The sequence below is a fragment of the Metopolophium dirhodum genome, chromosome 1, assembly GCF_019925205.1.
Source record: "Metopolophium dirhodum isolate CAU chromosome 1, ASM1992520v1, whole genome shotgun sequence".
NCBI classification, from domain to species: Eukaryota; Metazoa; Arthropoda; class Insecta; order Hemiptera; family Aphididae; genus Metopolophium; species Metopolophium dirhodum.
The window spans coordinates 64,458,295-64,588,422 of record NC_083560.1 but is presented as its reverse complement, the minus strand read 5'-3'; the positions used below and the strand labels follow the sequence as shown (position 1 = coordinate 64,588,422).

Genomic DNA, 130,128 nt, shown 5'->3' with positions numbered 1-130,128 from the left:
CACAACGATTAAAAAGGCCGTTCTCACGGCCACCAGATAGTACTCGTATGACAAGCCAAGACAACTTATGTCTTGCACATAGTTCACACAAACAATCAGATCTTATACGAGTACTATACATAACATTGCCGAGTGAAAACGACATCTAGGATACCTGGCGATCTATAGGTCGATGTCGTTTTCACTTGCCAAACACTAGATACGCCCACCAATCACAACAACGCTAGGGTCGGTCGATGCGTATATATACGGGTGCATTCGACCGATCGTCACGATCACACGGCAAACTTTCGTGGCTGCCCCCAATTCATGGCTCAGAAACAGCAGGTAACTCCAACTCCAACCCAAGACTTCGTTGAAAATAAATCCTCACACCCAACCTCAACTCCCCCTCTGCCTCCACCTCACCCTAAACAAAACACTACATTGACATACTCCGCAGCAACATCAAAATCAGCGCTCACTTCTTCAAACTCTCCAGTCCCACAACTAAACTTGTCGCTGATACTAAACCTGCTCACTAACCTACTAACTGCGATATCCAATAATCATGATCCGAAAACTCTCATAGAATCAACGATCAAAACATTCCTGTCCATTCTCTCACCCCCAAATGAATAACTTAAAAATCCTATTTTGGAACTCCAACGGCATCAAAAACAAACTCAACGAACTACGCTCCCTCGCTCTCCTACTGAAAACTGACATAATCCTACTAAATGAAACCCGTCTATCTCCTTCTACCCAACTTCAAATTCCAAATTTCTTCACATACAGGAATGACCTGCCGCCCGTCCGCGGCTCGCCTGCTCACGGCGGCACGGTTGTTCTAATCCACCGACGCATCATTCATCAACCTATAACTCTTAACACACTCATTCAAACCTCTTCTGTCCTCATCCAACTAAACGGCCACGAAGTCCTTGTATCAGCGGTATACAAACCACCAGGTGCAACACTCACGTCTCACGACTTGGACTTGTTGACCCAAAGTGCCGAATGGCAAATCTCTGCAGGTGACTTCAACGCCAAACACCCTCTCTGGTATAGCCACTCGACAAACGCTGCCGGTCGCGTACTTTTCGACCACGTTCAACAATCGGACTATACCATTACTGCTCCCTCATCCCCCACACACTTCCCGACAAACGCTAGATACAGACCTGACATACTTGACATCGCACTCGTTCGACTACCTTATCCTACTCAAATCGACAACCTCAACGAGCTATCTTCTGACCACAACCCTATCCTTCTGGAGACCTTGTGTACTCCGGTATCATCGTCCCCTCCAACGACTAACCACTTCATTGACTGGACAAAATACAAGACAATCCTATCCAACTTACCGAGCCCAACTGAACGACCGACCATCAACAGTGAGTCAATCGACTTGGCAATTGATACTCTCACCAAAAACATACAACACGCGATCGAAGCTAGCGTATTTACCCCTAAACACAAAAACTCTTCCTTTTTACTACCTGACTACATAAAACTTGAAATAACTGAAAAAAACCAATTACGCCGTCAATGGCAAAGAAACCGTGACCCGACTACCAAACGTCAACTTAACGCCAAAATCTCACTAATCAGAACTTTACTCGAAACTCACAAAACTGACCAGTGGGACATTTTTCTTAATTCTCTTGACCATCAGGACGGCTCTATATACAAACTAAACAAATGTCTCCTCCACAAACGTCCTGAATCCCACCCTCTCACCGGCCCCAACGGTCTAGTTTTTCCGGCCATCGATCGAGCCGAGCTGATAGCTGACTCTCTCGAACTCCAATTCCAACCAAACCCTGGTCCCGACCTTCCAGAAGTTTCTGCCCACTCCAACTTACTTCGAAACATAAGTATCACCAAATCTAATTTATTCACCACCCCTGGCACAATCCAAAAAATCATAAATAACCTCCGCAAAAAGAAAGCCCCTGGTGTCGATCTCATCACCAACACTGCTCTTAAATTTCTACCGAATAACATTCTACTTTCCTTAACACAAGTTATAAATTGCTCCCTCAGAATTTGCTACTTTCCACGTGCTTGGAAAAAAGCAGTAATAATTTCCATCCCTAAGCCGGGTAAAGATCACAAACTTCCCGAAAATTACCGACCCATCGCTCTACTCTCCTCAATATCAAAAATTTACGAACGAATCATCCTCTCTCACCTTCAAACCAATCTTCGAGACAAAATCCGCCCAGAACAATTTGCTTTCAGACCTGAACACTCTACCACTCTACAACTGACCAAACTTACTCACCAACTTAGTCAGAACTTTAACAAAAACGTTAACACCGCCTCCATTTTCCTTGACGTGGAAAAAGCCTTCGACCGGGTCTGGCACGTCGGCCTCCTCTACAAACTGTCCCAACTCAACATCTCGACTGAAATCGTTAAAATCATCGAATCCTTTCTCACCGACCGCACTTTTGTCACAAAAATCGAAGACTCATTCTCGTCCACCAGACACATACTCGCAGGCGTCCCTCAAGGATCCTGCCTTTCACCTACTCTCTACTTGACTTACATTAACGACATACCAACAACTCCTAAAGCTCACCTCTCACTATTCGCTGACGACACTATGTTCTTTACTTTCGACAAAAACCCGAAACGCGCAGCCATACAATTACAACACCAACTCAACCTAGCTACCACATGGTTTCATCGCTGGAAAATCAAAATAAACCCTACCAAAACAATAGGTATTCTTTTCGGACGTTCCAATACTACTCACATCCCACCACTACTACTCGACAACCATCCAGTGACTTGGTCCAATCATGCCAAATACCTCGGCGTTACAATAGGACGCAAACTCACCTTCGACAAACACGTTCAAGACATCACCAAAAAAGCCACTCGCGTCCGCGGAATTCTTTACCCCATTCTCAACCGTTCTAGCCCTGTCCCAAAATCTTCAAAGCTCAATATTCTAAAACTCTACGTCTCTCCAATTCTTTCATATGCTGGCCCCTCTTGGGCTCCTTTCATCGGTCCCTCACATTGGAGACGTATCGAATCTGTTCAAAACATCGGCATTCGCACGATAACGGGTTTACCCACTATCGTTAAAAATTCGGTCCTTCTAAAATCGACAAATTTCAAATCTATTCAAAACTCCATTCGTTCCCAAACCAAATCAATGTTCTACAAAAATTCTTTCTCGAATCATACTTACATCTGACTTCTAGGTAAAACACACCCTCCCCCAAATACTAAACGTAAATTGAAACCCTACCCACTCTCTTGGGCAGACCAATAAATCTAACCATTTCTTCTTAATTTCCATCCACTAGTAGAGGCATAAGCCTGGAATAGTAAACGGCATAGCCATCCCTTTCAAAGCAAAGCAAAGCAAGATCGTCACCAGTTGGGCACCCTTTATAGGACCCTCTCAATGGAACCAAATCGAATCCGTCCAAAACATCGGCATACGCACCATAACGCGTATGCCCACTATCGTTAAAAATTCGGTCCTTCTAAAATCAGCGAATTTCAAGTCAATCAAAAATTCTATTCATAGCCAATCTAAATCGATGTTCTATAAAAACTCTTTCTCTACCCATGCCCACATCCGACTCTTAGGGAAATCTCACACCCCACCAACCACAAAGCGTAGAATCAAACCCTACCCTTTGACATGGGTTGACCAACAAATTTAACACCACCTTCCTAAAACATCCATCCACTAGTAGAGGCAAAAGCCTGGTATAGTTTCACGGCTTAGCCATCCCCCCAAAGCAAAGCAAAGCGATCGTCACCAGTAATTCTCCAATCTTCCAGACATCAAGCTCAACCAAAATTCATAGCTGCTGTCACTGGAAAAACGGAGGACACCCACTGCCACGCCGGAGCGACTAACCTGAGGAAGGAGACGACGACGAGACCAGCGAGATCCAAGAAGCCCCCCGACCAACCGAGGACTAGATACGGATAATACGGACGCGCATAATCGATCCACGGTGCCGCTCACATTCTGTACGAGGACCGAGGACTAGATACAACGACCGAAACGAATAATACGAACGCGCATAATCGACCCACGCTGCCGCTCACATTCCGTACGGGGACCGAGGACTACGAAGATTCGCCGGACACACGGAGGATTCAGCCACGCCAAGTGATCCGAGTCACGGGATTCCATAAACCCGGACCCGTGTTCAACACTCGTAGAACTCACGGATAAATCCCCCCGAGCGCGCCTGCATAGGCCACGCTGCCCGTCCGGGTATACGAGCCAACGCCACTTATTTGAGCGGGCCGGACGTATCTACCCGGATCTTCCCTGATTGTAACCGACTCATTCCCTTATTGTCAAGGTGGTCACAACCCCGTGAACCATTCCATGCGGTCACGCGGACGTGAACCATCATCTCCAAACCTTATATAACATTATTTATATATGTAAAATAATAAAGACACTGATTACTCGAAATCAACCGAGTATAATTTCTTTAGCGTGACGGAGTTTCACCACCGGTGGCTCCGTTACAATTGGCGCCCAACCAGTGGTAAGAAGACCACGATACCGGGAGCTACACAGACGACTTCGCCAAGATGGGAAAAAACAATACAGAGCGGATCCAGGAGTTGGAAGAAAAGGTACAACAACTTCAATCGATTGTGGACGATCAAAAGGCAGCTCACGACAGTCTAGTCGCAGTCTAGTCGCAGCTACATGAAGCAACAAATGCTATTAAACAACTAATCAATGACACAGATACAAAAATAACGATTGAAGCAGCAAAACGTAAAAAGACATCCAATTGGTGAAGACAGCAAGTCGAGACAACACTAGTACGAGAATTAGCAATATTGAACTAACAATGCCGACTTTCAGTGGCGAAACGAACGAGCACCCAAAACAATTCCTGACAAACCTGAACTCGTACTTGTTGCACAAACACATCACCCAGGCTGATCGAATGATTACAATTGAAAATTGCATGAGAGGAAAAGCTGAAAATTGGTTTACCATGATAAAAGATGTGGCACCAAACGAAGATATATTTAAGGCACTTTTTCTGAAACATTTTTTCTCTGAGGACCGTCAATGGGACATCTTTACAAAGTGCACGGAAGCAGGGAAAAAACCAATAAACAGTAACTTCCAGGAACATTTTCATTATTGGATGACAGAGCTGAAGTTCCTGGACTCTCCAAAAATGGATGAAACACAGGCTATTAACCTAATAACGAAACATTTCCCTATAGCCATTCAGGCGTACATACAGACAGCGCAAGAAAAAAAATTCCTCATCATATGGGAAAAATTGGGCGAATTAGAAAATAGTTACAACAAACAGAATAGCTCCGTTCAGCAAGTGATAACTAATAAACAACCATTTACTAGTCGGTATGGTCGTACATACGACAACCAAACACAGCCGTTTACTAGTCGACACGGTGACACGAATAGTGCTCAGCCGCAACAAGTCACAGGCCGATATGCACAAGCAAAATCTACACAACAAAATAATGCTCAACAACCAGGTTCACGACAACCAATGGGTGGGACAAGTGGACAGACACAGTTTGCGTCAAAGATAGGTACAAAAACAATCAGATGTCTTGTATCACGCGATGACACGAATAACGAGTCAGCTATTGAAGAGGGAGATGTAGATATCGATGACGATAAAAAAAACATATACGGGGAGGCTATGGTGACGGAAGACCAATAGCTACTGATCCCATCAATTCCGAAAAACACATACAACGAATCTCATACAGCAAACAAAACATAAGGCTACAACCTCACAGGGAAAAAATTAACGAAACGTCTATAATAACTGCAAATGAACTAACGAAGGACGAAGAGTATGAAATCCAACTAAACAATGAAAAAAACGGTTGCCCATACATACACGTGAATATTCAGGGTAAAAAATTCGAAATGTTGGTCGACTCGGGGGCTGAAATTAGCGCAATATCCACCGAATACGAAAAGGCAATACTAATGTCGGACAATTCAACACCAATACTACCATTAACGGGTATGGTCATACATAACGCGGCTGGAGATAAGTCAATCAAGGTCAACAGGCGATTGCTAATTCCAATATCGACTGAAGAAACAGTAGTACAAACCCCATTTATCGTTGTTCCGACATTAAACGAGGGAGGAATAATAGGCAACGATTTTCTCGAAACACACAAAGCAATAGTTGATTTTGGAGACAAAACAGTAACAATTACTGTCGAACAAAACGAATTGAAAATCCCATTCATTAACAAAAATAATGGAGCACCTATGCACCTAAAAACAGTGCAAACGGGAATATCGAAAGAACCTATTCAACCAAGAGAAATCAACATACACTCACATTTGGAACAAAAATATTTGGACAAAATTCTAAAGAAATTTTCAACTGTGTTCAGAAACGAACCTGGTAAAATTAAGAATTACAAATGTAAAATTAGATTAAAAAACGACACGCCAATATGTGTGAAACCTTACCCGATACCCGTCGCCAAACAAGAGGTGGTAAACAAAGAAGTGGAAAGAATGTTAAGCATGGGAATAATCGAACGGTCACGATCACCGTACTCCATCCCAATAGTTCCAGTGTTTAAAAAAAACGGAGAGGTGAGACTATGCTTGGACGCGAGAAGAATCAATGAGCAAATCGTTATGGATTGCGAACGACCACTGACAATCGACATGATCATGGCAAAATTTAAAAATATTAAATACATTAGTACATTAGATTTACGGTCAGGATATTGGCAGGTGCCGTTAGCTGAAGAGAGTAGAGCTCCTTGTTCATTTTTAATCAATGGTAGAAATTTCTCGTACACTCGTCTACCATTTGGACTGTGTATAAGTGGAGCAGAATTTCAAAAGGCCATGGACAGAGTGCTAGGACACTTAACACATGTGTTTGTAACAATATATGTCGATGACATACTTATAACATCATCATCACTAGAAGAACACTACGAACATATCCACAAGGTGTTAGTAAAGTTTATGGAACATAATGTAACGGTTAACCTGGATAAGTGTCAATTTTTTAAAAGTGAAGCCATGTTCCTTGGTCATATAATTTCCAATCAAGGAATCAAAATGGACGAGAGCAAGATCAAAACAGTAAAAGATTTCAAAGTCCCTAGCAGTAAGAAAGAATTACAGAGCTTTCTGGGATTTATAAATTTTTATAGAAGATTTATCGACAAATTCGCACATATTATAGAACCAATGATAGAATTGGTACGAAAGGATAAAAACTGGGTCTGGAACGACCACCATCAAAAGGCGTTCGAAGATACAAAATCGGCTTTCTTACAAGAGGTGACAATTGCATTCCCTGATTTTTCACAACCGTTTTACCTGAACACCGACGCTTCGACAGTAGCGATTGGTGGGGAATTATTTCAAGACATTAAAGGAGAAAGACACACGTTAGGGTACGCTAGCAGAACCCTCAAACCGGCTGAAACACGCTACACTACTACCGAGCAGGAGGCTCTGGCAATTGTGTATTGTTGCGCAAAGTTCAGGCAATATATAATCGGACACAAAATCATCGCACAAACTGACCACCACGCATTGTCATTTCTAAGAAAATGCAGACTCACTAGTGGAAGATTAACCAGGTGGGCGTTGGCACTACAGGAATATGATTTAGTTATTGAATACATTCCCGGCAAATTAAACATAGCAGCCGACACACTAACAAGATATCCGAGAATAAGTGACACACGAAAAAACAAGAAAATATCAATCAATACCATTAAAGAAATGACATACAGCAAACAGTTAGTGGACAAACTAAAAATAATTGGCAAACTACAAGAAACAGACACATACACACAAAAAATAAGGAACAAACAATCAATGTATACAACAACAAAAAATGGAATAACATTCACTAGAACCAAATTGACGGACCAATGGAGAGTAATAATGCCAGAACAAATTCAGGACCAAGTTATACGGGAAACACATACAACGATGGGTCACCCAGGAAGATTCAAAACTTACCATATATTGAACAACGTATGTACATTCAAAAACAGAACGATAGCACACATTGTAAAAACTTGCAACGAATGTCAGAAGAACAAACCACTTAATTTCAAAGCGACAGGCAATATCATGGCCCACAAACCAACGAAACTGCTGGAAAGGATATCGGTGGATCTGATGGGTCCGTGACCAACAGGAAGGAGCGGGGTACACTATATTTTAGCAGTTTTGGACACATTCTCAAAATATATACGACTATACGCGTTAAAAAGAGCAACGACAAGAGCAATCATAAATAAAATTGAACTTGACTACATTAAGGTCATAGGAAAGCCCGAATCAATTTTAACAGACAACGGCACACAATTCGCAAACAAAAGGTGGCGGGACAAAATGAAAGAACTTGGTATAGCAGTATCATTTTCAACAATATACCACCCCCAGTCGAATCCGGTTGAACGATATAACAGGGAAATAGGGAGGATTCTACGAACGTACTGCAGCAATCAACACACAAAATGGCCTAACATGTTGGGAATGGTGGAAAATTGGATGAATAAGATGAAGTCCGAAATTACTGAAGAAACTCCGTACGAAGTTATGTTCAGAAAAAAGGTAACCCATCAAATACATAATATTATATCATACCCCGTTCAACCAGACACGGACACGGATATTATTTGCTTGGTCGCGGACCGAATCAAAACAAAGGCAGAAAAAAGGGAAAATAAGAAAAGAAATCTCCAGCCACACAAATACGAAGTCGGACAACAGATTCTCATAAAAAACCACCAACTATCAAATGCAGAGCATGGGGAAATAAAGAAACTATTTAACCTGTTTAACGGCCCGTACGAGGTAGTAAAAATAATAAGCCATAATACACTAGTAATACGAAACCCGACAACGGACAAACAACAGCTGACAAACATCGCTGAAATTCGTCCATATTACAGACCAAACAATTGCCAATAATAAATGTCAAGCATAGGATTGGTCAGTCGGATAGGCCAATCTAAACGCATACACCATCACGAAACAAAGTATATATATCAGCAAAATCACAACCAAGTCATCATTCATCTATCATCATCATTAGTCAACGTTCAGTTCACATCCGAGCAAGACGTCCTCTGCCAACTACTCTACAGCCAGCCGTTCTCAACGCTTCAACAGGGCAACAGCGCCCACGGTTCACACCACGAACCTTCAACCACAAAACAGCCGTTCTCACTGCTTCAACAGGGCAACAGCGCCCACCTAAGCCGCCGCGGAAGCGACGTCGTAGTCCAAATCAACAGCCGTTTTCACCGCTACTCCGACAGGGCACCAGCGCCCAAGGTAAGCCGTCGCGAAAGCGACGGGTATCCACCTCCCACCGTTTATCTGTCGAGGGGCCGCGCCCTCTCATTGCCGCAGAATCCCATCCCTGACCAAACCAAACCCCCCTAAACCCACCCGTCACACCACCAAAAAATCGCTCTTTTCAGAGCTACAGTGTTAAACCCTGAGTTTGTTACGGTCTTGCCATGGGCAAAACAGCTAACAAGCGGAAGGGCCCCGCGCATACACCAGGGAGTTCCAAGAAGAGACGTCCACGTGCCTCACCATCCCCACCGTCCACCTTCCTAAAAGGTCCACAGAGGGATTCCCCCCCCTCTCCAACTCCGTCGACCGACTCATCAATAACAATGTCGTCAAACTGCTCGTCTTCCGACACCGAGTCAAACAAATCCGCCCAACACTCCGCCCCGACTACTAAACCTCCACCAGCCAAAACATCCGAACAACAAATCCCGATATCAGCCAAACCCAAGCAAATCAGGCCACCCCCCTTAATCTTAAACTCTGCGTCCTGGCGAAAAATCGCACCAACCATCTACAAACTTCCGAACTTCACTCCATCGGCAATTACAGCCAAAACCACATCCAATGGACAAATAACTGTCCAAACTACCGACCCCACCCACTTCCGACAAATTCAGAAAGTCCTAGTTGACAGCAAAACTGAATTCCATACCTTCAGCCTCCCTGAAGATCGTTCCCTTAAGGTCGTTCTAAAGGGCATACCGATCGACATCACCACTGACGATCTAAAATCCGAACTAGAAACCCTAAACTTCCAAACAAAATACATTCGCCGTTTCGGTACTCCCGAAAAACCGATGCCCATGTGCCTCGTACACATTGCGGCAACCCCGAACGCCAAGGATATCTTCCTTCTCAACTCCCTATTTTATCTTACAATTTCGGTAGAAGCCCTTAAACCTTCCGGCCCGGCACAATGTTTTTCGTGCCAACGTTATGGACACGGTTCCCGTAACTGTGGCCACCTACCCAGATGCGTCAAGTGCGCAGGAAATCACTTGGCATCTGAATGCCAAAAAACTCCCGAGCAAACCCCGACATGCTGCAATTGCGGCGGGCCTCATACGGCTAATTTCCACGGATGCCCACATCTCTTGACGATAAAACCCAAAATCGCACCACCAACAACCAAACCTCAAACCCTGCCGCCGACAACTCAATCTTTTACACCACCCCCGCCCCCACCAACAACTACAATAAAACCCCAAACCCGCTCGTACGCTGCAGCCACCACCGGCCAAGCGCCCCCACCACCACCACCACCAAAACTGACCAGTCCCGAAGCCCCACAAATTAACCTGTCCCTCATTTTAAACCTCCTGACCAACCTCTTAACAGCCATAGTAAACAACCAGGACCCCAAAACCCTGATACAAACAGCAATACAATCATTCTTAACCATACTATCCCCCCAAAATGGATAACTTAAAAATTCTATTTTGGAACTCAAACGGCATTAACCACAAACTTGACGAACTGCGCTCTTTAGCACTAAAACTGAAAACCGACATAATCCTACTTAACGAAACCCACCTAAAACCCTCTGCCAGACTTCACATTCCTAACTTTTTTACGTACAGGAACGACCTGCCACCCGTGCGGGGCTCGCCCGCCCACGGAGGCACGGCCGTTCTCGTCAACCGACGTATCGTCCACCAACCAGTTACCCTAAACACAACCATCCAAACCTCTTCCATCCTCGTACAACTCAACGGCCACGAAGTACTTATTTCAGCCGTATACAAACCACCCGGAACCCTACTAACGACAAACGACCTCGACCTTTTGACAAAGAGTGCCGAATGGCAAATTTCGGCAGGCGACTTCAACGCCAAACATCCGCTGTGGTATAGCCACACGACTAACGCTGCCGGCTGTGTCCTCTTTGACCACGCACAACAATCGGACTACTCTGTAACTGCTCCCTCTTCTCCCACACATTTCCCGACATGCACACGATACAGACCTGACATACTCGACATCGCCCTCGTACGACTACCCTATCAAACCCAAATCATTAACCTCAACGAACTATCTTCCGACCACAAACCCATTCTTCTAGATACACTCTGCACTCCGATCTCTTCTTCTCCACCGGTTACGAATCGGTTTATTAACTGGAAAAATACACGACAACTCTCGCGAACTTACCGAACTCAACCACTCAACCGACCAACGACCGTGAGTTTATCGACCTGGCAATCGAAAACCTCACAAAACATATCCAACAAGCGGTTGAATCCAGCGTATACGTACCGACACGCAAACACCCTTCCACTATAGTACCAGACTACATTAAACTGGAAATACAAGACAAAAACCGTATACAACGCGAATGGCAAATAAACCGCGACCCGACAATTAAACGACAACTAAACGCCAAAATATCTCTCATACGTACCTTACTCGCAACGCACAATACTGACCAATGGGACATCTTTCTTAACTCACTAGACCACCAAGACGGTTCAATATACAAACTCAACAAATGTCTCTTACACAAACGTCCAGCATCTCACCCACTAACCGGCCCCGACGGCCTAGTTTTTCCGGCCAACGAACGAGCAGAGCTGATAGCCGACTCGCTCGAACGTCAATTTCAAACAAACCCCGGCCCCGACTTACCAGACGTAACCGCTCACTCCCAGTACCTACAAGGCCTTGACATCACCCGATCTAACCTCTTTACCACTCCCGGCCAGATACAAGACATAATTTGCAACCTTCGCAAAAAGAAAGCCCCAGGTGGCGACCTCATCACCAACACGGCTCTTAAATTCCTACCGAACAACGTTATACTGTCCCTTACTCGAATCATCAACAGCGCCTTCAGAATCTGCTACTTTCCCCTTGCCTGGAAAAAAGCAGTCATCATCTCCATTCCCAAACCTGGCAAAGACCATAAACAACCCGAAAACTATAGACCAATCGCCCTCCTCTCCTCCCTGTCCAAAATTTACGAACGACTCATCCTCACCCACCTACAAGACAAACTCAAAAACAAAATCCGTCCCGAACAGTTCGCCTTCAGACCCGAACACTCGACCACACTACAACTGACCAAATTCACCCACCAACTGAGCGAAAACTTTAACAACGACTTAAACACTGCTTCCGTCTTCCTCGACGTGGAGAAAGCCTTCGACCGCGTCTGGCACGAAGGCCTACTCTACAAACTCTCCAAACTCAACATCTCGTTAGAAATCGTAAAAATCATCCAATCCTTTCTCACCGACCGTACTTTTACCACTAAAATCGAACACTCCTTCTCTACTACCAGACACGTACTCGCAGGAGTCCCTCAGGGCTCCTGTCTTTCACCGACGCTATACTTGACGTACATTAACGACATTCCAACGACTCCTAAAGCCAACCTCTCACTCTTCGCTGACGACACGATGTTCTTTACTAGTAATAAAAACCCCAAACGTGCAACCATACAACTACAACACCAACTCAACCTCGCGTCCAACTGGTTCCACAGGTGGCGAATCAAAATAAACCCGACCAAAACAGTAGGCGTCCTCTTCGGGCGTTCTAATACAACCCACATTCCACCTCTAACCATCGATAACCAACCCGTTAACTGGTCAAAACAGGCCAAATACTTAGGCGTCACGATTGGACGTAAACTTACATTCAACCAACACATTCAAGACGTAACCAAAAAAGCTACCCGCGTCCGTGGTATGCTTTACCCCTTACTTAACCGTACTAGTCCCGTTCCGCTGAAAACAAAACTTAACATACTTAAACTCTACGTGACCCCTATACTTACATATGCTGGCTCTTCCTGGGCACCCTTTATCGCCCCCCCCCCCCATTGGAGACGTATTGAATCCGTCCAAAACATCGGCATACGCACGATAACCGGTATGCCCACTATCGTTAGAAACTCGGCCCTTTTAAAATCAGCCGACTTCAAATCTATCCAAAATTCCATTTGCTCTCAATCAAAAACAATGTTCTACAAAAACTCTTTTTCCGAATACGATCATATCCGCCTCTTAGGTAAAACCCACTCCCCTCCAACCACCAAACGTTTACTCAAACCATACCCATTAAATTGGACTGACTAACATAACTGAACCTACCAATCAACCCCAAAATCCATCCACTAGTAGAGGCACAAGCCTGGAATAGTAAACGGCATAGCCACCCCTCCCAAAGCAAAGCAAAGCACCAAGTCATCATTCATCAAAAAACAGTCAACATGAAGACTACAGGAAAATACGAGCATTTGAGAAAAGCCGCGGCAGAAGCAAGACAGCGAACGCTCAAAGTCGACAAGATCGATAACTACGGACTAGCATCAATCCGCCTGGTAAAAGTAAGGTCACCAGCCGAGGAAGCTGAACGAAAAAGAAATAAAGAAAAACACATGACCATGATCAAATGGGTAACGGAAGTAAACGAAGCCAGACAGACACGCAACCACGATTGGAACACATCGATCGATTGGAGAATGGTAACTGAAAAAACAGTACACAAATACGTACCGTTTGAACAAAAGGATATTCAACTATCAGAAGCAGTCAAGTACGTCACCGAATGCCTAGCAAAACACGAACGCCCAAAGAATGGTAGAGCAAACATAGGAGAAGACACGCCACTGTGATATCTATCACGAAATAAGTTACGCAAGGCTTTATACAGGGCTTCTATCAACCGCACTCGTGCTTTGACAAATTAGTGCCCAATTACTTCGCCACCCGGTCACTAATCCGGGGGGGGGGGGGGGGAATTGATACGGTACAAAATACACACAACGATTAAAAAGGCCGTTCTCACGGCCACCAGATAGTACTCGTATGACAAGCCAAGACAACTTATGTCTTGCACATAGTTCACACAAACAATCAGATCTTATACGAGTACTATACATAACATTGCCGAGTGAAAACGACATCTAGGATACCTGGCGATCTATAGGTCGATGTCGTTTTCACTTGCCAAACACTAGATACGCCCACCAATCACAACAACGCTAGGGTCGGTCGATGCGTATATATACGGGTGCATTCGACCGATCGTCACCACTAGCACTCGTTCGACTACCTTATCCTACTCAAATCGACAACCTCAACGAGCTATCATCTGACCACAACCCTATCCTTCTGGAGACCTTGTGTACTCCGGTATCATCGTCCCCTCCAACGACTAACCGCTTCATTAACTGGACAAAATACAAGACAATCCTATCCAACTTACCAAACCCAACTGAACGACCGACCATCAACAGTGAGTCAATCGACTTGGCAATTGATACTCTCACCAAAAACATACAACACGCGATCGAAGCTAGCGTATTTACCCCTAAACACAAAAACTCTTCCTTTTTACTACCTGACTACATAAAACTTGAAATAACGGAAAAAAACCAATTACGCCGTCAATGGCAAAGAAACCGTGACCCGACTACCAAACGTCAACTTAACGCCAAAATCTCACTAATCAGAACTTTACTCGAAACTCACAAAACTGACCAGTGGGACATTTTTCTTAATTCTCTTGACCATCAGGACGGCTCTATATACAAACTAAACAAATGTCTCCTCCACAAACGTCCTGCATCCCACCCTCTCACCGGCCCCAACGGTCTAGTTTTTCCGGCCATCGATCGAGCCGAGCTGATAGCTGACTCTCTCGAACTCCAATTCCAACCAAACCCTGGTCCCGACCTTCCAGAAGTTTCTGCCCACTCCAACTTACTTCGAAACATAAGTATCACCAAATCTAATTTATTCACCACCCCTGGCACAATCCAAAAAATCATAAACAACCTCCGCAAAAAGAAAGCCCCTGGTGTCGATCTCATCACCAACACTGCTCTTAAATTTCTACCGAATAACATTCTACTTTCCTTAACACAAGTTATAAATTGCTCCCTCAGAATTTGCTACTTTCCACGTGCTTGGAAAAAAGCAGTAATAATTTCCATCCCTAAGCCGGGTAAAGATCACAAACTTCCCGATAATTACCGACCCATCGCTCTACTCTCCTCAATATCAAAAATTTACGAACGAATCATCCTCTCTCACCTTCAAACCAATCTTCGAGACAAAATCCGCCCAGAACAATTTGCTTTCAGACCTGAACACTCTACCACTCTACAACTGACCAAACTTACTCACCAACTTAGTCAGAACTTTAACAAAAACGTTAACACCGCCTCCATTTTCCTTGACGTGGAAAAAGCCTTCGACCGGGTCTGGCACGGTCTGGCCTCCTCTACAAACTGTCCCAACTCAACATCTCGACTGAAATCGTTAAAATCATCGAATCCTTTCTCACTGACCGCACTTTTGTCACAAAAATCGAAGACTCATTCTCGTCCACCAGACACATACTCGCAGGCGTCCCTCAAGGATCCTGCCTTTCACCTACTCTCTACTTGACTTACATTAACGACATACCAACAACTTCTAAAGCTCACCTCTCACTATTCGCTGACGACACTATGTTCTTTACTTTCGACAAAAACCCGAAACGCGCAGCCATACAATTACAACACCAACTCAACCTAGCTACCACATGGTTTCATCGCTGGAAAATCAAAATAAACCCTACCAAAACAATAGGTATTCTTTTCGGACGTTCCAATACTACTCACATCCCACCACTACTACTCGACAACCATCCAGTGACTTGGTCCAATCATGCCAAATACCTCGGCGTTACAATAGGACGCAAACTCACCTTCGACAAACACGTTCAAGACATCACCAAAAAAGCCACTCGCGTCCGCGGAATTCTTTACCCCATTCTCAACCGTTCTAGCCCTGTCCCAAAATCTTCAAAGCTCAATATTCTAAAACTCTACGTCTCTCCAATTCTTTCATATGCTGGCCCCTCTTGGGCTCCTTTCATCGGTCCCTCACATTGGAGACGTATCGAATCTGTTCAAAACATCGGCATTCGCACGATAACGGGTTTACCCACTATCGTTAAAAATTCGGTCCTTCTAAAATCGACAAATTTCAAATCTATTCAAAACTCCATTCGTTCCCAAACCAAATCAATGTTCTACAAAAATTCTTTCTCGAATCATACTTACATCCGACTTCTAGGTAAAACACACCCTCCCCCAAATACTAAACGTAAATTGAAACCCTACCCACTCTCTTGGGCAGACCAATAAATCTAACCATTTCTTCTTAATTTCCATCCACTAGTAGAGGCATAAGCCTGGAATAGTAAACGGCATAGCCATCCCTTTCAAAGCAAAGCAAAGCAAAGCGATCGTCACCAGTTGGGCACCCTTTATAGGACCCTCTCAATGGAACCAAATCGAATCCGTCCAAAACATCGGCATACGCACCATAACGCGTATGCCCACTATCGTTAAAAATTCGGTCCTTCTAAAATCAGCGAATTTCAAGTCAATCAAAAATTCTATTCATAGCCAATCTAAATCGATGTTCTATAAAAACTCTTTCTCTACCCATGCCCACATCCGACTCTTAGGGAAATCTCACACCCCACCAACCACAAAGCGTAGAATCAAACCCTACCCTTTGACATGGGTTGACCAACAAATTTAACACCACCTTCCTAAAACATCCATCCACTAGTAGAGGCAAAAGCCTGGTATAGTTTCACGGCTTAGCCATCCCCCCAAAGCAAAGCAAAGCGATCGTCACCAGTAATTCTCCAATCTTCCAGACATCAAGCTCAACCAAAATTCATAGCTGCTGTCACTGGAAAAACGGAGGACACCCACTGCCACGCCGGAGCGACTAACCTGAGGAAGGAGACGACGACGAGACCAGCGAGATCCAAGAAGCCCCCCGACCAACCGAGGACTAGATACGGATAATACGGACGCGCATAATCGATCCACGGTGCCGCTCACATTCTGTACGAGGACCGAGGACTAGATACAACGACCGAAACGAATAATACGAACGCGCATAATCGACCCACGCTGCCGCTCACATTCCGTACGGGGACCGAGGACTACGAAGATTCGCCGGACACACGGAGGATTCAGCCACGCCAAGTGATCCGAGTCACGGGATTCCATAAACCCGGACCCGTGTTCAACACTCGTAGAACTCACGGATAAATCCCCCCGAGCGCGCCTGCATAGGCCACGCTGCCCGTCCGGGTATACGAGCCAACGCCACTTATTTGAGCGGGCCGGACGTATCTACCCGGATCTTCCCTGATTGTAACCGACTCATTCCCTTATTGTCAAGGTGGTCACAACCCCGTGAACCATTCCATGCGGTCACGCGGACGTGAACCATCATCTCCAAACCTTATATAACATTATTTATATATGTAAAATAATAAAGACACTGATTACTCGAAATCAACCGAGTATAATTTCTTTAGCGTGACGGAGTTTCACCACCGGTGGCTCTGTTACATAGGTTACATATTATAAACATACCTTATAATTTAATATTTATTCAATTAAATATATGTTTTAGTGATGAGGTAAATAAAATAAATTTAAGTACTAATAAACAATAATTTTATGTTAAATTCAATTTTTTAGCATGTACATCCAAATGAATTAAATACATTTATGAAAATAGTAAAAGGAAGTTAAATAACAGTATTTCTGTGCAACCATATAAACAGTTAAAGTTATCTGAAGTTGGCCAAGTTTCTAAAAAACTTACTCAAAAAGAATTTGACCGAGAAAATTTAAAGCTTATTATAAACACTGTATCACCGTTTTCTACGATTGAACATCCTGCGTTCATTAACTATTGTAAATTGACTTCTAATAAAATACCAATGTGTAGGAGAAATTTAATGAGAGATATAAATTGTTTATATAATGGTATGATTGAAGAATTAAAAACTGAATTGTTCAAAATAGATTATATTTGCATTACTGCTGATTGCTGGAGAATTGTTCACAGGTAATACAATACATTAGTAAATAATACCTGCTAAAATAGACATTTTATTTTATTTTTTTTCGGGTCTTTTATAGGATTTACTGTGCATTGGCTTAATCCTACTACACTAGGGCGTAACTCAGAAGCACTTGCTTGCAGGCGTATGTTGGGAGGACATACATATCTATGATGCAATTGCAGAACTTATTGATAAAGTACTCACTGAATTTGACTTACAAAGTAAAACCACACTGCCTGTAACATACAATGCAGCACATTTTGTAAAAGCATTCAAGTAAGTAGTATCTATTATAGATGTATTTGTTTTGAATTAAATAAATATTTAAATTATTTTAGAGTATATAACACTAATGAAAGTGATAGAAGTGGGTTGAGTGGATGTAGTACTGGAAGGAATAAGGTCATTGAAAAACCTGAAAATGATGAAGCATTGAGAACCATAAGCATAGCGGATATTCTTGATAATGGTGATGATTTTGATGATTCATCAGAAATAAAATTACCTAAACACCAAAGGTGTGCAGCACATACATTAAATTTAATAGCTACGGTAGATATCCTAGAAGCTGAAAAAGATAATACATATAAAGTTCACAGTCGACGTGTATTTAGTAAATGTCAAGCAATTTTCAATAAACAAAATCAGTCTTCACAGTGCGCTGATTAAATCAAAGAAATTCTTGGACGATATCTCATAACACCAAATGCCACAAGGCAAGTTATATTATTATTCATAAATGAATAATTTTAAAAATATAGTTATGTTTTATATTGAAACAATTTATTTTAAATTAATTTTTAGATGGAATTCTTTTTACGATGCTATTAAATGTATTGTGGGCAATTTAACCAAAGTGGAAAAAGTGTTTGAAGTAGTTCAACTACCTCCTTTTGTAGTTCAAAGAGACGTGTCATTCTTACTTGAGTATTGCAAGGTATTATAATTTATGCTTATACATAATTCAAAACAAAAAGTATTTCTGTTGAATAATGAAATGTTGTTTTATAAGTTTATTAATATTTAGGTAATGTATTTTATTTGCATTGACTTTTTCATATTTTTTAAATACCACCAAGTACTTACTACAATAATGAATAAATTCATATTTGTAAAAAGGTATCTAGTATATTTTCAACTTTTTTCTCAGAATCTTAAAATAAAAAAAGTAAATTTTACAATAATATGTTGATAATTTTAAATTAAAATGTTTAAAATTATTAGTTCAACAATTGTAATTTATTGTTACCAAGATTCTAGGTACCTATACCAAAATCATTAATTTTATGTGTGTTTTGAATTTTGATCCATAAATATAAATGTTGTCTATTATTTTTTAGGTAATGAAACCTATTTCCATAGCATTGGATGTGTTACAAGGGGAAAAGCATGTGTGTATTGGGTATCTTTTACCAACTATAACAGCCGTAACAAAAGAATTGAATGAATTAAACAATTTAAATTACTGTAGACCATTAGTTAATGCTCTCAAAAATGGATTAAAAAAAAGGTAAAATTAATGTATTAAATATATAATTTAAAAAAAAATAGATATTAATACACATATAATTTATTATAATACAATTTTTTGGTTTTAATTATAAACTGTTGAGCATTACTACATAAGTATCAAGCCCTCGCGGTGGGAGTACTGGCTTTCAAAAATGCAAATTAAATTATATATATAAAATCAGTACATTAAAGTCTACATAGTTTTAATAAAATAAAATTCTGAGCAAATATCAATGGTACATTAAATTTAAATTTGATTTCAGATTCAATAGTTACATGCAGTCCAAACCTCTTAAAGTTTCTTCAGCATTAGTCCCAAAATTTAAATTGACTTGGGTAAGCTCAGAAGATAGAATTGAAACTAAAGATGATATCATTGATTTTGTGAGTTCTGAATTTATTCAAGAACACAACATTACTGCTTCTCAAACTTCTCAAACTTCTACTGAGCCTTCAGCTCATAACACTGATATTAGCGATGAAGAAGATAATTTCTTTACTTTTTCCTATACTGAAAATGTTATTGATAATTCTGATATACATACTTTGATTTCTGACTACAATTCTAACTCTAGTATAAAGTTTCCAATTGATTTACTAATTCAACTAAAAAAGGTCTACATTAAGTATAACACTGCAATACCATCATCGGCACCTGTAGAAACGGCTGTTTAGTGCTGGAGGTCAACTTTTTGAAAAAAGAAGAGGTTCAATGTGTGACAACAATTTTGAAATGACATAGTTGTTAAAATATAATAAGTATTTATAATATTAAAAAGTGATGTTTTGGTTAATGCAAAAATGTTTTTTTATTTAGGGTTAAAGAATTAAAATAAATGTACTTCTTAGTTGTAAGTTTCTATATTTATTTTTATTTTTTATAATCCATAACCATGAAATAACTTAACTATAATGATTATGTTATATGTAATTAAAGTAAATACTAAAGTCTATAAGTACCTATTGGCTATCTTCGACCACAGACAATATTATATATTATACTTATATAGTTATACTTTACTTACTACTTAGACTATAATATATGGTAAGTATAAAATCTATTAAATGTATATTTTTTTTTTATGTTTATCAAGTACCCATTACTTATTAGAATTTAATTATAATTTAGAATTTACTATTTAGTATTTGATAAGGTTTTATTAACATATTAAAGAAAATTGACCTTAAATTATTCATAAAAAAAACAACAATCAATATAAATAAAAATATTATTTTATGTATTCAAACGTAATATTATTATGTTATGTGTTTATGTATGTTATATACTCTTGTCTCTTATTATGCTGATTGTATTTATACTTTATAAATAATACAGTAAATACTAAATACTGCTAAGCATACTACATGGTTGGCCACATGGGCACAGAAATCTGAGCTTGATATAAATTCCATATTTGTTATTCATTTTGTAGGTAGGTAATCTATTTTGAATTTTCCTTATAGATTCGAAAATAATTAAATTTTTAATTAAGTTAAATTTTGCATCAATTAATTTTCAACTTAACGAAGTTATAAAAAAACATGAGTTAACTTAACTTACTTTTTCTTATATTAACTTAACTTAACGAGTTAAAAAAAATCGTTAACTTGCCCAGCCTTGAATATTATAACCAAGGCTGGGCATTAACGAGTAAAAAATTAAAATTAAGTTAAAACATTAAGTTAATATTAACTAAGTTAAGTAAATCGTTACTTATTTTGGAAACTTAATTTTAATTTAATAACTTAAATTTTTAACATATTTAACGTGTTAACTTCGAGTTAATTTTATACAGATTTCTTAAAATAAAGTTACATTTTAAATTTGACCCATTGATTTATAATTTTGTTGGCTTGAGAATTATTAGAGATATCATAGAAAATAAATGGGAAAATGACGTATAGACATAATATAGGTATTTTCAATTTTGTAGATAGCCTGTATCCAGTGTATACTAGTAATGACTAATGCCCACCCGCATGTAATAATAATTAATATTTATTATTTAATAGTTATAAATTTGTGATTATTGTCTATTGATGTATAAACAAATACAATATACATACAATATATACTTTATACCATATACATTATACATATTACGAATACGAGCCATATTGGATATAAATATATAATCATATATTATGTATATCATTGTCATAATATTATACAATGAAAAAGAACATTGAACTATTATTATATATTTAAATAATATTTATATTTATAATATATTATAATATGTACCTACTCATATAATTGTATACAGGTCTCGACGTTCATGTACCTACTTAATTAGTTTTCTTGTAAACCATAACTCATTACCTAGTGACATTTTAACGCATACGCCACACATCGCGTCTGATCCCGAGAAATACGTTATTACTTGAAATTATTAAAATAACTCTTGGGAAAAAATTTTTTTTGAACATCTGATTCAAAATTGAAAATATTTATACTCCACGATTTGTAGTTTTAATTGCGGTATTGTTATTTTGCTTTGAATATTATAGCCAAGGCTGGGCATTATCGAGTAAAAAATTAAAATTAAGTTAATATTAACTAAGTTAAGTAACTCGTTACTTTTTTTTGGAAACTTAATTTTAATTTAATAACTTAAATTGTTAACATATTTAACTTGTTAACTTGAGTTAATTTTATACAGATATGTTATAACCTCCGCATGCAAGACGCTTAATATAATATAAAAACGTTTCTTTCATGAAATTGTTTTCGTGAAATAGTCTGGTTGTTGCAAAGATCCCTGCATTATCTTTGCCATTATGGCGTGATCGATGAACGCCGAGGCGAGACAAAAAATAGTATGTGTGGTTTGTGCGGGAAGGCAATTTTAGTCTTGGGGGTCGCGACTGAAATAGCTCACTTCCCATCATTGCCACACAATATACTATTATTAATTGTTTTTAGCAAAACATCGTATTTTTTAGGCCCAAGTTAATCAAGTCTGGAAACTTAGGGGTTTTACAATAATATTTCAATTAGGTACGTAAACTAAAAATACCATACAGGTATCCAAATTTATAATACTTGACAACTGTACGCTTAGCGGACAGGAGCACTAGAAAATTGTAATTTTTTTGGTAGGCTACCGCTGCCGTGCATATTATTATGTATAGGGCATCATAAGTTATAATTTTTTAATTTTTTGCAATTGTTAATTTTTAATTATTACAGGTCTACAGGTATACTTTTATTTTCTATAGGTAGTTTAATAAGGTCGCCAATAAGGCCATCCAATCAAGCCCGTATCGAGGATCAATTGGGCCCGGGACAAAAAAAATGCTACATTTTTACGACTGTACTTATAATATGTCTTCGGTAATTGTAGAATTTTGTACTGTTCATACTTACCTTATGCGAATAGTTTAAAAATACCTAATATCAATATTATCAAGGCTGGGCATATTTATTTTTTTTCATCAATTAATTTTCAACTTAACCAAGTTATAATAAAAACATGAGTTTACTTAACTTGACTTACTTTTTCTTATATTAACTAATTAACTTAACCTGACGAGTTAAAAAAATCGTTAATTTGCCCAGCCTTGATTATAACTACGTACAATCATAGATAATTAAAATTATCATCTATACGTACAATGTAGGTAGTTGTAATTTTTTAAGAGATAATACACTAAATTATAGTGGTTATTTTGTATTCTGCGTACCATTGACTGGTTGTTTGTGCGACACCTCACAACTTCTCATTATAGTAAATAAAAAAACATTGTTTCCATTTCCTAGGAGTTTGGGATTCGCAAGTAATATTTGAACGTGTTTATTATTTATCATAATGTTTTTAACTGTGTTCGTACGTAAATCTATAATAATTTGTACTCTGTGATTCTTCGTTCAAATTGTTTTGGTAAAATCCATTCATTTTAAACACAATTTCAAACAATGAATAGAACATCCAACACGGATGATACTGTTTTAACTGTCACTATAGTGCAATTTATTATTCCACTATGCAAATGTATCATTTCATTCATAAAAATATTATTTAGGGTGTTTTTCCCAATATAGAATTTCCGAATGATTGTGATTTCATTGTAATAAAAACTTCATACCTAATTGCAAGACTGGGCATTAACGAATTAAAAAGTTAAAGTTAAGTTAAAAAGTTAATTTTATTTTAACTTTTTAACTTAAATAGTTACTTTTGGCTTTTCGTTAACTTAACTGTTAACTTACTAAATTTCTTTCTTAATTAACGTGAAATTATCGAGTTAATTTTTCATTTTATGAAGTAAGTTAAGTTAATTTATTTTGTTTTTAATTTTATAATATTTCACTATTTCAGTCTATTTCGTTTTCATGTCAAAAAATATGTATCGTAAATTGTTTAAAGTTAAAAATGTACATCATTCGAATCTAACTTATATGGAAATATACTGTATGAAGTATTAACACTATATCCTATAATTTAGTTTTGGGTTGGAAAAAAATTAAGTACGCTAGCGTTGTATTATCAAATTAACTTTTTTTAATTTAATAAAAAGTGTGTATAACTTTTAACTTAACTGAGTTAACCTATAGTTAAATTAACTTTTAACTTTTTGATATTGGTGCATATTAACTTAACTTAGTTTAAAAAAATCATTTACTTGCCCAGCCTTGCCTAATTGTACTACTATTATTTTACAATGTTAACTAAATTAAAATATTGCATTTATGGAGACGACACTAATACCCAGATCAGCTATAATTGTCATTAAAAGCTAAATATAGTTTTAGAAGTTAGTATTTCAAAATTAGAAAACGATATACCACCAACTGGTTAAGATTAACAAACTTAAAAAGTTGATTATTTTATAGCGTCCACACCATTAATCTTACACACCATATCCTTAAAAGTGTCGGTGTCGGTTTTTTTAATTTTCCAAAATGCTACAAAATTTGAAAACTATAATATATAATATAGTTACTACCTTAATTATAATACTTTTCTACTAATCTACAGCTCGATACCTATTTAGGGGGAGAGGTTGATACGGTGTAATATATCAACGAAAATAACTTCACAGGAAGAACTCTCACGCACTTAGTCGGATTTCGTTAATTTTTTTAAGAACATTTTCCTGGTTGGGTCAAATGCTGATTTTTTATTTTACTTTAAATAGTGGTAGAAAAATACATCTGAAAAAGAACAAATATTGTGCATTATTCAAATGCATATTTAAGTGTACATTTAGCTTCCATAATTATAATTTTGAAAATCGGGCTTTGATCCTACCTGCGAAGCATTGTCTTCTTTTAAATAAAAAAAGAATCAACGAAATCCGATTCTACAGGGATTGAGTTTTTTCAGTGAGACATGTTTTTGTATTAAAAAACGCAGTGGCTCCGACGCCCTAATGGCCAATATTTTTTCTTCTATGGAATTCAATTTGCTGGAGCAATGAATTACAAGTTGAATACCATTTTTGTCATCATCGCATCGGAGGGCCAATAATAAATTCCACTAATTTACAAACATTATCCTGCTCCCTGAGAAGTACCACAGGGAGCAATTATTGCTAACCCGAGTCCCCTTAAATATGGGACCAGGGTTACATCATTAACTTACTACCTACTTACTATTACCTGACGGCTGACCTAGCTGTCATCCTCATAAATAATTTGTAATGAAGTTCGTCGGTGTTATCATCGCAATACGATTATTGTTTTCAGTCAGCACATTTAATGGCTTTACGTTTACTTGACTTTTACTGCAGTAAAATTGCATGCACGTGACCACTCTGTACTACGTTTTTATTCAATCTTGATCATATAGATCACTTCCTGAAGACACGGAGTTAGACATATTTATTCACTGATTTAAATAGTCACCAATGTATTAATTTAAATTGAGCCAAATTTAAATTAATATATAAGTAAAATTAATTATATTTTATTTTATTTACAAATAATAAATTCACAAATAGTATCTATACAAATTATAAAGAATACCAAACAGAAAAATCGAAAACTTTAAAACATTTTCAAGTTTTTAAAGTTAAATATTTCAATTTGTAAAAAAATGTAGATTTTATTTTTGATGCTAAAATGTAATTTGACTTAGGTACTACAATATTTTTTCTACTTTTCATAATATAATAATAAAACAATTTGTATTAAAACTAACTACCAGGTTATTATATTCTTAGGTGAGGCGCCGCCCTCACTTACCTCATCACAGCCCAAACTTCCACATGCTACCATAGTATACCATCATCTACTCGAATGGCATAACGGCATTATTGACATATTATTAAATAATATATATTACAACTTACAATTTATTATAATGTCTATAGTATTATATGAATGTACTTTTTTTCGTAAACATTTGAAATAATGAAACTTTATTACATATTATTATAAATACAATGCAATAATAATATTTTTAATTTTTTTTTATGGTATTTGTACAGAATTAAAAAATTAACGAACATATTGTGAATACAATTGTATTAATAAAAATCTTTTTTTGTAATTAAATATCAATAATAATTATTGTATAATAATAATAATAATAATAATAATAATAATAATAATAATAATAATAGTAATAATAATAATTTTATCATTACTACTATTTATAGTATACGACTGTATTTTATATTTGTATAATATATAATATATAAAAAAAACATGTTCTGCTTACTGTGTTGAAATTTTTTTGGGTGGAGGGGGAAATTATAAATTTGGTGCAAACAAGTGAACAACGTATGTGTGTGAGTGGACATGGGTATGGGTGTGTATATGGGTGCGTGTATAATATATGCGTGTACGATTTTACACACGTCAGGTATAGTATGGTACAAGAAGTCGTAAACAATTAATTATAATAATAATAATAATTTACATGCCGAAATAAAAATTCCAACAATAACGAAAACGAAATAATAACGACAAAAGTAATACAAACAAAATGAACGAAATTGAATAATAATTTTATATTATACTTACAACTATTTTCTATTCGATAACAGTAAAATAATAATAATTTTATATTTTATAATATATCGTTCAAACATCCGTGCTCCGATGTCGTCATACTGCGCTCTCTCGTTTGTTGACCGCTTGAGGTTTGTCCGGCGCGGGAACGATGACCGCGGCGGCCGGCGTCGACTGCTGTACCGGTGGTGAGGGCAACGGCGGTGACGGGACGACGATCACAGTCGCCGGGTAAGCGCCGGTGAGATTGTGCGGTGGCCAGGGCGGCGGCGGCGGTTCGACCACGTCCACTTCCAGGTTAGCGGGAAGTTGGTGCTGCTGCTGCTGCGGGTGATGCGCCTGTTGTTGTTGCTGCTGCTGCTGCTGCTGCTGCCAGTGTTGCTGTTGCTGTTGATGATGATGTTGGTGGTTGTGCAGGTTGTGGTTTTGGTGGTGTTGGTGGTGGTGGTGGTAAGAGGAACGTGGGAGGGTGCAGTAAGCCGCGGCCGAAGACGCCGTCGCCGGATAATTGACAGCTCCCACTGAGACGCCTTTGACCATGACGATCGGCTGCTTGACAGCGTAAACACGTGATATTATTATGCACGATGTAATTAATAATATATTTTATAAGTTATGAACTTATGACACGGGCTTACGGGAATTTACATATTTTTCATTAATAATTTAAAATACAACTAACTACTAAGTGTCTAAGTTGTATAGAAATGTGTTTCATAATATACCGGAACATTTTAGTAAACATTTTTGCATATTTTATTTTATTAATTTTTTTATAAACACATGGCATTGCATGTTTGTTGTTGAAATTGGTTTAAAAAATCATCGTTTAGGATGAGTAATGAGTATAATATATACTATATTATATTACCTAATACCTATAATCCGATGATATTTTAAGATATGGTAAATATTAGGTCATGTTGTACTCATACAAAGTAAATTGTAAGTATTTGTTTAGATCGTTACCGTTCGGGTCATCCGGGCCGTTGTTACACCACAATAACATGGTTGTTAAATGGGATTCGATCTCGGCTGTGTTTTCTAACAAAATAGACCATACTATAAGCATACAATTGTACCCGCTATACCTAGGTACTGTTAATAGGATAGAACCTTAGAAGACATCAGTGCGTGCACGGGGGGAGGGCGTAGGGTTTATGCCCCCCTAACCATTGTCCCATAAATCCCCTTATTCGTGTCTTTACACCACAATTCATTTAAATGTATTATTACCAGGGTAGGGATTTTGTAGCATTTGCATATTTCTTATAAGAGATAGCAGAGTACGCTTAAAATGTGTTTCGTAATTCAGGGAACTGAAATTGAACATTTTATTTTGCATATTAAGAGATTTTTTAGATTTTAGTGTTATTTTTGTGCTTTTTAAGATATTATTGCATTTTGACCAATTTTTTTAAAGAAAATTGATCATATATTATGAAATAACATTTTAATAAACGTATTTTTGATTATTGTCTAATTTTAAAAGTAAATATAGGTTAAGCACAAATGTACAATAGACTCACTACACGGACGCTCTGACGCATAATTTTGAATTTGGTATTTAGTTTTAATTTTAAACTTTTGTTATTATCTAATATTTTGATGGACCTATTGTCATTTGTGATTATCAACGAACGAGTATTGAAGGTGTTAGGTGTATACTATAATATTAATACAGTCGACTATTGTGTAATCGTACCTACTTACTATACTAGATGTGTTTTCGGTTGAACGTGTAGTGGTTATTCTTTGTCGCGTCTTAACTTGTGCTTAACGTTACTTTTAACTTTTAAAATTCCAATTTTTAAATATTTTGTTGTTTTATTGAATATTTTTAGCACATATTTAGTGATATTTAAACATTAAACTTTAAAGTAATATTATAGTGCATATATTTTTGCAACTTCAACTGCTATAAAATCCCAACATTGATTTTTACTTATACATCCCCCTCCCCATTGAAATTTCCTGGGCAAGAAATATTTGAAATCATCACGAAGTTTCTTGAAAACTACTTTTCTTTTACGTATTTAAAATTAAACTTCTAGGCACTAAACCCTTCAAAATTAGATATTTACATTTGAAATAATATGAATTTTTAAATATATGTGTATAATATGAATGTATAAATATTAAAAATATTGAACAAAAAAAATGAAGTTAAAAATGTAAGCAAGTCGATTTCAAGTAAACTTTATGACAAATTCAAATATGTTTTTAGAAATGTTTTCGGATAAATATGTTGGTTGAAACAGTTTTTAAGAAATTGATAGTTTTGACAACAAGCCACAAGGGGATTCGATACTGACCGTTTATAAGAAGTTCTATGTAGGGAATTTTCTAAGTGCGTGCGTGTGGGTCCTGTAAATGTGTGCTAAGTAAATCATCATTAGTGTGTGTGATTGTGTGTAAAATAAAATATATTATAATTTATAGCTAAGCCCTCCCGCACATGTCAATATAACGCGCTACATGAATATTAATTATTATTATTATTATTTTTTTTTGGTCAATCCGGACCATTGTTACACCGCAATAACATGGTTATTTAATAGAAGATAATCCACAATAAGTAATAAAAAGTTCGTTGTGCAAGATTAACGATTATATATCTCGTATTTTACGAGAATACTTTCATTAGTTTTATAAATATATTTTTTTTAGCATACACGGTGATATTTCAGGAAACACTTAAATGTATGCATGTCTTAAGGTTTTTAGGACATTTAGTCCCTATAGTTACCCTACCTAGCTATAACTCATACCTCATATGAATATTACCCGACAGGCTACTCTGGTGTAGTAAAAAAGTTTTTTTTACGAAAATATATCACCACTATAATATTACATAATATATTATTATGTTACTAATAGTTATAATTGTTATGATATTATAGATGTATGCAATACTCAACTTCATTTTCTATATAATTACGAATTTATGTTTCAAATAATATTATATAAAGTGTAGTCGTTTTAAAACTGTCAATAATTTTATGTCGAATACGATTAATGATTATTTTCTTTCTTTTTCACAACAAAGTAAAGTGTGATTAAAATCAAAAATGGAAATCAGAATTAGTTCAAACCAATTTATTCTTTTATAAAGACGTAAGTATTAATAATTATTGCATGGCTTAGAAGGGGCGAGTGGACCATCTCAATTTAGTGATAAATTAAAAACGTTTTGATCACCGAAATCCGACAGAGTTGTTGTAAGTACTTACCACTTAATATTATTTTAATTTCAGTATCGAAATAGATGTTAACATATTGTGTTAATATTTCAAGCTATACACCAGCGGTTCCCAAACTTTGTAGCCAATGGTACACTTTTTTGTTCCGTGTGCTGCTGTGAAAATTATGGGCAGCGTAAATAAAAAAAACAACACTAGTTCTCATTGACAACCCATTTAAGGCTCGTTCATCTTGGTAACAATTATATTTGTTTTATTTTCATATGAGCCGTGGCCAATGCGGTGTCATTAGTTTGGGAACCACTTCTATAAACTAAACTACAGTTTGTAAGCGTTCATGGTAATTATGACGATATACCAATGAGAAATATAGTAGTTTCATTTATAAGAGGGAGAATAAGTCGTTTTCTGTGTGTTAGAAGTAATTATATAATATAATAATTACTTCGAAATCAACTTATTATTTTCTAACAGATCAACATGTACCAGATAAAATATTAGGTATACGCGTATTGTTAAGTTAATTGTATTTTGTATATTGATTTTTGTCACTCACGTCGGGTTGTTGTAGGTTGTTTCTCTGCAGAGTGCTACCACCGCCGCCACCGCCTCCGCCATAATATTGTGTGTTAATAACGACGGGCCGACGAAGTGTCATGACGCCCGGGTGGTATTGTCCCGGCGGGTTGTTGTAACGGTTGTGCTGGTGGTGGACTTGCTGTTGACGGTGGTTATGTATTGGAGATGATGACGTGGACGAAGCCATGATGAGAGTCATGGAGTCAGCTGGGTCGCCAAGATCTGTAGAAAACCGCGGTTCAGTTGTAAATATATTGGCAATTTAATATTATATTATGAGAAAAATATTAATAAGTAGTGATTAACTAACAATATAAATACCTAATACTATTTCGAATAAATGTTATGAACAGGGTAATTCACAACAATTCTGAGAAAATTTTTTAAAAAAATAATATTTAAAACCCCACATTTTTATAGAAAATTTAATTTTTATAATTTTTGCCACGGTGGTTGTTTTATTTTCTATTATTTTGTCGAACGAAGAAGTCGACCACAACACTCGTGCGGTGTATCCCGTCATTTTACTCCATTTCTCCAAACTTTAAATGTTTATTAATAAAAATAACTATTTGTTAGATACTTCAACATTTGTAAAAATGTAATATTCTACTTTCGTCTGTGGAATGAAAAATATAGGTTAGCGTCTTAACAACTACAACAATAAAAATATTAAACACTGCAGTGTTATAAATCATAAGCGAAATTCGATCCCAAATGGTAGTTTTAATATTATTATCTATACCAACATAATATCAATAAAGTCAAATTTGTATACAAATGTCAAATAGTATCTACTAATTTATATATTAAAAAAATTAAATAAGACTTTGAATTACACGACAAGGCTACTCAGGTATCTGGTATACGAATAATCAAAGCACGTATTCGACACGAATAAATTATCCGTTTTTTCGTTCAGTGATTGGAATCAACATTAGCCATTAGGTCATGTTCGGTTATCTTATATAATTACCATATTATACTATTATTATTATGATGAAAAGTATTTTGCTTTTAAACTTTTCGATAATAAATTATGAACACGTACGCGGCGTTTAAGAAGGCTATTTGGCTAAATGGATTCATTTTTCGGTATCTATTTCAAAGAACGTGCAGTGTACCGTAAACTTCCGACTATTAATACACGATAACCGATAACTGCATAACGATAACAATGATAACATACATTTATAAATGTACCTAGGATAGAAGATGGGATTTTTGGTGTGCTCAAAGGCCATCACTATCACCGTTTTCATACTAGTTGAAACTCCCACCCATTAGAAAAACTCAAAAACCAGGCCAATTGATCATAGTTAAATAGATGCCAGCTGGTAAAATACACGAGTAAAAGTATTTAAATACTTTTCAAGTACTCAAATGTGCATTTTAAATAATTTTGAAAAAAGTAACTTGGACAAAGTATTTTAAATATTTCTCAAAGTAGGTATCTGTATTTTAAATCAAATAATAGTTCATGAACGTAAAATAATTCCTATTTATAACCTATTTATTTAACAATGATTTATACCCTATCAACAATTTAAATAACTTGTCTAAAACAGATGATTAAATTGTAGTTTCCTACACTAAATGATACGGTATAAACAATAAAATTATTTATACAATTAATATAAGACGTAAAAATACTAAAAAAGACTTTGGTTCAGTTGATTTATAGGTCGATTTTAAGGTGGAGACGGGGGAAAAAGCAATGCCAACAGCAGTTCCTCCTCCCATCTACGATAAAGTCAATTTTAAAGTAACATTTTTGTTCATAAAAAAATTGAAAGTATTATTGGTATGTGTAAATTCTTTTTTGAAGTCCCTATCTGTATTTGTACTCTAATATTTAGTTTCACCAAATATTCAAATAGGTACGTGTTTTAAATATAGATTCTTTTCAAATTAAGTATTTGTGTCTGTACTTGGAAACGTTTAAAATGTATTCTATACAAGACAGCAAATATTTATTTTATTTTTTAAATTTTTATTTATTCTTAAAGTAGATAATGGATAATAGATCGTTACCGCTGTTGTAGTTATTGTAAACGGTGCCAGGCGACATCAGCGGCGCCGGTATGATGTCCGGATTTCTGCTGTGGTACGACTGTGGTATCCGGCCCTGTACCGGTTGGTCGACGGAGGCGGTGGCCGACAATGACATTTTCTGCTGTAATGATGGCTTGCACGTAGCGCCGTACGACGACTGCTGCGCGTTGTTGTTGATGGACGACGCACCGCGCAAAAGGGTCGTCGGAGACGCACGTGAAGGCGGCACGAGCGCGATCGGCGTGCCAGAGACGATTTCCTGCTGCGATCCACCGCTGTCTGCGCAAGATGCACCGATCGGGACTGCACCGCCCCTGCCGATCGTGTTGCTGCAGATCCTCTGCAGGCCGCCTACCACTCGGCCGCCAACGACGTTACCGCAGTGATATTCCTTGCTGTTGTCGGTCGAAGTCATGTTTTTGCCACTGTTGTTGTTGCCATTGCCGAAGTTCACACCGATGTTGTTGTTGTTGTTCGGCATCGCGACGTTCGGCGGAACCGCGCAACCGTCTGCATTGGCCGGTTGACAGTGCACCGGTCCTTCCGGCTTGTTCCCTGCACCTGCGATGCACACCGTGCCTGCGTCCACCACAGTCCGTTCGGGTCCACGGCCGTTGTCCCGGTCGTCGTCATCGTTGTCGTCGTCGTCGTCGTCGTCTCGACGGTACCGCAGAAATGTAGCCGCTCCGCAAGCGACCACTACCAACGACCCGGCTACGAGCAGCACAATAGCCATGGCACGCGTCATCCGAAAATCTCCCACGCCACCACCATTCTCTTGCAGCCTTCGATCTGCAAACCAACCCACATTAACGATTAAAAATATCGGTACACATACTTTATATACTTATGTGACGCTTATATATATAGTAATATACCTAGTAATAATAATAATAATAATAATAATATAATTCATCTGCAGATACTATTATTTATTATTTTTATTTTTACATAATATAAACGACGAGTAGCTACATATTTATATTATTAATAATTACAAAAAGAAACAAAAACACAAACAAGAGTTATCTGCGTACTAAAAATAAACATTCCTAATCATCATTGTCAGTATACTGACAAAGTGACAACTATAGTTGTCGGGGTTGTATACTCGCAAAGTAAGTCTGACCTGAACGCAAATAAAAAGTGTTTTGTATATAAGCCTGGTGTTATTAGGTACCCGGGTACTGAGTGGTTCTAGAAGACGTCGAGCATTAATCGACCATTTAATATTCCCTATAAATAAAACTCTTACGCCTATTTCTACTAAGGAGTTTAGATTTAGAATCTGGACAACAGGTCCATTATAGTCATGGAGGAGGGATTCCTAAGATATACCATACAAAGCTGAGAAATCTATTTCGAACCTGATTAATCCTCCAAGTGTTCTGGTATTGAAATTAACTGTTTATACTTAAAGAAAAATGGTTTACAGAGGGTTGGTAAATTTAACTTTAAATCTAAATAATACGTGAATAACACATTTAAATCAAACACAAATAAATAATACACCTTTTTGAATTTTTGTCTTGCCCTGAGTGGTGTTTTAATATGTACTTTGTACACTCATGCAACTAATAACTATACGCGTAATTGCATTTTTAATTAATTCTGTAGTACAATTTGACATATTTACAGCATGTAATTATAACCTTCCCCTATAAATGTATTCTCTAGGGTGGGTAAAGGGGATAAAAATCGCAAGAGGTAATAATCACCTATACTGTAACAGGCGCTTATTGCCCCTCTAGATATTATAAACTTGGTTGAAGCGAGGGAGTACTCATTTGTAGGGAGACGAAATCGACTGCAGTTACTCAAGGGAATTACTACAAGCCTTTGTAAATATATTATATGAAGGAAAATTGTTAAAGTATAAATATTCAATGACACTGCAGGTACGATTCGCACTATAAATGAAAACTTTTTGATTAGGCTTAAAATTTGTAATTAATGGTAGGGAATGCCATTAAATTTAATTGATTATTTGTTTAATGTTTTAACTTTCTATGAAATTTTCGAATAGTTGCTTGTCAAATAATTGTTACGCTAAATTACTTCGATTTTTAGTTTAAATGTAATACGGTTAAAATAACTGTTATTTTAACCATAATATTTAAAAAAAAAACTTAATAATCGTCTTTTTTTATTAGATTCGACACTAATGTGCATAAATATATATGTATAAATGTATAATATATAATACTTTTTATTGTACTCCCACTGTTTTTAAAAATATTGAAATCTTGTTAAAATATACTCTTGTAAATACTAGCTTACATGGTTTATCAAATTTTGTATATATTTTTTTCATATAAGGTGAAGGTGCATATTAAAATTCAGCTTTCTTTTTAACTATTTATATCAATAATAAAATTTTACTTACCACGTTCCTGTTCTCGTTGTTGTTCCAATAGTAAATTCCGGGCTCGGTCGGGATCTTGACCTTCTATTGTGGTCATTGTATTTGAAATTCCGTTCTGGTTTTGTTCATCAGAATCAACTCCCGTCATCCCCATTGGTATTGATACCATTAATGTTAATGGTTCTGACCTTCCTTTGGCATTGCTAGCCATCACATCAACTCTATAAACAGCTCCTAGTTTCAAACCTCTTGCTACAAATACTTTTACCGGCGGAGAAGCTGCATTTTCTGATTTTTTATTTTCATCTGGATTTAAATCTGAGAAACCGGGTTGGTCTTGTTCATCAATACCTGTTACATTAAGTACTAAATCTCCACTTAAATCGTCACCACCTAAGTCCGAATGTTGGACTTTAGAATCCTCTCTGATTTCGGCCCATAAACGTTGAGGTAAGCCACCGTCATATCCTTCGGTGCATCTTATAAAAATGTGTGATCCTGAGTTTTTGGAACTCCTTAATCTTCTTGTTCCATTTAGATTCATGGCAGCTCTAGAGTTCACTACCGTACAATTAGTTACACGATCTGGTCGACCTGTAAAACATATGTATCTAATAGTTAATAGATAGGTACTTACTTGAAACATTTATTTATAAACATAATATAATTTTTATATATAATATACAAGCAATTCCGCTTACTGACCTGCAGCAATGACATGATAGACGCAGGGATGCGCTTGCATACCCACTCGGTTTCGAGCCCAACATTCAACCGTTCCATAGTCAAAATCTGTTCTCGGAGCATAAGTTAACACTCTCGATGAGTTCAAAGAAGAACCGGCTAAATTTCCAATACTACTGAACCGTTGTTTGATCAAGGATCCCGCCGAGGTAGACCCAGCTCCACCACCAGTAGCAATTGAAGAAATTGTATTGTTGAACGACCAACGATATTCTGTCGGTGCAGGATTAGCCTGTACATGGCAAGCAATTGTTACGGTTTCTTTTTTTGCCACACCGTAAACCACTCGTTGAACAGCTTTCCCAGCACTGTTACTTGGTGTACACGTCGGAGCGTCTATATAAATTCGTATATTTTGTCAAAATATAATTGTTCTCACATTTTAAACAACACTTAATATATTATTTATCATTGATATATGTAAACTTACAGAGAACATCGAGGTGAATTGATTTGCTATGAGGTCCAGGACCTTCAGCATTTTCAGCACCACATGTATAATGACCGGCCTCACGGCGGCTGACTCCTTGTAACACCAATGACTGATTACTGATAATAATTGTCGTAGTTGATCCGCTTCCAGATATTGAACCACCTCCACCAGCATTGTGATGTAGTTCTATGCCCTAAAATATTGTAAACAAACAAATTTACTATAAATAACGCTTAAATTCAAATACCAAAATAAACACTAATAATCTATCATTGGCTGAAAATACTTATGAAGATGATTATAAATTATAATTGGAAATATTTAAAAACATACCTAAACATTTTGTAAACAATATTGCATACTTAATCTAATTTCCAATAGAAATAATTGTTTTCATATTATATTATATTTTTTTTATGTTTTACGAATGGATTGAATTTAAAATTTATAAAAAACATTATAAGTATAATCCTAAATAATAAATGTTAATACCAATAAGTAATATTATATAATAATTAATAACGTACATCTCGTTTCCATTGGACTTTATACGCAGGTGGCACCGCATCCACCGTACAATCGAAATACACGTCTGTACCCTCACGTATGTCATCTGCTCGTAAGTTAGTACCCAATGTGATTTGAGTCTCAGGAACATCTGGAAAATTATATATATCAGGTATGCATTATTTTAAATTAATAATTATATTTGAAGCACCAAGCCCTGAAAAAGATACGATGCATACCATATAATGTGTCGTAATATTGTTGCCAAGGAATTTCGTACGCAATTTATAATAATATTATGATCTGTTCAATAATATATTTTTTTTCAATCCCCAGCAGTTACTATAGTATCAGCTCCGGTAACTTATTAACTGGGTGACTTAACTTTTTGGCGGGTAGGGTGTCGTTTGTATAACGAGACGATGCGAGGGGTGGAAGAGCAATTTCACGACCGATTGACCACGACGCGGATGGGACCCCTACCCGTCCCGTATATATACAATAAAAAATGCCCTTGCTATTTATGCCACCGACTCGTATAGTTTTTATCATAATAAACGACGAGACATTGTGAGTTAACTTATTTTTTATGTACGCAGGGCACACTTTTTCTTTTATACGAAATTGGCACGGCGACAGAGTTCAACGAGAAATGGTCCGGACATAACGACAATGACGAGCAGCGCAGCGTTGCGGGATGACAGAATGACAGTTTTACGTAGTAAAGCCAACCAACAGTAGCTAGTGTATACGTAAAGTGTATATATATAAATACGATAACTTATAACGTATAGTGTGTATTTTATAATACAACATTTTTTAAAAAGGTGAATAGATGGAACGTACGTTTTAAAAATACGTTACCTTCGCCGTAATATATATTGATTTATACTTGCATAGGTACTGGATTTATATTGTATGGTTATGGACTATGGTAATAAACCCAAAAAAGCAAAGTTTGTCTATTGTATGCGTTCAATATTATAAATTGTTTTCAGAATATTGTTTCCATGTTTATATTTTCCATTATATTTAAATTCTCAGGTTTAATTAAAATATCTAATTTTAATTTTTAAAAAACGTTACATTTTCATGTATTTTAGATTACTTGTACCATAAGATCTTGTGAACATAATGTTATATTTTAAATTAAAGAATCCAAGTCCCAAAAATCTTACCTTAGTTTTAATTTTTTAGATTATTTAACAACGAAAATAAAATGTAATTTACATATATTATAATTCATGAAAAATATGCGTCAATTTTATTGTATGGTATTTACTATTTAATAGAAGAACGAAAATGTTTTATATTTTAAATACAAATTGATAAACGAATAATAGTTTTAGTTAAATCAATAGGGTAGAATTATTGTCTTATTCTATTAGTTTTGATTTAAAACATTTAAATCTATGATATTATTATTAGTAGTTGTGAACTGTATAAATTGACAATTGTAAGCTTTTGCAATTGAAGCTTACGTTGGGAATTATAATATTTCTTTTATAAATAATTAAAATTAAGTAAGTTAAATCACACAATTCATCATATCACCGTTTAATCAAAATATTTATTATAGTTTCAAAAATTCTAATAATAGGAATACATACACTATACATTTTAAATTTTTAAATATTACCGTATATAATATAGAGTATTATACTTAAGTGAACATAAAAATAGCAGTAGGACCGGACTTTACCCGAGAAAAAAATGAACAAAATATATCAAATACAGTGCTATATGTATAGATAAATCTGGGTTTTAGTAGGTATCGCAGTTATAGTGTACATACCTTAGTCCTCAGTTAACGGGCTTATTGACGTCGGTGTACCTAGCTTTGTGAAATAATTTGAGTTGGATGGGTAACCGCTAGTTTCGGATTGGATTTAACACTTGCTATATATTGTAACGTGTTTTTAACTATTATTTAAGCTTTTCTGATATTTCTAAAAACAATCTCTGAGATTTTCATCAAAACCAATTGAGTAGTTTTTGAGAATATAAGCTAGAAACACTTCATACATTTGGTTATAATATATAGTCTCTTTAATCGAGGCAATGTAAACACGACGATTTGATGCTGGTTTTACCTCATCTGCCCAAGTAACCAATATAAACTAATTATATACAAATAATTAATATTAATGTCTACTAATACTATTATAATCTACAACTAACGGCAACCATTTATAAACACAAACATTTTTTTATTTCCACCGTGAATTTCAAAATCCTTGTGTAGGGCCTCTTTAAAATGCGAATTTTGGAAAATCTTTTATATTGGGTATTTGCATACGAAACTACTGACCAAATTTCATACTCGTAGCTTCAGCGATTCCGGCTAGGTGATGATAAATTAGCCAGGACAAGTTCTTTTATATGTATAGATATGACTCATAGAAGAATTTTTTATTGGATCGACCGGTGTGCCTACCATTATCAGTATTTTATATTTTTAACAAAACTATGGTGCATCAGAGAAAAGAATCCAAATGTTAATATTAAATAGTCAGAATATTCCATATAACAAGTTGCGTTACCTACCAAATAATGTGATATAAAGTTTTGATATACATATTAGTATATTACCACATATACTACTTGACTACCTACCTCAAAACGACTCTTAATTAAATTGATTGGAAATAATTATTTTTTTAATTAATAGAGTTTAGAGTAGTAGAAAACATCAATATTATTATCAAACCTACCTACTCTCCACTCTCAAATTTACAAAACTTAATTGATGGCGATGTTTGTTATGTGAAACGTATTATTTAAATTAAATATAAATTTTCAAATTAATCGATTAAACAATCACTTTTTACGGGTTCTTTAATGTTGATGTTATTAATTTTGTATTTGTGTAAATACTGAAATAGCTTAAGAATGATTAAAGTTAATATTATACATTTGTAAGTACATAGAAAAATGTATAGTTAATTATTATAATTACAATAATCAAATAATGAGTTAAATACTTAAATATAACGAAAAATAAAACTGGCACTACGTAATGAGAACAATTTATATTGTCATTCGGGTAGTTGAATAATCTACATTAATTACCAAGATTTAAAGTTACAACATTTTTTTAGAAAATAAAATACACACAATCAATCCAAACATTAAGGAAAAGACGTGATTAGAGTAAGTGAGAATATAATCTCTAGAATAATCATAAAAACTGCGAGTATACCTTTACCATTGCACCTCTAAGTTCTAACGATCTGTTGGAAGTAATAATTTATAGGAAAAGACTAGATATGTCGTAAATAACCGTACATAAGTTTCTTGGTAGGTAAAATTTACTGAGAACTGTCTATAGATACTAAAACAAAATCCGAATACCACTCCTCCAAAACTTACAAGTTTGCGGCATTATTCTACCATATACCAAGTATTATTGTTTAATACAAGTCTATTTCGTACTTCAATTTTAGCTTTAATGATTTGGATAGAATTCATAATTTCACAATAAACTAAATATTTGTTTAACAACTAACATGTTAATAGCTGTTTATTTGTAAATAGCAGAACTGCATGGTTAGACGTAACTTATGTTAACTATGTATTTTAAATATTTTTAAATTATATAGAACACACCATTAAATGTAGTATGTTATGAATTTATTATAATTAAGGCATTTAACATCCGACCTTTCAAACTCAGTATGTCATTAAAATATTCGTGTAATATACTCACAGTAATAAGCAAATTATAATTTTATAATTGAGTATTTTAAAATAATTGTGAAACATTATTTTACTAGTACCTGTATGATATTGAATAAAATATCTAGTACTATATCTATCCTATTTCGAATTACAATTAATTATGTATTGCGAGCATATTCAAATTAATTATTTTAATATTATAAATTGAGTAAAGTTATTAATTGCAATAAAATAGACTAATAGAACCACACACAGACACAATAATTGGTAATTACGTATAATTTTGATTAAAAAAAAATTATATGAACATAGGTACCTATTTCATTGAATGACCTATTCATTAAGTAATAAATAATAAAGCAATCTCATATCTAACCAAATTATTTGTGATTATAAAACAAAAATACCTGCTCTTTTATTAATCAAAATATGCTATTATATATGTTTATCAATATAATATCACCAGGATTTTATTATTAAAAATTGTATTCATTTTTACACCGTAATATGATAAGGTATGTTACAACCATTGTGAACAAAAAAAACAACTATCTATCAGAAAATAATATTTTCTTACCATTTCAGTAATATATAAGTAAGAATTGTTACAACAACAAACAATTTCTAAACTCGAATAAAATAGTAATAAAAACATATAACATTTACAACCAAAAATTGTATTATTCAAAGTTTTTTTTAGTTATCTGCCTCATCTAGTCATCTCTTTACATATTCAATAATATCTATTTACATAGATGATAAAAATTGCAATTTTCCAATTTAATTTAAATATGTGTAGTTACAAGGATATACAGTGGGTTCTGCTTAATGTGTTCACTGGTTTATAGAATCAACCGTTTATTAGAATCAAAAATGAAAACCCCAAACCAAATTGTATGTTACTAATGTTAAATTAACATTTTATTAGAATCACTAGGCACCGGATAATTGAATAACTTTTATGAACAATCTTATCGTTTTTATGGTATTTCAAACTGATTAATTTATAAAACCCATTTTATTTTTTAACTTATCAGTATGGCAGTATATCGTTGTACGTTGAATTATGTCATTCAATTTGTGCGTCGTGTACTTATGCCATTTAGTTTATTCAGTTCATGATCATAAGTGTTTTTTGAAATGTCGACCAAACGAAAAGATTTGACAATAAAAGAAAAAAAAGATTTACTTGTTCGTTATGATATTATTTATTAAGTTGGATAAATGTTCTCAATGTTACTATTGACCAGGGAATTATAAAAACAATGAAAACTTACTATCGAAAAGCAATACGGAATTTTATTGATGAAACTATAGATTGAATTATGAAAAAAATGTTGTAAATGTTTTATAGAATCAACCGGTTAATAGAATCAAAATGACCTGCACCAAAATGATCACATTAAGCGGAACCCACTGTATTTTGCTGTCATATAGGTATAATACATTTATACGATAATACTATAATTAGTTAAATTAATTTTAAAAATCCCGATTTCACACATTTTTTAAAAAATGTTTGGCTGTTATAATATGAGTTATATTCAAGATCGTAGCGAAGTTGTTTTTATGAAATGTTGTGGGCGTATTTTATGCATCCCTTTTATCAACAGTCGCGTATAATAGTAATCTCTTTAACGTGCTGTTTAGTAATATAAGAAAAGCAGAAGAAACATACAGCATTATAATATTATATTTAATCAAGTACGTATTTTAAGCGAACAGTTAAACTACAAGTTCAACTGTTTGCTAACTGTTACATAATTGAATTACCATCCATTCTATTTTAATTTGTTGAATTGTCACTTGAGAAAATACGTGTCTGTGTAGAAGTTTTTGGAAAAAAAACAAGTTGACATGACATTCAAATGCAAATTACAGAAATCCTAGTCGGTCTCCGGATAGTGAAACACCCAATTATCATCAATTATGCGATAAATCTCCAGAACATACTTAATATGGTAAATTGGAAAAGAACAAAAGATAATATTTTTTCAATGTAAAAATGCAATAAATGTTGGTAAATTGATAAATTTTATTACTCAATTTTCCATTGTTAATCTTGAAATTTAATTATACATTTAATTTATTCATTTCTAAAATGTAATATGTTATACCACAATAATAATTGTCAATTAAATATAATTTTAAACAAATTAATGTATCACGCCTTGTGCCTTAACTTTATTCAAAATTAATAATAATAGGTATAGCGTAAAATAGGTACAGTTTTTCCACTATAAATGTATTACAATTTATTTTGTTTTAAATTTCTAGAACGTTAAAAGTTTCTATAGCTTATAAAACATAAAAAGTCGGTCAAATTTACTTGGTAAATTTATTGATCGCTTGCATCTCAACAAATTACTATTTTAACTAGGTATACGGAAGCTAGAGACGTCGACATGGTAGATATGTTACCGATTAGACGTCTTTACGTTTAAACTATATAGGTAGTTACTATACAACCTCGGTACAATACAAACTGAATGATGTATTTGTCTTAAGTAAGTTTGAATTATGTAATACTTACATAGTGTTCATATAAATATTTACACACTAAACGCGGAATTTCCCATTTCATGAGATTGGTTCTTTTTTTGCCATTTCATGATCTGGACCCAACTAAATGCTTCTATAGAAATAATGAATTGAGTAACTGCTATAGTAGGTACCTTACTACTTACGACCTTATAAATTACACTAAGCTGTTGAGCATTAGTGTAATACAATTGTTTGAAAAATAATACTTGTTTTCTACTATAAATCTGCGTAGAGTAAAATATTTAAGTAATAGATTTATCAGTCATTGTATTTTATTACAGAGTGTAAAAATGATATTTTATATTTAGAAATTTAGAATGTAATATATTATAAAGATATTTATTTAGTTTAATTTCAAGAAATTTAGTTTAATATATCTATATTATATTTAATACATTTAATTTATTCATAAAAATCCTTTAGGCTAACTTCTTGAGACTAAAAATTAATTAATTTCGTGTTAACTTACAGTTTGAATACTGTGAAGTACTGAATAATAAGTAGACTTATAACTCTAACAGATCAAATTTAACTAATCTTAAGAATTTAGTTCACAATTTAAACTGTTTTGTTTGGTTAAGAAATAAAATGATTTTTGACAGTACTTTTTCATTGACGAAGACGAAATAACATTTTATATTAGTCGTTCAACAAGTGTAAAAAATAAATCATAGATATTAAAATGTTTGAAAATGTATTTACATGTTTTAATATTCTATGGTTATTACTTAGTATACTATTAGGTATAACAAAACTACAGAACATTTTCCATTTACAATACCTATAATATATTTAATAAACATATGGAATTGTTATTTTCTTCTAGAATTATATATAAGTTAAACCAACTCAAAATACATATATTTCTATTTAATTTCAAATTTAAGAAAATTGATTTGGAATTTCTTACGATAAAAAAAAACTTGAAACAAGAAAAATAGTAAAACCAATGGTTTCCTTCCTCCTTTCCTTACCCAATACGGTTTCATGGTTAGTTTCAAACTTTAGTCCTAATAATAAATAATTTATAGAACTGTACATATATTTGCACAGGTGTAGTATGTATCGAGAAACATATGGAGCTATTTGCGAGTATGAATAAAATAATAAGTCGTATATATACAATTCTACCATTATACTCACATTGTATCCGTAACAACCATGTGCTTTGTATGAAAGGCGTTCCGGCATCATCAGACGAATCACTACCGGCCGCTATTGTGTGCTTTCGCTGGGACGTCGACAGTTGGTGCTGTGGGTTTTCGGCCCTACAAGTTAACCTGCCGTCATAGTCAGACGTTCTGTGCTCGTCAGCTTCTCCGGGTTCTTGATAACGTGATTTGGTCGTCGGTTTAACAGGTACGAACGTCAATACGCTTGTCGTTGAGTTTCCGTCGGTTGAAGTCTGTTAATATACGCTTAATATAATTATAGCCATATATAAGGTTACATAAGACATATTATTTAGATCTTATCATCATTTTAAGCTAAAATAGTAGTCATCTATAAATTCAACATCCTACCAGAAAATAATAATAATTAGGATAAAATCAAGAACAAGGTTTCCTTGGTATTTTAATGAGTAAAATATATCATTACATCTATGAATACATAAACTTATATACATACTGCATACATTTATAATTTGTTAATGAACCAAAAAAAAAGTGTGCGAATACGATATGTCATAATATACAATATACATAATATGAATTAACTGAAATATTTTGGGGGGTTCTACGTAAAAATTACATTTTATTTCTGGTTCACACTAACTGATAACTATTTTAGAACCAATGATATGTGCAGAATACAACAAGAATTAATTACATTCAGAATTAATGGACAATGGTATCGTATTGTATCGTACCTATTATTGTATGTTATTAATTATTATACATTATGTATTATATATAATATATTTATCTTTTGATATTGTGTTTTAATAAAAAATTTTGACATATCGAACAAATAAAATTTCCCTTCAAATAAAAATAACACATTTTTAGTAAGTCGAATTCCCCCCCCCCCCCCCCGGTGAGTTTCAAATTACCGAGAGTACACTGTATTTCTATTTTTTTATACGTCTAATCGGCTATTTCTATTTGTCTCTGTTTGTGAGAGACTGGAATATTTTTGACCCGTGTATTTGTGTTTAGTTACGTTACAAAAATAATTAGTTTAAACTATGTTGGAGAATTCGTGTTAATTTATAATATAAATTTTATATTATGAAAATTATATCGATAAACTAATATTAAATATACGAATGGGCCTGGTGTGGCTCGGTGGTTGGCCTCAGTCACTAACGAATTCTGAGGTCACGTATCGGCCGACGTGGTTAGTTTCCAGATGGGTGACCGACCATTCTGGTCTTTTAGTAACGAATCCTCACCGGTTCATCAACTGACCGTAACCCCCTACAAAAATGCTAATGACCATGATAGTTTCCAATACTTAAGATCAATAAATAAAAATAAATAAATAAGGATATGTGTTACCTAATTATGTTCTTATTACAATAATGTTATTATAATACTAGGTAGATGTATCAAGTTAGGTAATATATTGGATTAAGAATTATTATGTGATATACTTACAATTATGATAAATAAATAAATATTACTATAATACCTAATATCAGATGAAATATAACCTTTAAAATTTCCCCATCAAAACTATCAAATCTTTGAAAAAAATTAATGAAGACATGTTTCTATTGCAATAATGTAGCTGTAGTAAAAATTCTGTTTTTACTACAGTTGTTAGTGTTATTATTATAATGGATCGTTCGTCGTTGTGTACCTTGCAGCTACAAAGTATTTTATTATATAATATGTTATATGTATGTGTGTTCTGTGTGTGTAAAATTTAATAATAAAAGAAAGTTTGAATAAATAAACAATGTCTACTTTAAGTCGACTACGCTTACGCCTCCTGTAGCCGAGTCGTTTACTTGACTCAATTTAATATTATATTGCGCATAATTTAATAAAAAAAAAAAAAAAAATGGAAACGGCTATATGTACCTATAGCTTTGTTGAAAAATCTCCGTTTTTATTTCTATATTTTTACACGCCACACTGTAAACCAATGAAAAATAATAAAAGTTGAAACTTTAAAAGTTAATACAAAATATATATAAAAAAAATGGTTTATATGTAACAAAAGCGATAAACGAGATAGCCCAGCAAAGAAAAATATGTCACGAATAATGAGTGAAAAGGTTTAGGGCAACCAAATTTAAAGTTTAAAGTTTCAAACAATGAAGCAACACTACGATACCAAACTTTAGTTGTGGAAGTAAAATTATACGAGAAGGGAGAGGAAAGTAAATTAAAAAACAAACCATATAAAATAAATGACTATTATTATACACACATAAGTCATAACTTAATATTGTAAAAATTATGTTCTAACTATTGCCTTGTAATATTTATTATTCATTTCATTAATTATACATATTGTGTATTTATGTGAAATAATAATTAAGAACAAAGTGTTCACTTTTTTGTTTAAACCATTTTTTTCTATTAAAACAAATGAAATAAAATAAGCATTTAAATTAAAATAATCAGAAGACACCTACAAGTAGTTAAAAAAGTAATATTTTTATTCTACTGATTATATGGTGCAAAATATATTAAGCTTAAATTAATTTTGTTGTGTCAAACTGTGAACAAAGTTTCTGAAAAACCTTTTAGCATGGAATAAAAACGGGTTTACATGTTTTTGGGATGAAGGTATGGGATCAAACTCGTAATCAACAATTTCTAAGTAACCAGGATAATAATAAACCTGGTTTTGAAACTTTTTTGTATTTTAAAATCAGTTGTCAGCATATCAGGTGGACTTTTTAAATAAGGAATTTTACCCGTATAATACTATACGCCTCATCCATTTTAAGTAGATTTGAATGAGATATTATACGTCATTAAAAATTATAGGTTAAGTTATATTTGGACTTGAATTATTAATTTATTATTATGCGATACTTGCAATTATATATTATAATATACTAATATGTAATAATTAAGGTATTTAAAAATACGGTATGACTATAATGGCCAATTATAAATAATCGGGATTTTTAAATTATATAGAGAATGGTTATTTACTAATCGAGCCAAATCATTGATTAAAGGTTGAACTTTTTTAACCAATATCATTAAATATAATTTAACAATTCCAAACTTTACGGTATTATCATCGAATTTTTAAGAAAAAACTTGGGGCACAATGTTTCTTATATAATGATTTATTCACTATAAACTTAAAAGCCAATTTCCTCATCATTCATGAATATAGACTAACATTTATTATTCAAAGAACACGGTGTGTAGGTATATACATCATTATTTAATAATATAAGAATTTGAATTAAAACTTAGGTATAGCGGCATTAAAGATGGAAATAATCATTAAAGTATATATCAAAATATCAAAACCGCTTAGTACTAATATTTTGTAATGCGTTTTCTGCTTGCTGAATATGTACTTATATATTATGGTACTTTTGGAGATGGTTTATAAAGATGCAAGGTTATATAGAAATTGTAATTTAATTCAATAATAGGTATAAAACTGAAAACCCATGCTTAAATTCAGAAAAATAGCCAATGGGTACAATGAAAAATCATGCCATTGCGTTTGACAGGTGATTTCAAGTCAAACCACATAATTATATTTCATATTATATAGAATTTACATCGCATATTTTTCTTCAAATTGTATGTAGGTACCTAATCATTAAAAACAGTGAAATCGATTTAATAATTGTATTGTAATCAGGAGAATATGGAATACGGGAAACCTCGCATTCAAGTTTTAAGATTGAATGTCTTAACTTTTTTTTATTAATTAATTGCTGTATATTAGATGTCTAGAAAGCTACTGTAATGGATATGTTACATTTTAAATCAATGATATAAAATCATTGTATACGAAATACGTTTCTGAGTGAAGACGGTCAACCAAAATTATTACTAAATAGGTATATTTTATGATATTATTGCGTGATTTAAGTACCCAATTTATTTTACTACTAGGCTAATAAAAAAAAATTGTGCCTTTGTATTTTTAATATTTTTCAACTGCTATTGTAACATTATATCAGGAGCCTTGCATTAAATTTTCACGCTTTTTTATCCAACAAATACAATTTTATTGATATTTATAGAAAAAAAAAATTTAAAAAAATTGAAAACTGACTATGTTCGTAAACAGCTCAAAAAGAGTCAAATTATTTTCAAAATTTTATCGTGTATAATAAATTGCTAATATAAACATTCGGTGAAATTTTAAAGTATCTACAATCAATCGTTTTTTAATGACAACAAAATAAGAAAATCGTTACATGAGAAATCGAGTGAATATCAAATGTTGTAAAAATATGAATTTTAAACGCTCATAAAAATTTAATTTGACTTTCTTGTAAACATTTTTTTTTTTGATTTAGGTAGACAAACTTATGAGGAATCTTGCATTATACTTTCAAATCTTAGATTTAAAAAGAAAAATTTTCATGAATTTCTAACTCAAAATAATTTGCAAATTTTCGTCATTTTTCTGTATTTTGTCAAGATTTGAACTTTAAATGCTTATAAATAAAAACCTTGACTTAGGATTTTTATATTTTTACAAATATCATTGTAAAAATATAGTAGGAGCCATGTATTAAATTTTCAAGCTTTTTTAACAAATAAAATTTTATTGTTGTTTTAAAGTTACACCAAAAACCAAAATCAATTTTCTCGAAAACAGATTTTGCGTAAAAAATCCGGTTTTTCCTTAATTTTTTTTTTGTTTTTCACGTCGCTTTTGAAAACTACTGGGAAATGTTTACTTTTGACCTCCCCCCCCCCCAAAGTACCAACTAGATTCACTTTCCTATCAGAAAAGTTACTGTTGAAGAAAATCCAAGCACTTTTACTGTCATAAAAGGTAATGATAGACACAAAAAAAAAATTTTAAAAAAACACACATCATTGTAAAATCAATACATTTATCGCTTTGCTCGGAATCTAAAATGTTTAAAATATTGAGTTAAAAAATAAAACTTATTAAAAAATATACTGAAATTAGTTTTATCAAAATCATTGGGAAATTATACAATTTTACCAATAAACAAATTTGAAATGTACGTAAAATAATATCAACCATACACTTTGAGATATTAAAAAGAACGTGATTAAAATATATTATAATTTATAAGTAATAAACACTTAACTTAACAACAAACCTTAAATTAGTAACTACAAATAGAATGAACAAATATATCATATAATAGTGTTATCTGCGCATTTGAAAATATTTTGAAAAATTAAACAATATGCATCACGCAAGGAATATAAGTAGCAATTTTTAATCAAATTGTGTGCTTAAAAAACTTTTTAATCCTTCTTCTCCCCAAAAAAACTAAGAAACTTCTTATATAAATTATTATTAATAGTGAACACTTTCGCTATTTTTTTAGAAAAATGTTTTAATAATATTACGTAAGCAATTTTTTTATTTTTAAGTATTTAAATATATTAATCATATCATATAAAGTTGAGTTTAATATCAATGATCAGCCGTATCAAATTATTTGTTTGACAGGATAAGATGTAAGTTGTAAGTAAGTATAATGTATATATCATTTTTTAATTTTTTTTATTAATTATCTACTAATATAATAATATATAACTACGATAGCTCAACAGCAATCATGATTATTATGCATAGTATGTAATAACATCATGTACCTTTAATATATAATATTATATTTTGAGGTTAAAAACTGTAGTACCTACTTAAATTAAACAACGATTTATAAATTTATAAATTTGTGTACTGGTTTGATAGATTATAAAAATTGTTACTTATTATGAATTTTGTTTTGTTTACTATTAATATTCAACATCTATCAGATAAAAATTTAAGTAAATTTCAATAATAAATACGTCTTCATACCGTCTCACGTGTAGTATCTAATCGCCGACCATCCATCCACCACGTTAGCTTTGCCGGCGGTCGTGACCCATAAGCCCGACACGGTAACTCGTATTTCCTCCCAGCCGTTAATGGTTGCAGCTGACGTTGTTCTTGAATCTTACTGCTGTGCACAGACAAACGATCATCGTCTTCGGGTAACGGTAATGGTGTCATTTTCGCCGAAGACTGTGTGAACGGAGGTGGCTGTAAATCGTTGTCAATACCACTAAAGTGGCCATTTTCTGCGATAGGTAGGATTTGAACAGTCAATGGTGGAACTACAAACGAGTACGAATAAAAAAAATGTCATTACACATAAAAAAACAGCTGGAGTTCAATTATTCATTTTATTTTTATTTATTATTTTGAGTTTATGGACAGGCCGCGGACATGCTTTAAAATAGCTGATGAGACGAAAAGTCAAGTATATACTTTTTATACCTATATTATGTATAATGTATTCATTGTAATATTGTCACTACGTTATTCGACTCTCTACTCTCCTATAGGTTATTTCTTATAATTTACACATATTTTTGATATTTTACTTGAAAGTTGTTCGACAGTCTCTCGCACAAATGTTAAAAAACGTTACAGCACGTTCATGTCGATCTTATCGAATGTATTAGTAATACTACAACTCATTTGTTTTTTCCCAGACGTCACCTTTAAAAGAATTAGTATTAAATAAATGATTCGATCTTCAACCTTTAGTAGAAAAATAAAGATTTGATCTTGTTGCAATACTCGGGGGAGTTCAACAGAATAAATTGGAAGTAATTTTTAAAATATTTGAAGTAAAAACATTATAGAATATTGGATGTAGGTATAAAGAGTTAGTATACAATGTTATTATCAGAAAGTTATATCAAACGGAGAATGAAGCTCAAATAATTTAGCAATGTGGGACAGATTGGCTAATGGACAATAATTTTTGAATTTTGATGAGTTACCAGACATTGTTTTTGAAGTCAATAAGTTCTTTAGAAAACTGATATGGAAAATGAGATTTACAAACAGATACCCGAGGAAAATAATTAATAATAGAAAAGTAATCGCATTAATAAAGACATACACAGAATAATCAACATTATTGGATTCAAATGTTGAAAGTATTTAAAGAGGTTAAGCGTTATAGTTACTTTGAGATTTAACAATATAAGCTATAAAATCAATATTAGATTGTATGAAATAGAAAGGGTTAGGGGAAAGTTGTTAATATCAACAGAAATAGAAGAATCAGATAGAGAACAAAAATAGATGAAGGCAATATTTTAGATAACTAAATTGAGGATGGAGCCATATGAGTTTAAGAATTTTTATAAAAAACCATGAAATGTGATGGTCTTAGGGATACAATGGTACCGAATAGTATAGACGATGGAAAATGTTGTTTGACTACGAGATTTTAGAAAAGTTAGACACCCCAAAAAATAAATGAGTGATTAGAGAACTTTTTAAAAAAATCTTTAGAAAAGGATTAAAACTAATAGATATTGAGTGGACTTGACGGCGCTGATAAACAGCATTAAACAGTGGTGCAACAAGAATTTTTCAAGGAAATCTTCCGTCCAACAACTGAAAATCTTTTTATTGAAAGTTAAAAAGTATTATATATTTGGATGTAAAACTACTATAGTATGGTCCAAAATCATAAAAATATCATTACAAACCATTGCTATAGAAATTACCACACTAAATATAGGTACAACTATCCTATACATAAAACAATAATAATTAGGTACAAAACAATAAATGTAATTGAAAAAATACAAATAATTCATATTAACATTCCAATTAAACTATGTTACCCCCAGCTTTCACTATCCCAAAAAATAAAATGTTATCAGCTTTAATCACTATTTGTACAACTTAGCATTAGTGAAACTTAGATTTATCAGAAGTCGTGGCATAGGCTCGAATAGGGAATTCAATTTATGGTGGCCTAAATATTTTTTAATGAAAAATAGATGTGATGGGTTGCGTTCCAATCTCCTCGGCAATCATTCCAGAATAATTATAATGCAATTTTACATACAACTTCTCTATATAACTAATACATCCACAGTTCATTATTAATTAATAATTATTACTAGGTATATTAAGTTAATTATTTTGTTATAGACACTGCAAAATCATTTAAGATTACAAACTATAATCACTATCATTATTATTTATTTGTATATTTTTTAAATATCCCTAAATATATCCTTAACTATACTTCCTATATTCTTACAACATAATTGTTGACCTAATCTTTGTTTTCAATATTTGCACTGTGGACAATAATTGTTATAATTTTATAATATAAAGCAGTGTTAATTGGTAATGTTATTATACAATTTTAATAAATTTTGGACATGGTAAACAAAATGTAATATATTGCTAGAATACCGTATTTCATCAAAGCTTAATTTCCATAGAAGCCCCCGCCCCCATATTTTTTACTATGCTGTGATTTCTTGGTAAACATATCTTTGAATGTTTAACTAGTAACCGTTAGGGATTAACTTCCTACTATATTATATTTTAATCATAAAGCTTAGTTAAAGCTGAAATTTTATGATTTTTTGTGATTTAATTTTAAAAACATATAGGATGTACAAAGTACAAACATGAAACTATGCTAGTAAAATCTAAATAAATCAATCACACAAAACTGATAAAAAGGTACATTTAAAAATGAATTATTCATTAGTTTTAATACTTTACGAAAACTATCAATAACGGTTGTCATAAGTTTTTTTTTTTTTTAGTAAACCTGAATAATATGTATTATTTTTTAAACTACATTTTTGACAGACGATACCTAAAATACTTTAATAATGATAACATACATTAAATATGCATGTATATAATAATTAATTTAAATAAATGTACAGTTCGTGTACTGAGCATGACAGCAAACTGTTATGTTGTTTATTCCAAATTATCGTTTATCGCATTTTTATGACTACCTATAGGTATAGCAGTATAACGACGTACAACCAAGTTAAGCCGATATATTTTTGTAATGCTGTTCCTATTTTAGCCATAATAAGTAATAACACACCAAAACATCCTCATCCACCCTCAATAAGATCAATGCTGACCCAAGGCTAATATAAAATTCAACACAATCCCATAAACAATACAAAACTAACAGAAACATCATTGAAAACTGCTGCTAACATCCAATTTCCAAAAAAAATTCCAAGCAACTATTTTCAACACTATTGAAAGATGTACCACAGGGAAGTAAAATGGTAAATAATTTAAAAAGACGTTATTGTTTGATTGAATAATCAAGAATACACAGATAAAGATGAAGTTGGTGATCAGGAAAAATCGAGTTAATTTCCAGTTAAATTTCAAGATAAATCTAGATAAAAATACGGCAGTTTAATAAAGATAAAAAGAATTTATTACATAATTTACTTTTAGTAAATACAATTTCATGACTCATGAAAACGCATTTATATTTAACAATCATGGGTTTTAGACTCTGGTACATCTGATCATATGTAGAAAAATTAGAATGGTTTTATAGTAATAACTTATTAATTATTACTTATTAGTCATTAGAAAATACAAAACACGTGACAATTGGTGACTGTGTATAACACATCCAACAGACTAAGATAATAATTAAAATATATTAACATGTAATTGGTAACGAAATTACCTATCTAACGTATTACATGTGTCAGATCTAAAATGTAATTTATTCTCACATGATAGGTACTGCACTAGATAAAGGACTAAAATTGACTTCAGACAGTAAAAATGTGTGTTCACAAAATATTTACAAGTATTGTGTACAGACTGTATAGGGGGACGAAACAGACAATTATTTAAATTACAATTTTATTTAAGGTCAAAGTACCAAATAAAATTGTCAAAAATAAATAAAATAAAATAAATTATTGATTGCGGGAAGGTGTTGAAATATACACCTTTTGAAAAATAATTACAAAAATGTTTTAAGAGAAAAATGTTTGTTTAGAAAATATAAAGTAATACAATTATTGTGATCGAACATTTTTAAATGAGATAATATTAAATGTTAAATTAACATAAATTATCAGAAAAGTATTACATTTTGAAAATATAATAAAATCAAAATATACAACCGGAAAAGTATTGTGTATAAACCGAAGTTAATTAGGAAAAAAAATTACTGAAACAAGTTTTAAAATAAATATTGTTAATTGGAAAATACAATTGCAAAAAATACTGCAGCTTAAATAATTTTTCTTAAAAAATAAAATTTTCGAAAAATATTTAAGCTTATATAGATTTTCTGACAAAACTTTGATTTAGACTTAACTTTAAACAGAAAAATAGTTTAATAGAAGAGTATTTTGTTAGAAAAACGAGTTATATATCGGATTTGGGAATTATATTATACGTTCAAAAACTGGTTGGGCTACAGACAAAAATGAGTTGGCTAAGCCTACCCAAGCCCTCCTTATAGTTGCGCCTATGGGACAACGTGGACAGAATATCAAGTAGGGAATCCACCGCACCGCAGGTGGATTGCGGACACGCCGATGAGCGACTGTAAGTGCAACTCAAGCCACCTGACACCTTGCGGTAGGCAATGTGCGAAAATTTGATTTGATGCATGCTTGTACCTGATCTACCTGATTAACCAATGACAACCATTAAACAAAAAAACAAAATACTAATATCTACTACCTACCTATTACTATTATAATCTGCAACCAATGGAAACCATTTATATATGAATAAAAAGTTTCAATTACCACCGTGAATCTCAAATTCATTGTTTGAGCACCTCTTATTTACCTTTATTTGTGACATAAGGTAACCTATGTACTTTTCCAAGATTTAATCTATTTCTGTATCAAATTTTATCAAAATTGGTTCAGCGGCTTAGGCATGAAAGCGACAGACAAACTTTCGCATTCATATATTAGAAGGGTAGGGATAGTGATAGAAAAGTAGGGCTAGGGAAGGGAAGTAGGGATAGGAATTACAGTATTAACATAATTATAAACTCATTTTATTAATTATTACATTAAATACAAAAATCACAAATCTTCTGAATCTTCAATTTCAACACAAACAATATTAATTTTGCATCCCGCCTTTCCATTAACAGATTCTGCATATACTATTCCCCTTTACCTACTGACTATTGTTAACAACTATTGTTGATCAAACTATCAACTATCAAGAATGTAGCTTGCTATGTTATTAATAAGTAATTCAGAAATATATTTCCATTAATTTTTTTAAGAAAAGAATAATAATATCCAATGTTCGTCTGATAATCCCAGGTGATATAATTTAAAGGGCATTAACCTTAAAATATTCACACCAATCACGTTTATGCAAGTAGGATTTGCTATAATAACGAATTCGATCTTATAAGAAGCATCGTGCGATAACTGTATGGAGCGTACATGATAGTAACGATGTTTAGGGTTCAATATTAATTTAATTCGATGAAAGCACCTATTTCTCTCTAGAGATACTGTAACATATTATTTATGTAAAAAAACACAAATACATCAAATTACTTTAAAAATAAAATAGTAAAAACAACCTCAATAGCATTATCTAAAATCTATTAAAATGTCATTGTACAACTTAATTTTTTTTAACTCTTTATATTGTGTTAATATATAATGTTGTTCATAAATATCTTATACTTTGAAGTATTTTTTTTAAGCTAATAACGTTAGTTGTTGATACTGCATAGAAAAAAAATAATTAACTTCCAAAATTTTGATCATAGTAAGTTATCTAAATTAATTGAATAAAAAAAAATATTTAAATTAAATTATTATTTATTTGCGCAAGAAAAACGTGTATCGAATTTACCATTATAATATAATACTCTAGATTGACATTTTAAGTTGTTTGGCTTTAATATTGTGTTAAAAATCACTGACACTGGGCCGTAAAAGTTGACTTACCTACAGCAGCCGCGAGCCGCCTGACATATATACTTATTCAATCATTTTGGATATTAATTTGATATCATATACATTTTTTTTCACATTAGAATAAATTAGCCTCGAGTTAAAACGTTATCAAGAACAAAATATTATAGGTACCCACAAAGATCTGGACGATCTTAGATGAGCTTTACACCGTTGTTATCTGAATACCACGTATGCGTACCTATATATTTAACATTATACCATTTTTATTACTTATTAGTACTAAATCTGTGATAGATTTATTCGGCTTTACTAACATAATATAGCTTGTACGTCCTACGTTATACATAAATTATTATTTTTTTGTAATCCTACCATTAAGTAGTCATACTCAATCGAGCTTTTACGGTAACAAAATATTATAGTATGTATTAATACATATATGATAGATACTGCGCAAATACTTAGAGAATTAAACAGCTTACCCATATAATTTTACAACCCACGCACACGTACATGTAATATATTTGCCGTGCATACTAGACGACAATATCCATGTATATACATATTGTATGGGAGGTTAATTTACGTGTATTTTAGTATATGCACGCGTGGTCCTGGTTTTCGACGTTTCGGCGTTTTTGTCGTCACTGCAATATTGTATTACTATTTATACCACCCGTTAACCAGGGTCGCCGATTAATTTCGATTGGCCATGACCGGCGGGTTAGGTGGTCGTCGGCGGTTGGGCCACCACGTGAAAAATGGTGACATGAACAACTACGGCCCCCGTCGCCGCCAAGTACGAATATATTATAATATATGCTCCACGTTCAACCACTACGCGCGCGTATATTGTAACTCGCACACACCGTCACCCCCGTCCACCTCATAGAGAGACGCACACACACACACACACACACACACACACACACACCTATATCCTCGAACAGACACACACAAACACCCCCGAAACAGACATATTATATATATTATATAATGAGTGTTTTTGCCTACGTGTAATTAAAAACGACGTGTCGTTTGGCGGTGTAGTGTACCGTGCCAATTAATTACTCTATACGCTACATATACGCGAGGATACATAAACATGTACATATTATATATTATATACGTATCCATGTATATATTATATTATATTTTATGTATACATATATATATATTATGTACCTATACATAAACACGTATACATATCACACGAGTGCACGACCCACGTGGGGGGTACGGGTGGTCGATTTCAGTGGAGTGTGGGTGTATGCGAAACTATACTGTTATATAGCGTCCGCGTGTCCTGCGCCGTTGGAAAACTGTAGCTGTCAAACACACACACACACTTTCGGTACTCGGCTGGTAATTAACGAGAGTCACACACACGACGGAAAGGGTGAGAGAGAGAGAGAGAGAGAGAGAGAGACGCTGTGGAGACGAAAAGAGAGCGGGATAGAATATTATAATATTATTACATATGTATTGTACGAAACATGACGGCTATTATTGTTATATGATTATATTGTGCAGATTTTGGTGTTACGCCGGGATTTTCGTGAGTTTAACGCGTGGACTCGGTAATAAATTTGTTTAATTTTATCGTGATAGTATAAAAGGGGCTATATATTTATATTTTAGGGAGGCTGTCGATTTTGCACACGACTATTGTTGACCACATAAATATATAACAATCAACAACACGAAGTAATAGACTTGTTGTAACATTTTTCACGGTTTTTTTTTAGTAGGTAGGTAAAATTCATTGTTCCCGAAGAATAATGTAGAATATAACAAATACTAAGTTATCTTCAGTCCACATTTCTAGGAATGAAGTGACCGAATATCAGCAGACATGAGTGCATTCAACTGAACGAAATTGACAAACATATCCAACCAAACTTTTCGCTCAACGATTTACATAACTGTATAATAATGTAATTGATTAAATGTTCAATAATATTACTTACAATTCATATCCACATGAACGACGGCTGTCAGCGAAGACTGACGTTGTCTCAGGGTCCAACGACTGGGATCAACTTCTCCGCTCATGTTTTCTTTTTCAATACTAGTATCAATATTACTCGAACCACTATTGGTAACAATAATTGAATACTCCTCGTCGTCGTAAAAGTAATTCCACACTCGACAAGTGAGTTCGGTGTGCAAATCGCTACGCGTTAATCCTGTCAAAGTCAAATCTACTTCTAAAACTCCTTCCGAGTTGTCACCTCCGGTGGAAGTGGACGAGCTTGATGTAACAGTTGCTGTCGCATAACCATCAATAGCGGTGACGTCTTGTTGTTGAGCAACATTGATATCATCAGGATCGTCCGATTCTGGTTTTAATAACCGATTATCTCGAAACCATGCTACACGAGGTCTTGGTTTGCCTATAAAATAAATAATATAATAAGTTTAAATAGAATAACTTTTTATATTTAAAATTAAATTTAATATATATAATTCATAAATCGTTAAATAGGTATTATATTATCTATTATTGTATTGAATAACTATGTAAATCAGTACTTTATGAAAAATTAAGCCAAATAGATACAAATGTACAACAATAAAAACAAAATGCCAACTGGACCAAATGCTTTAACACATAAAATCGTATTATTGATGCGTGGATGAGTTATTTTTAAAATGTTGTAATTACATTTTCAAACAAAACAACCATTTTATAATTATTGGACTCCCTATATTTTGTGTAAACACAGTAACTTATTTTAAATGTATATTGTAAATAACATTATAGTATTTATAATCCTAGCTCTCATAATTATACAAAACTTTGGTAAATTCAATTTAAAAAACTTAAAACACGTTTGGACTATATAATTTTTCAATCACAATAAAATAACTGAAATACCTACATTTTGTTCAAAATAGATTACCCGTAAGTATTTCTAAAAACTATACGAATTTAATAATAATAAATAGAAAGTGCTATATGAAGTGTTTGATGTGATTCTACTTTCATTAAATCAAAGTAGAAAAATCATTATTAGAAAACCAATACATTTATTGCTGCCATTAAATACCTTAGACTTAAGAATTCAAAACATATTATAGATCCATCATCTTAAAAAAATCATAACAGAGAATGTAGTAGGTTAGGTTAGGAATATTTAGTATTAACTTAGTTCAAATTGATAATAAAGTAAATAATAAATAATAATAAAGTAAACTATAAAGTAAAGTGGATAATTGCAATATTCTATCTTGAAAATGTACAAACCAATGATTAGTAAATTTAAATTTCCGTAAAGCTACTTTGTATCATGGTAAATATACTTATTTAAACGTAATAAATGTATTTGCATAAGTAGCACAGTTGATCAATATTACAATATATTTTATAGCTAACATTTCTTAAACATTTTGTTGCAATTTCCGTGATTATATCCAATATTACTAAAAAATTTAAATTTACCTAATAATAGTTATAATACATTTAAGTTAACAGAAAAATCAAACGTCATTGTAAACCAATAAATCTCTTGCCACATTCAGAATTTACTTTTTTTTTACTATTATAATTAATTATTATACCTACTATAACATAATAATATAGTACTATAGTAAAACATAATTTAACTTGGATACAATTTTTTCTATTAGTATAGTAAATTAATTATTATATAATAAGAAAATGTATTAAGGGATCTTTTGCCTATGTAGAGATCTATAATATTCATAATTTATTATTATTATAAATCAGGGTTTCCAAACGTTATAATAACGTTATGATTACAACGTTATATTTGACAAAAAAACGATTGAAATTTGTTAACGTAACTATAACGGAAAGTGATAATCAAAATTAATTAAATACCGCAAAACAAAACATAACGATTAAAAAAAATATATTATATATCATTAAACAAAACATAAAGCAAAACGTAATTTATAGAATATCATTAAACGAAAAATAACGCAAAACGTAAATTATAGAATATCATTGACCAAAACATAACGCAAAACGAAATATTTTACAAAAGGTCTATTGGTTTCGTAGAAACATTTATTTCATGCGACAATCTAAGAATTGGTTATATTATATTTCGTATCCGGGTCATTACCTACCCGAATTAGTTATTATTTTTAAATTTGATAGATATTAATACTATATTAAATAACGATAAACGCAAAACTTGTATAACGTTTTAGTTCTAAATAATGATAAACGTAAAACTTTGATAACGTTAAATTCTGTATAACGAATAACGATAAACGCAAATTTTGGTTAACGTTTTAATTGTAAATAACATAAAACAAAATTCTTTTTCAAATACAAGCCTTATATAAAAAGAAAATTCTATATTATGTTTGAAAATATAAATTTTATAAAGGTAATTTTTGTATAGTTAATTATTTAATGTGGTTTGAACATTCATAATTTATTATAATATGTATTTTATTATAAAATATTAAAATATTGGAACAAATTAACAATGATTACTTAAATTTAAGAACCTTGCTTTTTAAGTATCACTTATGAGTAAATATATTATAAAAAAGCTTTAATTAAAATATACAGATTACAGAATTATTCACTTATTTTGTATAGATAGTTATGAATTGTAGGCTAAAAAATGAATCAGAGTATTAAAAATAATCAATAATTTGAATAAATAATAAATTAACAAATGTATATTTCATTATATATTTATACAATGATAATAATGTATTGCATTTCTATAGTTTCATTTTAAAATGTTAATTCCATTAATTCGAGTTTCAACATCATGTGCATTTTCTTAATGCACATTGAACTTAATGCGATATTAACATATCAAAATTATAATATAACATGCACGAAATATTTTGTACAAGGTTATTCAAATTTAATGTCGCAAAAATGTCAGGGATTATAAATTATAATAGTCTTATGTAATCCTTTTAAGTTTTGTAACATTAAATTCAAATAACTCTGTCGTATATAGAATGATTTTATGTTAGGTATAGTAGAATATCCAATTTTTTTTTAATTGCATAATATGCTAAGAAAATACTTAAACAATCGTGTACATTGATTTAGCCTATTATAATATGAGTTGTAGTATGATTTTGCAGTGAAACTAAAGCTTACAATATGGTAGGTATTATAATATTATCTTTCATAAATACATTTGTACTAACTATAATATTAATCTGTATACTAGTAAAATTCTTCACTTTCAGTAGGGGTCTTCGCTTATTCCGTCATTATACAAATTCAAAATAAAAATAAATAAATACACAACTATAGTTTAAACTATGATTAATACAAAATAGGTGTGTGGTCAAAACTGTATACAATATTGGGAACTAGTCACACTCCAATATTCACTTGAACGAAGAATAGTAGTGTGTTATGATTTTTAGTTTTAAGGCAACAATTGTAGTATTTAATCAAATTATTCTTAGTACAACCTTGTATTCTAAAACTTAGCCAAGATTTTGTTGAGAATGGGGTTACTTGTTCAAAAATTACCAGGAAATTAAAAAATGCAAAAAGTTAATTTGGTAATATACGCGACAATATCTGGTATAAATGTGCAAAGCATTTATAAAAATAAAAATCCACCAAACAATTTTTCAGGATACTAAATATTAGTATAATTTTACATTTTTGTTGAAAGAAACTCTGTTAGTACAGAAAAATCGTTCTATTTCTTTTACAGTTTATAAATTAAGCAGGATACCGTATATCTATATTACGAAATAGTGTTGTTTGACAATTATTCTTTAGTTCATGAAATAAATAATATGCATGCACATGGTGATATAGAACACAACATATGGGATAACTGATAAAAGCGTTTATAAAATATGTATTATCTGCGTTTAATTATTAAATTATAAAATCGTTGCATGAAAATTATTGAGCTTTTTTTTCTTCCTCAGTAATAGTTTCCTGGCAAAAACGGATGTACAGCAAAACACACATTACTTTAGAACCAATAACTCCCTCGATCCACCCGGAATCTAAAATTAAAACTCAACAACGCTTCTACTCACTTTTAAGATTCTTGAATCATAATAACATATTTTATATTATATATAGGGATATAGGGAGCTAATAAATATCGTTTCTTTGTAATTTATATACATGAACTAGGAGGGATAGTTGAGATGTTCTACTTGTTTACTCAGTAAAGAATATTATGATGAATAAATTTAACGAAAACGAGGAGAATTATTAATAAACCAACATTCACGTATTATATATAACCTATAGTTTTTATTTTTTGTTTTTGTAAAAAGATAAAGAACGAGCCGAGTGTGCATGACCAGATGTCTCTATATAAAAGGATAATAATTTATTGTTTCGAATACTCAGGGGCTAAGTGTGGTTATGTGAATCCGTACATCGTGTGGACAGCTCAAATCTAACATTTGTCGTCTTCATAATTAAGATACACATATACACAATAAACATATTTCACGTAACACGCACTTGGTTGGTGGCGGCGGTGGTGGGTGCATATTAAATAATATGGAAACGATGATAGAAATAAATAAATAATTACCGGGGGTGTATAAGTGAAAAGACGGTGGTATATACCGTACTGTCGGCGGGGGAATATTAGTGGCGAGATGAATACTACGCCAGGAACGACTGATAATGTTTGCACACACACCGGCCCCAATATAAGGGCGTTCGTGAGTACCGCTGCGCACAAAGACGACGAGTGTACCTACCCCGCTGCTTTTGTATTATTCAATGTACAAAGACAGTAAAATGAATAAGCGTAAAAGATTATGGCCAGATTGTAAAACACGATGGTAAACTCTGATGAGTCTGGCTATACGTGCTTTACACGTGACCCCATATGATACGGAGGTATACGACTGTACTAGTGTAGTAGGATTATTATTAATATTTTTAGCGAACGCGATAAATAACTTTTTTAAAGTGGCTATTGTAAAACATGTGACGGTAAACTCTGCTTCAAACGCTACCGAAATATATTGTAGGGTAGTACAATACCATTATTATACTACACAAATGGAAATTTGATTTCAGCTATTATCATGGTCTACATATTATATTATAACGAAACTAACCTCCATATACCCGGCAGCGAACACGCACGTCCGATCCCTCGACATAAGGCCCTACGACCGTCGTGGTAGTCGTGGTAGACGCCTCCGACCCTCGATCATTTTTGCTATTAACGCTATCTCCGTCTTGTCGTCGCAGTAGCTGTCGACCCGTGGCCAAGTCCATAATTTCCATGCGATCCGGTGGCACTGCGTAACACAATACATATAATAATCACAAAATTTAATAGCGTATGCGTTTAGCACGTCGTTATGAATTCATTAATAATTTATCTATTAATTTATATTTTATACCCATAATCCACATCTCTGTATCTATCATCACTATATGGATCGATTTCCTATTATATATTTATATGACGTATTTTATACATTATTTATTATTTATGCCAACCCTATTACACATTATAGAAAAGTCCATAATTTATCATCTACTCGGATATTCTTTTTGCGTACACACCCTTTCCACTATAGCTGTCTCGATTGACTAAACAGCAATAAAAAAAAATAAAAAAAAATACCGTGACCTAGGGGAGACATTCCGAATTCCATTCGCAGAACTCGGCGACTGCTGTTATAACTGCCGTAACAATTTGCCATTTCACCGCACTCCACGCCCGACCAACTACTATTAGGTACCTATATTATTGTTTTATTGCGATGGTATTGCCCCGATTGGCAATGATTGCAGCGGAAGATAAGTAAATTGTCCCCGTCGAATACCCCAACCAATACAAATGTATGCGGAGACGATTAATAATTTTGAAACTGCAAGTCGTGTCCAGTTACAGGGTTTAATAGTAAAATACGTGACTAGAGTACCGACAAGAAGATTGCGTGCGTATTCCTATAGTATAGTAATTATTTTTGTACGTGCAGCCCGTCTTGCATGCGAACACAATGTTGTGTTCATCACCACATTGTCACAATTATGGTAATCGTTTTATGAGCAAAGGGGTGGTGTGGTTTTACTTATATGACTAGGGTTGACAAAAAATATAAGTTTATATCTTTTAGTTTTTTTCATTAAAAATGTTAGACAGGTAATTAGATTTAACTTAGTGTTTAAAAACGAAAAAATATGTTATCGTTAAAAAAGCTTTTTTTTAACTTTGGTCTGGTGTACTGGTGTATATTACGATCATTTTCTTTTTTTATTTAACAAAATAAATATTATTCATTATTTTGTTAAACATTTTTACATAACGAGTCATAAAATTTAAATAAATTTAAATATTTTAGGTGAAATAATAAATCATTTTTAAGAATATCAGTGAACACCACCGCGCGTTCCGTAGTATTATAGGTATTATCTACTAAAAATTAACGTTGGAATCCGATTCGGTACATTAGGACCAATTATCATATTATTATATACGTGTAATAAAATAATATTATTAAAATTAATTTTTTTTTTAACTGAGCATTCTTTAATCATCGGTAAATCATTATTTTAGTATGGACCACGGGATCGCGCGTGCGTTAGAGATGTGATTTATTAAATGGGATAGCGATGATTGCAGCATTTGAAAAACGATTCCTGGCGATGTTATCGAATCAATTATATGAAGAGCAAAATAATTGCGAGTTTTTTTTTATATAAATTACAATAAAAGTTATAAAGTGCTAATATGTATAATTGTACAAGAATGAGAAAGTTAATTTTTTGTTAGTAGATTAATTATTTATAGAATCGAAATCGGTTAATTAATGTATTATTGTTTTAGTTTTAAATAAATAAATTGCCAGCGTCGCCTGTCCTTTGTAACAATTACTATATAATAATGGATGCAAAGGAATCAACGGATTCCACTACCGCCGTTTCGATTCATGACTGTCTTCTGTCATACAAAACCTGCCATCACCTTTCCACCCTTTCAACCCTTTCTCGATCACTACCTCGTCTGCTCTCACTACACTCTTTTTCCCGCCAGCACCCGTGTATACACCATCGTCCGCGGTATCATTCCACTGCTACCCTCCCACTCATATTTGTATTTCCTTTAGACTCCCTTTCTTCCGTCACCAAGCACAGAGGAAAATAATAATAATAATAATAATAGCAATAGTAATAGTAATAATAACAATAATAATAACAACGACTCTATATAGCCATACCGCCAACGTTCGAGAGCTTTTCATTTCACCCCTTCCGCTGCTGCTTCTCTCGACAACACTGCCGCAGCGTCCCCATCCCGCGTGTACCACCGCCACCGGGTGCTGCCGCCCGAACGAGATCGATATAGCAGCGCGCAAGTACACCCTCTTCACCACCACCCAACCCCCTATACACTCGCCCTAAACCATCACGACTTGCCAAGCCACCGCTCCGCGCGTTACACGTCGCCCACGCGCGGTCACCCATTGCGCGCTGTCGTCAAACCCTGCCCGGATGCCCGTCCGTATATTCACACTTCCTCCGTCCAACTGTCGCGCCGCCAACACCACCCCCACTCACCACCCCAAACGACGACGACCGTCCAAAAAACCCATCCACTTTGTTCGCCGCCGCTCACTCGCTCATCCTCGGTCCACCCATTCGCGTGTACACGCGTACGCCGCCGCGACTTAAGTATAACGGCGTAACCGGCTTCCGCGCTGTGAACGCGTTACCGACGACAGCATGATGCAACATTTATACGCGTACACGCGGAATGCTGTGGACAAACCTAGTCACTCTGGGTCGTTGCGGTATTCGACCAAACGTAATATAAAATATACGCTCCACGTGTAGGTATATATACATGCTATCCGACGCGGCCGCAGCGGTGATGAATTTCCACCCGGATGTTCTCATGCTATATATATATATATTGTATATAATACACAGACACACACACACACACACACACACACACACACACACACACACACAGACACAGACACAGACACAGACACACACACACACACACACACACACACACACACACACACACACACACAGCCCGGTGGCGGGTGCATGAACCCATCTCTCTTCCACTCCATGTCCATCTCTTGCACCCCCTCTCCAACTATTTAACCCACCCTTATCACCTTTTTGCACCGAAAAACCAAGCAACAACCCGAGCAGAAGCCGAATCCACCCACGTATTATAATACGCGCCAAAAGTCTCGTTCCCAGTAGTTGCTCGTCCCGGCATTGCTGGCCGCCCGGCCCGTAATCTCCCGCCGCTGCTACCCATAGACTACGACCATTATTACTTATTAGCAACACCATACAATTTTCTGCCTTTATTTGTATACCTATATATTATATCGTTTCATGTTTTGCTCGCAATTGTATATATATATATATATATATACATTATATAGAGAAAGAGAGATTATAGATAGAGAGGTATATTCTTACGCTCGGCACCAAATCCTAAACTTAATCATATTAATAATGGAAACGTCTAAAGAGCTCTTTCGTGGAATCCATATAACAACGTTTTCCGTTGCATTAAATTAATTATAACAAATTACATTATTTTTCAATCATTGTAATTTGATTTATGAAAGTTTTAAAATGTAATTAATACCACGAAATAATTTATTTATATTGTAATCACACACCGAAATTGCGATGTATTAAACTTTAAACGCAATATTATAATATGAAATGTCCAATTTAATTCGAAAACAACAAAAAAAATAATATTATTATTATAGGTAGTAGAGTATTCTATCAATGCTACGTCATATTTTTTATTCACTAGTAAACATTACAGAGCCATCGATTTAATTAAAATATTAAGCAATATTGAATTTTAAAATCTTAAAATAATGTATAAGTACTTGAAAAATGTATGATTCCTCATAACATTAATTGACACATTGCGTGATTTTATGCAATTTTATCAAACACATAATAACTATACCAAATTTTAATCAACTAATTTTTTCCTCTTTTATTTTATGTATTGTTAACAATATGTAAATATATGCGTAACTATCTTGTATAGCCTAGGCTATGTAACTATATATCTTATCTATAGCAAAATATCCCTAATATATTATTTTAAAGGTAATATTTATTATGATTTTAATGATTTAAATGAAATCGACTTACCGACCACAGTTAGATTCACTTTAGAATTGCGGGTTTGAGCTAATCTAAAATCAACTCGGCACCGGTAAAGGTGAATCGCGTCTTTTACGCTGACCCGGTCGATTCGTAATTCCGATGAATAATATGTCGAGACAGTCGATTTCTTTTGACTATTTATTTTCGATTTCAATTCTCCTTCTGTTTTGTCTGCGTTAACATGAAAATGTGCTCGGTCACCAAACACTCGTTGGTCAGACCATCTTTCTGCACCCGTGGTCATCAAATGATACGACGTGGAGTCATACGGCTGATGAGTATGCGTAGAAGAAGATCTGGCGTCCACGCTGTTAAATAATTATAAAAATATGAACATGTGAGTAATAATAAATATTGCAACAATAACAGAAATATTTAAAATAAAATTTGTTAAAAATAAATAAATAATCAAATAACATTGAAAACACATTAATGAAAATGTAATTGATTAAAAAGCAATATAAACGTAGACACAATACTTATAAGAGTCGAATCACATTTTTCAAAGAGTTAATTGTAATTTATTATTTTATTATTTATTGTATTAATAAAAATATATAATAATAGTATAAATAATACAAATATGTCAATGATGTAGCCATGTAGGTGACTAAAAACAACCAAGTAAATTGTTATACAATATATAAATGGCCAAGCCATACAAAGAATAACTGTTGATGAGTAAGAATACGTCTAACTTAGAGTTATTCTAATTTTTTAAAATTCAAAGACACATTTCAAAATTTGACGAATAACGTAAGAATATTATATTCCTTAACCTTTTATTAAAGTTTTATGTCTTTGATATTAAAATTGTAAACTTAATTAAAGTAATATTATCAAACTAACTTCGTCGTAAATCAAACTTTAAATGCCTATAAACCGAATAAAGACAAAGGATGTTCTTATAATATAGGTAGTAAGAATATGACATTGTAAATTAGTTATTTGAAATAATTACACTGTTTATCAAAAAAAAATTAAATATAATACCACCGTAATATTCTATATTTTCCATAATTTATAATACAACATCAATTGACATTTTATTAATTTTAAGAATCATGGCTATAAAAAAAGATTTGGCACGTTCAAACAATAATGTGGCATAGATGTTATTGTTATTGTTTTAAATATAAGAAATAGGTAAACTTTAAACTTAGATATTAGATCAATTCTTGAGTTCTTCTGTATGCGTGCGATACATGGCTGACCACCTAAGGAGATAAAGAAAAACTAGCAATCCTTGAAAAAAGAATACTGAGTAAGGTACGTAAGGAGGAAGGACTAAAGAAGAATAATATCACATAACAATGAAATAAACAAAGAAGTAATGTAACCTAACATAGAAGCTATCCTGTGATATAGAATAATTTCTACATAGGTTAGTGACGTGTGAAGACCCAAATAGTTAAATGAAAATATATTTAAAGTGGAAACCCAATGGCAAAATACCACTAGTTCAGACAAAAAGAAGGGTGGGTAGACAAAAAGCTAGGTAAATAGACCAAGTCGAAAAGAATTTAATAGAAATTGAAATACAGGATGCAGAAACATTAGCACTGATAAATTGAAACTGGTAAGTGTTCCGGTAATGGGCTGGAATGACCTTTGAAAACCAAAGAAGAATAAGAAGAAAAAACTTCAAACTTCTTACCTGAATTTAAAATTATTTATTCACTATATTATTTTTTTATAAAACAATTTTGACTCAGTTATATTTTAACCTTACATTGTATAAATGTTGTTTTTAATTTTGAGAATATAAACAAATAAGAATGTTTTTGTTATTTGACAAGATGTCAAAGTTTTGTTCAAGTTAGTGAGGTTATGCGTAAGTAATATATATAAAATGTTTTATAAAATAAGAACTTAATTTTATGTTAGAACATGGAATTCGAATTTAAAGAATCATTAGTCGTATAATCCGTATTTTTCAAAGCAAACCTTGCTGGTTGCTACACCCTTTTACTAGTTATACACTTACACATATATAATTTCAATAAAATAATTAACTTACATTTAGGAACCTAAACTAGAGGATTCATCCCTCTAAAGAAAGTGGGAAATTTCCTATTTTAAATGGCAATAACTTTCATTGTTCGACATACTAGAATAATTTTTCTAGCCAAGAGAAGATGATTAAAAAATCTCTGGAGATAAATTAAATTTAGACGCCTTGAAAATAAATTGTACCTATATTCTCCAGAACTAAGTTAAATAGTCCTTTAAACGAAGTATAGTTTATATTAATATATATGATATATACTATTAAATTTAATTTGTTTGACCTAATTTATTACACGTTATGTAATGCTTGAAAAGTAAATAAATAGTGACTCGATCAATTGTTGCGTGATAACTGATAATCTGCCACGTCACAATTAATGTATAAATATATTGTCATACTTGGAAAACATTTCACCATCGTTATGCTTGTGTTAAAGTAAACAACTATTAAAATTAAATTATTAATTATTTATGTATTTATTTAATATTTGGCACCGAAAAATAATCTACATTAGTCATTATGATTATACATTTGAACCAATATTACCCATTGCTAAAATTATTATTACGATGTATAATTCGTTTATGTATTCCTACTATATTTATTATACCTTGTCATAAAACCAAAGGTTAAAATTATCGAAATTGCATTAAAACAAACAATGTACCCTCAATGAAAAAATCCATTTAGAAAATAAATTATGTTAAATCTTAATTAAAATTTAAAAATGATCAATACCAAAATAAATATTACCTACCTAAAAAAATAATCTAAAAATATATAATTTTAGTTATATATAAATCAATTATTTTAATAAACCTACATCAAGGAATATTTTTGAGAATCCCTTTAAAGTTTTATCATCTCATAATTTAATTACTAGTAATGTAGAAGTTGTTTTATCTTTGCATACCTACATCTATATTCGACTAGTATAACTTCCTCTCTTTAAAACTTTGAACATAACTACACAATCAATATTTAATGATTATTAAAAGGTTGCTATTTCCTATTGTCGTTCTTTGTTAATCCCACGCATTGCACAGCAAAACTTAAATTCATATTTAAGTTATATTTCCAAGAAATATCCATCATATTGTTTTCAACGAAAAATACTAAGTACAATAATCAAAGAGCACAACATTTTAATGTTTGGCAATAGTGGTGATTATAATGCGGGAATTATTATAATACTAGGTATGCAATCTACATATCTTTGAAAATAGTTAAATGAAAAAGTGTGTTTAACTTATATTGTAAGTTGATGAAAATATTGAAGGATTTTAAGTATTAAAAATTGTTATTCTCTTTCATTTTTATTATGGTCATTTACCGTCTTAAACTAAAATTTAAAGATGTGTGAATATTTCTGGGAAATACGAACGTAATACGTTTTCTAATGATATGCGTAGCCACGTAGGATACCTAGGCATAAACAGTAAATATGTACCTACTCGTATATAACTTTATCATAAATGGATCAATAATTTAAATAAGTATTATCTTTTAGAAATATAGTTGTGTGAAATATTTCAAATTAAAAATTAAATTTTCTTTTATGGTATATAATAATATTAGATATCAATAATTGGGAGATAAAAATAGTAATGTCACAAATTACATACCTACTATAGTTTCAAATAATTATTTTACGATGATGTTAACGAGAATTATACTTTGTAATTAATGTTATGCAAAGATCAAATATGATTGGTATACATAATAAAAAACCAGTTATCAACATTGATTTAATAATTTTGGAGATATCGAAAACAAGAAATTCATTAACCAAAATCATTGTTGTAAATATGAATAAATTAAGTTTATCTTAAGTATCTCATGATATTTTAAAATCTTTTAAAAATTAAAACACTGTATATTTCATAGATTGTTATTTAAAACTTCAAAAACAATACATTCAAATTAAAATAAATAAGAAAAAAATGAAATTGCATTGAATCGAAACTAATATATATCTATATACTATAGGTACTTATTTTAATTATTATATTTGCATTTTAAATTTCACTCAATGTAAATGTAATTATTTTTCACTGTGTCCATATTATTAATTTCAAAAGATGATTATAATATAGACCTCAATCTTTGGAGCGCAAATAATATTACTGTTTATAATAAAATGCTTGTAAATTGTTTAATACCTGTAAATTGGTGTGCCCAGGTCATCACGGTACCATAAAACCAATAGTACAGCATCGCGTAAATTTGCTCCAGATGCAAGGGAGCTTTCGCCGTCGAGGGGCGGTGAATCACCTCCTGGATCTGATAAATCATCTTCTTCGTCGGATACCAACGAGATATCACAAGGTAAACGAGCTTGCTGCCCCGCGACTGCTCTTACGTGGTAAACTGGAACTATAATATAAAACATAATGTGTGTAGTCATAAAACAATTGTAGCTACATTTTAATATTACAACATAAATAATAATAATGGGAGCCACGTCCATTGAGAATGATAAACAAAGAAGATATCATTATATAAAAAAAAAATACATATTTTAAATTTATGAAGTACATATATGAAATTAGGTATTATAATTTCAGTAGGTATATCGTAAATAATATTTTGATAGGATTTGCTGCTATTAGAGCTAAGTTATTGGCTTGAACTAAATGTATGTGTGCTGTTCAGTATTTTAATTAGAGTAAGTATTTAATAGTTACACAAAAACGAACTAGGTATTTTCACTATAACATCAAAAGATAAACTGCTTGTCCAATGTGATAGAGGATGAATTTGGCATTTCACAAGCGGATTTATTGACATTTTATAAATTACGTTTAGTACAAGGTTTTAGAAAACAAACAAAACAAAATATACTTCGTTTTAAATGCGTCAATTAAATCCTGAACATAAATTCCATATTTACTCATTCATAAAATATCTATTTATTTATTTATTTAGTGTATGATTAGAATTCATGAAACAAATAAGAAATTTAATTTTTAAATGACAAACTTAGTTGTTCTGATGTTTTGTGTAATATTTTTAAGGACTTAAGTGCATTTAAATATTAAAAATTTTCTTGAAAAGTACAAATGATGAACTATTTAATATTTTAACAGGGTGGCGGCAGACGCTAGTAATGATGTAAATGAAACAAAGACTGACGACAGTAAATGTTGGTGTGGTGACTTATTCTTAATGGTAAACATTATGATATTTTACAACTATTTTTAAATTAAGTAAACTCGTTAAAGTATTAATATAACCATAACATCGTAGTCATGAATATGAATTGACAACATTAAATTATTGTTACTTATAAGTTATAACAAATTATTATTATTTATAGTCTTTAAATATACAAAATGGATAATGCTCTACTGCACATTAGCTGTCTAGAGGAGTCATTGTAATGAATATGTTAAATTTGAAACCAATGATATAAAATCATTATATAACAAAAAACGATTCTGAGCGAAGACGGTCTATCAGCTTACATTACTAAGTATATTTCATATCATTGATATTATAGTAATTGTAGCAATGTAGAAAACGTATGGGGAACCTTATATTAAATTTTCAAATCTTAGATATACATAGAAATAATTTTATAAAATTCTTACCGAAAATTATTTACAAATTTTCGTGATTTTAGTGAATTTTTTAAAGATTTGAACTTCAGACGCTCATAAAAACTGATTGTGGATTTACTTTTTTTCTATTTTCACGAACAACAACTTACGAGGAACCGTGTATTAAATGTTCCAGTATTTTGAAAGAGTGAACATTCTTTTTTTGACATTAATTTTAAAAAAACTAATAATAATGAAAATTGTCCCATGCTTATAAATGGCTCAAAAAAAATTAAATTATTTTTTCATACATCTATGAGTTTAATTTTTTTTGTGTCTTTAATATAGATCTATATACGTGGAAAATGGGTTACAGGAATATACGAATTATTAGTACCTACTGGCTATTGGTAACGTAATTTTTAGTTAGCATTTTTTTCACGTTTTTCTCTACTTGGTAATTAAAACTTTTTTGGGGAATTTTGGAGTTTTATTAAGATTTCTTTTATGTTGCTGAATATTTATTTAGTAATGGAAAGAAAAATAATATGGAGAAAATTCAAAATATTCGGCTGCTATGAATAATAATATTCATGAGAATTCACATTTATATAAATTTATAATTTAATAAATACAGTAATTACTACTCCTTTTAAACGGCCTTCGAAATATGTAACAATGTTTAGTCAGGTTTCTCTTATTAATGTTCAAAACACATCAAACGGTATTTAAAAAAAATTATTTTTAGTTTTAAATAAAATAATAATATAAATACAGTACCTTGTTTGACTCATTAACTATGAGTTAATTGACTCATTCACATATTGGACTCAACAGGCGATCAGGCTGGTCCCAATTTATATGTAAACCAACACAAAAATTCGTCTACTAGACCCACTACTAGATAATGCCCACTGCCAGATAATGAAGTCAGTTAAAATACATTGGGTAATTTTTAAATGTTTTATTTATTTTATGTATTTGGCATATTATTATGAACAATTTAGTAAACATAATGAAATAGTGAATAAATAAATATCCATATTAATTTTAAAAGTTTTCTTTATGTAAGATGTGCACCGATAATCATCCCTAATATAGAAATTACCAATGTAGAACTACCTTCCTGCTTTTCTTATTATTGTTCTTACTTAATTATTTTTGTTGGTTACTTTTGATTCTGAGTTGAGCTATTAGATATAGAGACTTGAAATGTTTACCAAATTACATTCTCTAGATAAGAAATAATTTTAAAAATATTTCATATTTTATGCTATTTATTTACATTTGAAATTTTCGACTTTTTGTATTGTTTTTTAATTTATGGTTGGTATAATTTTGACTGTAAGTGGAATAACTTGCATTGAGTCACAATTTTATTACAAACGATTGAAATTGAAATGTTGACAAAATTATATAAATTTGTGAATTATTTTGTAGTTAAAAATGTATGCAAATATAATATTTAATTGTAATAGCTAAGTCTTGAAAATATTATCGTAAAGTTCCTCGTAAGTTATTCTAACAGCAACCTGAAAATCACGAAAATGTCTTTGGTATTTTTTAGTAGACATTTTAAGTTAAACTTTTAAAAAAATTGGATAAATAAACGAAAAATAAATTACGATTTTAGTTTTTTTGTTATAATTTATAAAATATTATGTTCAAGGACTAGAAACATTTTACCCTTACACTATATTATTGTTTCCTATATTACACAATGACATTTTCAATATATTTAGATTAATATTAAGCTATTTATACCCTGAACCTCTTTACACTGTTCTACGGTACACATCAGTACAAGTTAAGAACAGCTAGTCATATTTTAAGAAATAATTTTATCATAATCATTATACTTAATATGTGCAATTTGTTTTTGAAAAAAATAAATTCAACCAACTATTTTACTTACTAATAAATTAAATAAATTACTAATATCTTTAGAAATATAGGCTGATAGCGCGTTTCCACTCAGAAACGCTTTTCATGTGCAGTGAAATATTATTTAATTTAATTGATCCATTACGGTGACCTACTCAACGACCAGGTACATTAGACACCCAACTATACAGCAGAGCGTCTTTCACGGTTTATTTTCTCGTATTATTTATAATTTATGTTAAATTAAGATTGAATTGTTATAATAATATTTTAGTTGTTAATCATTGGGATATCTGCTTGTACTTTTAATAAATAAATTCCTTTTAAATTGTATTTTAGTGTTTACGTGATATCCTAAAAAAAACTGTTTATTTTTTTGTAAGACATCTGACAGATTGGATTTAATACATTGTAACTGAATTCCACAATATAACAACAAATATGTTATTTAAAATTCTTTTTGGTAAACGTTATTTCATCACTTGAAAATCGAATTAACATCAGCAATTCCAACATGTTCACTTTAGTGACTTGCTAACGGTAGGGTACAGCCGCACAGGTCACCACACAATATGAGCTACTCACGATTTTTTTAATATCCTACGACTTAATATTTAATATTATATTTCATAACCTGTGCAAGCCCACGAATACAATAATAATATATTTTTATTATACCTAGTCATTTTCGAGAATTTTCTATTTACAGTTTTCCGGAGACGGGAAATGGAATACCTATTATTATTTTACATTCATGCATGTTTGTTGAATATAAACGTGCTTGAATTATTTTATAGATGGATAATAGTTACCAATGGTGTTTAATATTATTTATTTAAATCAGGTTAAGGATTCACTCGGTTTATGTACTATTTTTAATTTCATACAGACATTTGTTTTAACATTGCATGATACAATTGAATGCTTTTGTTTTTATGCTGTACTTGAAATATAATTCTTTTGTAGTATCTTCTTTTTTTTAATATATGGAAACAAAATTTTAAAAATGTTTTCTCTCCCTATCTCTACGATGAAAACGGAACAAAAACTCACCGTCGCCGTCGTTTAAAAAAAAAAGTAGTTGCTATAACTGCGACAGTGTAGTTGGGGGAGGGGGTGCGACAAACGGGACGCCTGACCGGACGCCCGAAGCCCGTTTGCCTGTATCAAGCCAGATGATTTACCGACCCTTTTACCCGAGACGTACGCTTCCAGCGAGAAAAATAACATTACTAAATAAGATGGATATAAAACGCTTTAAGAACGCCTACTTCTTCCTTTTTTTAGACGGTTTAAAAAAAAAAAAGAAGTTTTATTCGTGTCTATCCTCTGAAGTCCGGTGCCGACCAGTCCACGAAATTTAATTCGATTATACATAAATTATGACAATAATAATTGTCACTCGAGTTGTTGTTATATAAGTTATAAATTATAACACTCTATAACTACTCAAAAGCATCATTTAAATTTTTAGCTAACATGTTTACATTATTACTATATAGGTATAGGTCCTCCTCAAACATTTTAATCCATAAATACACAAGTATTTTTTCAAAGTAATTCAATATAAATTTGTTCTTTAAATTAAAAATAAATCCTATCAATAATATAAAATGTCGGATGGTTATTATTAATTGTTTTATACCCATAAATGAATTAGTAAAAAAATCAATAATTCGATTTTCCACCACACATGCACTTTATTTTTTCTTCAATTTAAATGTTTGACAGGTTTAAATATTTACACCTAATACAAACATTTCTACTACCAATTTATAAATTAGTTTGAAGTTTGAGTCACATACAATCCTGGTTGTTTTTTAAAATGTGTTTAATTTGCAATTATTTATTTTTATGTCATTGGTACTTATATTTCCTGGTCACGAGTGTTTCAACTTTCAGAGCAGGTACATTTTTACATTTGTAATCCTATACTGACATAGTCTGAATAATGAATACAGAAATATAAAATCATCTTAACTGCTTGAGTTCAAGAACTTCCTCAAATAGTGACATTCATAAGTCATAACGTTAATAAATATAAAAAAATATTAATCATTGTTTAAAAATTGTCTTTACTTATATTATTGTTACCATTTATAAACAATTTAAAATTAATAATAGTTTGATAAAATTATGTAATAAAATTAATAATGAATATTTAACTTATTTTGGCACTAAGCAAGAACGTAAAATTAACATGAATATGTAAAATATGACAATTCATCTAGAACGTAATAATTAATAAAAGCTAGTGAGACGAAAGACTTAAATTATATAAGTACTGTAGTATTTATACTATGGATTATTAAATTTAAGTTGACATTTAATCAACATAGTATTGAATAGGGGAGACCGGGTACAATTGTAATATGGTACGATTGTAACACAACCAATGACACCACCTGCCATTCACCTCCATGATAAATACAAACATTTTAAAATAATATTTAGTTGTTACACTTTACAATGTACTAGGTGTACCATATACCTCATTATCAATAAGCTGATATCATATTTATTTTACGAGCAATATAACAAAATATGTTTATGACATCAAAAAGTTAAAAACAACACAAGTTTTAAAAAGAAAAAATATGTAGGTATTACATTTGTCCTTGGTGCTGTTACAATTGTAACTTTACTGGGTAAAATTGTAGCACTTTTTTTAAATTCACATTTACTCAACAACTAGTGAAAGTTAAAGCTCAATACTCATATTTTTATAAAGGTAATAAGTTACTTAACTGATTGAAATAGTGATCAAACAAAATGTTGTTATCAAGTTTGTGGAAAATTGTTACAAACGTACCGAGTCTCTCCTACAAAGACCGATTATGAATGAAAATCACTAGGATCTCTTTCTGTGTAACTATCTATAGGGGTACACATTGTACACAGGTAATATCGGAGACCCATCGATTCCGCCTATAAAATTTTACCTGTATTTATTCTTTTCTATATTTAATATTAATTACCTATTTAAAAGTAAATCAGCAACGGTCCTTATTATAACACGAAATATTTTTTAGATATGCGCCAATGGAAAAATGGAATAATATAATACAATTGTTCATTTCCATACACGTCTTATGATAAAATATCCAACATAATATTATAGCATATAGGTTTCTATTTATGAAAATAATCAGTATTCAAGTAGGTAATTATAAAATAGACAAAGTACATATAACCAAAATGTATTAATTGTTATAATATTATTCCTAAATGTTTAATAGTTTAAAAAATAATATAATATGACTAGTCTGCAAAATAATAAATCAGCTACCAATTGCACAGATATTTTTAAATACAATTCGTATTAAAATCATTGCAATATTATATTATAAAATTACTAATTGTAATTTTTGTACGAGAAGTTTTTATTTTCCCATACTTTCTTGGTTATATTTGTCAATTTTTAGGTTAACAGTAGCTCAATCTTACGTTACTTGAATTTACAACTTAAAATTGGAGGAATTTATGGGTTAATTGCTGAAGTGGGTGGCAGAATCATCTTGCATTGACGGAATCGATATTTGTTTTTCCCCAGTAAAAAAGGTTTGATGGAATCGATAAAATCTCGTAATATCTACTAAGTTTAAATGGATATAAACCTACTTACTTATTATAGACCCCTAGTCTCAAGATTCTAAAACAATGAAACCCAAGGCATAAGACCACCATGATATCCAAAATAAAATACATCTATTGTTAGAATTTTTTCAAATACTTTAAAAACAAAGGTAATTTAATCCAATGATAATCCTTATTGTAAAATTTAAACTGTTAAAAATATAAATTTTTCACAAGTCAGGATTACTGTTTTGGTTGAACCATTTTATTTTATATTTATATGGATCGCTGACACATGTGTCACGTACAGTCAATAGTCATCTACAGAGCCAGTTTTGTTGGCACTCTCCTTACATATTAGTACTCGATAGTGTTGTTACCGTCGTATTATCGTTATAATAAATTTGAAATCAATATAAATCATTCTAATTGAAAAAAATGGTAGATTGAAAATTAAAGTTCGATTTAATACAGATTCGACTACATATTTTTTAAATGTTAAAAGTTCTTTAGAAAATAACTATAATAAGTGATTTTGTACAGTAGGAATAATAAACGGTAGAGTAAACCTTGTATTGAAATGTCAAGGCTCAAAAATTAAAATTTGGAAATTCAATAAAACAAATGATTAGGTACACAAATAAAAAAAAATGTTTAAAATGATCTATGTGTATAATGACTATGATATTAGTACCTATACGTTGTATATATGAATTAAAGATTTCGATCTATCGAATAACGTATAACAGTTTTATACTTTAGTAAATGAGTAATGTAAGATAATATATATTCCAAAAACCAGTGTTAGGACTTATCTAGATAAATTATACAGATAATTGTTTTTTTATCTTTTATTTTATCTAGATAAATAAATATAAGTTATCTAAGTATTTATTTTAGATAAAAATTTAACTTATCTAGATAAATTTACAAGATAAATTTTTTAGTGAAAATTAGCTAGATCTGTTCGAAAATGTTTCATTTTTATTCTCATTATCTGAGGCACAACTTGTACGTAAAATAACATCCAGGGCTAAAAATATATGACGTTATTCTGAAAAGACTATAAATTATTCCTATTTAATACTTATTACTTATTAGTTATTAGTAATTAATATTCTGTATTCGGTTAATAATATATAATATAATATACTAATTAATTTATGTAATTAGCCTATATTAGTATATTACCGTCGCAACAAATATGTCAAATTCCCAGAATTTTATAAATATTTTTAAACTATAATTAATATACGAATAATAGAACAGATGGAAAGTTATAACCACCGCCGTCCAAAACAAAATTCCATAGAATATAATATTATTCATTGAGAAATAAAGATAAACCGTATATTCTTTCCGTCTGAAATTAATGACAATAAGTCTGATGAGCAATACATGAGATGCTATTTATGTATTTCGGGTTTTATGTTTTATATTATAAATCTAAAATCTATGGACTATAAACAATCTCTAAACCAATTTTAATTGCACATGACGTATAATAATAATAAACATTATTTCGTATACACAAATACACAATACTCGTAAATATCTTTTCAATGTTGTTAATTATTAATAGTACGTGACACGAAAAGTAGCCGGTGACCCCACCACCCGCCCTGCAAGAACGGCCGTTAGCCATGGGTTCTCTTGTGTGTGTATTATCTTGTGTACTTACATGACGGTATATATATTTTATTTTAATTAGTTGTTTTATTTTTAATTTCTAAAATTATCTGTTATTTAAATATTTAGATAATTATCTAGATAAAATATTTTTATCTTTTATCTTTTTGTTAGATGAATTTGATTTGTTTATCTTTTATCTGTATCTTAGATAAAATTTAGTGTTGTTATCTTTATCTTTATCCAGATGATTTTTTTGTTATCTGTTCCTAACACTGCCAAAAACTATTGGAAAATCAAAAATTAATTAAATTATACAGAATCAATTTTCTATCAAAAGATTCGTAACATTGAGTGGCATTTCTCTAATAATCTTACCCGTAAATATGATAAATTTAGATCAGGTAAAAAGAAATAAAATTATGATTGACAATGTTCTTATATTAGGTACTAGTATACTACTCGGTAATTCTGACACATGGAAGACGGTAGTGGCGTAATGCATTAGTATTTTATTTTAAATTTAAATGTCAGAATTATTATTGTATTTAAAAAACGATTCTGAGTAAAAATCGTACGTATAGGCGTATCCACAAGAATAGTTCATGTATTAGTATTACAATTGACCATCACTGCATTTCTTCGCAATAATTTATTTTGTTAATATTTTACTTGAATGTATAAATCAATAAATGACCTTTTTCATAGAAGGTAGAATATGTAATTAGTTTTAAATCGGTATATATGAGCTACATTAAACAATTAACTGCCCCGAAAATGAGGTGATAGCATACTTCGTTATAACAATGAAAGCACAAGCGCATAATCTAAAATAATTAGAGATTTCGGATTTATAATTTTTCATTTATCAATCCTTTCCTGTAATATACCTACTTATTTATAGTTATTGAAATTCTAAAAAAACATAACTTTCTCGTTCTATTTAATCTCAGTTTTAGCATGATTTTTAATGTTAATTTTACGCTATAAATGTATTTATAGTATTATTTAATAAATTAACTTTAACTTGGATAATTTTTAAATAAACGTTTTAAACATAAAACTATGTGCCAAATATGAAATTATGATTTAATTAAAATCAAAGTTTGTTCTTTTATCTTGTCTTTAAATCATATTTTGTAAGTGGATAATTGGTTACTACATTTGTCGATCATCAATTATTTTTACTTCGTGAAAATTAAGAATTTTCATTTTAACTAAAAAAAAGAATGAAAATCTTTCATTCAGAGATAAATTAAATACCTGATGAGTGGTGATGGCTAAGAATGGGGGTACGCTTTTAATTAAATTATTTTGTTCTTTTTATAGTTTTTATACTGTCACTAGCCGCATTACAAATTTAAATATACTATTGTTTAGAAAGTATGGCATTCGATTATTGTTTTTTTTCCCGTGGCAATGTGGCATTACTTAGTATAGCACGAGTCTGGTATATGTAGGTAGTTAATCACTTTAGTCTGAATGCTCATATAACTTTATAATTTAACAATCGGTTAATTCTATAATGATAAATTATCTCATCCATAGAATATAGACGTTCTATTGTTGATAATACATTTATGATGGCTGTAATGATGACAAAATGTCACAATGACTGAACGTAATCGATTACAGTGGTCAGATATGGAATCATTAAACCACTGTTCTACCTTCTTTGATGTCTCAACAAGAGATATATTAATATTATCATTTATAAAGTATTGCAATAATTGAATAATCAGAAGTGCGTAAAATATTAGGATCATAGGAAAATTATAAAATAAACGTTTCCTATGTACTGTTTAATATTTTAATATTACTTATAAAATATTAATTATACGGTCAATTAAATTTTAAAATATTAAAATGTCAAACTTAGTGTAGGCAGGTACTATGATCCTTAAAAAAAATGTTTACTAGGTACCTAACATATTTTAAACTTTCATAATAGTAACCTCGGCGCAATTTCAACACACCTAACCATTTCAATTTTATAGATTTTTGGCTTATTTTTTTATTGTACCAGTCCAGCTCAACAAATGTTTATGACACGTGAAAACAGAAAGCCGTTTCGTGGGGGTTAGTATTATACTTACTATAGTGATACGCCGTCACATAAAAACAATAACGATATGTTGTACGGATTTATGTTATATTGTTTAAATTTATATAACGTATATTATATTCTACCATCGGGGATTAAGGTTACCCTCCAAATACTGTGTAGGGAAGTTTTTATATCCAAAATTAATTTTATGTTTGAACTAGGTACCTATAAATTAAAATTCCAAGAATAACAACGACAAAAAAAATACAATCGATTATTATGGTTTTAGGTCTGAGTTTAATCAAAAAACAATTAACCATCCGATACCCCCTAAGCCCCGTTTACCTATATCTGTTCTAGATTTTAACCTGGATGAAACGATCAAACAATTTGGGACGGGAATTGATTATAATTAGAGCACAAATTTTTGTGCACTAAAAAATATCACAATATTGCATATACGTAATAATATAAAGTAAAACTCATGAAATATTACCAGTTGTATAATCATTTTTTATATTATTTTCCTTTACAAATATTGCCTAACATATCAATAGAAAGTAACTAGAATATTTTATTAGTAATATTGGTAAATATTTTGACTAAAACCAAATTCCTTATTTTCCTCGAAGTTCTTTTTTAACGGCAACCAACAGTCATTATGTAAAAAAATAATTATAACAAACCGGAGAGATTTTTTCTGCTGCATTGTCAGTTTGAATACGATAAATCAATGTAAGTATACTAAAAAAAAATGTTGTGCTAAGAAGAGGACAATTTGAATTTAGAACTCTTATCAAACAAATAATTGAGGAAATATATCTTTGATATTTCTAAACTTCTGTAAGAACAACTTTGGACTTTGGAGAGACATTGCATCACATTTTCAAACCTAAGGCAATTCAATTTAAAATGGAATTACATTTTAGATACAAAATAATTTGTGAATTTTTGAGATTTTAATATTTATGTTAAACAAAAAAAGCTATTTAATTTTGTAACATTATCTATATGTGTAGGTAATGACATTTTAATAGCGGTAGATCGAGTGTGAAATTAGCCCTCCCCCTCCTGCCAATAATAGTACCTGATTGCCGCCCAAGATGAGTATACAGTATTGTACCTATACTCACCGGTCTGAATGTCTGATCCTCCCATAGATATTAAACATATGGATGCGGTATTGATCCAAAATTGTGAAGCTAAGATGGATAATATGAATGATAGAACCCTAGATATGGGAGTCTCAATGTGATAGAGAAACGTCGTTTCTCTCTCCGTTATGTTGGTTCAAGTCCTATGTGTAGATAGAAAATCCCGCGTCCATATGTTAAACATCTACCTATTGATCCTCTATACTTCCATAAACAAGTGGCGATCAAAAGCTTATCAAATTGATAAAGTAGTATAAGCTGTAGCGGGCACGCTGTGTAATAAGGGTATTATATTATTTATTATCTTAGGTATTATGTATAAGTTATTTTTCCATGTAGCCCGTTACAGACCAACCACAAATATTGATAAGATTTTGATCGCCAATACCTAGTACGGGTGTAATATAATATTGTAATATATTTACCGTCTTTGGCGGAATGCGCGGCTCGGGCAAACGACGCAACGACCACAACCACCGCATAGAACACCAACAGCCACCAGCAGCAACTGCTCGTCCACATGTGCAAACGGTGCGTATGATGGTGATGGTGACGGTGCCGGTGCACCCGACGATGGTGATTCTGATGGATGTCGGGGACCGCTGATGACGGTTTCGGTCGCCAGCAATTGCCGAACCATTGCTGTGTGCCGTGCCGCCGCCGCCGTCGGTCTTCGGGTGATGCGTCGTCCGCGTCGTCCGCTGCTACAGCCGTTGCGGTCTCGATGCGTTCACAGTCCGCCAAAAGTCGTCGCCGGACCGGATGATAACCGTCTGTGGCGCCGTCGACCGTCGTGCCAATGTTTGCGTCTGCTTGAGGTTTCGTCCAATCGACGGTCCCGTCAAAGTTTCCTGGCTTTTCACCGTAGTCACAGGTCGCCCAATCCGATCGTTCCCAATTTCGGACGTCGCCGCTGCCAAAGTTATTAAGCTTAACTCGCGGTCTTATTATTTCTAGTACAACTGACGTCCGATCGTCGCTGTCACTGGGACGTTGGCACTCGTCACGATAGCTATCATCGCCAACAAATGAACCAGTGTCATATCTTCTGTGATGGTCATCGTAACTTTTCCGTGTCATCTTGACCGCTTGATTACTCTTGACGCGTCGTTCGTCGACCATTGCGGGCTCCAACGACATCGCGATCAACATCATTTTTGACAACTTTGGCGTTTCCACGGTCTCCGGTTGTTATTTTTTAAACTACACAAATGTATCTGTGCGAGAAACAAACAAACAAAAACGAATAAACGTCGTGGGTTTAACCTGTGGTCATAGGCGCAATTTATGGTCGTTTTTTTTAGGGTCGCTATAGTAGTATAATCTATTCTCACGCACAATATACGAAGTCTAAAAGTCCATTCTTGACATTATTGATATATTCCCCCCTACACCCCCTCCCCCCCCCCCATCACCTAAATAGTTCGCAATACTGATTAGCAATTTCAAACTTTGATGGTTTCAATGGTATTTGCATATAATTCCGTTTAAAACAATTAATTAATTACCCCAATGATACTTCAATAATCATTTCTATCAATAGAAAACCACTTGCAGTAACAATGACTTGCAAAATAAAAACAATACCGGCGGTGGCATACGGTTAAACGTTGTGTTTATATTGCGCCTATGCCTATGGTCGATGTTTGTGTAGCAGGTAACATATATTGACACATTGTTCACTGCACTATATTTATTATTATTTCTTATAATATGATCGCACGTGTCATAACACTATTATTATTTATTATAATAATATTTTTTATTACATTAGTCCGTCGTCGTCGTCGTGCCGTATATGTGTGTGGTCGTCATAATCGAAAAAATCGATATAAGATCGTTTTTTTCAAGTTTTTGTTGGCCGTTTTAATAATACAACAGACGACGACGGGGGTAAAATAGTATACTATACTATAATTTATACACAAATTAAACATGCAGCACAGAGTATGCGATATATGATATTATGATATAGGTACTACCTTAGAACAGCTAGTGTATATACAGGTATACAGGTACTTGCATCGAACTACGAACCGCTCACACGCGACGGTCCTATCCACTCGACGGCCGTCACCGCTGTATAGTCGGTGGTCGTGTCGTAGTGCGAACGCGCGTATACTCAAACACAGTGACCGCCGTCAACCGGTCCACGCGGCAGTGGACGTGATGTTACAGCGTGCATCGCGGAAACGAAGAGATGTGAAATGCAATCTTTCGTCGTCGACGGCCAAACGACAGTGCCGTATACGATAATATACGAGCAGTGGTACTTAAACGAATGTGCGGCCTGCACTTCTGTCCCCAGCCACAGGGCAGTCACCTCGATGCCGACGAACAGCACGACGACAAGCGGACGCCGTGCAGCAACATTTGGCGGTCGGACCGGTGTCCGGCGATTCCATGGCCGACGTCGCTACAAAACGTGACTCAGTCGTATGACAGTGCGACGTGCGAATAATGAATGAATGGGACTGATGAATGGGTCGCCGATATACGGTGTACAGCCGGTGTAATGCCGTCGCACGACGACGGTATCTCGCGGACCGCGCGCGCCAGACACGGACACGCCGGGTGGCGAGGTGCGGGACGGGGATGCGAACGACGCCGCGCGATACAGTAATATAGAATTGCGTATGATATCCGCTCCGCGTCGTCGCCGTCGGTCAACTACCACCGCCACCACTAGCGCACGCCGGAGCCCATACGGATGCACCCTCCGCGGCCGAAGCTGCTGCTGCTACGAGGCTGTGGCGCGCCCTGCTTTCGGCGTGGCGGTGCCGCTTGCGCAAACCACTGGGCCCCCGGCGTGTCGCGCGCGCGTCTCGACCCGCGCGCAGTGTACGCCGGCACTACATCCCCTACCGTCTCCACCATCGCCACCCCGCTTCTACCAGCGCTGCAGTGTCGGCGTGGTGCCGGTGGACGCCGGCGGTGGCACAGCTTCTAATTCGACGGCGGCGGCCAAAGCAGCTGGGACCGTCCTCCGCGCGCACCTCTCTCACGTTGACTCTCACTCGCACTCTCGCTATCTCCGGCCGGCGCTCGCTCTCACCACCCCTCTCACTCTCGCTCGCACGCGCGCGCCTTCTCTCTCTCTCTCTCTCTCTCTCTCTATCTCTCTCTCTCTCTCTCTCTCTCTTGTGTACACCTTCTGCCGCCGTCCATCCGCCGTCATTATCCCGTCTTCGTCGTCGTCGTAGTCGTCGTCATCGCCGTGGTACTGCTCTCCCCGGCTGCCGCGTTATTGCACCGCTTATGCCATAGGTATACCCAACCATATCCGCAGTACAAGACTACATATATATTTATCATTACAGTCCAAAGTTACCGGCATCATATATTATACAGTCGGTCATCTATTAACTACATATATAATACTAGCACGGTACTATGTACCTAATACGAATATAAACGCGTAGACGTTTCCACCCCACATCGGTGATAATATAGTGCTGTACCACGGTACATAATGGTGATGCGGTGGTATCGGTATATATACCAGAGACGTTTATATATAAGCTGTTCAGAGGTGGTACACGCTGCAACCCCACTCCTCCCGTTACTCACGGGCGTCCCCGTTCGTATCATCATGCTGCCGTCGTGCACGCGAAACGGCCGCTGACCACCACATCGCTACGTATATATCTATAATATTGTGCGATCGTCCGCGTTGGCGATCTTTGGCCAGGCCTAAGCGACCGTGCGGCTGTTTTCCATGACAACGTTCCATAAACGCGACGGGACCACGGTCAGGTTTTCCTAGTGCAAAAGTCGAAAAGCTCAAACTTCGGTCAGCCCGTCCATTACCCGTCAACATTATCCTTGACGCGTATATTACATGCCCGTCGTCGTGATGACCTAACTTGTCTGCGTGAGCCATTGAACGATTTATGTTTTTTCGTTTTTATTTTTTTTTCCGTGTTGAAATTTAGCGATTATAATATATAATATTTAGATAATGATACCGATCTAATATCTAACAAAGTTTCAAAATCGTCAATTTATTTATTTTTTTTACATGTCTATAATATAACGTCTGTTCGGGTATTGAATATAATATTATAATTATTATATTACATTACATTTATAGGCATTCTGGTTTATTTTTTTACGAAACTTCACAAACAATAATATAGTAATTTGTACGTATAGCTATTATTATAAGCGTAACAACCAACATGTTGCATAGCCGTATACAATAACATTGAATTATAAAGTAGGTATACCTCGTATTAAATTCATTGGACAGTTCGTATTGTTAATGTATTTTGACGATTTGTTGAAATTAATTAAATGTATATTGCATTATATTTGTTCTTGGTATTACATAATACGAACAAATTTACCATGCATAAATATCATTTACAAACATGAAACTTCACAATGAAATAACTACAATACATAAGAATTAATTCATCAATAGGTACTCTAATTCGTAAAAAAATTCTAAAATTTCAATAATGTTACATACCCGTATTATTTTATTTTCTGTATTACAAAAAAAAAACTATTGTACTTTAAGATATGAAATTACTACAGATAATTCATATTCATATTATAGGTTCAATAATATATTCATACCTTACTGTAGATTATGTTTAAGACTTTTAAAAACGCAAGTATTACACGAAAATAATAATTTGTCAATTTAGTTTTCAGTGAAAATTGGGAAAGTTTCAAAAAACTGTGAATTAAAGAATAAAATATCCATTAAAAGAGTAAGCTTATTATCTCTGTATTATTTCAGGTTTTAAAATAGTTTCAGGAAGGGATTACAATTTTTTTTATATATATTAATTTTATATACTTACTATTGCAACTAACAAGGAAACTTTCAGAAATACGTATAGTAAAACATAATTAAATTAAAACTAACAATTTTCATTGCTTGATCAATATATTAAATAATGATTCCATGTCCATATTTTCAGATTCATTTTCATAAAAAATGTGTTATCAAATTTCAAAGGTTTAAAATGCATTATTTTTATTCTTAAAATTCTTAACAGCAAATTATAAAAACATAATACATATTTTATATAAGTATGTAAAAAATTTAAAAATGTCAATGTTCAATAGTTTTTTTGTGAGTTTGAGAACAATTAAATGTATTGATTTTTTGAACGTAACAATGCATTAAATTTAATATTCATTTTAATCGACTCTGTGTGTGAGTTAAGATATGTATATTACCTAGTTTTATAGTGCACTTGGTTTCACAGATACGTAATGATGAGCTTTTTGATTGTATTAATTTTATTTTTGGATAGATGAACAACTCTAAAAATTATGTAGAATTCTGTGTAGATGTTTATATCTAGTTTTTATTAGTACTTTATCGTAACCAATAGGACTTTAGGAGGTTATCCTCAGTGGTGAAATATAGGCCATTCAACGAGTATATCCTTGTATTTACTTTGTATATATTTTTTTATTAGCTGCAATTACCCAACTATTATGACACTACTTTGTACTAACCTTTTTTGTAAATTACCTTTTGTAACTAACTTTTTAGCCAATAAATAATATTTATAACTATTTATTATTATTATTATATTATTATTTATTAATTACCTTGATAATTACATAGGTACAGATTGAAACAGATTTTATTTGGTATAATACATTATTTTTGGGTTTTTTTAGGAATGTTTTAGAAAATTACAAAGAACATAATAATAATTTGTTATAAATAATATTCCAAAAGACTTTAAAATAACCAATAATATAGTATGGACTGATACGTAAAAACAATTTTGTTTTTTCTGTGAAGTAGTGTGCACCTTTATTGTGAGTAACCAAATTTAAAACATTTTAGAACGCATAATTATTCACATTAAAATACATTTTTAATATAATAATAATAATAAATATTTATTTATTTTATAGCCTATTTACACCTCAAGTGTAGATGTGTAATTAGTAAGCATATAAAAAACAATCACATAATAACACTGTCAATATAATACAAAATTATAAGCTGAGAAACTATTTTTTAAAAATGGGCTAGTTAAAAGAAGACAGATATTTGAAACTCTTTCATTTTTGCTCAGTTTGACAATTTAAACTTCAAACGCTTATAAAAAAAAAATGAATGCCTTACTATCTTTTATATTTTTACGATGAAAAATGGTATATAATATTGTATTAAGCCATTTTAAATCACCCTTTCGGCCATTCCACTCAAAAATTGAGTAAACTCAGAAAATATAACCCAATCGTTAATTAATATCCTTTGTTACTGAAAATATAAAAGTCGAAATTAGGTGACGAATATTATATTTGTTCATTATAATATTTTTTATGTTTTATTATAATTAGGTATTCTAATTTACAAAATATATTTTATGACTATAAAACTTAATGTTGTCAAATGTTTAGGAACATATTTTTTTATAACCTATTGTTATTTGAAATTAATAAAATAAGTCTTTTTAAATCGTATAAATATAGTAACTAATTGAAAATAGTCTGTGTTTAAATTATATTGGTTAGACTTATATTTGTATATGAATTATGTAAGGTACCATCTAATTTTTTAATTTAGTGGTAAAAGTAATTACAAGATTAAAATAATTGCAATATATTTTTGTTTTTCACTGTCTAAGGTCCAATTTATCCTTAATTATAATTTTTAATTTTAATAATTACGTCATTAATTATAAATAATTATAATATAATAAAACTTTTATTTTTTTCTCCAAAGTTTATGACAAATTATTATTTTTAAGCTGTATTTGCTATTTTTCTAAACTACAATATTATACAAAAGCGGGTCGCAGACACCATGCGCACTTTAGTACATAATATGAGCATGGTGGCCATCAAGTCCTCAGAGACCATGGGGTAAGAATAAAAATTTCACTACCACAGTGCATATGAAAAGCAATATTGGTTAAACTACAAGTATAATAAATAAAATAAATATAGAGGCAATACGACAAAGCGATCGTCGAATTGAAGTAACGAAAACATTATTTTTTTTTTTTAACTATAGAATATATAAACTCGTGTTTACTTAACTCAACTATATTTATGTGACTTTAAAAACTTAAGACAATAAAAATGTAGGACAAAAATTAGTGCTTTAATTCAAAAGTAGGCGCCACTGTCGTCCGATTGGAATTTCAATTAGATGTAAAAATAATATATTTTATCATAAATACGTTTTAAACCAAAGTAAATCGTGTTCTTTATTTATTGTTACTACGTGTACAATGTACATGTACGAAAAAGTCAATAATAATTTAATTTGAAACTAATTCTTCATGTTTCATGCTTCGTTAATTAAATCAAAAAAAACTGCAAACATACATTCCAAATTGCCATAAAAACAACCTTAATTTGTTGTTTACGTTTTTCAAATGTTCAATGTTTGATATAAATAAATAATACGTTAATATAGTATCTATGTAACTAATAAGTGCTTACCTACGGCCTTTAAACCGGTACTAATCAAAAATCACAAGAGTATATTTTGAAGGCAATCTATTACACCACCTTCAAGCTTTCACTAGTTAGTGAAAATGAAAACCATCATAAGTCGACGAATACGAAATTTCCGTGGAACAAACGTTTGGTATTCCCGTTGTTTATGTTTATATTCTTATTAAGTCCCAGATATAGTGGTCCGGTTAAACCTTGTTATAAGTTATAACCGCAAACCGCTATCACATACAGGACGTTCACTCGACAGTAACATGGCTGCTTAATGCTTATCAGTTATTATCATACGAATTTTGTAATGCCATTATTGATAGTTATTACATTTATTATAAAATAAAAGTTTACTTGTTTACATTTTTCATATTTTAGTACCTACTAAGAGCACAAGACTATGCTATATACTAAGGCTAGGTGCATATACTAGGTTTGTTCCCATTAATATGTTTGTTCTTAGCAAATATCTTATAAATACGATCATTGCAATATTAGGTACCAACCTATATTAGATAGTTTAGCATAATATGCAATTCCTAGTTAAATTACTCGATTTAAACGGGGGAAATAGAATTTAAGCTGTAAATAGTAGGTTCTGTGAAATGTTTTGGAAACAGTGCACTTTGCTTTAGGTATTTATTTTATGGTTTACTCTGAATAGCATTAGAAATTGAGTGTGTTACACCAATCACGAGTGAGGTGAATTTAGTAAAATAGTACGTTTTAATAGTACCTATATTTAACAAAATCTGACCATGACATGTGATTCCCACTATTTTTACTATCAGAATTGATGCATAACTGATGTATAACTCAACTTTGATATTTTTTGGTTCAAATTATGGGAAGAGCAAATTAATTAATTTTGTATCTAAAGTTATGAATTTTCAAACTATCAATACAATTATAATAAGTATACCTATATAATTCTCGCATATTGAAAATGCATAAATCTATGATAGGTAACCTCAGTCCTCAATATAAATTAAATTTAGAAATTATCACACTTAAACACTGAGAACTCGAATAAAGTAATATGAACTAAAATATGTTACCATTCAAACTTTAATATATCTGTTGAGTAAGAATCAAGAATGAATAGTAAATGTTTGATGCAAATAAATATCGAAGAAATAGATTATGTAAACATGCCAAATTGTGTCCCCAGTTTATAATAAGTAATATGTCATAGAAAAAGAAACAAAATAGCTTTAAGCACCATTCATCGTACTCTATTGTTTTATAATTTTTTTTTTTTAACTTACATTAATAGTAGTGCAGTGAAAAGGTTGGCAAAGTAAGAAGTAATTTAGTAATTTTAAAATAACTAATAAGTACACGTTCATATTTACTTGTTAATTTAATCTTAGCACTTTTATTGTTAACATAAAATATTAAAATGCAATTAGTTTATTTTTATACCATACTTAATATTTATACCACAAAAATTAATGTTGAAAAAAATATCTTTAAAAATAAAATATAGTGATAATTCTGCAGAACAAATGTACTATGTACAAATACTTATTGTTTACACTGTTTGTACCTGAATAAACTCTAGTTTGTACAGATTTATGTATTTATAAAGTTCTTATATTTAGGCGAGTTGAAGTGTGATGATCAATTGAAAGACGTTAAATGACATAATAAAATATAAAAAAAGAACCCCTCTACGAGCTTTTTATACCAGATCATGGGCAGGGTCTTTTGATGCGGGTCGATCACTGGAAGAATGTATTGACTAATAGTTTTAAAGCTTCTTTTTCTTTGTTGGCAAACACTTTTTGAGATGGTAAAAAAAGTTTAAAAGTTTATGCAGCATCTCTAGAGATTTGATAGATACAGCTGAATACAGATATTACTTATCAAAGATATCATTTTTTTTAATTTCCTTGTAGTTTTAGAGAAATTTATTTTTCGGTTACGATTCTATGGTAAAGTAATATCACATCGCGATAATAACCTAACTATAAATCAAACACCGGTTAATATAAAAATAGGTATACTATTATAACTTATAAGTATTATAGTTTTAACTACAGCCAATTAATACATTTTACGATATTATCGCACCCGGATCCAGATATAATTTTATCCTAACACCCACACCAAGAGAATAATAATCACACTTCGTTAAATCCACCTATTGAATGAATTGTTTAAACTGATAAAAAATATGATATACTAGCTACATTGAACACAATATTCTAATATTTAAGTTTAAAATTATTTATTTACGGTTATAATAAATTATATTTAATGTAATTAAAATCTTAGTTATAACTAATATGTAGCCTGAAGATAGTAAAGTTGTCTTCGATAAATGAATTAATAGTAAAAATGTTAAGTTAGAAATAATAGTCATCCCGATATTCCCTATATTCCCATTTCTAGTATAGTTTTCTACCAAAGCGTACATTAAATGTGATCAAATTACCATAATAACTATCAAGTTGTGCCAATATGGACTATAATAGTTTATCAATACAATTTTATTTATTTATTGTGAGAAAAATTATAATTAGCATTAGTTCATACTTTGTATAAAAATGATTGAATTTTCATATCTATACTTCTGTACCTTATATCGATGCCTACTAAATAAAGCGCCGTTGTCAGTTAAATATGTACTTTTACCTAAATACCAATGTTTACGCTGTATTTTAATAATATTATTAGTTAGACATTTAGAATAAACTAATGATTCAAAGCTAATCACATTCAGTAAAACAGAATTATTCAAAAATACATTTTATAAAATAATTCAACAACAGTTAACACAAAAATTCTTTACATTACATTATGGTAGACAGCCGTACATACAAAATTTATATTATTATTTTTCAACAAAATATTTTTTAATTTTTTTATTAATTAACCCGCGGCCACTTAGGCTATTGGGTGGTTTTTAACTGCGGGGAAGGGTACTGTAGGTTTAAACACGTGTGTTTGTTAGTTTGGCAGATTTTTTAGTGGACACCCGTTGTAGGCAACTGCCGTTCCCGGGTGGGGCATGGCGGCACTTCTCTCCGGACAAAAATATTAATTTAAATAATTTAAAAAAGTATATTTACAACTATAAATTAATAGAGGAGAATATGTGAATGATTAAAGATTAAATTGTAACACAATACACAGTATATAAAATATTTATACTTATATCAAATTAATTAAATTCGAAAACAAAATAAGGTATTTAAAATTCAAATATAAACTTTAACACAATAAAATATACATAACCGTATAATTTTAGACCAAAACAAAATAGTCTATCATGAAAAAATGAGGAATGTAAAACATACAATTAATATTATGTTGTGAAAATGTACATATTATAATTTATCTAGTGGCACGACCGTCTAGTGGCCGCCAACAAATTTGATTAAAATACTTCTAATTAGTTTGAACTTTGAATATTCAAAAATAAACTATTTGTCTTAGTATATAAACTTATGTATAACGTGTATCATACAAAAATAATAATTATTAAACTTCGATCTTTATTATTTAGTATTTACAAATAATATCAGCGTTTTTATCAGTCTTCATAATAATAATAATAATAATAATAATAATAATAATAATAATAATAAAAATCTTAATAATTCCTTATCGCTTGTATATTTAATATATTATATAATATATAATATACAAGGTGATAAATTTAAGTGTCTGAAAATAATATTTTAAATAATTTAGTATCGTTGCAAAACTTTTTATTTTATTATATTTTTACAATTTTTTATTGTTATAATTTTTTTTTTTAATTTTTATGCTTTTTTGAATGACAAAATACATTTTAAATTTATTATTTCAAAGCAATATAATTTTTGGATCATTTTGAAATATACGATCGAATTTTGAATGTGTAGCTAATAAGTTATAAATATTTAAAGTTTTGAAAAGTGGAGTTGTGAACCTAAATTTTTCGAGGTACTCCTGTGCCACTACATCACTACTCCACTCATCAAAATTTTAAATACCTACTTACAAGTTATAATTACTCGTTCGAATTCAATTTTAATACGTATAAAAACACTCGCAACAAATATTCTGCTTTGGTATATGAAACTAAAAATTTATTTTGTCATTAAAAAAGTGAGAAACTATATAAATTGTAAAAATATCATTTATTTTTAAAAATGTTGTTTTGCAATGAAATAAAATTACTTAATATGTAAAACACTTGAATGGACCACCTCGTACCTAATAAGTAATAACTATAATAAAAACTAAAAAATGTCACAAAATTATATGAATAGGTACTATTGAATAACCAACTTAAATGAAAATTATCAACCAACCATAAATCTAAAAAAAAAAAATAAGGAAAACCACAAATCACGAGCATGCTAATTTATCCCTAGCTTATATCTACATACCTTAATTCAGTTACCTATTCATTTTATTATTGACATTTTATATCTTTGCTTTGGCACATAGAATCAAAATCAAAAAACGTTACGTTACGAAAAAAATTGCAAAAAAATAATTTTTCTCACACGAGATTCGAATTCGATATACGCGCTTTATCACGATAGTTAGGTGTGACTGCACCGACGCTCGATGTGTTTGATGCTTTGACCATTTGAGCATATAGTGAATGTCACGAAAGTCGGACGTGGATGGTACGCCGCGATCCGAAAGCATCACTCCTCCACAAACACACGCTATATGCATCGGCGTAACTAGGGGGTGCTAGGGGGGGGGAGGGGCTTAGCCCTCCCGTATTAATATTTAGCCCCTCTAAAAGATTTTACTTTTCAGCCCCTCCTTATAGGCTCGTAGTTAAAACCCGAATCATTACGAAGAAAAAAATGTTTAAAATAATTAATTTGGTAATGATTATTATATTATAATAATATAAAATAAAATATAGTATACGTGGATGTACCAAGTACGAATTTATCGTAATATTGGTCATAGTTTTCGCGGAAGAAATGTGCGTGTTGTGTATAGCTTATCCGCTTATTGCATATTAGCTTCAAGCTTATATAACGCCCCAATGGGCTATGGCCCATCATAATATTACATATTATTTTATTATATTTAAATAGGTACCCTTTACACTTTGGTTTTCTAGGACTCTAGCCCCTGTAACTATTGAATCCTAGTTACGCACATGGCTATATGCTACATATGATAGCAAGGACAACAAAGACATAAAATGTGGTATTTCATTGCAGACTCGTATGCAATAAGTTTTTAATGTTTATTATAATATAATGTCATTTTATGTAAACAATTATTTTACAGTAAAAAAGAATGAATTATATAAAGTAGTCATTGATTGATTTCTCATAATGATTGAGAAATCTTCATGGCGTTGAGTGGTTGATTTTAGTCGCTATTAGAAGGTCAAAACACCATTTCCGTTTTAAACATCTCCAGAGGTCACCACCTGGGATATCACGAATAGATAGATAGTATATTATAGATTTTAGGTGGTTGGTCAGGTTAGAGTGGAAGCTTTAATTTAATATTTTATAAATCGAAAATTAAATACAACTATTAATTAATGTTATGTAGGTACCTACTTATGTTTATTGCATGTTAAAATTAAATACATTCAAATGAATATTACTAAACGGTATTATCGCATTCAAGCCACACGAATTAAAATAAACAACGATTAGAATGATATATCACTATACTATAAATAGTATCATTATTTTACACAAATATAGGTATAGCCTGCAGTCTAGCAGATGTTCTAAATAATTGAAGAGTAGTTCATTAAAAAAAATATATTAGAGAATGAGTATGGCTTAAAAAAGTTACCTAATATTTGTGAGTTATAATATTAACAAATACAAACTTTACATTGGTAACTACATCGGGGCCAGTTCCAACAGCGGAAAAAAATCTTGATATCTACAGGCATGTAAAGACTATTCAGTGCATGTAAAAACTTTAAGCACATATTGTATGCTGGACGATGGTTTATGTACAATATACGCATGTTTTAAACCCTTTTTTCTATTGTCCTCGCTAAACTCGGCAATTATTATATTAACGCCCCAAGGCACATAAACCTTTAATAGTTTAATACTGCCACTAATGAGGAGGTAACTCCAATTCATGGTTAGCAAACAAATTAATTTTAAACACAAAGTATTACTAATGGAAAACAATAAAATTATCATAAAATCATAAACTTGAATTAAATTACACAGAGTTCATTTTTCAAATGCAACGATTCACAAGTGTTTTGTAGCCCCCCCCCCTCGAGCTGTAGCCCATCCAAAAACCAGTTTTTCCTATCATGTCTGGATTTGGTTGACACTAGGTATGTGAGTGTTGTGTTTAGTATCATATGCTATACACTATATTATATAAATATATAATATTTATTGATTTTGATTTTCTGTTTTAAATATATTATAACTAAAACCGTGTTCATTAGTAAACACGAGGCTATATAGTATATTATAGTATGTCATGAGGAATTATCTTATTAGTTATAATTTATAATATGTATTCAAAAGTTTGTTCGAAAGAATAATAATTTAAAAATTTAAATCTGTTCAATGTTCGCAATATTATATTATTATGATAACTATTTTTCAAGGCATTTACAGAAATACTATTTGTGTATTATTTTATTTATAATATTAATTATACGTTTGTAAATACTATATTACAAGTTCTTAGAGTAACTGAGTAAAAATATAAATATATAGTAAAAAAAATTCCAAAAATTAAATCTAACACATTTAAAATACACAAAGTCATAGCAAGTATAAATATTTACATAAATAATATTCAAATATAAAAATGTTAATTGTAATGTTTTGTATATTGTCTAAACTATTATAGAACAAATATTGAATACGATAATATTTTTATTTTTTTCTGAAATTTTATGTGGGAACATAGGTACGAATATAATATGACATACCTAATATATACAGTGCGCTGGAAAATTGTTTTCTAAATAATTTAGGTTTATCGCCAGAACGGCAAGAACTATTAGACAAAAATGACAACGCAAATAGTCACTAATCTTGATATCTAAAAAAAAATATCTACAAATAACAAGTAGGTACCTATATGAACTATATTTTAAAACTAATGTTACATTAAAATATAAATAAAATGTTATGTATCTTTTATAAGTTATAATATTATATATTTCTTATAACAATATAATGTAGTATTAAGAACCAAGTATCTGGATACACAGGTATATTATATTTGTATACATGAGTAAAATAAGGTACCTATGAGAAAAAATGTATTACACATAAATGTAAACATATTATAAATACTATTGTACTACATAATCTATAATCTATATATTTATATGACATTATATTACATTTTTGAACTTTCAAAGTTTTTCGTAAGAACTTAAATTCGGACCAAATTCGAATGTTTAATATAGGTGCGATGGATATTTAATAAAAAAACTTTGATTCATTATAATAATATGGTCTTATGGTGTAAATACCAAAGGTTTTTGAAAACATTCTGACGGTTTTTAAAACTGTTTTTCGTGTTATAACGTTTTCTACTTAGCATAACGATAACATAATACCAAAACACAAAATATAAATAACATCGTCTTCATCCGAAGCGTAAGACATTATGTAAAACAGCTTAGGGCGTCAGTCGGTGCATCTATATTCTATATAGTATATACAAGAAGTCGACGAGTCGTTTGTAAGAAACCGGTAGAAAAATGTTACTTTCGCCGGAGACCTGCAGGTACGACCTACCAACCTTATACCAGCTATTAAATACAACGTACAGCGACATAACCGTGTTTGTGTTATTTATATTATTATTACGTTGCAGTATACGACCAGAATAATATTATGATTATAAATGCGGGTATACAGGGTGTATCAAGAAGATCTGACAATAATTTCACGTTGAAATGATGTATACAATTTTCGTGATGCACTAATATAGGTAGGACGTATGTAAAAATGTGTGGTGTATGTATGGTAGGTAGCCAATAGGTACCTACACACATCGATAGACGATGGGTCGGCAGTACGGCGAGAGTGTTCGAACAGCGATCGCGTTATATTCGTGCGCGGGCAAGATAACAACGTATAGGTAGCGGCGGCAGAGGAGGAGGCGCACGGCGGTCGATCATCATCATCATCATCATATTATTATTATTAAACGTCGCTGCTGCGATCAACAGGAAATAACAATTATTATAATATATTATTATCATCAGTATAACTATTATTATTATTTTTATTACTACTTCTACTATTATTATTATTATTATTACAAAATAAAACCGCGTGATTATCACCGTGTGCAACATAAAATACTGTTCACGGCGGTTAGACGGCCGTCAGTCGCAGTGCTTAATCGTATTATATATGTGTGTGGTGGTCATAAACGCGTACACACCGAGCCACCACAGTTGTTATTTACCAAAATCCAACAATATAAAATATTGTAATGTACTAAGATATTATAATAATTATTTTTACTGTCATCCTCGTCGTCGTCAAGGTGTGTATACAAGTTTCATAAAAAAATATATACCAACTCTGCGATCCGATTTTATATTGTTATGAACGAACGATATTGTTAACAATAATAATAATTATTATTATTTTTGTAGTTCACGAGTGACAACGTGAAAACACAAGAACCTAGGAAAGATCTTGTGGATCGAATAAATCCGAACCACTGTCAGCGTCCAGAATAACCACGCCACAAAACACTGTTTAGTACAAATAAGTAAGTGTCAAGTGTTACTTAGGTACTTCGTTGCATTTAAAGTAAATTGTCGTCCCTCGTATCGTATTTATATTATATTATTGTTCATTTTTTGCAATTTATTACCATGCATTTGATGGTCACATCTATGAATTCATTTTTATTTTCATGCCTTCTATAATTTTGTAAGTCATAGAAAAACATTTTATTTTTAAATTTAATTTAAAATAATCATTTTTGCTGTACGTGTAATATATAGATACTTGGTATATCCGGGGGGGGGGCTTGCACCCGGGACCAAGCTCCCTCTTAATCTAGACTCGCCTGTTGTACTTATATGCATATATATTATAGTCTCACTGGATGTTGCGCCTTGCATGTGCACATACCTCCAAACATAATAATATTAAAAACAACAAATCTCATACGAATGCTGGTATTATTTTAATATTATAACTACCCTGTGGGTATAGAGGATTTCATCCATGGCTCTGTACAGACTCTGCCCGTGTTTCTATATGTATACATAATACATACTACGTATATTATAATATAATTTATTTATAAATGTGCAAGTACGATACGCGTTTAGTGGTTTTTAATTTCATAATTTATCATATTATTTATAAAATATTCATAAACCAATAGGTCGAACGGAATCGCCGCTGCAACTTCACAGTACGGAAATGTCGCCGTCGATTTCTCTCTTTTACCATTTCACCGAGCGCAACCATTATAATATAATAGACTTCCGGTCTTGCACGGTTATTATTATTTCAGCGCTGCGCAATATTATCGCGTCTGTGTACATATTCACGCGTTCAAATATTTAAACGACATTGACAAAGTGCAGCGCAAAGTTTAACAACAATTGAACAATACGAAGCTAAAATAATTAATTAATCACGAACCGGTAAAATCGACACGGTGATGGCATCTAGCGCACACGTGGTACGGCACTTGAGTCTCGGGCAAGCGTATAAAGTATAAGTTCTCCTTAAAATTTCACCGCTGTGAGCGGAACAAAAGTCTTACACTAAATTTATCGCTATTTTAAAATACATAATATATTATGTACGAGAAATCCAGACGAATAGTTCTCACACGCGAACGAGTAGGACGGACGGCTTTCGTCCTTAGTTACCTATAATACTAGATATATGTACAGTTGATTTTATGCTATATGGGAATGGGATATGTTTTTGATTCAAAATTATCATGCATTTATAGGGAACTCGATTTGTTAGACAAAAAAAAAAAATCTACAAACATATATTTACAGCAGGTTGGATTTGAAAACAATTGCATCCATTGCATTTTCATTTTTAACTTTAGATATACGTATATTGTGTATTTATATGTAAATGTTTAATATGATTAGAAATATTAATCATTATAAAAATATTGTAATACCGCAAAATCGACAAAAATATGTATTACTACAGTATTTTTTAATTTAACGTTAAAAATATTATGAATCAATAGATAGCGAACAATAAATTACCAAGTATTTTATCGTACGTTACCTATATGTGACGCATTTCCCAATGTTTCCATTACTCTTATATAGCATGACGTATACTAACTAAACTAACAATTTAAAATTTAAGCACCGTATTATGTAGGTACAAGCCAATACGTATAAGCCATGTCAATTGTTTCGTTAAGCAAATATTATATTATATTTATTGGCGTGGGCAAAGGTTTTAATCACCGTAAATACTCCCGCGATTCATCGTTGAACAGTATTGATATTAACTGTTCATTTTTTTTTTATTTAGTAAATTATTTGCAATCTACGCTTCAAAAAATATCAAACTTCGTAGATATGGACAACTGCAGAAACGGATACGATAACTCGGCGTGTAACCCAAATGACGATGTTGGTGGAGTACAGAAACCGTCGATCGAAATGGACCGTGTGGCCGGTACCACGATGAATGCAGTCGTCGTCACCGGATGCTGCGGTGGCGGTCTGAACGGCAATAGCAACCATCAGTCAGGCGATCAGTCTCCCGAAGATGGCTCGCCGGACACGTGTCAGCCAAAATGCCCAGCGGTCAGATCGTCACCCTGGGATCCACTAAAGACGCGGTTCGTGCTTGTCTTAACCATAGCCATGGTCGCGTGGGTACTGATTGGCGTTATTGTCAAAAACCTGTAAAACGCGAAAAATTACCGCAATCATAATAATTCTCAATCAATTATGTTGCATTTTAAACGATGGCATGTCCAACTGTACTAGTATATCATATGATTTATGTTGCATAAGATTCTGTTTGATTAATTAATGTATCCTAACGAGTAAATCCAACCGGCGCCCAAAATTCTTTGTGAGTTTCCCAAAATTGTACCAGTCTTGTCTCATACGATTTTTTACGATCATTCCTCTATAAGCACTTGAAAATGATCACATATCATAATCATAATATTATGTGTTATTGATATTTTGAGCACTTTTTATACAAAACTGTACAATTATGGCATTTCTAATAATATATGACAGAATAAAATATAATGTATGTTTGTGAAGATAATGTACAGATTAATATTGTTTTCAAAATACATAAATAAAAAGTTATGTTGAAAATTAATTGTATTTAATGATTTTTCATGTCAACTTATATGAAAGTTTTTGACCTAAAAAATAAATAAATATTATAAATAATGTACAAAGTAAATAAACACAATATTTTATTATTTTAGTGTCGATCGTGTTTGTTGTTTTTACCTAATACCAAAGAACAAAATATTAGTACAAAACTTAAGATACTATATAACATGGTTCATTTTAAAAATATATATTTTTAAATCTGTAAAAGTTTATTTTTTGTAATATTTACGACTAATTTACGTTGTATATTTTAACATGGTGTATTAACTAATAACTACATAATAATGAATATATTTTAGCATTTTTGTACTGCATATTTTTGCATATTCTTAAGCATTTTAATTTATACTTTATGGTTTAATTTTTCTTAAAAATACTAAATCTAGCTTTAGTAAATTCATAATTTTTTTTATAATAATAACGTAACTTATGTCATTATTATCATGACAGTTTATTCTCTGTTCTCGTAAGTTATAAAAACATTTTTTTTAATCTTCCATTTAAAATATAGTTCACACAGTACGTAATTATTAATTCCCAGATTATTGATAGTGAAACCAGAATTAATATAATATTGTAATGAAAGGAAAATAAGTAAATAGATTAAAAACAGCTGTAACTCTAGTCTTAAATTATTTATATGCTTAAGTGCTTTTTTAGTCTATATTATTTTAAGATACGCCGAACGCTCATGGATTTCTCTGTCTTACAAACGTGCAATAATATTATAACAAATTTATTTGAGTTTAAGAAAACTAATTTTGTGTTGTTAACTTTAAAATTAGAATGGATTTAGTATTTAGTTATTGTTAAACTTGAGGTAAGAACATTTAATATAGGACACCTCGTAGACTCTTATTAATATTTTAATTTTAAACAGTCGTCAGCATTTTAAAATTGTTATATTTTACATATAGTATAACTAATAAGTAATAACTCACTTTAAAATTAAAATATCAATGAAAGACTAGGTACGATAATATTCTTACCTTTAAGTCCAGTGAAACAACCAGGATATTCTTCAAGGTCCAACAACTAAAAATTTGTTATTATCGTAATATTTAAGAAATACAAATATAAGTATTTAATATCATATTATAGTGCAAAATTTAATCACAGTGTCTAAAATTAGTCAAACTCTATCAACCACTGCTATGGAAATCACCACAACTATGTTAAACATTTTGAATTTTGATTATTTTGATATTGGATACATTAAGGGTCCAAAGGGGTTGACAAAACTACAATTTATTTATTTATCTTTTAAGATTGTTAATTGAATGAGGAATGTATTAGTTTTAAAAAATGTGTGATTTTTTAGCATCCTTTATCACGTTATATATGCTTCATATATTATTCAAGTTTAAGGGTGTAGTAAATTCGATCAATTTTGTACTTAAGAAAAATTGAAATTTTTGGAAATTTCCAGTACTTTTATTAATAATAGGAAAAACTATATCAAAAACAGTGGGAAACGAGAATATTATAAATTATTATTTATTTATAATAATGAATTGATGCCACACTAATTTCACAAAACTAGTTAGAAGTAAATTGTATGCCTATGAATCTTCGAAATTTATAAATTTATTAGCTTAACTTATGAGAAACATTGTACTAAATATTGAATCCGTAGTACCTATAGTTAAAACAGTTACCTATCAAACATTAACCAAAAAATACATAAAACACATTTAGAACATTTACTAATAGTTTTACTATTTTAAGTTTATCGACACTTTTTTTTAATTAAAATAAATTAACTAAAATTGTTAGAAGAAATGTTGTTATTACTTATTTATCGATTAGACATATAATCGTGTTAACATATTTGAAGTTCAAAAACTTATAAAAAAAATGTAGGTAACTAAATTTTTGATATATTTTAACTCCTGTAAAATTTAACAATACTATAATTTATTACTAGTTCAAAATAGCGTTTTTTTTTTATTATTATTATTATTTAACTACATATAATTACGAAAACACTTTTTTGTCGTACCAATTCCTCTATCTATATACAATATACATGATAGGGGAAAAAAAGATGAATTATTGGAAAGATATTGTCGAGTAGAGTTGCATAAAAAAATATTAGCACATATTGTTGCCCAAGGCAGGTAAAATAAGAATACACTAGTGGCACTATTTGTCCAGTATAGAATACAATTTCAAAACTGGGAATTTTATAGGGATATTATTTATTATAAATGTGTTTATTTTACAATCTATAAATAAAATGTTTACAGTGGGTGATAGTGATGTGAATTAAAATGTGATTATTTAGGTTAGCATTGATTTTAACCGTTGATGGGACTTTATGACGTCTGGATGTATTTATTCATATAACAAGTCGAGGTACCATTTGCAATTTAATCGCCTCTCGGAGTCACTATGTATATTGTATAGCGACAATAAATTATAGGTCGGCGATGAGAGGATTCTACGTTAGGGTGATCAAAGAGTGAGTGATTCTGTTGTTATTTTTATATTTTAGTATTAAGAAAGTTTGTAAATAAAGTCATGAAAAAATGTAAAAATTAATTTTAATTCATCAAGGAATTTATTTTGGGCAGGAGTTGTGTAATAAGCCAGGGATGACTTTCTTTATTATTAGCTGCATATGTACACTTCAAAGAATTTTCAACAGTTTGCTATTGATGATTGAATTTGGAGTTGATGTTTGATAAATAGGTAGGATAAGTCATTTTTGAAGATGAGTTCTTATGTTATTTTTGATTGAAACCTCTTACGTAGTGTAATCGTCGTGGTGTGTTCTGTGAATTACTTCACAGATTATATATTTATTTAGCTGCGAAATCTGTCGATTTTGTACAACATGTAGATATCCTCGCACTTAACACATCTTAGAGAGTGGACACAATAAGTTCTAGAGTGACCATATGACTGGCATTTTTGACATTATGTGATATGATGTTTTTTGTGAGGTTCTTCAACCTTCATTTTTGTATGAGGCAAGGAGGTGATTGATATACTCTTGTTGTTTCCATCGGTTTTAAGATCAACACAATGGGTTTTTGTAATAGCTATTATATGTTTTTATATAAGCTATAACTTATAACTTATATTTCTAGCAGTGTCTTATACTTCTTATATCACCAAAACAATATCTTCTACCGGAGTATTTGAGTACTTATATTTTTTTTTATTACTTTATTCTTTATGGTTTGTTAGATTAAAGTTAATATCTATAGCCTAATAGGCATTGATGTCCTTTAGATACCTAGTGTATTAATACTCTATAATTATCAGATGTTGACTTGCAAATAAAATTGTTCAGGCCAATAATGTTATAGAAATCGTTTAGCAGCCCAATCAAATTGACTACACCTTTTATATAGATAGGTGGAGGTAAAATACTCTTTTATGTATATTTAATGGTATCAGATGACTCCTGACTTAAATGTATAATAATATGTTGATTGACGTCATAGTTAGTAACTTCGGTATCGGTAGTCTGTACCCGCGGTTGGAGCAACGTAGCGGTTGATAGTAATAAGTAACATGGATTTATTTAGGTTTTCCGCTAGTAATAAGGGGCAATATTTAGGCAACTTGCAATTTTTCTACCGCCACCATGTTAATTGTGTTCGTTGTAATCGTAAATAATGTAGTTGTGGTTGTATAGTGTACGGATACGGGGCTACCTGATCTACAGGTATATAATATAATATCTTATCCCTGGCTATTTATGCACGTGCTGCACGCTACATGCAAAAACGTGTCATCAGCACTGCCGACCAAAACACGCTTTACATGAAAAGGTCTCACGCCTCGTAGAGTGGTCCGATTTCATTAATTTTTAATTTGTTAGAAGGATGATAATTTTCTTCAGGGCGCATTGTACTTTGATATTTTATTTCGTTGCTTAAAACAAAAATAATTAAAAATACTAGACTTGTGAAAATTAATCAAATTCGTATTATATGGCTTACAAATATAATTTTGAAAATCCTAGTCCAATGCACCCTGTAAGAAGTGTATATCTTTCTAAAACTAAAAATTCATCGAAATTTTATCACTCTATAAGGGATGAAAGTTTTTTCTGTAAGGCTTATTTTTGAGCAAAAAAAGCAGATAGTGTTCAGTCCTCTTAACGATTTTAATTGGGAATATAGTTATGTTGATATTTTCCCATGCCGTCATTATGCCGATATCTTGATTAGATACTTATATCCAAAGGTCATTAAGTGAGCGGTACCAAAAGTTGATGGTTAATGAACAGTGGTTGTTAATTAACTAATTAATTATATTACTTTTTCTTCGTGGTGTAGATGTCAAACTAAAATCCAAGTCCATTTAGTTGAAAACTGGTGCTGCGTGCCTGCGTATATAGTCACGTTTTCTCGTTGTTTTTTGTTAGTTTTCCCAATTTTTTTTTGAAAAGTAATATGAATTTCCCAATTCCCAGTAATCAAACTAGAAGTTGATGTTTGAAGAAAATTATCTACTCCAATACACACTCACATTACTGTATATCCAATAATTTACTTACTCCGCTCACAACCTAAAATTAATTGTATATGAATATAAGTTTCGACAGACAATTAATTATTATACATAGATGTATTATTGTATCGATACTTATAAAATGTTAAATAATAATTTTCTAAACAAAAACTATTGAAACAATAAATTAATCAATTTAACTGGTGAATTTTATAATTATAAATTATAATAATATGAACATAACTACATTTTATACGTTGTCTGAGAACGTTGTGACTCTACTTAATGGTTGATGAATAGACTATTCTTAGTCTTCTTGTTTAAACATTAGTTGTAAAATTGGAAATAGGTGTTCCATAATAAATCATTTGAACAATTAATATATTTTAATCGGGTTTTTTTAATATTTAAAATTATAAAATGTGATATTTTTACTGTTTATTGTAACGATTATCAACATTTTAAGCTAAAATATAATTCGTTATAAAGTATTCATACTTATTCATAATTTTTATTTCTGTTCACTGTACTAAAATAAAGTTTGCCAAGAAGGACCTATTATAATATTTAACATTGCGGGCTTATACAGATTTTATTATCCTTGCACCATTTTAAATTAGTAAATATTTTTGGATTCTGGAACAACTATTTAATTTTAAATAACATCAAAAATATTTCAATATATACATATAATATATTATAATAACAATAATTAGTTAACACAAGATATCATAAAAATGTACAATAATAATACCATGGAAATGCTATACTTGGACCAAGTGTTTTACTTGGAGAATAATTTAAATTTTTAGTATATTAGTGTCAGTGCATTAGTTTTTATCAATAGTAAACTATTCATTATCTACATGAAATATAATTAAAAAAGTAATATGAACCATACTTATAGGAAACTTAAATACTGACATATAAAATGAATTTTTTATAAAAGTACATGATATATTATTTTTCTGTATCCTATGTCTAGTTCCTATTTATAAGACAAATATATGAAAATTGTTAAATCTCTAAAAGTTACAGCACACAATAACGAAATTAATTATTGTTAATGTTATTTTATATATTATGTAGTGTATTTATTATATTTATTAATTTTTATTTAAAGTAATGACTGGACCACTAGTAACCTTTTTTAGCGGCCTTTAAAAATAATATTAAATCAGATATGTGAGTTTGAACAGTACTTTAATACTTATTTATAAATTTAAAGTAATGCCAAACTTAAAGGCCACTAAAATCAGCATTCTATGACTATTTGTTATAAAGATATACTTTAAAGTTCAAATTTGGCCCAAGTATGGCACTTCTACGGTAAAGCAGAAACTTATAAGTTATAATAATCAATATTTAGTGTTCGTAAAAAAATATATAAATAAAAAATAAAAATAAAATGTGTAAAAATAAATTGCTTAAATTCATAAGGTAATTTTTTTCAGTAAAATATACATATAATAAATTGTTTAATAATAAAGTAAAATGAAAAAATCTAAAGAGGTAAAAAAAGTAAGTATAAAATCACAATATTTCGTTCGAATAGTTTTGTCATACAATTGAATTTACTTTCAGCAGTTGTTTGACTAGAGTTATACGTTGTATAAAATGATTAAATTATGATTCACTTCGAAGAAATAGTACCTATAACTTTAAAATCTATCATTTATTTTAAATAAAGTATTAAAAAAAAAGAATATAAAAATAATAAATGAGCGAGTATTATTATGTACACAGTAATACTTTTAATTTATTACTGGAAATTCTTAGTAGGCATCAACCTAAATGGCAACTGAAAATTACGTTTTAGAAACGAATAAATATTATCTTCTATTAAAAATCGGTGTCGTAGTCGGGGTGATACTGCTGAGGTGGTTTCCTCGGTCCAGTAGTATAAGAAGCGTTGGGATTATGATGAGAGCTTGGATAATGATGATGCGATCGTGGATTTGAAGTTGATGTGGCTTCTCGATGATAATGTCTTCTCTCAGCTCCGTAACCACTTGGATCTGTGCCGTAACCATAACCGCTACCACCAGTATAATATCCAGTTTGAACAGGTGTTAATGTCTGAGGCGACAACGCTGTTGACCGCCAACTATCATAGTGACCACCGTGTTGTGTATCTCGGTGCTATAATTAATACATTTTTATTAGGTACATTTAAAACAAATAATAACCTTAAAACTGCAAGCTGCATTGTACATATTTTCTTAATAATAAATTCGAACCTTTTTCCCTGCAATATTAGGTGGAACTTTGACTTTTTCATGGTCATGGTCGGACCAAACCGCATCCATATCATACAAACGATCCACGTCTTCTAAATCGTCTTCATCTAACATCATCATGTCATCATCAATCGCATAATTATCGTAACCATATGAACTGATGTTATAGTTGGAATTGGAATGGGATGGTGGATGATGCATCATATGACGACTTCCAGTAGTTGGGCCATTTTTACCCGTGCCATAAATATGTTGATTTTGGTCATCAGAAACCATGGATGCTTGCAGAGTTGGTGGAGGTACTTTTTTATTGTTTTTATTACGACTTACGAGCTGTAAAATTAAATAAGACAATATTAAAACGTTGATATTTCCTGAAAATAATATTTTGAAAATGTATAAATACCACTGTTATGCCAAATATTAATACGAAAAGTAATGAAGCAAGGCCAATAACCATGACAGCTACAGCCCATTGTGGTAACCACGCGTCATCAGTTCCAGCGGTTGCTGTCACAGTTCTGGTGGGTTTAGGCAATACTGGTAAAAAAAAATGTTTTATACTAGTTATAATATGATAAACAATATTACAGGTTTATTATATAAATTTAATACAACGCTCTTTACCTATAAAGTCTGTACGTGCTGGGTCAACAGTAAACCTTCCTAATTTTAAATAAAGCCCTTCATAGTCACCACCATTTCCGTATTGTAATGGTTGTGCGGACGATCCTAGATTTCCTTCTTTTTGTAATGTTTCATGAAATAGACGTCGAATGTCAGCGGTACTGACTGTACGTCCAAGTTGATTAAGCTGTACGAAGAAATCAACAAGAACTCCAGCATTTTTATCAGATTTTCCATTACTGATTGCATTACTTCCAGGACTAGTATACAAATTTAAACATAAGTTAAAATAACTCAATATTTTTGTATATAATTTGGTAAATTGATGATAAATTATAATATCTACACTTTTATGATAACTTATCATATTATTATAATATAAACTATAATATATTTGAAATAAATTCATCAGAATTAAAATATTTAAAATTTAAACTATGTTAACTGAAATAAATGTTAAATAGAGGTACAATAATTTAAATTACGTGTAGTTAAAATCCTTGAAATGTAAATAAAAAAACTAGTCTATTATTACCTACTTTAGTAATAGGTAATCATTAATTCGTAAACATTTATTTAGTTTATATATTATAATAATTTTTATCTTAATAGTTAATACCTAAAACATTTTTACTATTTGTTTGCTTGGACATAATTTATATACATACCTGAATGAATCGATGGTTATTGTCTTATACCATTTGCTCAATGCAGGTGATTTACTGTATACTTTATCTAGCTATAAAATTAATTAAACAATTTGAGTCATGTATACTGTAGTAATATTATATAACTATAATATATTTACCTGAGTTTCAATTTCGCTAGCTAATAACCTCCATTCTGCAGTATTGTGGTCTAATAACTCGGGTACCCATTTCTCTGATCCAGAACCAACTATTCGCACTGTACCAACGAGTTCACATACTGAATCACTTTCAGAACACTGGCCGGGTGTTGTAGTGGGAGGTGGTTTCATAGTAGTTGTGGTAGTCGTTGTAGTCGTTGTAGTGCTAGTGGTTGGCTCTAAAGTAGATGTCATAGCTGCTAATTCAGCTGCTTTAGATTGTAGCAACAATTTTTCGATAGATAATGGCGTTGTTGATGGAGTAGACCAGCCTGTAAACTCAGTTACAACCCTAAAAATTTGATTGAGTTGTATTTAAATAAATAATAATATAGTAAAGAAACAACCTTAAATTCTTGAATATAAATTACAATTACCTAACTGGCCATCCCTTTTGAATAGTGGGTGCCACAGTAACTGCAGCTTGCATTTTTTTACTAGAAGGCAATGGTTTCCTGGTTCCAGAGCTATTTGTGCCTTTTCCACTATTGGGAAAAACTATTCCTGATGTACTGCTAGTGATTGTTGTCGTGGAAGTAGTTAACGGGACGTCAGTCGTTGGGACAACTGTTGTTAGAACCGATTCTTGTTCTTTATTTTTATTAGAGGTTTCAACATTTTCAGTTGGTAGTTTGAATCCTGGTGGTAGTAAAGAAGGTGACAAGATTTCGACAGGTTTAATAGCATCTTCTAATTTAAATCCTGGTGGTAATAGCGAAGCTAATGCTGACGAATCATCAACAAATTTAATGTTCAAACCTGATGATTTTGATTTTGTAGTAGTTGTAATGGGTGTAGTATTAGTAGAAATACTACTACTACTATTTTTTGGCCGAGGGCTACTAATGTTATTAGTAACTGTAGAAGGTATTTCAGTTGTAGTTGTGGTTGAAATAATCTTAGATTTGTATGCTGGAGGTGGCTTCGGGTTAAATCCAGCTGGAAGCAATCCACTACTTAATAAATCATCAAATTTAACAGAATCTATTAAACTCTTTTTCTTTCCGACTTGAATTGCAGGTTTGACTGTGCTAGTTGAAGTAATAGAAGAAACGGTAGAAGTTCTCTGTTTAGAAGGAACGAATTTTCGAACAAATGTGGTTTCTTTATCAGAGTCATCAGATTCTTCTTCTTCTTTTTCTTTTTCTTCTTCTTCTTTATCTTCATTTTCGTCTTCTTCTTCTTTTTCGGATTTTGTAGTAGTACTGATATAATTGGTAGTACTGAGAACACTGGTAGTACTAGACGACACAGTTGTGCTAGTAGACATGGTAGTGATAGGATAACTGGAAGTGATAGGGGTACTTGTAGTAGTTGGGATCATTGTGCTTGTTAGAGTCTTAGTTGTTTTTTCAGTAGTCGGAGTTGTAAACGATGATATAATTACATCATTTCGTTTATCATCATTGTTACCGCTACTCTGCATATCTGTCAAAATACGGCTACCATTGTTTGTATTGGAAGAGCTACCATACAATATACCATTTGAAAGTTCCGATTGAACTCTATCCAATTTATCAATAATACTTTCTACTGTTGTTGTGCTTGTAGTTGTTATTACAGGTTTATTATTAAATCTGTGTTTAGTTGTAGGAGTAGGTGCTGTCAACGTAGTTGACTCTTGCACAGAATTATTCTTATTTGTTCCACCTCCTACCATTGACGACGATGATGAGACTGATCTACTAGTTTGTACACTTGCGACTACAACCCAACTTTCAGTAGTTGCTATTAAACTATTATTATTTTTTTGATTTATTGTTACCGTGGACGATTGATTTACCAATGGAAATTTAGTATTCTTTTTATTTAATGGTAATTCAGTTGTTGTATACGATGTTGTTGTGTGTTCTATATCTTCATATTCTTCATATTCGTCTACTATTTGATGTTCTGTAGTTGTTGTGGGAGCTAATGTAGTAGTACTTGTTGTTGTTGGTTTTTTAGTGGTTATGCTTTGAATTATTGCTGGGTTGTTCACAATTTTTTTCATTCGTTGTTGTTGTTGTGGAATCAAAGTTGTTAGAGAATTAATTCTTGGTCTCAGGGCTGTTCTCAATGTAGTAATTGGAACTGGAGGTGGTTGTGTTGTTGTAGACTTTCGTGGTTGAAACTGACGTTTTTCTTCCACTGTTTGTTCTTCTTCGTCTTCCTCTTCTTGTTCATAATCTAAAGTGTTCATTGTAGTAGTAGTTGTAGAAAACAAGGACGATTTTCTACTCCTGACAGTAGTTGGTTGCTGTCTATTAACTGTTCCAGATAATGCTGAAGGTTGCTGGGGTGCAGATCGTACTGTGGTGGAAGAAGATGCTACAGCAGATAATGGACTAAATGTGGTAGGCCGCCGATTTATCACCGAACCTGAAATTACTGCGGGTTGGTTTCTATTTCGAAAAGCAGTTGGTCCAGGTTGTGGCCTATGTGTAGTAATTATTGGTTGAGACCACGATGATCGATCATCATTCTCATCATGTATCACAGTAAACCCAATGGCGGCTGGTTCTTGATGTTCTTCTAGGTTAATAGTTGAAGATGGCTCTGGTGTGGTTATAGGTCTTCGCTTGGCTAGTTGTGGTTGACCACGTCCACGTTTTGGTGGCTGGTTTTGTCTTTGATGGACTAACTCAACTGTATCGTCGTTTGTGTTAATTCCATCTACTGTGTCGTCATCGCTTATAGCCACTGATTCTGCGTCAGCTGTTGTAGGGTTCCACCATCTAATGGATCCTGTAGGTGGAGGATTTCTAGAAACTGGTATAACTCCGTTAGTTTGAGACAGAGGACGACGAGGAGAATCACTATTAAAACTCTCTTGGCTTCTTGGTTGTTGTAATATTAACGTGGGCTGTGCATTTTGATGTCCATCAAAGTTTTCTGTGGAATCTGGTTGTTCCGTGCGTTGCTGTTGTAAAGCCGGTCGAAATCGTTGTTGTTGAGAATTACTTGGAAAAAAATTAAACTGCTGTTGTGTTTGTGGTTGTTGTTGTTGTTGTTGTGGTGGTGGTAGAGGACGCTGTGGTGCTTGTTGAAAGAATGACGGTGGAGAAACAGCATCAACAAAGCTTAAAGAACCAGAGTTTCGAAGTGGTTGAAACTGTGTTTGCTGTCCGTTTAAAATAAATGGTTGAACATTCGGTGGTCGTGAAAATGGTCCAGAATTTGTAAATGTTCCTGTTGGAAGCTGTTGTTGAGATGAAAAAAAACTCGATGAACTAGGATTAGGTAGTGGTAAAGGGTCAGCAGAAGATAGTCTACGTTGAGGAAAATTCAGGTCAGCACTATTTGTATCTTCCTGAAATTGTACTCGAGGTAAAGCGAAATTTCCATTATTTGACGAAGGTGAAAAGAATCTCTGCTGTTGACCTATAAACAAACATAAAATGTATAAATTATTTATGTTAATAGAATAGTTGTGATAATTTTAAACAATAGCATATAACAATAGAAAAAACGTAATTGACATTTTAAGTATGTGTATAAAAAAACATATTGGTCAGTTATTATAAAATTATAGGTCACATCATAACGTTTAACTTAAACTTATTAAAGAATATTATTTCAAAAGAATAATATCTAAACTGGTAAAACGCACGTGTATTTTTTTTAATAGAGGCACATAGAGAGAGTCGTGATGGAATTTCACTTGCAGGTGAAAATAATCACATCATATATTCCAGTAGTGTGTACTGTGTATACTGTATAGTTTATATACTATGTGTAATAATAATAAGTTTCGCTCGTTATAAATAATATACCATAGATGAAGATAGCTAATTAGTACCTAGTAAATATAAGAATAATTCATATTGTACAATTAATTTTAATTATTTTACAAAATTGCATTTATTATTGTATACTTGATATACAAATTAAAGTTACCTACATTGTATTAAGTGCACTAAAATAATTTCTAAAAGAACAAAGTTGATGTTTTTGTAGAATGTATATTTGTGTTTTGAAAAGTAACTATATCATTTACGAATATTTACTTGAAATGTTCCTAAAGCATACTATATAGTTTATGTTAGATAAAATAATTTATCATAATTTTTTTATTTTATTGTTGTACTAATATTGGTTATTAAATACAAGAATATAAATAGTACATACACTAGATATACAGTACACACTGAATACATACACAAAATACAAATATATAGTTTTAAGGTATAATTTTGAAAGTATAAATAAACTAGAACTATAAAATATGAAGTGTTTGTTTAAATTAAACTTTGTTAATTTGACACGAAAACTAATTGAAACTAGTAGGTATATTATTCATATTGATATATAACTTAGATAAATTTCAGTTAATACACATTAATAAAAAAAAAATAAGAAGTTACGAGTTCACCAAGTTATATATTTATTTATGTTAAATGATAATGTAATTTAAGCTTAAAAAATTGAATATTTTTAAAATAGTTTAAATACGGTTTTAAAAAATTATACGATCTAGGTAGGTACGAATTATTAGTATTATGAAATCAATAAGTAAAATTATATTAAACAATTTGTATTATAAAATACAATTTTAGCATAAATATTTATTTATTGTTTATGTTTAATTTACTTGAATAGGTGTCATAAAAATAGTTGTTTATATTCCGAGACTATTTTATTAAGTACCAGTGATTATCATTTAAATACGTTATAATATATTGAGGACTTCTTGCATTTCAATGTTGGTTGTAATGGTTGAAGAATATTCTAGTTAAGATAAAAAATCGTTTTATAAAATTGTGAGATTAAATAGAAAGATTAACTTTGCATATTTTGTAACGTCTTACAAAAAAAGGTATCATTAGACAAATTTTAAAAATCTTAACAAATATTATTATTATATTAGTACTTATTTTCATAAAGCTTCTTACCGTTCTTCCCAGGTTTTCCCCTATAATTTTAGCCTTAATATACTTTATAGCATTTTTTAGTATTTAAATTGCCTAATATTCGTATGCATATTTTGAATATTTTTAGTGTGCATACCAAACTGAAATTAATAACATAACCAATGCATAAGAAAATTTACTAATTATATGTTTGTATAAATAATAATTAATTACTTCATTATAATAATTACATTATTGAACAAAATTAATGAAATATTTTAAAATTTAGATAGTTAAAACGTAAGTCTATCCATTAGATTTACATATAAATATAAGGAAAATAAGTCTAACTGCAAGTACTAAGTAATACACATTAGTTTATAATTATTAATTTGCATAAAATAAAAATTATTTACATTGATAATAATAGATAACATTGAATGATATAATAATTAATAACGCATTTCTTTTTAAAAAATCTTTATATTGATAAGTATGTAAGTACTAGTATATGTAAATTGTTAATAACTACATGTATGATGCATTTTCCATAAATACTAAAAAAGTTGTTATTCAAAAATTAAAGATAACAAATTCAAAATGAGTGTCAACTGGTATCAAAATATTCACACATAATTCAATTGTTATCATAAATATTAAAAATTAAAAGACGTATACCCAATAAAACTTAAAAGTACCAATCAACAATTATTAGTAGGTATAATATTATACAAATCCTCATCTCTATCCAATAACAATAAATAATTGAAGATATATTATAATGTCCTGCCATTCATGGTGTTTAAAAATAGGTAGTTGAAAATATGTTGTTCTTTTATAATATACCTAATCGTATGTTTACCATGGTACCTACCTTATGACTTACCAACTGCGTTGTAATATTATTTTAAAATCTGCCGAAATAATAAAAAACAATACATTACCTACTACTTTTAAATTGAATATTATTATAAACCTTTATTTACAAGTTGATGACATTATTGTGTTAATTCTTTGATAGTAATTTCACGCCAATTATTTACTACTGGTGTTTTCATTATGAGACTATACTGTGATAACGAATCTAAATTTCACAAGCTAAATCACGTTTATGTGTAGAAAGCTGAACATGCCACCTATCAGACAAAATTCCAAAATAATTACAATATGTATAAAAAATATAACGTTTTAAAAATTAAACGAACATATCAAAATAAATAATAAGATTCAATTTAAGAATAAATTGTACATTATGTTGTTATTTCATTACTCCTATAATATACTATATAGCTATTTATATCACTATCCGACGATATACTTTTATTGAAAAATGTATATTCAAGGATACGCAAATTATTAGCATAGGGAAAAAATATCATTATATTAATTTACTTAAGTAGTAAACTAGAAAATTAATAATATGGATGATAAACTATAAGTAGATTATAATAGACAGAAGTACCTATATTAGATTTTTGACAAACGATGATAACTGCTTTTGGTAATTTAGAGTGAAATATGAAAATAATTTAGATATTGACAATGTTGCAATATTTTGACATTTAATTATTAATATTAATACATAAAAAACATTTAATAACATTCAATTCCAAACAATATATAATATAATATATTGTTTTATATGGTGTACATACAATAGGTATCTGGTATACGTATATATTACATATTATGGTAACTATATTATTTATATTATATTTAGTTACTTTTATAATAAAAATTAAGAAATTTGAATGAAATATAATAATAGTGATAATAATCATTATTATTGTTATTATTATAGTTGCCCTATATTATTAAATACCAAGTGAAAGTGCGATAGACGAAGGTTACTGCATCACCACAAACAAATGTTTAACAACAACGGTGCGACTGTTATTATAAAACTTTATACGCATACCGGTTAAAATTGTAATATATAATATTAATATATTACCTATTATTCATATAGACTTGATATAATACCAAACCTAGCTATTGTTAAAAATACAAAATACTGTTTAGTTTTAATAGATGTAAATTTCGATAGCACGTGCGTTCATAATAGAAAAATGTATCCCCTCGAGACATTTTATAAATCTTATAACAACAGAAAAACGCAAGACGAAAACGATAATAATGGATGATGATTGTATATTGATTTCAAACGTACTGGCCGAATAAAAAATTTAAATCGATTTTCAGAATGACCGCATGCTGGCGTGGAATAGATAGGTACTATAGTTGATATTATATGATAGGATATTTCCGACCACCCAAAGACGATTACAATAAAATCAAAATAATAAAATAAAATCAACGACTTTAGTTATTATAATCGCGGAGCAATTAAAACGGCTCGCTGGTCACAGCCGGAATTAATTGTTCTTGCCTCTGTCTCGGTTTATTATGAATTATTATATTATACTACAATATCAACTCCATTTTGTATTATATGAATTAACGGCAACCAGAATCCTTTAATGCGAAATCCTAATAACAATAATAATTAATACTTTTAACGGTTTAATGTTCGGCGTAGACACATGTTTTTGACCTTTTTTTTAGTGCAACTGACATATACATATGCATTTGCATATTATAAACAGTAATACAATATAAAATACACTATACATTTAAAATGATAAGATATAATAATTTCAGGTTACTTAGAATTTATCTTTTACAAAATGTCCATGATTTTTTAATATTTACTATTAATTAGAAGTAGTTACAGTAAATAAATTTAAGTAGGTAAATCCTTAAATGCTGTGTTGTATGTTACAATAATTAAAAAACGAAGTGGTTGTATTTCACAACTACTGTTATAACTACCTGTGAGTTTGGTTAGTTCTTATAGTAGTCAAGGCTGTTCGGTTACTAAAAATAATTACTTAATATTTAAATTGTATTAATACTATTACTGTAAACCGGTATTAATATCATATTATACATTAATTTAGGTATTGTAGATTATTCTATAAATTAATAAGATTCAGATCCTGAAATCATCGTGAAATAAAGTGCTATAGTTTTTTTCTAATCCAACATAATTTGTATATATTATACCTATCCATATGGCGTAAACTTTAAGTTGTTAATGATTGCATTTGAAGTCTTGCAAAAATTAAAAACTTATTATGGTATATGTTATCAATCTATATTTACGTTTATTTTAAATAACATTTATAACATTGACATTGAAATTTGTATACTTACAAATCTATCTCAATACAACTATAATCCTTATTTTTTGCAAAGAACATTTTTCACTCTAAAATGTTATTGTATTATACGTGATTTAATTTAATGTAGATAGTAGTATATATTTTACGAAAATATAAGAACACCGGCACCTTTATACCTCCTTTAAGTTTAGCGGCACCAAATTCGATCGATTAAATTGATCTAATATACCTGTGCCAAGACTGATTCGACTGACAGTTATAAAGTAAAGTATAATACATTTTGACATTTTTACAAAAATAATTTGTACATTTTATCAACATCTATCATCTTTTATTTCATCTAACCACTTGTGTCAATTATACCGGATTGTTATGGCGATCGCCAATCTATAATGTAATTTGCGATCAGATCTGAGGAATAACAAAGAAACCTGTTTTTTGTTTTTTCTTATAACATAATATTATAATATTATAATACATTGAAAAACGCTATTAAACATATAGTAATAATTCGTTATTAAATCGTAAAATATGCATGTTCTTTTTGGATAAAAAATAATTAGAATAAAAAATATGTTACCTATACATAATCAGTTGCATGACTCAATATAGTAGGTAGGTACCTACTGCATTGCATTGCAGTAAACACATTTAAATTCAGCGGGAAGCGGTGAAAGAAAAAAAAATGATTTATTTAAAAATTGTTAGTTATTACTATTTGTTACAGTAAAGGTAGGTTAGGTTTTGTACATTAGGAAATTTTATTTAAAAAATGTAAACATTTTTTGTTTACGTTGTCGGAGCGTGAGAAATAATAAACTGTCACTATATTATAAGTTATAACATAACCAACGTAATAATAATATACTTTGTCGTTCAATCGAATAAAATCCAATTTACAAGAGTCCTTTATATTGTTTTAGGGAATTAACGTTTCGACGACTGTGATGTCATCGCCATTATCATAGTCTCAGTGTCCCTATGCACATTAACCTGTGAAGGTATTCTTAGCGGCGGCGACGGACCAATTTACAACCGTGGGTATAATTTTAAGACAGACTTAATATACTTAAATCGATACACAGTCATTTTAGGCCTGGAGGTATTCAAAGAACACATTATAGCGTTTCCTTCATTAATTTTTAATGTTTTGCTATACGCGATGCCATTAGCCGGATGAATAATGGTGGCGACTCCAGACGCGATTAAATAATGACGTTTACTTTTGAATTATTTTTTTTTCCAACTTTATCTATACACAATACGCCAAAACACGTTACCAATGGCCGATATACCTATAGGTAGAAACAGAATACCCTCGGCTGGTCCTTGTTAGGTAAGTCGCAGCATGACGAAACGTGTTGTATTTTTTTCCGATTTTATTTAGAGTTTTCCGCCATCGCCGTTGTTTCCTATGTACGTATAACATCGCCATTGTCGGCGTAACACTACATATAGGTATTAGGTATAGTTTGTTGAAATATGTCACGACAAAATATGTCCATCAATGTATATTGCGCAATTTATCTACCGTTTGTACGCGCGGTGTTCCTGCTTTTTGTGTCAAATACATATTATTTTTGTGCAAATAATATTATATTATGTGGCGGGGGTGTGAATGGTATCTATAAACATACCGTGTATTTATTATTACACAATAATCTGTTCGAAATTGCGCAATGGATCCATTATAGTAGGATTACGGGCCTAAAAAAGTAACAGATACGGTTAAATACAACAAACTTTTATGAGATAATCTATGATATATTGTATTATTAATGTCTCAAACGTTCCCAATAGAGCATTACCCTCGACCAGTGTTGTAATGGGTACAAGAATGAAATAATATTAAAAAAATGATATTACCTACATTTTAATTTATTGATGTATGTACATAAAAAGTATGTTTTCCTTCGTATTATGAAAACAACACGAATAATATTAAAATAAAGTAGGTACAACAAAATCCCACGGTTACTTTTTCTTTTAATTATCAAAACTCAATTGAATATAACATGAGTAGGTACCTATTTACAAAAAAAACTATGTCTTCAATTTACATTGATTTTATCATTACAATGTTTACAAAATTATAAAATATGCGAAAACCTTATCTATAATGTGTACAAAAAATGCAAAGAAATAATAATAATTGTTCATGTGCAATTACATAGTTGTTGGTTTGGTATTACACTATTACAACACACACTTAGGTACTGGAACAATGATAATAAGTAAGGCTTGGATTTTGTAGTAGATAAATGCTTTGTTGGCAGAGAGTGTGAAAAAAGGTAATTGTTATATTTAATTTAATTTTGTATGATTATGGTTGTAATGAGGTAAACTTTATTTTGGTTTTATGCTTTTCTCCTTAAATGTAATTGTTTGATACATTTTGCATCAATCTTCACGAAAAATGTCATACATTTCTTCAATTATATTATATTAGCCTATAATTTTACCTTCTATATTATTATCGTTTAAAAATTAAAATAGGTGAAATGTTCGTGTTAAGTTGTCGACGTTTTTTTGTTTGTCATCGTGGTAATATAATAATTAATATATGTCTGATAGAATAAAAATTATTGGAACACAGATTATTGTAGTTGTAATTCAATGTAATCGTTTTAACTTTTAAAAAGGGGAAAAATAATTTAAATTTTTTTTAGTATTTTTCGAGTTTAAATTAAATTAATGTTTTTTTTTATTTTTTTGGCAATTATAACTTATAATAAATGTTTTTTTAACGATTTATTTTGTTACAAAATCCGAGCCCTAATTATACAAGCATTTACGGACTGAGTGAATTATAATTTATAACGCATCTATAGTTGAATACTATTGAAACGATTAAGGAGCTGGTTCACGATGACTAATGCAGTAGGTAGGTATACCCGAAGAACACGTTAGCTTAAGTTTTTAAATTTTTTCAAACGCATCGAATCTAAATAGTAATAATAACTGTTTGTTCGCTCAGCCGTTCGGCGCCACACGTCTTAGTGTCGCGCAATAATATTATCATCGAAACATAATAATAATATTCATGTGGTGTTGGTTCGTATTGTAATGTGTCTAGGACTGGTTGTTTCCTGAATTCTGAAATTCCATTACCACGGACTACGGTCCACGGCCTCGCCAGGCACCTCCACCGTTACTATCGCGCAATGCCGTCGGTATTCTGTGCGAGGGCGGCCGTCGTAACAAAGTGAAAGTAAAAGTATATTGTAAATCGCATTCGATATAAAATCGTGGCAACGTCGTAACACACATACTCCTCGGCTATAATATCATACACCTGCAGTGCACTATAGAGGAATGTATATATAGGTACTATATATGCTTAAGACGGCTTGGCAACCTGGTGGTGTATAGTATATAGGTATAATATACACTATAATATTCTTAAAGTCGTTGCCGTCACGAACCAAGGACACCCGTCGCATACATGATACATATTATAGCTGTGGGGCGATGCCCATTTCATAATTAGTCGAAAATCGTTATATTTTATTTATTATTATTATTATTTTTTTATAAGAGATTATATTTTTATGTACTGTACAATTTGATACAATGAAATATGTATATCGCATTATAAATTATAATCCATTACATATACCTACGTAAAACTCGCTATAATTATTGTGTTACATTTATGGTTATTATGTACGAAATTACACTATAGGTATATTATATATGAATATTATTAAGTGTAGATGCCGCATTATGTTGTGTAGTGGTGTATAGCAAACAATTATTACCTGATGAATAGTTAAGTGGTATACCTGCATACATATGCTCGCGAGCACAGTACACAGGTTTTTTTTTTTGGTTTTTTGTCTTTTTTATTTTCCATATAGAATAGTGAAATATGAATTAACAAACGTTGGCACTATTTTTTTTATAAATGAATAGAAAAGAAAATATACCCAGAAAATCGCTCTTTCGTGGATTAACGATTAGGGAAATCTGAAAATATTTAGCATACTTGGAAATCTTAAAATACGAAATACAAACTAAAAGTTGGTTAATTCTTTTGTCAACAGATTGTCTGGTATCGCATAATGTACCCAATGGCTAAAGTCATTATGAGTTCCTAGCAAATTTTAAATGTGAGGGATTTTTTCAGTATAATTTGTTGTTGGTTGGGGCCCATTTTATTTTACTCACCCCTTTAAATTCTTGTCCAGTCTCATCTTGATTTATTTTGTCGTAAAATTAACTCTACATACTATATTTTATTTAATGTTGTACAAAAATTGTTATTTTTAAATATTCACTAACACTCTATATTATTATAAACAGTCATAATAATAATTTATATTTACTGATTAAGTACAAATTTACAAATGAGATAATTTTTTATTATCTATCACTTATTTCTAATACCCAATATCAAAATGTAAATAAAAATTAATTGAACAAGGGTTAAACAAGTTTTCTGGACTTATTGGACGCAAAAAATATTATGTTATGTTGTTTTAATTTTATGTTTTTAAAATGCAACTCGTTTTTTTTTTCTTTGTGTATGCAAATTTTAGCCAGGTCTGTCAGTCTTTTGAGATAGTTTTAAATTATTTAGAAAAGTTACTTTCGGCAGACGCTGAGGTCACTGGTATTTAAGAGAAACTTCACAGTGTTAGGAAATGCACCAGGCGTCGTCTTTAAGAAAGTTAGTGCTTCTACTATATGAGTATTTTTTTCAATTGCATTTCGAAAAACTAACAACTCTTCGTATAATTCAGAAGCAACTATATCACAAGAATCACCAACACTTAAATAGTTCTGAAAATCTAAGCAGCTTTTCTTCAGGCCTTCGTTAGTTAGTGCTCGAAGTTCACTTAAGTTCCACAAAAAACCAAACAAATTTGGAAAGAGTCGGAAAGAGTCGGAAGCGTTAATCGTTAAAACCGTTTGATAAAATGATAAATGATAAATGATACTTGTGTATACGATTATTATCTACACGAAAATATAACTAGCTAGTAGCTAGTACGTTTTTATAAATATTACTTTTCCATTTATTTGCTGTCATACTTCAAAATGGACTTTGATGTTCTTCTAACTTCGATAAGCGCGAGGCCATGTATAGTTGTCCCACTTGCTCCCCTCCCCCCCCCTGGAACAGTGTCCAAACCGTAGTTATAGTATACGCTTATTAGCCTTAAGCTATTATCAGGTTAATTGTAATTATGTATTTAATTTAAGAAATTAATAGGTAATAATAAATTATGTAGTTTGAGAATTTAAGTACTTACATGGGATGCATAAACGATCTTTTACAATAATTTTAATTCAATAAGGGTAGTTCATTGATACTATTTAAATTATTTTAATAATACTTTCTAATATTGTATTATTTTTTGCTACAGTAAACAAAATACACCAGAATATAAATACAAAACCAGTTAAATAACATTAAAACTTTCATATATATAATATATAGTTATAATAACTGACCAATGACCACTATAATCACAATATTATAATATATTCAATTATTTAGCTAGAGACTAGAATTTTGTTATAGTTATTTTAAAAATATTCAAGTGGTAAAAAAAAGTACAACGTACCTTGCGCCACTGTTGTTCCCGCAAAAGCCAGTAAAGTAGCAGAGAAGATGATGACCAATACCGACATTGTTAAACTGTGTTCTGGACGAATTGCGTTTTGTTTCATACTTTTAAACAAAACTTGGACTACGTCATGTAACAATTATCATGCACAGGTGTTTTCCTCGATTCCAATGATGAATCCAGTACATTTTATGGTGCAGATTATTTCGTCATAAACTTGTGGTGGCGATGACACCACCTGCATTTCTGTGTGGCGATCGCTTGTCGGCGAACATTGTAAGCTTATGTGTCAGCGACAATGACCTTATCGACTTCTGGAACTCTTGACCACGGGTGATGTCGATAATACTGATAATACGATCAATTCAAATGTTAATTTACAAACAAACAGAAACCATTTTTTTTTTAAGAAATCTACAAGCTCTTTAACACTTATGTTGATTTAATGATTTTTATATTAAATAAGAGAAAACTGAGTCAAGGTATCGATTATTAGTAAAATATTTTCTTACGGTAGATGTTTTTGGTGTACAGTGGAGTGGCTGTTTCTGGCTCGGTGATGTATTTTAAATTTTTGTCAACAACGCACTAATTATTACAATCATAAATTCACACTGGTTACATTCGAATCATGCACAGAAAATATAACGGGTAACGTAAAGGTAAGTATTATTGTTTGATAAAACAAACCATGTAGAGAAAGCGCGAATATTATTGAATAAAACAAATATTTACCGTCGTCATGTGCACTGAAAAAACTTCTTTGGATCACCGTACGCTGGCTAAGACTGCAGAGTCAATGTCTGTACGATGTAATGGTCGAACTCTGCGGTGGAAGTGGCGGTGGCTGTGGTGGTGGTGGAGGCCGTCGAGGCCGAAGCGTTGTGTAACAGCGTTGCACGCCTTCGCTATCGGTCGCCGACGTCGAGAAACGAAAGGAGAAGGAGCGTTCAGGTATCTGCTGGTATTATAATATAAAAATGTTATATCGATATTATTATTATTATTATTATTATTGTCATTATTATAATGTGGCTGAATATGATACAACTATGAAAGCTTAAAACCTAAACATAAAAGGCTGCAGCGGTGGCGATGGTGGCAGTGGGTCTTATTGGACCGATTTTACTAACCTTTACTATAAGTTTAAATATTAATATATTCTGTAGGCACGCGACAAGGATTGTGAGTCAAGTATCGTAATGTTATTATGACGGATTGTACAGCGCGCGATAGGTGTAATTGAACCTCAAGTAGGTATCTGTGTTCACGACTACAACGACGACGACGACAATGACGAGGAGATTTTTTGCAGCTCGGGGAAGGAGAAGACTTTATATTGTGGTGACCACTGTAGTTAAAATAGAGAAGTGGTAATACAATATTATTCAGATGTATATATTATGACGTGTACCACCCAACTGTATTATTTTATTATATAAGATTACATATTATTATTAATATATACGAAAAATAAATCCATTCCAGCAAAATCCTATTACCAAATGTCAGACAACATTATTGCCGTACGGGTGGGTACATCATAGATACATTGTAATGATCAGACATATACATAATGTGTAAGTGTAACCACGAAATGCTTTTAATTGTTGTTTTTAAGTAGCCGCAATGTTCTGCTTGTTTTAATAATAACACATTTTCGGAAAAACTTGACTTAACTATATTTTATAATGTATAAAACTACATTAGTATAAACTTTTGAAAACCCTCACTAACATATTACATAATAATAAAGTTCTCAAGTTGTATCATAGTGAAAGCATTTTGTTTCTACGACCATTGAGTCAAGCATTATTGGTGTACTAGTGGGAGTTGGTACTATATGAATCGTAAGCATGCTTTCACAGTAGGGTTTGATGATACTGTTGCGCTCTTGTAAGTTTTAAGTACCTACAACTACTTTAAGCAATAAAAAATATTTTAAGCCAAAATTAAAAATAATAAAATATCAACTATACTTAATAAAGTATTATTAAGTATTGTATTATAAATACAATATACCAACAAAAACCACGAGTAGGTATATTGAATAAATATTTATAATTTTGGTTCCAATGATCGTTAACATTCAACTCTTTTTAAATAATAAAATGTGTAGGCTAATGAAACTTATTTTGTGAATACACAAAAATATGTTGGTAAGTCCATTATTACCTACCACACCATATTATTACATTTTAAGCGTGTGTAGTGCACTTTACAATAGATAGTTATTTATTTATTACGTATTTTAATATATTTATGGTCAAATACAAAATATTCACACGACCAGAAGAAAAAAGCAAAAGATATTTGCATAGTTGCATATTTTGATTGTTACTTTTTTGTGATAGTGAGTAATATAAAAATATATAAAACAGGCGTAAAAATAAGGTATTTTACATTTTGCATTAAAAACAAGTTTTTACAAAGAACACAAAAATGATGAGTGAATCAATTTTTAATGTTTGTATACTATTTTCTAGATTCGCTCTAGCGATACATTTCGATAACACAATAAAGGTATATAATAGCTAACATAATTGTACTATGGTGTTTAATTTAATTATCTTGAACGAAAAACGTGTAATATTTCTAACTTAGGTTTAAATAAATCGAAAATATACTTCAAAATATCATTAAAGAAAGCAATAACTGTAGTGATTTGTCCGCCACTGTCAGGTATATAGTATAATTACCAATACTTTTTAACGATGGTGTACAATTAATTATTATTTATTTTACACTTGAATAACCGGTATTATTAATGTATGAGATAATTATCAATAAAGTGAAAGAAGCAAAAATATTGTAAGAAATAATAATAAATAAGAATACGAATCTCTCGACATAAAAAATCTACAAGTGGTTGTTGGAAATAATTAAAGGAAAAATAATAAAGCTTCAATAATTTGATTGTGGTAGGTAATCCATAACTCAATCGACAGAACAGATAATTTAAAGCACTAAAATGCATAAGACATGTATGCACTACGTTATTAAAAAAAATTATAAAAATGCGATTGAAAAAACAACAACAAAAAATATTTTCAATTAATAACTATACAAAAAAATTAACGAAAAAAAATTCTTGTTTCTTATTCATCCTCTATAAATATAAAACATGTTTTAGTTTGAATATCAATATAATTTTATAACTATATAATAATATAGTTTATTAAAGTGTTAATTTTTTGCTCTAACAATTTTACCAAACTTATAAGACACGTTGATATTTTAGAATTTTAATGTGTATTTTACCTACCTATATATCTGTTGAATAGTTTTAAATATTAAAACGATACTATTTGTGTTCAAAGTTTAATATATTATAAGCTCAGATTGAACATATGGACGTTTTTTAGTTTTCTCGGTCCAGGAAAGTATAATAGTACAACATTTTAAAAATAATTGTATTTCTATCTTACTTGCTCTAATTATAATCAGATAATCTTAAAACCCTTAATATTATGATAAATTAATTTTATCTTAATTAAAAATAAATAAATACATATACCTATTATACCTATTACTTACAACAAAGGGTGACAGAGTTATGAAATTAAGTGAGGACAATGTAGTGCACTTATCTTGAATAACTAAACTCGGCACGGTGGTGTATTATTATTTATTAAGTATTACAACTATTATACATTTGAATGCAATCAAATAACAACCAAGATGAGCAGTTTACTATATTGCAACTCAAAATAGTATTATAAACAATTTTAAAAAGAGAGCCAACAGTTAGTAATTATAATAATATAAATAACTAACGATAAAAGTGTTTTAAACATTAATAGAATATATTATGGTTATAAAATATATATACATGTATTATGTATATTCAGTCTTGAGAGTCTTATATTAAAACGTCAAGTGCTTAAAATCTTAATCAAGAAATGCAATTATAAACACCAGTGAACTCGCTCTGCTATATAGTCGTAATTTTCAACTTTACCTCGCCCTTGAGCAACTACTGTGATGCATGTGAATAAAATATCATTGTATATTTGTGTTAATATAATGAGTCAGATCAAAGATTGTGTATTATATAGTATTATTATATAATATAATTATTTTATATTTATATGTTTAAATATGCGATTTCATTGAAATTCAAATGTCTATGAAAAATATATGTGACAATATAATTAGATTTTTAGCCGTTATGTATCAGAACTACTTACGAGTTATGAGTAACCTGGAATTACATTTTTAAAAATTTTAATCGACCCTAACATTATTAAAAACACTTTAAAAAAATAAACAAATTAAAATGACTACCTATAAAATAGATTAAAATTAGTCTAGATATTTTTACAAATCATTGTGAATATAGTTTGATAATTTAAGTAGTAGTAAAATGTTTAAATTTCTATAATTAATAATTATTATTGATCAAAAATAAAAACTCAAATTCTTATTTTATGCATAAATATCCAATATCTTTAAAACTTGAAATTCAATCGCTGATAAAAAATATACGTGACTTAGTTCTAAAACATTTTTTTGTGTCATTTAAAAATACTCATAAGTAACCTTGTATAAAATATATTTACATTTTTAATGTTCAAACCTTTAGTAAGAATGTTAAACTAGGGACTGGAACCGAACCTAAAAGAACCAGTTCTGAAACCGGAACCTTTAAAATATTATGAACCAGAACCGGGACCGAAACCTTTATTTTAATAAATAAAGTACCGGAACTGAAATTGAATTTTTAAATCTTTTAGGTTAAAAAATAAAGTAATTACTGATTTGCGTATAAACTATGTATGATCATATGAGTTTTCTAACATTTATTATACTATTAATTAAACCCGCATTCCGGATAGGCATTTAAAATTATTATATTTTTCGTTACCTAAGTTATCTGGAACCGGTACCAAAATTATTTGGTACCGCCGATACCTTTATTTTTTATCAAAAACTAGAACCAAACCTACACAGTTATTTTACTTTTGGAGAACCAGTACCGGAACCGATACCGATAAATTCAAAAGGTTCAATCCCTGGTTAAAACAATTATAATTTTTCGCAATTTTGACAAATTTCGTCAAAGTTTTAACATTAAACGCATATGAAAAATCATTGTAGATTTACAATTACATACAAACTTTTTTTTAATTCCAGTATAACAGACAAGTTATGAAGAACCTTGTGTTAACTTTCAAGTTATTTGATCGAACATTGTTATACAGACAACTGGAATATACACTAAAAAATATTAAAATTTAAAAACTGTTTAAATACAATTTCTTTATTGTATCAGCTTAAAAACGCATTGGTGAAGAAACCAAAATTAAATTACAATTTGCAAAATTATTTATAGTGCCGTACAAAGCCAGTTTTTGTTATCTAAATTTAAATTTATGATATAAAAATAATATTATTATAAATATTAATGAGGTATCTACTAAACAATCTTACAGACAAACCAATTATAAATATTTAATATTAATAATATTTCAAATAATATTATATTATTTACAGTCCAAACTATAAACCTTAACTATATTTTGGGTAAATGATTTTTAAAATATTTAAGTTCTTTACATTTTCGCACTCATATACAATTGTTTATCGCGACTACTGTCGACTGTGTGAAAACATTGAAAATTCTGAGATGTTTTAATTATATATTTTTTGAGACTTTGACAAATTTGTTTGCAAAAAGAGTCAACATATTTTTAAAATACTACTATGTACCTATAGAAAATACTAATATAAACATTTCATGATAACTCCCAGTATTTACGGTTATTTATTTATGAATTACAACATAATAAGAAACTCTGGTTTTGTATAAACATTCTCGTTTTCTGTATTTTTTTTTTGTCGAGCTTAAAAACTTCTTGGAACTTTCCTTTTGACACGCCAAAATGCCAACAAGATTCACTATTCTACAAGAAAAGATATTTAAGTGGAGATTGAAGCAGTTTCACTGCTCTAAAATCAAATTTTCATGTTTCGATGTAATTCAAAAACAAATAACTGTAAATTCTTAAAATTGTTATCAAATGTTTATATGTATTAGCATTTTCTATATGTCTTATAATTTTCAATATAATATATTATTTGAAATTTGGGATTTGTTTTTTATAAAATTCAGCTCCGTCAAAAGCTTGAAAATTTAATTCAAGGTTCCTTGTTAGCTATTTTCTTTGGTTTCAGCCAACCAAAAAGTCTAAAATAGTCTAAAATGTTTGGACATTTAAAGTTTATATTTGGGCAACATTTTATATTTATACGAAAAATAACGATTTTAGTTGTAATTCAAAAATACTATTATTGGGGACTTGTAACTTTATGTACCTATATTATTTTATTGTTATGCTATTGCCTGTTTATACCACTACCACGAACCTATTCACACCGTTCCATGGTAAGTCGGAATTGCATAACAAGTAAATAACAATAATATATGTTATCAATAAACTACATTATTATAATAATTAAATATTAATAATATATTAAATACATTTTTTGGCAAAAATAACAAATAATTACATTTCTACCTATCATGGTATTACTATAATAGTAAAATAAATAACAATAATAGTAATATAGATAAATCATAAAAATATATACTTTGTAATATAAGCTGACGGACCATTGTCGATTAGAATCGTTTTTAATATGCATTGATTTATCGTTGAATTCAAATTAAACACATTACAGTGACTAAATCAATGACGAGTTACACTCGATATCTACTGTATAGCAGTTACGGCTACTTTCCTGCTATTTTATTTTTGTTGCTCCGTACAGTATTTAAGACAGTAACTGTGTTTTTGATATTTTTGAATTACTCAAAGAAAATATTATGATGAACCTTATATACATTTTTTACAAGCCTTCGGTATTAAAATAATAATATTATAAAAAACAAAATAATTTAATAATTTAACAAATTTCCGTGGTTTTTCAGAATAATTAAT

The 130,128-nt window shown here is 31.3% G+C and overlaps 3 protein-coding genes and 2 pseudogenes across 3 annotated transcripts; 3 read left to right on the top strand and 2 right to left on the bottom strand.

Annotated features, from left to right (window-relative positions):
- The first annotated feature begins 4,572 nt into the window (after nt 1–4,572).
- Nucleotides 4,573–5,699, top strand: LOC132940745 (uncharacterized; annotated as a pseudogene).
- Nucleotides 5,700–17,891: 12,192 nt separating this feature from the next.
- Nucleotides 17,892–19,746, top strand: LOC132940733 (uncharacterized; annotated as a pseudogene).
- Nucleotides 19,747–26,091: 6,345 nt separating this feature from the next.
- LOC132934267 (uncharacterized) lies at nt 26,092–85,374 on the bottom strand. The gene is made up of 15 exons (XM_061000555.1): nt 84,642–85,374; nt 83,085–83,876; nt 70,990–71,203; nt 66,802–67,124; nt 62,754–62,939; nt 57,659–58,084; nt 49,771–50,069; nt 43,960–44,221; nt 36,612–36,742; nt 36,082–36,277; nt 35,613–35,987; nt 34,929–35,501; nt 32,522–33,334; nt 30,465–30,709; nt 26,092–27,254 (listed from the first exon to the last, which is right to left on the bottom strand). Exons 2-15 carry the CDS (start codon nt 83,812–83,814, stop codon nt 26,802–26,804), a joined length of 5,226 nt encoding a protein of 1,741 aa, XP_060856538.1. The 5' UTR covers nt 83,815–83,876; nt 84,642–85,374; the 3' UTR covers nt 26,092–26,801.
- Nucleotides 85,375–98,095: 12,721 nt separating this feature from the next.
- LOC132936867 (uncharacterized) lies at nt 98,096–101,498 on the top strand. The gene is made up of 3 exons (XM_061003652.1): nt 98,096–98,583; nt 98,696–98,814; nt 100,575–101,498. The coding sequence occupies exon 3, from the start codon at nt 100,622–100,624 to the stop codon at nt 100,955–100,957; it is 336 nt and encodes a 111-aa protein (XP_060859635.1). The 5' UTR covers nt 98,096–98,583; nt 98,696–98,814; nt 100,575–100,621; the 3' UTR covers nt 100,958–101,498.
- A 4,653-nt stretch (nt 101,499–106,151) lies between these two features.
- LOC132934158 (mucin-2) lies at nt 106,152–124,430 on the bottom strand. Its single transcript, XM_061000432.1, has 11 exons — nt 124,318–124,430; nt 123,920–124,145; nt 123,697–123,772; nt 123,182–123,532; nt 109,969–112,954; nt 109,553–109,883; nt 109,413–109,483; nt 108,745–109,004; nt 108,524–108,657; nt 108,118–108,450; nt 106,152–108,019 (listed from the first exon to the last, which is right to left on the bottom strand). The coding sequence occupies exons 4-11, from the start codon at nt 123,285–123,287 to the stop codon at nt 107,720–107,722; spliced, it is 4,521 nt and encodes a 1,506-aa protein (XP_060856415.1). The 5' UTR covers nt 123,288–123,532; nt 123,697–123,772; nt 123,920–124,145; nt 124,318–124,430; the 3' UTR covers nt 106,152–107,719.
- Nucleotides 124,431–130,128: the final 5,698 nt, after the last annotated feature.

Excerpts from the sequence above, each read along its gene's own strand:
- LOC132934267 (XM_061000555.1), bottom strand. The coding sequence starts at position 83,814 with ATGATGTTGATCGCGATGTCGTTGGAGCCCGCAATGGTCGACGAACGA. Across the intron at positions 35,502-35,612 it reads CTATCATGTCATTGCTGCAG|GTCGACCAGATCGTGTAACT; the intron begins GTCAGTAAGCGG and ends TATGTTTTACAG. Across the intron at positions 30,710-32,521 it reads TTACAATAACTACAACAGCG|ATCTTGGCGACCCAGCTGAC; the intron begins GTAACGATCTAT and ends GGTTTTCTACAG.
- LOC132936867 (XM_061003652.1), top strand. The coding sequence starts at position 100,622 with ATGGACAACTGCAGAAACGGATACGATAACTCGGCGTGTAACCCAAAT.
- LOC132934158 (XM_061000432.1), bottom strand. The coding sequence starts at position 123,287 with ATGAAACAAAACGCAATTCGTCCAGAACACAGTTTAACAATGTCGGTA. Across the intron at positions 109,484-109,552 it reads CTAGCGAAATTGAAACTCAG|CTAGATAAAGTATACAGTAA; the intron begins GTAAATATATTA and ends TTAATTTTATAG. Across the intron at positions 108,020-108,117 it reads CTAATATTGCAGGGAAAAAG|CACCGAGATACACAACACGG; the intron begins GTTCGAATTTAT and ends TATTAATTATAG.